Source organism: Spodoptera frugiperda, chromosome 12, assembly GCF_023101765.2.
Source record: "Spodoptera frugiperda isolate SF20-4 chromosome 12, AGI-APGP_CSIRO_Sfru_2.0, whole genome shotgun sequence".
NCBI lineage: Eukaryota > Metazoa > Arthropoda > Insecta > Lepidoptera > Noctuidae > Spodoptera > Spodoptera frugiperda.
The window spans coordinates 13,607,081-13,751,259 of NC_064223.1; the positions used below are offsets into that span (position 1 = coordinate 13,607,081).

Here is a 144,179-nt window from a genome sequence, read left to right on the forward strand (position 1 = left end):
TTTAAAATTTAATACCGCATAGTTGATGCCGTGTCTGGGCAGCCGGCTGCCGCGCAGCATTTAGCGCGTTCAATTCCCGCACGGAACAATTCTTTGTGTGATCCATAAATTGTTTCGGGTCTGGGTGTCATGTGTATTTAAATGTTTGTAAACGCACCCATAATACAGGTGATACAGTAAACCCCAGCGTGGGGTAACGTCTTTAAAAAAGTTTAATATCTATTAGAATTACTAAACTTCAGAGACTTAGGAGAGGAAGACAGAGGATAAATCAAAACAATTATAAGACCTACTTTTTGCCAGTTATCTAGAACTTCCACAATCTATTATCGCGCGTCTTTCACACACATTCCAAAAAACTTATGAGATCAATGAAAATAGTTTCTATATTCTATCGTCCGCCATGTTTTACCATTCACAATTCTTGGCTTATTCTCTACACAAGATTCGGTGAAATATATTATTATTCTCATGTGACGCTAGAGTAATTTCGTATAGACGTTTGTTACATATTGTATTTGTTTCTTTTTTCTAAACACAGTTGTTCCATGGATAAATACGTTTCTATGTCAAAGCTAAGTATGGAATTTCCGGTACATTTAAGTTCGGTCTAGTAAGCGTAATGTAGGTTACATTTAGTCTGAAATAGATGGTAGTAGTATTAGAACTGTTTATGTGGAGTTGGTCTATTATAAAGTGTTTTTTGAAAAGAGAGACTTATTTTGTGTGACAAGTCTCTCTTTTTTTTTTTTTTTTTAAGAAACGTAGTCCGACACTAATATTTTCTCCTGTGTCGTGATTGCATTTACAAACATACAATTTTACATACACATGACACACAGACCCGAAACAGCAATTTGTGGATCACTCAAAGACGTTGCATGGTAGCCAGTTGCACAGCCACCGCGCCAACCGTGCAGTCTTGACTGACGGAAAATCAAATCAATTTGTTCTTACTCCTACTTTGTCCTATTTCTTACCAGATCCCCGGTTACTTACAAGTCCATCCGTTGTCCACAGCTCGTCAAGGTTAATAAAACTAGTCCATAATATGTTTTATTCAGTTGCACCTACTAAAATACTTATCAGTAACAAATATAAAAAAAAACCTTAACTGAGAAAACTAACATAGCAAACTATTTAAGTCTAAAACATTAAATGAAAAACCGTTTTGTTCCACAAACAATAATTTTATTAAACACTTCTACATCTTTCGATGTTCAAGTAACTGCAGAAACAATGGCAGAATGTAATTATTTCGACACCAGCAATTTATACTGCGCTAACTCAAAAAGCGTACTTTACAGTAGAGGCGTTTAAAGGGAAAAACGTGATAACTTTTACATTAATTAAGATACTTTTTTGAAATTTGGTATTCTTAATATTTAATTTATTCATTGTAATATCTCATATTTATATTTCCTTAATTATTTCTATTTTTTGATTTAGTGCAAGTTAGACGTATATAAACGTAATTCATCAAAAAAAATTTACATCTTATACACGTCTAACTTATGTTAGCGTAGTGTAGTACGGGACGTCGTAGTGCATGATCAATCATCTGATGCATATTTCAATATTTTATAAAGAACATGTACTTACTTACAAAAAGAATAGTCAACGTACCATTAATAAACTAATTAATACGTTAACACATAAGTATTTACTATGTAAAAGTTGCTAAGTAGTTCATTTTACTAACGAACAAGTATACACACGAACGCACTAAACTACGCTAACTATGAGTTAGTGCAGTGTTGCACGGACTTTGACCAAAGTGATCCGCGCGCACACTCCGCTAATAATAGTTGGCGTAATATAAATCGAGTGATTTCAAAAAGTACCTTTACTTAGCGTTTTATAAGATTTGTAACTTTCTTATTTTTGCATATTTCTTCTCAATTTTTTTATGACGTATGTAAACACATATTTTAAGCAACTTGGCATAAAAAAAGTTTTTTCCAAATTTCGAGTTAGCGTAGTATAAATTGCTGGTGTCGATTTGCGCCATTCAGATTGTTTGTGAGAACAATAATGGAAACTAAACAACAGCTGGCTTCTCCTCGCATTGTACTACCTACGACTGTTTTCTTTGCATCATAGTAATACAACAATATGCTTCTGACGTCTGGCCTCAGAATAGAGAGGTTTTATACAATTTTCTTATTATATAATTTCTTGAGAGGAGGCTTTCAATAACTAACCTTAAAAGGCTGATAGTATACTTGTAACTTCTCTGGTGTTGTGTGTGTCCATTGGTGGGGCCGACTGTTTACCATCAAATGACCTGTCTGCTTGTTTGCTGCGCCATAGATTTAGGTACTTACGGTCAACATTTAGACGAAAATGTCCCGCTAGTGGAAGTTTTTCTACAATCGCAGTTTTAAGTGTGTAAAGGAAAGTCATGCTTCGACTTGACCGGAGTAATACCACGGCCTCACAGAAAGCTGAAGTGAAACAACGCTTCCGTTATGTTTCGTTGTCTGAGTGAGGTGTGATGAGGCCCAATTACCCCCATCCCAATCTTCCCAAACCCCAGATTAACCCTTAAATTCCTAACCCCGAAAAGGACAGCAACGTACTTGTATCGCCCCTGGTGTTTCGGTTGTCCATAAGCGGCGGCGATTGCTTACCATCAGGTGATCCGTTTGCTCGTTCACCAACTTATTACTATTACATAAAATAGGTCATTAAAACGTTGTAAGATGCTACTACCCATTTCTCCGGTCATACCACACAGAATATATAAAATTACTATTATGACCTTAAATACATTTTAAGGTCATAATAATAATTTTAAAATACTTTTAATAAAAGTCCATCTGTATCTCTCCTGGCATTTGTCCAATCTCGGTCATCGCTGAACCATAACCAGATTAGGCTGTATGACATTATTTTACATGGACTGACTTCCATTTGGCCTCCAGTACTTAGCCATTAAAAATGAATTAAATTTTTAGAAACATAATCTATACTTATCTATACTTATTACTTATATCTATACTAATATTATAAAGCTGAAGAGTTTGTTTGTTTGTTTGTTTGAACGCGCTAATCTCCGGAACTACTGGTCCGATTTGAATAATTATTTTTGTGTTGGATAGTCCATTTATCGAGAAAGGCTATAGGCTATAAAACATCACGCTATGACCAATAGGAGCTGAGCAGAGCGGGTGATATACTAGCTACTTCCGCGCGAAGTAGCTAGTATATCATATTTGAACAGCTACTATCAGAATTTTTATCCTCCATTTCATCATAAACGATAGATTAAACAAACAATAATAAACTCAATGTTACTGTACTGAAGTTAGAAAATGCGGTATTTCATCCGCTACGTGCTTTAAATAGCGCGTAAAGCCAAATTATGCCCGACTACTCTCTGGAATGTTTGTTGCTCGTTTCAAAACGCAAATTATGTAGTTCAGGAGTACAGATAGATGTGAATAGAACAGAATCTATGGTTATAAATAAAGCAAATATGGATATTTCCTATTAGAATTAGAAACCTAAGGCGTCAGAAATGTGTTAAAACGACGCATCTTTAAGTATAACTGCCTACCACTGACGTGTAACTTATGTATGTTGTATATCAAGTTTCATGTCATTAGCATAATATAATTTTCAGTAATTGATCACTGTGATTGATAGACGTCATTGTGTCTGAATCACCTCATTGACACTTTAGGTTTAATACCTTGCGCTCAGACCAGTGTACGGCGCATTGCATTCCGCTCGTTGCCTGAAAGAGCCATCAGACCATCATAGACGGGGCTCAGTAGGGCTAATGCCCGTTCCAGCGTAGCGAACTATCTAGCGGGTTACCGAGGCTCTGGCTCGAAGAGCAGGACTGGAAATGAGTTGGTTTTTAGTCAGTAACTTTTTGTTTTTTTTTTTTTTAATCTACTTCTCACCACACCCAAGGCGAGAGAAGTTATTGGATGATTGATTACCCCTTTAAAAAAGGCTTAAACCTTTTCACTATTAATTTTATAGAAACCAAAATATTTGATAATCATAATTAGATAACAAGAATTCCACTCATTCCATGTATTACACGGGACTTAGCGTCGTACGTGCTTCTCTACCAGCGGGGAATAAACAAGGTAAAGTTAAAGTAGGTAATTATGATACTTTTTAATCCTGTACGTCGCGCGTCAGTAGAAGTTGTAAGCGTAAGCTAACACGTGTGTGATATGAATGAATAAAAGGGGACCTAGCATTAGAACTTTCATTCCCTTAATAAGTAGGGTAAAAGTAACACTTACTTCTTCACCAGTTATGTTATGGGTCCATATAATTATAGTCATATATCTGTGACAATATAATTGCATACCGATGATTGAGATAGCAAAAAAAATAATTATAATATTGCTTGCTTGTTATAATAGGCAATGGGCAAATACGCACACAAATCGCCTGGTGGAAGACGATCAGCACTGCCTGTATACACCACGGGTGTACCCGATATACTTGAGTTCGCAGGCAGCCGCTGAAAGCAGGTCGATTCCGACCGGTCTACCCGAAAGTCAGGGAAGGTCTATGTTCAGCAATGGATGCCCTATGTCTGATATGCTGAAGATGATGAATACCTGAGTAGACGAAAGGGCGTATCCAGTATGAGTTTGCTTCGCGTTTGAAGTAATTAAAACAAGAGCGCGTTCGGCGCTCGGTAAAGCAATCTCGTACTAAGGGTACTGTTTCTTTCCTTGGACGTTTGAAGGTTCTAGAATCATCCATCCATGGAGTTCTTACTCGAGCAAAGAGTTAGCAACTGCTTGTTCAGCGAGACAATCTCGTATAAAGATACAAGATGGTTAACTGGTGATGCTCATGATATATGTAACATTAGCCAACAAGATGTCCACTCTTTGACAGACTTTTAGATCTTCTACTTCAACTTTAATAAAGTACGTACTTTAATGATATACTAAGATTAAAATTACAAAAGGACGATTGTACACGTCTATGTAAATGTGTGGCACGTACCTATAAATATCAGACGCCACTCATTAGCATACTTGTTCATAAATCCATGATATTGCGGATTCTCGCTTTCACGAAGCTTTGATATTTTACAAATAAATTATGCTTTATTCGTGGCTGTTATTTTTAGCTGTCCAATGTTTTATTATGTGTATTTTTATACTATGAGATTATCGGTTAAATCTTTGGTCTTTCTCTAAATATTGCAGTAAAGTCTATTGCGTAGTCTTGAGAGGTTTAAACTTCAAGATTGCGGTTAAATCAACGATAGACAAAGTATTCATTATACTTTGTGACAGTTTTTTTATGGAATGGGGGACAAACGAGTATACGAGTCACCTGATGGTAAGCGATCAGCGCCACCCATGGACACCCGCAATACCAGAGGAGTCATAAGAGCGTTACCGGCCTTTTAAAATAGAGTACATTCTTTTCTTCAAGGTTTGAAGGTCGTATCGGTTCGGAAATAACTCATTCCATAGTTTGGCTGTATGAGGCACAAAGTTTCGTTTTAAATTATACATAGTAACCAGAATAAAATAAATACCCACATATAGGTATATCGACTGAAGCAACCACACTAATCACCCAACCAGAATTAAAATCAAAACACACAAAACAAAGTATTAGAAACAATCCCCACTATTAACATAATCTGAACAAATTCTCGATATAGAACAAGCAATAATTCACTCAGGACGTTAGGACGTTCCAGTTGACTTGCCACCAGTACTGGCTTGTTGAGAATGAAATACTGGGAGAGAAGCCAGTATCGTTCGGCATCGTTGCTCTCGCTTAGTTTTCTGTTGATCTGTTTATAAATTTCCAATTGGAATTTGCATTTTGAACTGGCTTTTAGTTTTGAGTCCGGAGTTTGGAGTTAGGAGAAAAGTTTTCTAGTTCCACCAATGGTTTTGTAATTAGATGTTTGAGGCATAGGTTTTTCCTGGTGTGTAATGGTTTTATGCACGTGCCTGTGTTTTAAACTAGGTTGAATTATATGATAACTTTTCCTGGTTTTAGAATTTTATTTCAATTAGTTATATTTATTACTTTTCTATTTCTATAATTATTGATCATGTGATTGTCTTATTTTACAAATGTTTACGTTAATAGAATTTTCTTTCTGTGTCATAACGATAAAAAAATCTAGAAATTAACGAGATACAAGACCACAAAATATGTTAACTTCCGCAATTGTTTAGGTATACTTAGAAATGTAATATTTGCAGAATATCACCAGTAACATTACAAGTCCTACATAACAAAGACCGAGCCTATACCCATACAAACCCAATCATAAACAAACCAAAACCAAAACACCACAGCTCCAGCAATAAATTGTTTACAAAACAATATACGGAACTAGCAGAAACCTTCCTTATCACATAAAGCAGTGAAACAATGACAGTTAATTGAGTGCACGCACTATGGAAGGACTTACTCAATTAAAACGGCCATACATCGCTCCATTAAGTTTCCACACACCCAGTTACAGTCGAATTTCATTATTACCCAAGATATACGTATACACAATGCTGTTTGGAGGCACAATATGTTTAGGTGAAGTGCTACGGTTTCGTTTAATAACGTAAATAGCTTTGTGTGTGCCTGCCTTTAGAAAGATATTGATTCTGTTGATGATTGGTACCGATGAATTACGTTGTAATAGTCGTGATAGAGAAAGCTGTAAGAAAATATAAAGGGAAGTTTTTTATGGTATAAACCGGTTAACGAGCTGACGAATCACCTGAAGGTAAGCAATCGCCACCGCCAATGGATACCCGAAACACCAGAGATGTTACAAGTGTGTTGATGGCTTTTTGGGGGTTAGGGATTTAAGGGATTCAAAGGTTGTTGGGGAATCGGGGATTGAGAAGTTTGGGAACGGGAGTATGTAGGTCTCCGGTAACCTCACTCACACAACATAACGTAAACGCAAGCGTTGTTTCACGTCGGTTTTCTGTTGTGACTGTTTCTAGCCTATCCTAGGGTGGATAAATTTTCCGTTTTTCCTAAATCAAGGAGGGATGTTATTCGGCTTACCCCTTCGTGGGAAATGGGCAAGGAACAGAGCCCCGCCATCCGCTCTGTTCTGTAGAGCTCGTCCAGATACTGGTCACTCTCCCACCGTTTCCGATAGTTCACGGGATATTTAATGAATTCCCAATAAATAACATAACTTATTTTATTAAATTGTTCATCATGTTATTTATATTTTCTATCAAAAGCAAGTATTAAATAACATGACTTATTGTATTAACTTGTTCATCATGCTATTTATGTATATGATCAATCAAAAGCAAGTACAAAGGATAATATGGGAATTCATGAGGAAACGATATACTAAAGGGATGTATTTTAATTTATTTACATTTAATCATGAAATAAGAGGTCAGCAAAGAGAAGGGATTATACTACGTGGAAGAATACCGTTACAGATGCACTTGTGTACGCCGAAGTGGCCATTCAGATCTACACATCATTACACCTCCTTAACAGAACCCCGTTTCGACAGTGCATGTTTCGTCAACCGTAGAATTTTTTTAGTATAGATATGCCTCCTATGGCGGGTGTGGATGTTGACGAGACACACATGTGTTTTGAACCTAGTACTCCTTTCGAGCATAGCTAACCAATGTATGGAGAGACTCCGAGATACTTGGTGAAGCCTACCCCGCTCCCTGGAGATGCGCGTACAACAAGTACAGTGCAGGGCACTGTTCCGGGGATACAAATAGGAAGATGGGATAAGGCCCTAGCCTATAATAAATCCACATTCACATACCCGTTCGCTGCTTTCACACTGCTACTCACCAAACTTCCACACAACACACTGAATTTACTTAGTACAACTGGGTTCTAAGGAACCAATTCTAGTCTATCCTAGACAACCTTCCGTCTCCGCAGTCCAAGAGTAAGTCCCCTATCGTGTTCATCACATTTGTTACATCTCCTCGCCAGAGCCCCCTTTCCCAGGCCAATGCAACCCTTGTTTTATGACACTTTTTGTGCAATATCCTAATTGTTTCCAGGGACCTTTCGTAGGTTAGCATTATTGCAACCAGATGTGGCGTTTCGTATTGTGTTGTGCGCCCAATGGTCCCACTTTACCCTTAAGATCATTTAACAAGTTACAACTCAATTGCCCATCAGTTATCCCAAGTCTGGTTCTCATAAAATATAAGATAAATGGCCTAACATGTGGCTCATTAGAAAGTTGACACTTCAAAGTATTGGGATGCCTTTGTTTATATTTTAGGGGTACCTGACAGACCATCACATTCCCCCCTCTGAAAATCAGACGCGTGACGCAGTTCAGCGTATGAGCTTTCATAATAGGGCAATAGCAAATAACCATAGTGGTTTACAAAATCATGTCCTCCACCATATACATCCATCCACATAGGTATTTGTGTCCAATTAGAATCCATTAGGATTTAACCTAGGCACATTATACAAGCATCCTCTTTCCTGCTTCAGCGATTGAGTTAAATAATGTGAATATATATTCAGATTCATCGCACGCCGATTAATTTATCACGGAACTAGTCATATTCCAAAACATAAATCTTGAAATTTTTCAAACAATTGTTGTAGCGTAGCGTAGTAGCGTAACAGCGTTCTACCGCTTGATCATACAAGCATCTAGTTTGTAAGCTAGTGTATCCTTTGGTTAATGTTGAGGAACCCTAGCAGTATGTCCACTGCATAGGCAGCTTACGTGTTCCGGGATGCAGTAGCACAACTGGTAAACTAGCCTGGCCTTCAGTGAATAAGAAAGCGACTCGATACGTTAAAACTCTCGGTTGTAACCAAACACGACATTCACTAGTTTAGGTATAGGTGCTTGAAATTACGTATCTACGCATATGAGTTTTCATAATATAGGGCAACATCAAATATTCGTAGTGGTTCACAAGACCATATCCCTACAGTCCAATTGGTATTTGAGTCCAATAAGTATCGACTTAGGTATTGTGCCTAAGCATGTTTCCCCTGCTTCTGTTATTGAATTAAAGTGTGTGCATAATTTATTCATGTTTATTGCACGCAGACTACTTATCGTCATTAAGGAACCAGTCATGTTCCAATTTATAAGCTTCCGAATTACTAAGCTATGAACTTGTAGTTCAGAGTGCAAAACAGCACCTCTTATTGAATTAAAGTGTGTGCATATTTCATTCATGTTTATTGCACGCAGATTACTTATCGTCATTACGGAACCAGTCATGTTCCAATTTATAAGCTTCCGAATTACTAAGCTATGAACTTGTAGTTCAGAGTCAAACAGCACCTCCTGCTTCATTAGGAGCAGACAGCAACAAACATCTGATTTGTGGGCTAGTTATTTCTTGGAGAATATTGGATAAATTTGACAATTCATCCGCTGCGTGATTGCAATCTACCTGTCCCAGGGTATAATAACAAAACTGGCAAACTAGCCCAATCTCCTTGTGGACATGAAGGCGTCTCGCCATGTTAAAACACGCGGTTGAGACCAAGTATTTACTCGCTTAAACGTATAAGAATCCTTGCAGTTACGCGTCTATACCATAAAGTACAAGTTGCACTAATATAAATTTAAGTCTCGTGCATATGGTAATTTGGTTTTCAACTATAAATTAGTGAATGACTGCTGGAATAAGTCATAATTGGTAATTTCTCTTAAGTGTTGCCGCATAATAACGTAACGTCCCTAAAGTTGCACATAAGTATATTTGACTTGAACAGTCGAAACCTAATTGTGTCTTTTCCTGTCACACAACAATTTAGTTATCGCATATCGCTCGCTTGGGTCTCGCCGTAGAGCATGAAGGATTTAATTACTTTAATTTCGACTTTCGAAACTCTCAACAACCAGCACTGTATGCTAGGACTGCAACTTTCGCATATCGACAGGCTCCTCTCATAACATAACTGTCAAATGACTCCACTCTCGCCAAGGATATAAAGCGTATTACTAAGACAGGACTGGTAATGATCTGCATTTGACAAATAAGGCTAATTATTCGCTTCTAATAACTCCTTCCGCTGTTTCATCCGCGCCCTAACACTTTTTGTTGTGCATCAAGTAACCGTACGACCTAACACATGCTCATTTTTAGATGAGCACGGGCAAATCTAGCTCTAATAAGCAGATGCTGAGCAGTGATCTGAATTAATTCACGATCAGGTCACAACTGAATACTGTTTGAAGCACTGGAGTTTATTTATGTTTGTGCTTGATTCCACTTGATTCTGAGTTTGGTAATGCTCGTTAGAGTTGTTATTGCCTATGTGAATTATCTAAAGCTTGCCACCACTAGGGTTCCTTTTTATACAATGGGTGCGTTCTCAAATACACAACCTCACACACAGATTACAACAACTTGTAGGTCTCACTAATAATGCTTGCCTCTATCGGGAATTGAACCCGTTTACAATAATCTTCCCTCACACTTCTACCATGCATGTACGACATCTGCCATTCTACCTCCACTAACTGGCTATATCGGGAGTCGAACCCGTGTACAATACACATACGACATGTACAATTCTACCTCCACTTATTTGACATCCATCTGTTACACACGATTGCCGATGCCTTCGCCTAAATCTTTAAAGAAACCGGCCTGATGGCCTCTGAGTTATTTTTTTTTTTTTATTTTCTTCTCAGGGCATTCAGATAGAGAATGTCTCCCTCATTTAAGTCATATTACTGAACATCATTATGTGCCTAGAATTTACGGAAACATATATTGATTTCTTTCATTTGAAAAGTTTATGTTATAATTGTGGTTTCTTTCATAACACCCTTCATTTTCCGTTATCTCTATAATATCCCTACGAATTGGAAGACGTCCAACTATCTTGCCTAATAATTACTACCCGTACGAATTGTAACGCATCGGCCTATCATCATCATAACTATGACACTATGTTACAAGGTGACAGTGCCACGTCAGATTCGTTCTACTAACAGAAGCCAATAGCTTCTGCTAATATCCATGAACTTGTGAAAGAGTAAAATATAGTCCAAAGTCTAATAGATCTCCGATTGCGTATAGATACATTTCATAGTTGTAAAATCCTAATTAAATTGAACGCTTCTGCTTTGGCTGTCTCTGTCCATTGGTCGAGTACAGCAATCCTGTGCATGCTAATAAAATAATTTGTACATACCAGGACTTTTCTGTTAGGTGACGCTAGTCACGCTACCTGAGCTCTCTCTAATACGCCACCGTACTCGTTACCGCTGGACAGAAGCCTCTCCTACTGCGTTTACTGCCTCCGGCATCGAAGCACGATCGGCACGAAGAGTTAAAGCTGAAATAGTCCGCACACAAACATATAAGTATACATCCCAATACATGAGCCCCCCTCCGAGTATAAGAGGTTAGAGCAAATTCAAAATATTTCAGTTTAGGTTTGATTAACTTCAAGCCACCTTTCTAAACTGTGATTTATCAGGCATTACATTGAGTTTCATACCTTTACTAATTTTCGTCAGTACAAGTATATAATTAGACAATAGCCCCTGTTATTAAATATTTTGTCAGGGGTTAGTCTCAAATATGAATGCCCCCCTCAGACTCTGGTAGCATAGAATCAATCGTAAACATCACACAATGTCAAATGTATGAATAGAGACATGTGCTTGTCGTATAATAGTAATTGTTGGAACCAAGCTAGAAACGTGTTAAATATTCAAATTATTATCAATTTTAGAATCTGGCAACATCACATTAATATAATGGGCCAGTCTTTATAATCTTGATTAATAAAAGAACACTTAGCTTCGTTCAGGATACTATCGCCACGACTGCTGTCGCCTTCCTCAGCCGAATGTCAAGGAGTCACAAGATATTTTAGTTTAATATCCTGGAATTTTAAACAAGAACACACGAGTATCTGATGCAAGAGGATAACCATAGTGACAAATGAAATGCAACATGTTAATTTCACTTAATATTTATACTGTACAATCTATATATCCGTAAGACCAGTTTGTCCCAATCTGTTTATATCTCAAACATCTTCCACTCATACATAATCCACACACACAACCTTTCCAGTAGCCAGGCACACTTGTAAAATCACCATACACATTGTACTTCATTGATTACATATCATATAGATTCCTCCCTTACAACCGTAGTGTAAACTTCAGTATCTACTTAAAGTCCTCCATCCTCCGTCCTATTGGACATGGAGACATGACCAAATGAATCTATTTGATGCTGGCCAGTAAATAATAACTATTGAATAACTAAGCAGGAATTGAACCCGCAATTTGCTGAGATAACTCGTTCGTCATTATATGCAATTAACAAATAAATATAACCATGCGGGAATTTAACCCACTATTTGCAGAGATACTCCATTTGTGTCCGTATGACACGCAAGAAATAATGAATTATAATTATGCGGGAATTGAACCCAATACAATCTGCGGAGACAGATCTAAACACCTTTTGAATCCTAACGTACTGTTTTTCTTCTTAACACGCTGTACGTAGTAATTAGCAAAAGCTACTGGTTACAAAAGATACACACGTGGGGATTGAACCCACACCCTACACCTGTTCATAAATCGAAATAATATTCAACAATAGTCGCTTACAGTAATGGATTAATGCGGGAATCGAACCCTTGACTTACTCTCATTTTTAACTAAAAAGGATTGGGAATTGAACCCATAATCTGCGGAGACAAACTACAAAATAAACATTACTCATGATAAAATAATATGTAAGTGGGAATTGAACCCACGGGTTTTAATAAAGCCGTCTAATTACGTTGTGTTTTATCGTAGTAACCCATAAATAATTCTTCCTCGTTGCACTGAAGTGAATCAGTACATTTAATGACGAGGATCCTGGTCACGGCACCACATGTGACTGTTTCTAGCCTATCCTAGGGTGGATAAATTTTCCGTTTTTCCTAAATCAAGGAGGGATGTTATTCGGCTTACCCCTTCGTGGGAAATGGGCAAGGAACAGAGCCCCGCCATCCGCTCTGTTCTGTAGAGCTCGTCCAGATACTGGTCACTCTCCCACCGTTTCCGATAGTTCACGGGATATTTAATGAATTCCCAATAAATAACATAACTTATTTTATTAAATTGTTCATCATGTTATTTATATTTTCTATCAAAAGCAAGTATTAAATAACATGACTTATTGTATTAACTTGTTCATCATGCTATTTATGTATATGATCAATCAAAAGCAAGTACAAAGGATAATATGGGAATTCATGAGGAAACGATATACTAAAGGGATGTATTTTAATTTATTTACATTTAATCATGAAATAAGAGGTCAGCAAAGAGAAGGGATTATACTACGTGGAAGAATACCGTTACAGATGCACTTGTGTACGCCGAAGTGGCCATTCAGATCTACACATCATTACACCTCCTTAACAGAACCCCGTTTCGACAGTGCATGTTTCGTCAACCGTAGAATTTTTTTAGTATAGATATGCCTCCTATGGCGGGTGTGGATGTTGACGAGACACACATGTGTTTTGAACCTAGTACTCCTTTCGAGCATAGCTAACCAATGTATGGAGAGACTCCGAGATACTTGGTGAAGCCTACCCCCGCTCCCTGGAGATGCGCGTACAACAAGTACAGTGCAGGGCACTGTTCCGGGGATACAAATAGGAAGATGGGATAAGGCCCTAGCCTATAATAAATCCACATTCACATACCCGTTCGCTGCTTTCACACTGCTACTCACCAAACTTCCACACAACACACTGAATTTACTTAGTACAACTGGGTTCTAAGGAACCAATTCTAGTCTATCCTAGACAACCTTCCGTCTCCGCAGTCCAAGAGTAAGTGCCCTCTCGTGTTCATCACATTTGTTACATCTCCTCGCCAGAGCCCCTTTCCCAGGCCAATGCAACCCTTGTTTTATGACACTTTTTGTGCAATATCCTAATTGTTTCCAGGGACCTTTCGTAGGTCAGCATTATTGCAACCAGATGTGGCTTTTCGTATTGTGTTGTGCGCCCAATGGTCCCACTTTACCCTTAAGATCATTTAACAAGTTACAACTCAATTGCCCATCAGTTATCCCAAGTCTGGTTCTCATAAAATATAAGATAAATGGCCTAACATGTGGCTCATTAGAAAGTTGACACTTCAAAGTATTGGGATGCCTTTGTTTATATTTTAGGGGTACCTGACAGACCATCACACTGTGAAACCTTGATATCATTCCGGTCGAGCCGGCCCACACGTACCAAAGCATGGCTCGCCCACACTTAAAATGATGGTTTTAAAGAGAAAACAATCATTTTCAGATCTTTCTGAGAATGAACTGGAAAATGCGATCATTTATGGATTAGTTGGTTAAAATCGTCGACATTTTCTTCGAAACCTTCTACTTTATACGGATAGACGTAATCCTAAAATTAATACCGTGTTATTACCTAGATACCTGGACAGGCAAAGCGCTTCTAATCTAATGGATTGCAATCAGGAATATCAATACATAATTTGCTTATCAAAATAAGCCAAATGTAAACTGGCAAGCAGGTTGATTGTGAAGTGATCCGCTTCGCTAATCCTTTAGAGATGAGCAGAGTAAATGGGACAGCTAATTGTTATAGTTCTGATAATATACATTATATAAATAGGCATTATACATAAATTTAAGCTTGTTTAACCGACTTCAAAAAAAAGATGGTACTTAGTTTGACCTATATGTATGTATGTATGTTTGTGCGCAATTATATCGCGTTTGGGGGAACCGATTTTGATGCGGTTTTCAGCATAGTATTTTTCAGACTTAAGAGGTTGCGTTTACTCAAGGTTTTAGGTGTATTACCTGACCTAAAAATGCGAAGCGCCTTAAAATTTCTTTACAGCCTCCATCATTAAAAAAAGGTTTATACTATCATCAATAATTGAGGTAGGTAGGTTTTTTTTTTTTTTTTTTTTGAGGGGGAAAATCATCCAATGACTTTTCTCGCCTTGGGTGAGGCGAGAGGGAGTGTCAGACTCTTACTGACTAAAAACCACCCCGTTCCTTCTCCTGCTTTTCGAGCCGGAGCCCCTGTAAACCCGCTAGGTAGTCCGCAGCTCCGGGTCAGGCATCAGCCCTATTGGGCCCCATCTGTGGTGGTCTGATGGCTCTTTGAGGCGCGCGCGGAACGCGACGCGCCGCACGCACGGGTCTGGTTCTGTTCGGGCGGTGAGCTACCCTTGCTCGCCGTCCGCAGGCCCGCACTTACGGTGGCCGGAGATCGTCTCGGGATCCCCTACGCCCGGAGTGTCTTTCGCGACGGCTGGGGCGTGAGGAGGTTTGTTCTCTCACGCGCCCCGCCTCCTCCTTAGCTAGCATGACTGCTTCGCAGAAGGAGGAGACGGCATCCCAGTCCCTCTCGCTCCGCACCATGGCCTGAACCAGTGCCGGGTCGCCGTCGCCGACCACATCCCTGAGGACTTGGCGGTGCTCAGCCCACGCAGGGCACACCGCCACTGTATGTTCTACTGTGTCCTCCGGGCGGTCCTCGCAGTGATGACACCCGGGCGTTTCCTCCCGCCCAATAAGGAACAGGAACCTACCGAAACTGAGGTAGGTAGGTTAGTAGGTAAATTTTACATTTCACCAGGTCTATTACAGGTTCTACTCTTTAAGGAGATCTTTGATCGACAGTTAACCAATTTTAGCCAATGATTATTTATTATTGACAATTTATCCGTGTAACTTTGCATCGACAATTTAGCGTTTTTACGAAGCATAATATACATTTGGAGTTTATAAATATGTAGATACAATTTCTGAGACTAAAAATATCACTATGAAAGTTTAGTTTTCACCATTGTCTTTATAAAGAACACGATCCAAACACTATTCTAGCTCAGCACAGAACACCAAAAGGGCATCACACAAACAGTCCCTAATTCATTTAACCTCCATCTTGCTATTTCTTGGCCAAAAACGATTGCATTCTGAGCCGAGGCCGACACGTGCCTCCGATATAATCTTATTAGTCGACACAAGGAGCTCTACGCTTGACAATATACACTATGTGAACATAATAAGATTTATTACCAGTATGTCTCAAGCAGTAATGTTTTATGTTTATTTTATTGTAGTTTCTAGTCGTTTGGCGATGAGTCCTATGATATTGTTTGTAATTTTAGTGTTATTGGTGAATCTAGAGTTTAGCTGGAAACTGCTATGTGATATCATACTAATTTTATATGTGTTTGTTTGTTTGGATGTTTGTTCGTCAATCACGCTGAAACTACTGAACGAATGTTTATGAAATTTGGTATACAGACACTTGTCTCTGACCAAAATCACCCAAGTCAGCTCATACCCTTATGAGCTGACTTGGGTGATTTTATCCCACGGGAACGCAGGCGAAGTCGCTGGGGGTAGTAGGCTCACCCCCTATTACCCCTTACATGGGACATTACATACAACATTTCATTCACCATAAAATATCAACAAACCCGAATCAGCTAACATTCTCAATTTACCTTTTTCATCGAAAACCTACGCAAAATGTTTGAACTAAAATATCAGGTGACACGTGAATATAACACCTAAACCGTTTATGTGTTGACCCTTTAAAGAATTCAGGTATAAAGTTGTATAACTAATTCATTCACTAGTTGAAAACCTCCCGTCCCACGCATTTGTGTACCCGCAGGAATTATTCCGGTTTGACGCTTCGCCAATCTCCCAGTGTCTGTCCATGGAAATAATTTATGACAGGCCGCACGTTCGTAAGACATTCTCTGTGGGTTATTTGAAAGAAGCTGTGGATTAAGTTACAAGATATTTTTTTTGCAAATTTAAATATGTTACTCAAAAGATTTAACTCCAAATTTTTATAATAACTATCGTGAGACATACTAAGTTAACTGACTTGGTTTACTCGCGTAAATATATTGAGAAAAGCTCTACTAGTTTCGAGTCACAGAAAAGCCTACTCGCTGTTGTACCCAGTACTGTCACTTTAACTAGTAGGCTGCGTAACGTCGCCACATCTACGCATGCTACTCGAGATAAAGTTTCCCGCTGTGACTTGAAACTAGTGGAGCTTTTCTCAGTATATTTAAGTAAAAAAACCATTGCTTGCATCAAAAGAAATCAGAAGACATTGTTTAGTATCACTAATCAAGGTATGTTAAAGTTGGAAAAGCCTTGCCTGTTACTACAGTTTGTGGCACTGTTATGCTATGTCCCGTGTGATATCTTCAAGGCCACAGTTTCTAGCCAGGCATGTGCCATCTTAGACCGCACTGTCACTTACCATCAGGTGAGATCGTGATCAAATGCATATCTAGTATTAGATTTAAAAAAAGATTTTATCTTAAGTCCCTGTCTACAATATAAAATTGTACAATGCACAGACGTAAAACGTGTCTGTAAAGTTACTACTCATGCTTATTTCTCACTATCAAGCACGAACCTAATTAAATATTTTAATGCTTTAGTTTTTATAGCGAGTACCTCAGTAGACAGAGCAATGAATAATCTTGCCTTTCTTCAAGACGAATATTAAAACTTCTAAAGCAAAGGTACCTTTTCTTCTCCACCCGTGCTTAAAGATTTATATCAGAGCCTAGCTTTAGTTTTAAAATAGCCTAAATCTCAAAACTTAAACCACTCAAGTCATAAATATATCGTCGTATGTCTAGGCTCTAAGAAAATTTGTAACCGAAACAAAAAAGAAATAGCAATATACAAAGAAGTAAAGAAGAAAAGAGAAAACAAATATGAAAAGGTGAGTCGTTTTATGTGGTTTGCGTAAACGTTTAGGATGAAAACGAAGCAATGGGGACCGACATAAAATATTCCGAAGATGATAACACCTTATTGAAATTGTAATTAGGAAATAATTGAATTTCTGTTCGAGAATTGAATGCTGTATTATCGAATGAAATCGGTTAGCAGCCAGTAATATTCATTTGAAACGATTCCGTATCCCAGAGCAGCGGTGAAAATTAATCTAGAAATCTTATTATACGGCGATATTTTACGTTCATATAAAATAGAATAACTTTTAAGGTTTATGATAAGTAGTCAAATTTTTTATCATTGTCATAAAATTTAACAATGCCACCTTTGGTTATAGTCCTAATTAAGACACCATGTATGGTTAAAAACGCAAAAAAACAATGGTTAGTTCGAATTACCTAAAATAGAATTGATCTCCAGATACAAATCTTGACCCGAGCCTTCTATAACTTAGACCTCTTATTTAACGACTAAGTCAATAAAATAATATTAATACCCACGTACGCAGATCGAACCATAGGTTCTTTATAAGAGATTTAGATGAGAAAAACTTGGTATGTAAACACATACTGAATGGTTTGATCATCACATTAAACATGTCACCTATAATATTACATTGTCAATTACACACACATTCGTTCACAACTCATATATTTCTGGAAGCGTCTTATTATGCAGAAGCCTCGAATCCTTCACCATTCCTAAGATTTTCTCTTCCATTATTTCTAAATTCTGTCGGCCTCAGAATTTTGACTGGCGAATTTATGACGCCCTTGAGTCTGGCTTTTATTGCGAATGTAACCTAGATTTACCGTCGCCCAATATTTATGGTATACATTTGTGGTGTTTACATACTGGATTTAGTAAAATCCGTTTGATGCCGTGACAGTTTTATAGATGGAGCACCAGCAAATGTCCCCACATTCGGTGGCTAATCGTGCGAGAGGAATCAGATCGTTTTGTTCCACAATGTTCCTGTCTAGTTGTTTTGTTTGTGCCTTTGTCTTTGTTTGTGACGTGAAAGGTACCTAGTTATATAAATACATAGTTCTCAACAATGCTGCTATTATGGAGCTTATGTATTTTAGTATAAGACTTGCTTTAACTCATCACTCTGTCTGTATAATTGATGACCTTGGTATTTACTTTAAATAAACAGATTAGATAGGTATTTAATATTTCAGATTTAAATTCAAATAACTTTATAATAGATGGCGTATGATATTATCCCGACTACTTCTTATGCCATTTCAACGTCACTAAAAAAACTTATTGACTTAGACATATACCGTTTACCGGGGCTCCGGGTCGAAAAGCAGGAGAAGGAACGGGGTGGTTTTTAGTCAATAAGAGTCTGACACTCCCTCTCGCCTTGCCCAAGGCGGGAGAAGTCATTGGATGATTTTCCCCCCCTCAAAAAAAAAATAAGACATATACGGTACTAGAAATGATTATGATGATATTACACGTACTGTTAACAAATGACTTCCAAATAAAACCAAATAATCTAATTAAGATAAAATTAAATTAAGCCCGTTAATTATCCGTATATAATAAAGTGCCCAATAGAACACCAATTAAATTGCCCAATGATATCTAAATTAGAAGATAAATTGTGCTGATAAATAATTTTATTATTAATGCAGATGGTCCGGGATAATTATGTGAATGCAATTGAAATATGTGTGGTAATTAAAGTTCAATTCATATGAATTAAAAGCATATTAGTATTTTGAAACTGCAATAGTGTACCTGTCAGTTGATTGATGAAGTAACCTCAAATTTCAATACGGGCCGTAATCGTGTGGCAAAATGTTTTTGACTGTAATACCCAGACATTTTGTAGTGGTCGACTGATTTGTTGTTATTCCGATTTTCAGTACAGCAAATATATAAGCATACCTACCTGAAATCTCGGTCTAATTCTTATCAATATTCAACAATGGGATCTCGTATTTAGACGAAAAGTTATAAGCTAAATTATCTGATAAAACTACTAGGCTTGTTTCGGTATTTCGAAAATTTCTTAGTGGTAGCAGGGAGTCTAGATTTTGCCCAGTATATGGCAATAGGCTCACTACTATTACATGGGACTTATAACACAAATAGTAAAAAGTAGGTGTACGTCGTATAGCGGCATTACGTGCCGTAACGTGCACCTCTGCATACCCCTTCGGGTATAAAAGGCGTGACGTTGCAAAATATAAACATAACTACATTAAACCTAAACGCACACATACTAACAACACTTACGTCAAACAGACTTCAAAAGGGAATCTAAATTGGCAATTTTATCGCGACACTTACTAAGCCTACTAAGTCTTCATCAAACACATTAATACCGCGAACATTCTCGAATCTTTGGAAATTTAATGTATTTGTAGTTTAACCTTAATCCAGAGACACATGGTTCCAGGAAAAGAAGACCCGCTCTTTAACAGTGCGTGTCGTTTGGTGCGCAGAAGGGATTATAGACAGGTCTCCAGATTCCAATGAGGAATGCGCAGCAGCGTCCTCTAATAACAAATCGGGGTCACCAATGCTTGAGGCTGAATTTTGTAATTGCGCCTAACGTAACAATGGGAATGGGCAGACAGAAGACGCTTTAAATGTTACATTCTTATATACATAGTTGTTATATCCTTTAATATTAATGTAATGAACAAGTCTTTTATGATGCAGTTCTATTTTCATACCTAATTAGCTTATGTGTTAATTACTGGACGTCTAAAAATTTGAAAAGTCTATATTATTTAGTCCTTTTTTTCGTCCTCTAATAATATCTTCGGATTTATTTCGTTGCGGGATTCAAGACATAGTCACTCATGTGCCTGGGACGCGTCGTACTTTAGTCTTCCGATGTTTTCATAGTTATATCTACGTTCCTGGTTTAAAATTGAGGCAAGCTTGCCCCTTTAAAAAAAAAACTTAGTTCGACTCAAGACTCAAACCGAAAATCCGTTATTATGCTACTATTATAAACATTAGATATTCTAAAATTCAAATTTGCATCTTGTAAATATGACACCAGACAATATTCGACAGAAAAAAAAAATATAAATAATCTTAACACTAAAAACAATGATAAAGCAATTAAAATTCCAACGTACCAAAACCCAAGAATAAACGAGTCTTTGAGTAAAATTCTTCAGCGATTGCAAAAAAGAACTCCTTACAACGTAACTTCAAAAGTAACTCCCCTATCATAAACAGGGTTCCAGAAACATTCACTTTCAACCAATATTTCTGCACTTACCCAATAAAATATGAAACATTATAAGAAACGGTTTGTTCGCTCAAGTAAATCGTAAGTTTTCTTTGCTTCACCGAACTTTTTGAGTTACTCCGAAGGGCGCTTGAATAACGTAATAAACCTAAGGAATTGTGCAAAAAAATTATCCTTGCTGAGTATATATGAGAGTGATGGTGTATGTTACTTGAAATTCTTCTTCATGTTTTATAATTTTAAGGTGTTATGCGAATAATTTTGGATTTTAGGTAAGTTTTAAAACAAAATTCATAATATTGGGTGCTTCTTTAGGTTATTTGAAATTTCTTGTTGACTATAAGTCTTTTTATTTGCCATGCCTTTTTTCTAGTTATATCAGAATGAAGGTTAATAGGATAACTTTAGGTATCCTTAAATTGATGTTTTTTTTTACTGCCCCCTTTATTTCATTACATATTTCATCTACATTAGTTTTATGTATCTAGTAGGTTCTGCCTGTGTTCCCGGGGGTACTAATCCAGTTGTATTCTATTACCCAAGTCAGCTTACCATGTCTGCATACCAACTTTCATCAAAATTCAAACATCCAAACAAACCAACTTTCACATAGCATATTACTGTGAAGTGTAATAGCGTGAAGCCACTTACATTTCTAAACATTTCTTTAGTTATCCTCTTCTGAATATTAACTATGATTGATAATTTTATTCATAACTTAGTAATATAATATAACCAGCGTATGTTCTATCTAGCTAGCAAATTATAGCTCCTTATACAATTAAGCCCGATAGCTGTATTTGCACAAGTTTCTCTCGTATTTTGATAAAACATAAAATACGTTTCCCTCTATGTATTGGGAGTGTGGTTCTCAAATATTATCTTGTCACTAGTCACTAGTATAAAATAGTTAAGTGCGTGTAATGTGCTAATATAATAAATTCCTTATATATAAGTGTGGAAGACCCATGCTTCAGCACGAACGGGTCAGCTCAAACGGAGTGATACCACGGCCTCATAAAAAAACCGACGTGAAACTATGCTTGCGTTGTGTTTCGTCGTGTGAGTGAGGTTACCGGAGGCCCAATTGCAAATATCCGTTAAACTGCCTCCCTAAGCTGAAAAATACTAAACTGACAACCACATCAACATCGGTTTAGCCAAACGCGTCAAATTGGAAAACTATTTTTTACTTTTTTTGAAGTCGGTTAAAAACAGACTATCCATTTCCACATGACGATGTATATTTTTGATCTTAACTTGATCACGGTTTGATGATCTCGTTTAACTTTGTAAATCTCTCCAACGATCACGCGCGAAGACCATAAGAAATGTGCAAATGTTAGTATAAAACTTTATGATTAGCACGTGTTAAGTAACTCGCTGACTTTCTTGCGTAAGACTTGAGTTTGGACTTCATAAAGTACCACCAAGTCAAAAAATTGTGAATGAAATGATCAACTTTTTGACAAATTTTAGTGATACGGTAGTTACCTATACAGTCGACTCTCTTAATATGAGAGTGAAGCGACTCCTCACACATTTCGAATCACCGAATATTCAAAATTGTCAATTGTCAATGATCCGAATTTTGAATTTGCCTCAAAATAACGGTACAGACCTTTGCAACTTCTTAGATATATCTGTTCCTTTTTTTCTGCAATTTCTATTCTCTTCTTCTCAAGTTGGTAACGTAGAATTGTTTTTTTCCTTCAAATTACTTAGCGTACAAAAATGTATTCATTTATTTTGAAATGTAAAGAAATTTTATAGGGACTTTGTGCTAACTTTGAACTATAGAGATAAGTTTGAATTATCGAAAGTTTCAAATTAAGGTTTTCAGTTTTTCCCTTTTTAATGGAATAAAATACATCTATGGATTCCTGATACCAGAAGAGTTACCAGTATGTAACGAGCCTTTGGAGGTTTGTGGATAGATGACAAAACACAACCTTTTCGTTGTTTCACGTCGGTTTTCTGTAAGGCCGTGGTATCACTCCGGGGGCCGTGGTATCAGGTATAAAACGACTTATGCTATTAGAAAGGCATAGGGTGTCATACGAGTATGTTAAAATATTTAATTATTCCATTTACACCCCCACAACTTTGAGAGCCACAGTGTTGGATAAATAAAGGATATGAATGTACGATATCGGGTTTGCTGTAGTGTGTTTATTAATATTCGCAGATGGGTGGGTTTGTGATGTTAAGGGGTGGAAGAAAATTATAACAGTCACGTGTTGTTATTACGTACGTATGGTGTATGTCTAGGTATATTATGTTAAAGCTGAAGGTTCTAATTGCGATGTATTTTTTGTGGTTGGTTAATTTGAGCTTTATTTTCTTAGTATTAAATGCGAAAGTGTATAATTGTTTGTTTGTCTTCTTTTCTCTCACAACGAGACAATTTTGAAGTATGCTGTTTGGAAAATCATACGGATACTCATACTTACATTCCATGGTGCTTGACAACTGGAGTTCTCCCAGTTGTGTCTCTGGTCTCTGTTGAGCCTGTCTCTTGTGTTCCTTTAGGCTTATTACCGACATTTTGGGGATTCGGAATTTAGGGTTGCTGGGCAATCAGGGATTAAAAAGATTGGGAAGCGGGCTAATAGTTATCACATTACACTGCGTATGCTCTCTACTCTACTCTTACCAGCACAACTAATAGTGACATATGTGACGTCACAACAGATTATTATTGGAACATCATCACCATTATCAGCTACGCCACTGAACTCGATCTTCAGTCACCTTGCGGATATCATCGCTCCACCTAGCTAGAGGGCACCCTACACTACGCTTGTCTATTATATTATTATTCGAACAGTTTTATTAATCTTTGTAAATCGTCGATAAAGTCACCGACAGCGAACATTTTTATAGCTCCAAAGATAGCAGGCATACTTTGTACGATAATATCGCTATTTATTATGGGTATTTCTTTTGCAGATCGTGTCTTAGTTTTTGGGTATATTTACGAAGGTTCTTAGTCATGTGTTGTGTTTTAGAGAGGTAGAACGGTGAACTGTCTGGGTTAGTGATTGAGGAATGAATTGTGAGAACTTATTTTTTTATTCACGTGTGGAAATCCTTGTGGATACCTTTTGTTTTACAATGTGCGTCAGTGTGATATTATAGTTATTTGGGTGGTTTGTTTTAGATATTTTTCAGTAGCTCGAGTTCTTTATTTTTTATTACTATTGGTAGCTAAAAATCTTGTAGGTTGCTAGATGATAATAAGCAGGCACAGAAATGATTATAAGTTTCACTGTTCATGGACATTCGTTCTGCTCTATGCTCTGTGCATTAATAGAGATGTAATCATTATCAACTAATGTTAATCAACAACTTGTTTGATCTTCCAAGTTACAAACTGCAGATTTGATTAAGTTTTTACCTTTTAAACACACATCAGTCTCAGAATAGGACACGATTATGTAATCTACTTTAGTTTAGTATTTGGTTATAGGCCTTGCCCGCATTACACAAATATGAGACGTAAATATAACTCGCTATAAGTATATGCTTTTAATACAAGAACCTTAAATTTTTTCTTTCAAGATTTAAAAGCGTTTGGTAATCTATATCCTTACAGGTAATCAGGTAATCTTTATACGTCTTCAACCCAATAATTCTGTGATGCCCAATCCTTAAATGTCTAACCTTCAAAGTTCTGGCAACGCATTTGTAACTCACCATAGTTTACCTAGTTTGCGATTGTCCATGAGCGTTTCTAATTGCTTACCATCAAGGGACTCGTTAACTGTGTTATCCCATAAAAAAGTCACATAATTAAAAACCAGGTCACACTATACATCAAAAGACCTACTACACACATGAAGCCTATTTATATAACTACGAGTATACATAGCATAGAACAAAGTATAATTTCTCAAGCACAAACCACATTCCGTTCAACATAAGTACCAAACGTTGTATATCTTAGTGACGCAAGTCGAATATATGTTTATGTACGACCCTGGAGTCAGGCGAAGATGTTTATAACCCTGTTTATTGTCGACCCTACCCGGATAAAGGTTTAAGTAAAACTTCCAAGTATCCATGATTAGATGTTTCATTAGCCACTCATTGTATTGTTGTAGTAGTTGTTTGATCTTGTTTGTGTTTTGTTTGCTTACTATGCTGGTTTTGATATTTTTTGTAGAACCTTTAAAATAAATTAGGAGACAGGGTGCGCTGTTTTGAATTGACTGAACGATTGGCATTAAGATCATAAACTTATGCACGCGCTACGTACCAATTTATATATTTTTTGAGTGTGGAAATCATCCAATTGCTTCTTTTGTCTTGGGCGAAGCGAGAGGGAATGTCAGATTACAGACTCCTACTCTGGACAGTCCTGCAATAATTTAATTTTACACTTTTAGATAAATTTTACTGTGTAGATATGACCTATTTCCTCCCCATTCTTAAATTCCCTCCCATTAACTCCTAAACATTTCATTGGTTTATCTAAGTATTGTTATCTTATATGACAAAATAAAGAAAATACATGTCTAATAAATTTATCATTACCTAACTGAAAAACTAAATAGATTTTAAATTTTCATACCCCGTCATCATTCCTATTCCAGCCTACATAGGTTTCTACTAAAATTAGAACTGTCGTAATTGACTTTTTTCATAAACGATCATTAATTTAGTACTCAAAATAACATATTCTGCGAAAACGCCAATAAAGCAGACTATACAAGTTTGCTCAGTCTAATTTCAAGAGTATTATTACATTAATTAATATCTAAAAAGTAATTGAGTTTTGTCCAATTAATTTTAAATATTACTATAGTTACAGCTCGAAACTAGATTTCGTTGTTACTCGTACTATTCAACTAATTAATCATTGTCTAACAAAAACACCGTTTTTGTATTTTTTGTCTCAGTAATGAATCATGTTGTTTCTGAATTTTGATGAGGTTTTCGTTACATTTCATTATAGCATTCATATTCATAATAGTATGAAGTGTGATTTTTTTTCCTGTTCATTGGTCATCAGTTCTCTTATTTTTTATGAAACGTTGCCCCACATTAGAGATTTTATCGTAGATGTGTTTACAAAAATACAAGTTCACGTACACATGACATCTATACCCGAATCAACAATTTGTAGGTCACTCAAAGATTTGCTCGGTCAGGAAATCGAACCCACCACACGTTGCCCGGCAGCCGATTGCCCAGCCACTCATTGCGTCAACCATGCAGTCAGCTACGCGCTATGTGCTCCGCTCACTGCCAATTCAGCTTTCTAGTTCACACTGGCAAACTTAGATTAGGACTTCAAGCGTCAAGTTTGACAGATGACATACTTTAGCTCGGAGGGTAGCCAACTGGAATACATTTGGAGCGACCTATGTTCGACAGTGGACACTGGACGTCTTTTGAATGATGATGATGGAGTATGTAATCAAAATGGGTAGTAGAGCATCTGATGTATGTAAATTATAACTACAAAGTCTTTTTACCAGTTATGTTACGAGTTCGAATTATTGGAGCTCTGTACTATCAATTGACAGATCTAGATTTATATAATATAGTATAACCTGGGTGTCTTCAAAGCCCGAGTGAATAGGTTGCTTATGGGCAGACGTGCTCCATCGTATGCCGCATCATCACTTACCATCAGGTGAGATAGCGGCCAAACGTCGACCCATTAAATGTAAAAAAAAAGATTCAGTGTCAAAGTACATCCCCCTATTCAAATCATTTACCCTACTAAAAAGTATGCACTTGATGTAACTCCTCTGGTGTTGCGGGTGTACATGAACGGCACCGATTGCTTACCATCAGATGACCGAAAAGAACATTACTGAGAGTCCAATAAATTCTTTGCCCGATAAAACAAGGTGCAGTAGTATACCTAGTAAAAGTAAATATTCAATTACGGTCACTATCGGATTTTTGAAAGCAAAACTCTGTTAAGCTAAATAGAAAAATGCACCTTAGTGCTTCTAGCTCACGTTCACGAAAGCAAACAGTTGAATGAATAGCGAGCACTCACGTTCGGGTATATAAATACGCCGACTCAAAACATATTTTCTCTTATGTATGGTTAAGTTGAGATAGCTCACAATACTCGTCTGCATGAATTTCTGAGTGCTTTTGTACATTCTAACGAAATTCTTGAACACTTTTCTTACTGCTCTCCTAATTTTTTGTCTGTTGGAAGTGTCTGACAGATGTATTGTGTTTGGTGAGTAGGGAAAATAATAAAATGACACAAATAAGTATGATACAATTGATTTTATTCGATAATCATATTCCAATTTCGGAGAAAATCGATAACATTCCTAAAAAAAATCTCGACGTCCTCATAGTACAATAGTATTTACAACCATACAATTACACACACACTTTTAATTCTGTAATGCAGAGTCAGATGGGATTAACCGTCACACTCTCATTTCGTCAATGGCGGCTTGCGGGAGGTTCGAGTGAAGGGAGGCCTTCCCTCTTCGCAGGGTTGCGTGTGCCCCCCTCGCCTCCGCCTCCCTCCCCGGGGAGTTCTGAGCCGTCGATCCGTTCGGAGGCTGGAATTTCTGTTGCCGTAACTCTTGCAAAGGCGGTGAGTTATTAAACTGGCTCAAATTCTTTGGCATAGTCGCGTAACCCATCTGCGGGTAGCTCACGTTAGGTATTCTAAAACTGTTGCTTCTGCTCCCGAGTTTACTTGGAAGCATCATATTGTCCATGCTTAGCGTAGGACTCGGCGGAGACTTGGGAACATCCAACGGCCCTTTGAAGTTTAAATTCGCGATATGGTCGGAACTCATCATATGTTTCTTTCTATTTTGTCTCTCAACGTCCACGACTAAACTCGGAGCATGAGTTGGATCCATGTGATAATGCGAATGTTTACCAGAAATAGTCTCAAAATGCTTTTCATTAAACCGCTGCTGTTTTCCACGAGATCTAGACTTATCTCTCTGATAATAAACTCCGGCGAAAATTAGGACGTTCAAAATCAGTAGGGAGCACCCTATTGCTATTGTTACACTTAAAGCCGTCGAATACGCGGCGTAGCCGGCCGCTTCCAAATTAGCCAGAGTGTTTTCAGTAGCGTTCAATGTTTGCAGATCTCTTCCTGGCAGTATTGTGGCGCACGTCGCCAGTATCGTATCAACAGTCGTTAGGGCTGTGTCGGTGTACACTGAACCGTTAGTTCGTCTGATTGCGTCATTATCGTTGATGTTTCTCGCCAACGGATCCGGTCGGACGATGCCTTCGTAGAGATCCTGCTCGTTGTGGTTTTTGAATAGATTGTGGCGTGCGGCCACGTCTTCCATCCCTGCTCGGTGGAGTTCGGGAACTAAGCGAAGCCAAACGGAAAGTTGGTGAGCTCGGTAGTGGTTCTTGAGGCGAGGTTTCATACCTGCACAAACAATTTAACACTAAAGTTAAACTACAAAGAGCACATTATACAAGATGTTAACATTCCTCGAGTGTAGCAGTCATAGCAGTTAACCTTTGTGCGGAACTATCCTATTTATAAACTGTAATACCTAGTAAGTAACACACATGATTGGAGGACCCAAAACACATTATAGACGCAATGCAAAACAGTTAGAAATACGATTAACGTTTTATTTAAATAACATATTAATTTGGTTCTCTGAGCACCTAAATTAATGCGCTTAAACAGCCTAAATTAATATTCATTTCATAACACAAAATGTTATTTCGCCTGAATAGTTAGGATTTTAAACTTTCACCATTAACGTGTAGAATTCAGAAAACGTATATAGTTTTACTGCGAAACTTTTCTCGGTGTTGGCTTTGAACAAATTAACGTTTGTTTTTCTCGTTATTAAACGTAAGTGGCTCAACAGCTACAGATGTAGGAACTAATGGAGCGGTATCTTTGTGGTTATGTTATGAAACTGCAATTAAACTGTTTGTATTCAGAAGTTGTAAGCATTGCAACTTAGGAAATTATGTCTTTGATATCGTCTATTTGTTACACTGAAACAAAACAAACTAGTTACTTTAGTGATTATAACAAACTAGTAATGATAACGTTATTTACAAACTATAACTTCAGCATTCTCACAACATATATCATCCTTAACTGAAGTAAAAAACCTAATAGTAACACCTAATGGTGGTGTCACTCGCACGTAACGCTTAGTAACGAAATGCTTTAGAAGTGGTTGCTAAAAACGAACATAAGTAACTCAATGGTTTAATACTATATTCCAAAATATCCATTTACAATCAGAAATACCTACACATAAGTCATTCTACCTTATAGCTTCAACAATTTTATTCCTAAGGCTATCATAATAAAACTTACCTATTTCCAAGTATTTTTGGTGTGTGGAGTCGTATTCTTCCCAATTTATACCTCTGAATTTATTTCTCTCTCTCGAAGCTGGGAGCAGGGACTCTTGTCGCGCATTGTCGTTCGGGTTTCTGTAACAACCATAATCTTTAATCTTTGTCGAGAAATTGTAAAAGGTAAGCCTGTGTGTTTGGTTGAATTTATTCTATCATTCCATTTCGGTGTCGACCTTCAATTGATTAAGATGGGAATGTCAAGGTAACTGAATATGTTTTTGAGTGGATTTTCTTTGCAGTTAGCTAAAATTTTCGAAACTACAAGGCAAGTCAAGCTAATAATTCGTCGCCAACCCTACAAAGTCATAGAATTTCTTATTTGCGGTGTTGGCGACGAATTGTCTCTAATGATTTATCCAAATAAATGGACAGATGTGTGAAATATCCATTTGTTACTAGAAGTATCAATCGTTACCTATACATTTTGTAGTAGGCGTGGTGTGTTTAATATTTACTTAATTATAGTTTTTATCTAGACTTTCAGTAAACAATAGTTAATTCCCCATCCCAAAATCACTAAAATTGATAACCGTGCTGGAAACCTACCACATTTTGTACTACACGTATGTAAGAGACATAAACATTTCATTAACTATTATGCATTATTAAATAAGCCACAGCCACACAAATAACCGAAAAAATAAACGAACCTAAAGTTTATTTCCAAGTAAATTAAAACACATTATTTTTAGCACAACTAAACAAAAGAATTTTAAATGCTAGGTAAACTATAACGGGGCGTACATATTTTGTAAAAATCTCCTCTATATTTTGTTTGCACGCAAAGCTGTTTAAACCCTTGTACTGCTAAAAGCTTTATCCAGTATAAATGGAAATAATACAACGGAACTAGGAAAAACCGGTAAAATTATGATACCGAACAATTCCACCTTAAATCAAGAACTCCTAAAATTCAGTGCAGTTAGTGCCCCCTGTAATGATTATGACCCTTACTAAATAACAGTAATTATTAAACACTCCCAAAAATTAAAGGAATATAAAACACATAATTAAACGGAGAGATTATCGTAAAAAGACAAAGATCAAAGTAATTTAAACCTTAATATCTACAGCGTAAAGTTAAGACTTCTTTATAAGTTTCTTAACTTTGAAGAGCTATTAAATAGAAGTTCAGAACAAGACATTTAGGGCATCAAGTGGTCCTTATACCTTTATTAATAAGGCTCACGTTACTATAGCAATTAGTGATGCTTTGAGTGAACTTATGTTTCGTAGATGGTTGAATCTTATTAAAGGTGACGTGGATTTGTGCACCTTTGGCTTGGTGCGAAGATATTGCGAACTTGGAGTTAGCGAAGAAAACTTGTCTTGACCTATTTTCTAAATTGCATTTTAGAGTTATGACTATATTAAAATTCATGGTTTGCCACGAGGTTTAAGAAGAATGAGGATTATGTTGGGAATGACATTCCCTTTGTCTCGCAAACTAATTTCGTGAATATTAAACGTTGATATTGTGCAGCGTGTTTTGTTTTTGAATAGAAACGTCTCACTAACCAAAAACATCATCTTATATTATGTTTAACAAAATAATTTTGAGGGAGAGGTGAGATTGAAATTTGGATTGTAAAATAATTGTTATGATTTTTAATTTCAACTTAGGACTTTAAAATGGCTTTAACAAGTAATAATAATATCTTAGATAGTTATGAAAAGAGAGTGTTGATTCATCTACGCTTTTGCAAAAACTGATAGATAATTAAATATATCTTAAAGTAGACTTTTTGTACTTACCCAGTCTTCACAAAATTGGCCAGGAAGAGCATGATGGATTCCGACAAAGCAACTTCAGACTTGGTGTAGTTCTGAGGGAAGTGACCGAAGCCGTCCACCAGGGGAGCTCCAAGGACATACGGCAACTCCTCACCATGGACTGCTCCCATTCTCTGGAACAAAACATATAAATTAGTATTTGGATACAGGACACTTCTATTTTTCTTTTCTTTTTTATATTAACGCTGTCCCACGCTCAGATATTCTCCTGTTTCGTGTGTCACACATCACATCAACAGCCTATAAGTAGCCACTACTGACTAAAGACCTCTTCTTTTCACGTAGAGAAGATTTGAGCAATAATCACCACCGTTGCTCAATGCGGATTGGCGATTTCAAATTTATAATTGGAAATTATAAGGCCAGATTTTCTCACGATGTTTTCCTTCTCCGCTTGTCAGTGGCGTCTACATAATGTTAGAAAGTACGTATAACTCGGAAACAGTTACATTGGTACATTGCCGTTGGTAGGTTTCGAACTTGCGATCTCATACACAAGAAACGGACGTTTTAGACCTCTGGACCACCATGACTAGTGGGTGCGTATACAAACATATAATTTATCAACATATAATTTGTCATACATTGGGCATAATTCAGACTTCGTGCTATTGAAAAATGTCCGAAAGTCCCAATTTATTTATTTATTTATTTAACAATTAGCACACCAACAACATAGTCACCCACATATTCAATTAACATAACCAACAAAATAATGATAATTGATAGAGCTAATAAAATTTTATCTAAGAATAATGTCCAACACCTGGATATATTGTGGTCGTTAAACAAACGAAACTTATCGCGAGAATTTATTTCATGGCACTTCTTTTTGGATAGATTCCAAGTCTGCTAGCTTGTTTTCCTGGCAGAAGCCAACTGCTGGAAGTTCAGTGAAGGTCAAGTTTGTAGTATTGTAATGATTTGACTCGATACGTAAAAACAATATCGTAATTTTTTGTCTCAGAAGGTGAAGACAGAGGTGCATAATATAGTATGCATCGTGTAGTGTAATAATCACCCACATTCATTATGTTAAAAGTATATAAATTCCAAACTCCACCCTTAAAAATCACATCACAATAATATTTCATAAAGTCAAAATTATTTATTTCAATTAGACCAGGAAGGCACTTTTGAACGTCAAAGCAAATATAATAATATTAATAACGTCAGTCTGTCGGTCAGTCCTCTAGTGAAGCTATTTGCTCGTTCCAAAGTGTAGATTCCTATGGAGAAGAACGAGCAAGAAACTCCATAGGTTACTCTTTTCCAATCAGATTCACAATACAATTCATGGTTACATTGTTTCGATTGCTTCAACTATGTGAGAACAATGTAAAACTAATATTTAGTCAAAGTGATAGAAAAAGAAAATAACCCTGAGGACAACAATCTTAATGCAGTCTGGAGCTGACCAGTCCCAGTTGACAGCGCCCGTTCACGAACATGACACGTACACCAGCACCGCCCAACTCAACCATGTTGCAGGGAATCGAGCGATCCAATGCCCGTGCCACCGCCAATGAGACCTTTGAGTGAGCATGACAACTCCAAGCTGACACAAGTGCATTCTACTAGTCTAATACAGTTTTAGCTAATTACAGGGCTCTCACATTTACAATGATTGTATCTAATTTAACAGAACAAATTGAAATAACATGGTTTTATTATTACATTATTGGAATTACTTTATTTTTTCGTTACCCTGTGGAGCTGGACCAGCCTGCCTCCAAGCATTTTTATCCTCTATATAATCATTCAATTTGTAGTATGCTAATCTACACATCGTTTTTTTAATACATAATTTAAATTGTCTTTCATTTAGGTGTTTTATTTCCTCTGGAATTTTGTTATAACATTTAACACCGAATCCCATGAACGACTTACTTATTTTTGACAATCTAAAGAATGGCTGGCTCAATCTATCCTTATGTCTAGTTTCATAATTGTGTCTGTCAGACACTTTGTCAAACAAGTTTAGATTTTTCCTAACATACATAATGTTTTCATAGATAAATTGACATGGAACGGTCATAATATTGATCTCCTTAAACTTTTCCCTGAGAGATTCGCGACGACCAAGATTGTAGATAGCTCTGACGGCGCGCTTTTGTAAAATAAAAATAGACTCAATGTCAGCAGCCTGTCCCCACAGTAAAATGCCGTACGACATGATGCTATGGAAGTAACTGAAATACACTAGTCTTGCCGTGTCTATGTCGGTTAACTGTCGGATTTTCCAGACAGCATAAGCTGCAGAGCTTAATCGTCCCGCTAGAGATGTAATGTGAGGACCCCATTGCAATTTGTCGTCTACGGTGATTCCCAGGAAAGTAGTCTCTTTTACAAATTCTAATTTTTCACGATTCATATTATTATATGTAAATGTTTGTTTAGATGTTTGTCTGCCAATCACGCTGCAACTATTACATGGATTTTAATGAAATTTGGTATACAGATAGAGTAAGTGCTGACTTGAGTGATAGGATACTTTTATCTTTCGGGAACGTGGAGTATTCCCGAATTCGCAATTCCGAATCGCAGCAATCATTCAATCAATCTTAATCAATAATACTCTTATCGGCCCAGAAATACACTAACGAGCCAGTCTACATGCTGAAAACAGAGACTCTCAGTACCTACAGACAATGTTCAATAATAATCATGTCAATGTCTTACCACAAAAAACCTTTTCGAATCTCCCAACCGCGCACCCCTAAAAATATCTTTCGAATATCTCAATTTGTAAGGAGAAACGCAAACAAATTCCCGCAACAAAGTTTCGGCCTAAGGAAGATAATACGTAAAACATTTGATATTATCAGACATATTACAAGCGAGAATTACGTAAGGATTGTTCCAAACCACGTAACATAGTAGTGACAAGATAATCTATCGACTGTGAACACCGTTTTCCTCAACCACGACCTTAAAACTTTTCGTGGGAGGATAATCACAGAGTACAATCACCATGTAAGCTCACGATATATATTTTTTGGGATATTTATTGGCATTTGTGTTTAAGAGGAAACATGTTACATAACATCGAGGTAAAAGATTCGATTTTATTTGCTGAACGAAATTTCGTTTCAGATTTAGATCAAGGATAAAACACTACTTGAAAATTATGAGATACTTACAGCCAGATATTGTAACCATGTGTTCTTACAGCACAGATATTGAATGGTTTGTGAAGCTCAGGATAGACCAAAAGTATTTTTTTAATGTCCAAGATTCCCAATAATACCACTACTTATACGTAACGCCTTTCATCCCGAAAGTGGTAGGCGGAGGTGCACATTACGGCACGTAATGCCTCAATACATTGTACATCCACTTTTCACCATTTGTGTTATACGTAGTATATGCCATATTGCCTATTTACGTATACTAGGCACAATTTTCTCCTCAAACCGAAAAACATCTAGTAGTACTTTGACCGACTCGGAAATCAAACTCGAGACCCCTGCCTCGGCAACCGCACTTGCGACTACTCGACCAACGAGGCAGTCAAAACTAAAACCTTCTAGTATATTCAATTACATACCTACTATAAACACCTTCCCGCCTACAGTTTCGAGGAACAAAACCGAAACCCTAAGTAAATATAATTAAGTCCTAAAATAAACAGGGCCAATAAATTTCTCTATTACAGTCACATATCAAAGAAGTAATCCAGATTTAATGGCTTAATTTTAGGCCGGGAGTATAAAACGTAACCTTAATTACCCACGCAGTCATTTATTTATCTTCCTACTTATTTAATTTCGGGTATTATATTGGTCGGTTTATTATTCCGGATCATAAGTAAGATTTATTTTACCGTTTGGTGTAATTATTGTTGTTAAAGAATTCGAATGTGAGCAAAAGGTCAGTTGTCTCAGTATTCTTAGTTGGTATTAGATAAGTATGAAGTTTACTGTCGCACTCAGAGACTACTCAAACTAATTCTTAGTACCCATTTTGTATCGAAACAATTGCTAAAGATTGAGTTTAGTAACCATTAAATGACTCTGAGTACGGCGGTTAGAAACTCTTACAAAGAGTTTTTTTTCGACTACAACAATAAGATCCTGAAAGGATAAACAAAGATTTTCCAATTAGATACCTAGTGGTACTAATAACAGTAGTAGTGGCAGTAACTTCAAGGACAAAAGCAAGCCTTTTTTATCAAAATATTCCTACAAGATCGGGATCTACTAGAGAGAAATGCTAGAATAAGGTAAAGTTCTACAAAAAAAAAAAGAAAACGAATTCCAGAAAGTAATACCTCAAGCGAGAAGCTAATATATTGCAAAAGTTAGTGCACAGGTGCATTAGTTGTCAACTGTCAAATAAGCAGATCGCAACGATACTCTTTTAGAAACTATGGGCCTGCACCAGCTTAACAGCAATGCTGTTTTATTCACGTTTCTCAGAGTACTTTTGTTAATGATAAATGATATTTATTTCTGTAAGTATAGGTTATAAAATAACACTTTTACACGTTAATATTTCAAATAGCTAGATAAGGCCGGCTTTCCTATCCGACTACTTTGAGAAAGAAATGCCGAAACAAACTCAGAGGTCATAGTTCAGACAATGAAATAGAAGATAATGTGAGAGTACCGTGCAAGTTGATTCTGTAGTGGTCTTTAGAAGAAAGAACCGTGTTAATTTCTTTTACCATAAAAATCTAGTCCCATCGACAAAAATTACGAAAAGAAAGAAACAATCTATTCATTGTAGAGATATTGAGATATCGTTAAATGACTTACCTAAATACAAATAACTAATATAATATTTTCTATTTGACTTATAAGTTTTCATTAAGCTAAATTAATTCTCAGAATGATATCAGATTCGACAAATTCTGTATTGTACCTGGAGATTGCCACAATGAAACAGTTATGACGATCGATTACAAAAGGATCATTAATTATAACAAAATATTCTGAGAATCATGAAACAATCAATCAAAGGGTTGTTGAAACTCCTGTTTTTATAGTGACTGTACACAATTGGAACTTTCATTACGAATAATTCACAGAATAGAAGCCAAAAATATCACTTGCGTTTATTTCAGTCTCTATAATTAACAAGTAATATAATTGATCCCAACCCAAGTGAAAATTTGAAGACACAAACGTACCTACGTTGCAATAGCAATTGTTTCATTTTCCTTAATACAAGGGCTATGTTTAATTTTTCTGCAGTAGGTAAGCTGGTAAAAATAACGTTTGACCTTGAGCCAAAAATTTCACGCAACAAAAATATTTTTCTTATTTTACTTCCTTACCTGAGGATAAAAGCCGTCTTTGGTTTGGTAGTCAAACACGTAGAAGAATGTTTTCGTCGGTCTCCGTGGCCCATCTTCATCATTCGGAGCTGGTTTCGGCCCTCCACTAAGAAGATCTCCACTTTGAACCAATGGAGCAACGTACTGAGCATCTGATAAAGCTGCTACTGTCGCGTCTCTTGTATTGATTGGATTCTGAGAACAAACATCTGCATCAGACATAACAATATTTTCCAAATCAATCTAGTCAACTACATCAGAAATATCAGTCTCCAAATAAGATTCACTGTCTCACGCACGTCAGTGAAATATGATAAATCTATGGTAATGGACTTGTGACCTTCAAATGTAGTACAAACAATAACCGTCCATATTACATACAGTGTACGATTCAGAATCACAATATTGTTCTCCAGAAATTGTTACCTCATTTAATTTTGGGAGCCCCGTCGAATAATTGAAGAAGTAATCCGAAATCAAATCTTAGAGATTGGGGTTCAACCGTTTGAGATTTAGCTTTTATATTCCTTTGGAATTGTTATTGAAGTCTAAAAAGTATAATTTATACTTCTGATAACTAATATCGTTAAGTGAGATATGATTGGACGCTGGCGTGAATTTTGTGAGAACATTTTGGCTTTTTTGTTTTAAAACGAGACAGTTGTTGAAGTTTCACTGCTGGCATACTGATGCCCACAACTTGGCAGCCAAATTAAATTTCTTGAATGGCAGTTACTTTTCATTTCGGCAGCACATAAACATTTCATTTAAACTGTTATGACAGTTTTCTTTAACAATTAAGATTTCAAGTTGATCTCGAAAACAAACATTAATAAAAATCACAAAAACCTTTCAAAATGAGTTGAAATAATGAAAGAATTAGAAAAGCGATTCATCACTTCGAATGAAATTAATTAGGAACGTGACAAATCAGAGGAAATAACAAAGTTCAAAGACTTTTCGTAGAAGTTAAAGAAGAAACAATTAATTGTGAATTGTCAACAGGATTAAGACCGATTCTGAATTTCAAAGCTAGGGACGCTAAATGCTCGGAATTTCTCGAATAACGTATTGAGAGTACGAAAAGGCATTCTTGAAAGGGCAACATGAATCTCAAGGAGCCGACAACAATATCTCTACGCTTATAGATAAACAAACCTCTACCGTTCTTTCCCAATCCGTGTATTCGTTGACGATTGTGTAGAATATCTCGCTCAAGTGGTAGGTGTAGGAGTTTCGCACGTATGTTCTGGAAAATAAACACTGTTTTAGTACTTGAGACAATACATGTTAAAATTATTGTGTCCATATTTGTTCAGATATTTTTAAAGAACTTTGCTATTGTTAGTAACAATTTATCGTTTTACTTTCGTACGACGTAAGCAGCAAACTGTTTATGTAATACCCTACTTAATGTGTTCGCACAAACATCAAATAATGTACCCACATGTTCTATATTTTGAGATTACACGCCAAGGCAGCTGTTTGAAATCTGTTTATAAATAAGATTATTAACGGACCGATGAGCTGACGGTTCTGTGACGCACCCCTTGAATTTAAAGGTGAGAACCCGACGACGGAGACGGAGTAGTTGCGCAATGTGGTACAATTTTGCCGCGCGACTGATTTTGAACGTTGCGTCGCCCAAGCATAGATGGAGCATGGTCAGCCGATTTTGGTCGGTTTGGCTAAACCGTGTCAGTGTTTGACATGTGTGTATCCGTGACGGAAGGAACCATATGTTTCCCGATCATAGTTTTAGAGTGAATTCCAATTCAGATATTTTTCATGAATCATATTTAAACTTTTTTTTATAAGTACTTAATAAATGAACTGTTTATAAGTACTAGAGATAGTCATGAATTGACACAACAATCAGATTGAATGTTCAGAAAATACGAAAATTGCAAACGCTCCTAAATAATTCGGTAAGAAAAACATTATTATTTCCTTGATTTCGTTTCCTGATATAACACAATCCCCTGCTGCTACAAAACTAATAATACCAATACAAAACTCATAAAAGTACCTACCTTAACATCCGATCCCTTTTATCTGGCTCAATCCCATTTTGCACATCATGAGCCGAGAATTTCCACAGCGCTTCACTGGTAACAACTCCGAACAACAAATCGTATTTATTTTGAAACAATCTTCTGCCGCTATCACTTCTTTTCTTATGAACATTTAGGTTAATATTCATGTTGTTTAGGGGTCCGAAACTTGGAAAGTCTCCCGTAGAGTACATTGTTAGGAAGTCTTTTGCAAAATCCGTTTTAATGACCACTCCATCCACTGAAGGTCCGAAGGCAGTTAAAAAGTTGGGAGGGGATATGTCTGCTGACAACAACTCTTCTATTGTTGCTTCCCTCAGGCAGTCTACTATTACTTCGTGGTCTTTAGAGAGGTCGTCCGGTATGCTACAGTTCATATGCTTCGCTAGTTTCAGTGAATAGTACACTGGGTCATCTACAATAGCCCACGAACTAAGTGCCGACCCGGATAAAAGGATCGCTCTATGGAATAAACCTGAAATTGAAATTTCGTATATAACACACATACAAAAGGTATTATTTCTAAAGATATATTTGATAATACTATATTTTTCCTTTCAAGATTTGCGCCTAAAATGTATTGTTCATTTTTTTCGACTCGTCAGAATTTTGGCGGATTTGTAACTCTTGGATCCCTTTCTGTGTGCTTATGAGAATGGATCAAGGCGTCTATAGAAACTATTGTTACTTGATCGGATTTATTTCTCGAAATTTCAAAGCAAGTGTTCTTATAATATTGTTTGAAGTGATCTATATCGGGATTGAGACCCGTTCAATTATTTGCAAAACAACGTTTCACTTTAAAAGTTATTAAGAATTTTTTTTTGTTGCAAATTTCTTCAGCATATACATTAGGGAAATCAATTATCGACGCAATCATTTGAGTAAGAAACTCATTATTTATGTTTACCAAAACCAAAAAGAATAACAGAATAGAAATTAATAACGTAATTGAAAAGTTTTTGTTCGAGATCGATGCGAGTGTTCATAAATCTTTTCATATTAAAACGAACCACCACAATATCACGTTTCCTCTAGAAATATTACGCTTAGTTTCAATATATTTTTACAGACTTAACTACCGCTGAAGTTTCTAGACTGATAGGAAATTCTGAATATTCATAGCTTCATTACAGCTTTCAGATTCATAGTAGCCTCTTGAAAATATGATCTTATAAAATATTCCATTTATGACTACACTTACTGATTTATTTCTCCCCGATGCATACTTTAATAATATTGATTAAATTCTGTCAGATTATGAAAAAGAAAATTGTTTTCTTACCAGGCATTACAGTGGGTGATATCATGAGGAAGTTGATGCAGGCAGCCCCTGAACCGTGTCCCATTAGTGTTATGTTGGTTGGATCGCCTCCAAACAGGGCTATGTTCTGCTGCACCCAATGTAAGGCCGCTATCTGATCCATCAGGCCGTAGTTTGCAACCCTTGCTTTTAGATGCGGCGCTGGATTTGCGTTGAGAAAGCCTGCAAAAATTGGTACATTTAACCGACTTGTTTTTGGGCGTTGTGTGCAGGAAGTAGAGAGTCTAATGGAAATGTAATTACAGACTGCTTAAAGTTTTGCGCCGGCCGCATCTGCTAGTGTTATTTCGAAGTAAAATGTAGGTGAAACGACTGCACTACGCTCAGTATAACAGTTGTTGTTTCAGTTGGCGTATTTAAATAATTCGGTTTGTTTTTCTTATGCTAGGATTTCGGTGGCCTAGAAAACTTGGTATTATTTCACCTCAGAGCAAATATTTTGGTAAAATTTTTCACCGAAACTAAAACAGTCGCGAGTATCACATGACATACTGAATTCATCAAAAGTAACATAAAGCAATCATATCGTCATAACCCTTTTACAAAACGTTTGCGATCCAAATACCTAGAAATTTTATTCCCAATATATTTTCGCGTTCAAACTATCCTCAAGGGGCGGGATTAATTCAAACAGCGAGTAACGTTGAAATGAATTGAAATGGAACGAAACACGCCTGTATCTACACAGCTCACGGAAAAAGCAACAAAATAAAATCACATTCATTACGCACGAATGTACTTTGAAAACTTTGTTTCGGAATATTTTGTGAAACATGTACTATGGTGGACTTGTTTTATTTTTGTTTTAGTCACATTATTCTGGGATAAAAATAGAATATGGAATCCTATTGAGATGTACATGGTATATATGTCGAAGTCAAAACAAAATACTGTGTTTTACTGTCACATCCTTAAAAACAAAAGAAGTCCTGTGTTATGCTGTCATTGTCTTCGATTCTCGTTATAGTAACGTTATATAGTTATAGGAATAGTTTTAGGTTTTTAGTTTTAGTTTATAAGTTCCATTTACGTTGTAATAACTAGAGCATTTAGCCAAAGTAGAGGGAGTGATAAATACATATATGAGATTGGGGAGTTGATGAGTGTTAAAAGGTTTTCATTTCTCAACATTTTAGTAATTAAAAGCCCAGTTGAAGCAAATTAACACTCCCTATTATACATAACTCATTCCATGGTTCATTAATCGTCTAGTTTTTTACTTAAACAGGGAGAAATAAGATATGTACACTTTCCACGTTTGTTTTGATTATTCAATTGATTCAAGAGAGCAGAAAACGCGCGCTATATCAGCTGCATGCTGCACAATTTGTTAGTCAACTGAGATGGATTAAGGAAAGTGCCTGGAGGCAACAGTCTGCCATTTGTTTTCTATTTATACAGAACTGTGATTCTACAGCTGCAGAATGCGAAATTGCTTTGTTTTGAATGTAAAACATGCTCTATACAGATAGAAGAATTTTAACAGCATTCTTGTTTTTTTTTTGCATTCTATTCTTGTATTCAACCTAACCGAGTGATAAATGTATGTGAATATTTAATTGAATAATAAGACAAGCACTTAAAAATAACACTGTGTCCAAAGCTGAAAGACAAAATATTGAAATATATTTTCTTTTATATTTTTGAAAAACCGTTGCCCCAGTCTAGGACGTTCTCCTGTATCGTGTATGCGTTTACAAACATACAATTTAATATGTAATACATACACATGACACCCAGACCCGAAAGATCAATTTTTGTGGATCACACAAAGAGTTGCTCCGTGCGGGAATCAAACCCGCTACACGTTGCGCAGCAGCCGGTTGCCCAGCTACCATACCAACCGTGCAGTCAATATATGTGAATAGTTAATTAAATAATAAGAAAAGCACTTAAAAATTCACGCTGTGTCTAAAACTGAAAGACAAAGTCTCGATATCTGACCTAGACAATACGAAATACTAAACTTCTGATCCCCCAATCCAGGTATAAAACCACAAAGCGAACATACAAAGTCGACAGCATAAACTAGTATCCATATTTGTTTCTATATTCCTACACAATCACAACTTGATTGCCAATTGCTACATAGTAAACATATCACGGTAACTATAAATCGAAGCATTTATGACTACAAATTGAATTTGCCGACGATATCTGATATACTTTTTGAGTTCATCAGTGTATAAATGAAAATCAAACTGCATGATTTAATTATTTGCAATACGAATGAAATAATTGAACCAAATGACGTCCAAGAGACGTGGATTTTATTGGTTATCTTATCAATTACCATTAATTTTACGTATAATGTAATTGAAAAAAAAACAACGTCACGCTTTTTATTACCGAAGGGGTAGGCAGAGGTGCACATTATGGCACGTAATTCCGCTATACAATGTATGCCCACTTTTCACCATTTGTGTAATAAGTCTCATATAATAGGGGATGAGCCTATTGCCATATACTGGGCACAATTCCAAACTCCGTTCTACTACTGAGAAATTTTCGAAAAGCCGAAAAAAGCCCAGTAATACTTTGTTCGACCCGAGAATCGAAACCGAGACCCGTTGTCCGGCAGTCGCATTTGCGGTCACTCAACCAACGAGGTAGTCATTATTATTATATTAATTCTAATATTATTATCTACTTAATGGATTAGTTTTTATAATTGGGACCTAAATACCAGTTGTAATACAATTTAAGTACCGAAGCTCTAACTCTAACCATCTCTAACAAAATTAGGGCTATCTTGAGAAAATAGTTTTCCTCCCACTTAAACTAATCTCTTTAGATTAGTTTTAATAAAGTTATAAATATGACCCAGATAAGTTAACGTCACGATGTTGAATAATTTACTTTTATTACTCTTTACTAATTTACTGGGACCAAAGCAAAAAGACCGCAATGCGGCAGTATGTTAAAAAGGTATAAACTGTAAGTGATATTTTACGACTTTTGTTAAGCTATTGACATTATAACAGATAGATTTGTTGATATTGTTTGTTAATTATTTTTGTAATGTTTTGATTCTAATGAGAAAGTCGCGAGAGTCTTACACGTGATCGTGCTTGTACGCGAAATTTATTATTATAGAAAAATATTACCTTCTTAGGTCTTAAAACTAATATAGGAATTCCCAAGGAATCATTTTGGGGACATATTTTAGCGCATCATTAATATAAATATGATCAAAATTAAGCAAATTGGAAGTCTTCATTTTGTATAAATATAAATATATATTTGGTTTAAAAGGTCAAAATGTATAATTTTGTAGATTATTAGCAATCATTACCTCCGGGATCAAAAGCAGCTAATAGACTAAACTCACTTTATTCTAAGATGAGTAAGTATGGAAATAAAACTTGATTATATTTGAAGAATTCTTCCAACTTCGGTCGAGCGTTGAACTTTCAAGTATTTTACGAAATAAGACGTCGACTTTATGACGTTCACTTAATTCACTTATTCAAATGAAGATGAATCTAAACTTTGTGTTGGACTCTTAAATTGTGTAGACTTGATTTGTTTAAGTGGTTTAAAATTTGATTGTTTTGTTAAGATATTGTTGACGGAGGAACAAAAATGTCGCTCGGGCTTTTACGTTCGTTTTACTTTTCATGGCTTTTGGCCACGGAGAATGAGATATTGAAGCGATTTGAAGTATTTTTTTATGTTTTATTGGCCATGTTGGTTAACTTTATGTCGCCTATTTGTATCTTGGTTTTAAAATTACGGGTTATGGTATCTATGAAATTATTTTATTGTGTCACGGTTTATTGTCAAAAGATAAGTTATATTTTAATATAACAGGGGTAATTTTAAGATCAAAAAGAGATACTTTATTATTTTAATACACGCAGATTATTTTATTTATTAGGCTAGAATAGTTAAGATAACATTACAGCAACACCATGTTTCTCTTTAATGCTTTTCACAAGAATTCTCGTACATGGTTTAATTCTCAGAATTCCTTACATTCTTCCAGTAAGTAGCTTCCAAGACCCTAATTTTGTAGTCACAATACTCTAAGTAGAAGCTATATAGTGTGATACAAACAACATTTAGAGGCAATTGTGAACAAAATTTCAGCAAATATACATTTTATTCATGGGCTTCAGGACCGTTTTGGTAATTTAAAATACCATTTAATTTGACTACGTATACGGAACTAATTGCTAATCTAATTATTCTTATTACTCAAGAAATGCTGCTGTTATATATAATGCTGAAGCAAAAAAATACTTCACTGTATAAATAACAACATACATGTCTCATTCGCTTTAAATGTCCTATATAAAGTCATGACGGTATATATCCTGCGTTTATATAAAACTAAACATTATTGATGGGGCAATAAAACCCTTAATCCAATGAAGATTTACGACCAATACTTACCAAGGACTCCAAGCCGAAAGTTCAAGGTCACGACGATGAGATCCGTGTAGCTGGCGAGGACAGCTCCATCGTATGGGTGACTGGAACTTGAGGAGTAGCTCTCACCATGGATGTATACCAGCACAGGCAACGCTAGTTTCGTTTCATCCACTAAAACAAAAATTCAAGATAAATTTAGAAGTTGGATAAGTCGCAAATAAGCGTTTTCAATTTGATAGGCATTTCTAGGTTCTAAAATCCAGTCAGATTTTTAAAACTTACTATAAAGACCTTTGTTAGAAATGGGCTAATGATTTCAATCATATTTTTATCATCAGCACTTGATCATAATGATTGTTTTTTCTGTGATGTGATTAAAATATACAGCTTTAACTAGCCATGACAAACGTAACAACACAAAAACCAAAATACATTCTGAATAAAAATACTATAACCGTTTTCGAATAAAAGTACACAATAAATTAACAATGTTAACCCAAAACTCATATATCCAAACTCGCATAGACCGCGAAAACTTTCCAAAAACACAACCGAACAAAACATGGAATAGCAAAGGTCTTATAATTGATAGCCTAAAATAAATTGTTGCTTTGAACAATGAGTTCGGCTCTATTCATTAAATAATTCATTTCGCTATAGAAACGGTAGTGGCTACAGATGTTTCTGAAGCCTATAATGAAGTCTAAAGTGACGTTGCTACCCTTTGTATGGCAGCTATGAAAGGGATAGCGTTAAACTTTTATGATGATAATAGAAAATTGTTTGCCCCAGTTAAAATATTTGCTATTCACATCATGGAGTTAGTGATAGTTTATTAATATTAATGATTATGATGTCACGATAAACAACTTTATTTTGCTATTGAAGAGTCAAGTTTTATGTTTGATGATCTATTTTAATAGATGAGAAGGCGAAATTCTGTTTGAGATAAACAAGTAATAAGAACGAAGTTTAATATGACATGCTTCGCTGTATATTCCTCGAAACATTTTTGACTTTGGCAAATATTCCAAGGGTTTCTAAAAATATACTGAGTGAAGCCTTGAATATATTATACATACATATGTTATATACAGCAGTGGACGAGAACAGGCTCATGATACATATGGTTAAATACAATGTAGAAATTGAGTACTTTTGTAGAATCGACACAAAAAAGACACAAAATATTTTAATATCAGACATGCTTTCCGAAGATAAATACAGAAACAGTATACCTGACGATTTTAAATGAAAAACCCTTTAAAACAATTTCACTTTTCACTCGACAAATAAAGTATTAGTCTACATACTTACAACACATTGACATTACCTATTCATACTCTACATTATAATACTTACTTTGCAATGGCGCAAATATGTTTAAATATAGACAATCTTCACTTTGATTCTTAAGATAGGGAATCAGTCTTTTCAAATATTCTAGTCTGCCTTTAGGCATTTTCTCTAATATGGTCCTTTCGTCATCCATGTCTGGTAGTTTCTGCGGGCAGGCAGGACCGGGTCTGTCTGATACACGTACTCCGTCCCATGGGGATGGCGTTCGCGTTGGGCTGAACCTTTAACAATAAGACAAATAGGTGTGATTCTAAAAGTATCTTTTTTGAGCAGGGAAAATCATCATCAATAGCTTCCCCTTCTGGGGTGAAGCGAAAGGGAGTATCGGGCTCTTACTGACTAAAAACCCCGTTCCTACTCCTGCTTTTCGAGCCGGAGCTCCGGTAACCTGCTAGGTAGTCCACAGCTCCGGGAGTCTAAAAGTTTAAGACTAAGGTTTTGGTTATTATATGAACGAGGAATAGGTATTGATATTAAATATTGTTTAGGGTGAATTGGCCATATCGATGAAAAATAGATAAACTATATTCGAGAAGAAAGTTAATACTAATGTACATAATATTTTCTTTATAATAACAACTTTATGAATAATGTCCATAGTGCCTGATATAAACTATTTTATGCTAATTTCGCACTCATAATTCTGAACTAAATACAGAACTTGAGCTATAAAATTTTCATATTATTATTTTATATTCGTGTATAATAAAAGTCATAAAACTGTTATAATGGTAATAATAAAAATTAGGGACGTCAAAAAGTTAAAACGTAAAGCATAATAAAACTCTTACTTCTTGACAGCTTAGTCTGAAATTATATTTTAATACTCTACTGAGAGTTAATACTAAGAACATAGGTACTTAAAATTCAAAATTTAAACTTTACTGTAAAAGGACCTTTTTTTCATTGTCAAATATTTTGAATCTCTGTAGCTTTTGCAAGCTAACCAATTTTATTATCAAAAGAATCATAAACCACACACTTAACAAGCACCTAGCCAGCAATTAACTTGTCATTTAAATTTGAACTTTAAATCGTATGTCGTATGATATATTTCATAACATTAATGTGACTCTAAGCCGCCCGCCAAGTGCAAGCAAAACAACATCACATAGTATTAATCAAAAAAGACAAAATGCGTCCACCTCGCGGCCAACGCGCCGTAAGCATGCTGGCAGCTAGCGGTAACCACAACGCGAAACAACGTCGTGCCGAGTCGGAACCGTGCTTGCTAAGTGTGTTATGTATGACCTTAAAAATTACAGCGAACATCTTAACAAAATTATGTGTATTTTTTTAAACAAAGATATACATTATTGCGTTACTTGTTCTGTCACTATTGTCGCTCTCAATACCAAATGGGACTAATAAAATAACAGACAAAAAGTGGGTGTATTATAAAGTACCTCTCAACTTGCTCCTTCGGGGAATTCTGTTACATTCGCTTTAAGTCAGCTACGTGAAGATAAAAGTTAAAATATCTCATGTCTTCATTATCATACCGTAATTTAATACATTCCTACTTCAAGAGTATAGATGAAAATACAGTATTCACACTACAGTACTGGAGTAAATTAAAACGAAATTGAGCTCGTAGATATAAGAACATGGTTCCCATTTAAAATCCAGAGGTAATTGCTCCGCCATTAAAGTAACTATCTCCATTAACTTCAGACGGTGCTAAAAACACAACAACAATATTTACTTTAGTCCTTTTTATAAAATGGACTTTTTTTAAATGTGTTTTGCTACTTAACGTCCTAATAATTTCAGTGTTTAGCTCCATCCGCGTTACCGTAGGATAAAAAGTAGCCTATGTATAAGTAAGTGTCCAGCGAGTACACACAGACAAACTTTTGAATTTATAACATTAGTAAGATAAGACTCGTGTTCCCTGAAAAACGATGAGATTTGTATAATACAACCACTTTTCGAAAAAATCAAAATTTAATTATATGTATTTTTTTTTCTTTAAAAACTTATTGATACAACCCTAAATAACGGAACTAGGTACAAAAGTGGCAATTACCAATTTCATAACTATATTTTAGTAAAATTGTTTAGCTTAATAAAGCATCGTTCAAAAACTGTGCATTAAATTGAATATTTAAAAAGGTAAAAGACCTAAAAATATCTCACCTGTTGGATCCAACTGGCGGTGTAGCGTACGGTACGCCCAAAAAAACCTCAAGCGGACTCAAATATCTGTGCTCGTCCATGGCCAAAACTATCCCCTGTAATTTTCCATACTTAGTCTGAACTATCCTACTGCTTATTTTAAACTTAAAGTTAGACTTGGGGACTGGATTCGAAGGATTCAGATAGAACTTTTTATAGTCTTCATAATTACTATACGCATTATTTTCACTATTGTAAAATTTAGTATTCAAATGTAGAAAATTTTCACTATTGTAATAGGGGTTAGTATCGAAATTGACGTCTGCGTGTGAGGGGTCTCGATCTTCGTAGTTATCATCGGGAGCATCGTTTTGTTTCGTATTGAAGTACTTTACACCTTTTTCATTGAAATGTTTGTTCATATTTGTAGTGTTAGAATTAACTGTATCAGCAGAGAGGCATGTCACGACTAGTATGAAGTAGATATTGAAGAACACTAGTTGTTGGGTGGGTTTAATGTGTGCAGATAACGGGACATGGCTGAACATGCTCGAATCGCAGTGTCTAGTCCTCGCGTTACTGCGTTTGTTTATCATATTTCGTCATGTTATCATTTTGATGCGGTTGAAGTCACGATCAACTGGTTTTCGCTCTCCAACTGTTGAAGTGACATCTGTAACAAAAGAAAGAACTATTTGAGTTGGTTATATTTTACTTCTTACTAATAGTATTAATGTGAAAGTTTGTGTGTATGTACGTATGTTATTTAATCACGCCAAAACGGCTGAAAAGATCGGGATGAAATTTCAAACAGTGATAGCTTAGTCTGGACTAACACATACTACGCTTATTTTTTGACCCGGAACATGGGTGAAGCTACTGTCAGAAGCTGGTAGTAAATATCGGTTAAAAGAAAAAAACTATACATCAAAATCACATCAAAAAAACACTTTCCTTCTTTTGGCCGAAAGACATCGACATAATAGTTTTGAATGATTCTTATTTAATATTAAAATAATAAACTTTATAAACATTCACGGGTTTCAAATTCATCTTCAAAATATCTCAGGACCTTACAAATAACTTCAAAATAATTTATCTTCTATTAAATGAATAGGAATTCCGTCAAATAAATACCTATTTGTTTCAGGTTACTGATTACTTTTGAACTCAAGACTTTATGACAAGGATTCCTGATTAGTTTTGAACTCGGAAAGTTAAAACTAGTTAGCTTGTAAATATTTAATTATACCGGAGCTTAAATTGTAAACATTAATTAATTGAATTGTTGTCGCTTTGTTACGTTAGTTGAAGTCAAAACATGTTTTGAGCACATTATTTCTGCTTTAGACATAAATTATTATTTTAGTCTTCGTTGTGTGAGTGAGGTTACTGGAGGCCCAATTACCCTCTTCCCAATCTCCGATTCCCCAACAACCCTTGAATTTCTAACCCCCAAAAGGCCGTCAACGCACTTGTAACACCTCTGGTGTTTCGGGTGTTTATGGGTGACGGTGATTGCTTACCATCAGGTGATCTATCTGCTCGTTTACAGGCTTATACCATAAAAAAATAGATAGAAAAAATAGCAGTCATTATTTTATACACCAACTCTAACGCTCTATAACACTAACTAAACATTCCACAAACAACTGCTGTGTTTTACAAATATAATAAAGTTTTATTTTATTGCCGTGTACCTAGTTTTGGTCAAAATTTATTTGATGTGGAGTTCTATTACTGCCCACGGGCGACCTCTGTACTCAAATAAAATAGCCAACAAACAATTTTCTGGACGTTTTGCGGCAAAATGATCCAAATGTTCTTGAAATGCAATTTGTAGGGTTAAATGACCGATACTGTGGAGAATGTTTTAAGGTGAGTTAAAGTAAATATGTAATATAATTTAGCTATAATTGTTTTGGGTATAATTAATTTATTTAAAGAACTATTTTATTCAAAGAAGACATATTAAAACTTTTTAAATGGTTGCTAAAGTTCCCATAACATATAAAATCCATCTTATATATTTAAATATAGAACAGTGATAAAATAATCACTCATTAAAAAAGGATATGAGCCTTATTAAAATATTTTATTAATGACAAAACAAACACTGATGTAAAAAGTACGCATTAAAAACAAGTTTAACTAATTCTGTGTATAAGAAACCCTAATTAGCATCATCCCTAAAGCCACTACAAATTACCAAAAACAAACTAATTTGACCTTTATCACAACAACTATAACAAACAATTCTCCTCCCACAAAATATTTTACGACGCTCAACTCGAACCGTTGAGGCTGGACGTGGTCTCGTCCAATTTAACTCAAATTCAATATCGAAATCAATTTATTTTAGATCCGAACTCGGTACAGGTACTTTCATCCGATACTCTGATGATAGGCCTGCGGTTAGAACGATCACGGTCCATTGTAGGCCCACAATGTACATGGTCGAATTGCCTACCGATTCATTAAATTGGGCTTTGCCTTTTGACAAGGAAATGTTGTTATGTTTGTATTCTTTGTTCGATACTGCTATTGTTTAGCTGAGGATTTTTTTTAGGTTTGTTTTTTGTGTATAATGTTTTGAATGAAGTATGGAAAAAAATATACATAGTCGTGGTGGTCCAGAGATTCAAGACGCTTACTTCTCATGCATAAGGGGTGCAGCTTCAAAAACTACCAAAAGCAAGTATCAATGTGACTTTTTTCTTACGAGTTATATTTACTTGCTAAGATTATTTAGACACTGACAAACGGTGAAAACATTGTGAGGAAAAGTTTGAAATCGCCAACCCGCATTGATCAAGCGTGGTGGTTAATTTCCAAACCTTCTCCGTGCAAGAAGAGCTTAGTTAGCAGTGGATAGATTCAAGACGAACAAGATCCAAGAATATAACCCAAATCTAGTTAAACTATTTGTTAGGTACATACTATTTTCCTAATTGTATAGTCTTAGCAAACTTACTTCTCATACAACAAAAGTTAATACAACGATTGACACATTAAGCAAATGGGTCGAATAAATAGGTGTCTCTGACACGCGTCGATGAACTCTAAGCATAATTGTGTTTTCATAAGAATATCTTGTTTACTCAAGTTATTAATAGCCTATGATGGCTATTCATTGCAATCAAAATGTGAATTAAAATATGGAAGATTAGATAGAAGGTATAATTTAAAAAAAACGTAAGACGACATCTGTGACTTAATATTATTTTAAAAAGTAATGTTCACAAATAATATAGTTATTAATTTTAGAATGCTTATTATAATATCCCCGCTAATGTCTTGTTCCTTATTTAATTCACAATTATTTGTTTTATTTATACTTATTAGTATTAACATTAGCTGTTTAACAACCAAAAATTATACAGAAAACCGATGAAACACTTCAATATTGCAGCTTCTATCACCACAAACTGAGGCCGTAGCCTCAGATACAAGATAGACTCCCTATTACTCCAACAAGCCCAGTATAAATGGACCTTTCAAAACCCAGTATTTGCATCTACCAGGAGGTCAGATAAGACTAGGCATATATTCCATAGTCCCACGTGTCGTTCGCCGTACATTCTTAATGTAAAGGTCAAGCTTTTAGTTCGGCGGTTTTGTAGAAGTCAGGGTTTATTTTGTTCGGTGGGGTTTCACCTTGAATATAATTTGAACTGAGAGAAAGTTTCAACTCAGGCATTTTCCAGTTCAGTGAATTTTGTCTGCATACGTTGAAGATAGTTTATTAGTTATTGGTATGGTATAATTTTCTCATCTTGTGGTCTTAGTTTTTTCTCTTTGTGTGTGGATTAGATCAAAGAATTAATAGTAATATTTCTGTCACTTTATAAGAATAATAAAAAATGGAGGAGAATTGTAGCTAAGACCCTCTAAGCCCATAAGGGTCTAATAATAAACTGAGAAGAAAATGTGTACCACAAGAACACCTCACCCTTTGGGAAATAAAAGGCATTATGTTTGATGTTTATGAGACGCCATCTTATTAAGCAGCGGGATATGAATAGGTCCGTTTTTTTAAATAAACTCCCTTCCAAATGTTTATTCGTCGTTATTTTAAGACAATCTCGAATGAAAGGAAATTAGCCCTTTGTAGTCCCTTGCCTACAATCTTTTCATCTTACAACCACAACATTTTTAGGCCAGATAACATTAACAAACGCCGGCGCTAATCGCGTCTTCAATTATAAAAGTTCTTTGCAAAAGCAACAAACAGTATCCTCACTCTCTATTAAAAATAATAAAACAACCTACAAACAACCCCTTTTAATGCTACCAGCGAAAAAAATTCAAAGCATGTTTATTACGTCAGACAACCGGTCATTTCCCATTTTATCCCGCGAAAATGTAAATAAAATAGGGCGTAATAATTCAAAGTAATATATACGCTAAAGCGAAAAAAAAAACGAATCGACGAAAATCCTTCCCTACCATTTACCCCTACCAATGAACGGTACAAAACAATACAACGAAACCATTCCAAAAAACAGGCTATTACAATGCTGTTTTTGTTTACAGAAGACGTATCAAGGGAAAGAGAAAACGTTCAATGGACGTCGTTTATTCGGATTGTGTCCCCTTACGTTGGCAAATGTGACTATTGCACGGGTCCGATAGTAGAACCTTTAAGTAAAGCCATGATTTCGTCGGAAGTGATGCGTTTCACTAAGAAAATACGAGCAGACTTTCAAAAAGGTTTTGAATTGATTACCTCGGGTTTATTTGGTAAAATCTCCATATAAAATGCTGTTGAGGATTGAATAGCCATACAAGAGATTGCGAGGGATGTTTAATTTAATCATTATCTTTGATTAAGTGGCAATTACGTAGTAATTAACTATTTCAATTGCTCAGCAATTCAATTACCGTGCGGAAAAAATACATTTAGTGGTAAGCAGGAAGGGCACACAATGTCGAAACCTCTTTTGCAATATCTTTTTTGCACAAATATATTAAATATCCTAAGTTTTCATAAATAATTTATATTAAACTTGGCGCTCTGCCCACAAGTATACAAAATGCAATCTTCTCTGTATAATATTTAAGCTTATATTTTATAGAATATAAGTAAGAAAATGTATGTTTCCGTTACATAAAAGAACACTACAAATTATTAATACATCAAAAATAAGAACAATTTTGTTATAAGCGAACTGAACAAAAACATGTACCAAACCGCAACAAACAATAAAATTTACATTACATATCGTGATGCCTTTAATCCCCGAAGGGGTAGGCAGAGGTGCACATTACGGCACGTAATGCCACTGTACAATGTAAACCAACTTTTCACAATTTATGTTGTAAGTCCCATGTAATATGTAGTGAGTCTATTGCCATACACCGAGTCCAGCACTACTTCGAATAGAAAAAAGCCCAGCAATACTTCGCCCGATCCGGGAATCAAACCCGAAACCCCTTGTCCGGCAGGCGCACTAGCAACAATCGAGGCAGTCAAACAATTAATTTAATCACTAGGTTAAGCCTCACTGTCGAATTGGGAAAATCCTGTCATGAAAGTGTAGGAAGATTTTATAAATAAATAAATAAATAAATTTAAGACAAACAAAAACAAAACAAAGGATGAAACTAACAACTGCTTTTCTGGCATCTAAGCAAGAAAACATAATCTACAATATTGACCGCCATAATTGCTGAGAGGCAGAAATACATATTTTCCCCTTCTCACCAATTACTGGTTGGGTAAAAGAATTACTCTTGTAATGAGTAAGGATTGTAATCTGGATTATTCTGGGTTAGTTTTGAGGTAAGTGTTAGTACAAGACCATTTCTTTTTTTGTTCTGAAAGCTGACTTCGAAAAACATTTTATTCTCAGTTTGATCTGTATCTATGTTTGTGCGCCATTATCTCACGTTTGGCTGAACCAATTTTGATGCAGTTTGCAGTATAGTATTTTTTTAGATTTAGGAAAAGGTTTTATGTTTATTATTCGACTTAAAAATTGAGTCGCAGTTATTAAAATACAGTTTTCTGAAACATTATGTCGAAATAAAAGTCGTCGTGATTTTTTTTTTTAAGTATGCTTAGCTATTTTACTTTTATTAATACGGTTAACAAACTTAACTTTGCAAAAAATAATCATAATCATAAAAAATATGTGAACGTTGAACAAGTTTTCTGATAAGTATCAGCTATTCAATTATATAAAAATCTCTACATCTTGACATTTTAATAACCGTAATAACCGAATACTTACTCTCGGTCCTCTCATAACTCTTAAGGAATTACATAATACTGAGGGTCCGCCAAAGGACAATATTTTCCTGCAAATCGACTCAACAAATGTTTAACCTAGATCTAATCTTAGACAGCAAACAGCGTTAGGATGTACCGTCGAATAACATATGTGGTTTACGTGTAATCCTGGACGGAATTAGCCGAGATTGGGTTGGAATTACACTATTTGCCCAATAAACTCATTTGTTCACGACTCAAAGGACCAAAATTTGTATCTTCGGTAAAATAATTAGGACCGTTTTCCGGGCCATCAGATATTTTGCGAATATTAGGACCTGCTTGTAAATATATAGTTGGTTTAAATAGGGTTTTATCTGGGAAAGGGATATTTTGAGAACGAGCAAAGGTTAATGTATGTAAAGTAGCATCAGCCTTTTTCAGACGTGAGTTAGGTCACGATTTATCCTAGAGCGAAAAACTTTTATCTTAATCTTTCGTATGAAATTCTAATGTGTACCTGTATTCGTAAGGCTTCTATGCTAATTTTTGTTACGTTTGACCAAGTCTAGTGTCCCTTTTTTGCTTTGTAGACTCATTTGCATTGTATTTGTTTCTGTTTTCATTCTAATAAAAGGAAATTTATAAGCAAAGCGATTGACATTGACATACCAAGGTCACGAGGAAAAAATAACGAATAACTGGCAGAATTCCAGCATAAAAATGTATTAAAAGAAGTCTTTAAAGCGATTACAAAACCCTTTCTCTTTTGTTGTTCCAACTTATTAAGTTGCTTTCAGATTGCCACAATTTATGGAACGGCACAAAACTTTATCATCTTCATAAAAACATTCCATTAGTGTCAACTGGGTAGGAGGGCGTAATGTCAAATTAGTGTCGGACCTCCGTCGGCGTCTATTTTAGACGAATTTTCCAGACATAAAGTTCCAGCAAAATATCATGTTCTGGGTCCTTTATTACGCTCTTTATGCATACGATATGATCTAGGTAAATTATTTTGAAGATTGTTTTGTTTATTTTATTTTTTCTCGTAAAGTATATGAGAGGTAGTATGGTTTTCTTTTATGTACATTTTATTATTTAAGCTTTTCCACTCTATTATTTTTGCTAATGAAAACTTAACATTATTATTGTTGTGGTCATATTCAACTGCTTAATCCATGCAGAAATTATTTTTGTTTATGGAATATTTTCTTGAGGGACACAATTATTATGATCTTACAAAATATGTTAGGAAAAAGTTCAAATAATGCTTAACAAACAAACAGTGCAATAGTATATAAAAATGTATTTCACACATCCCAATCAGATACGATCAAAATGTTAAAGAAAGCATTCTTGTCACGCGGGTCGACCTATTGCGACGCGCAGCGAATTCCATTTCAAAAATTCCGATTCAAGTCCAACCTTAACAAGCACTAATAGGGTCTAAAATAGAATACTTTGACGGGGTCCAGAAAAGGGAAATGTTAAAACGGTGTCAAAGGTGGCAAGGACATTAGAGATGAGTATGTTAGAATGGTCCCCTAGAGGGTTTTTCATCAGACTTTACATAATTATCAAACTTGATTTAGTTGAGTGAGTACTTAAGTTGGAATTAGGGTCACGTACCGAGAAAGGAAAATTGTCCAGATTACAAGTGCTTCGTATAATTACGGGAAAAAAGTACTACAAGGACCAACTCAATCTTTTCTGTTTGATCCCAAAATTATCGTGGAAATCAAACCGTTACTTTGTATGTCCCTCCGCCCAAATTGTTTTGGTGTCAGATTTTTCTTTTACAAAATTCTTTCTTTATCCGTGACGTGATTTTTGCACGTATCTAATGAGGTGTTTTATTTCGAGTTTCGGAGGCAAGTTTCGGAGTTCAGGGGGAACCATTGCTTTTCTTCGAAAAAAGAAAAAGTGTATTTATAATTTTCGCATTTTGTCAATGCGTATGCTAATGGTAATTGACGTAACGAAACATAACGCAAGCGTTGTTTCACGACGGTTTTCTGTGAGGCCGTGGTATTAACGACTTAGAGTATACAACAAGAATTTTCTCCCATAAACCGTATTTTATTCACCCGATTAAGTACAGAATACTTTCTCACAAATCTCTATAATACAGTAGAACATTCTGGTCGCGTATAGCAATCCCGCTGCTGAATAACTAATGCTGGATTTGGCGTTTAGGGACCTAACCTAACCTGTTGGTAGTTTGAAACTTTTACTCCCAGTTTATAGTTAAATACAGGTGTACGTTTGTAGTGGTTACTGAAATGTGCTCTTATTTCAATCCTTTCGTTTATAGTGATTTATATTATAGCGATTAATAGCGAAAGTGAGGTTTTATAGAAATTATAATATTTGTCTGTCTGACGTTCTGTTTATTCTGGCTAATCTCCTAAATGACTGGACCAATATCGACGGGACTATTCTTAGCAGGTAGCTGATAATAGGTACTAAGTAGTAAATTGGGCTACTTTTATTAGTCACTAAGTCTGTAATCCACGCGACGGAATTAACCACTGGCATCGGCTAGTAAATAAAATAAAGTTAAGGTAAGGTAACTATGTTCAGTTTTATTTATTAATCCATCCATGATATATATTTAGGAACAATTATTTCCAAAACGCAACTGACACCACTTTATGTAAACTCCTTTGAAAATATGGATGCTCATTAATTTAAATTTCACTTCTACAATTTGTAACTCAATCGGAACTTTCCAGTTATTTGTAATTAAGCTCAAAATGCGATAGGGAATTTATTAATTGTGGTCGAAGTTTGGTCGATTGCCAACATTTTATATTGGAGCCGGGCCAGTGTTCGGGGCAACAATCATTGCTTCCTTCATTATTGTACCTACGGTGTAGAATTCTGAGATCTGGGGGAGAAAACAATAGAGAAATTGAGAGTCACTTCCGACACACGTAGTCAACCTTTAGCAGTGACGAGAAGTAGAGAATATTATGTTAAATACTTCATTATTATTTTCCAATTGATTTTGAACATTATTTTTAGCTATCGACGTCTCAATCTGCCAATGTCTGTTTGCTTACGTGACGTAAATGAATCGACACGAGCAATTTATACTACGCTAACTCGAAATTTGGTAAAAATGTTTTTTTATGCCAAGTTGCTTAAAATGTGTTTTTACATACTTCATAAAAAAATTGAGAAGAAATATGCAAAAATAAGAAAGTTACAAATCTTATAAAACGCTAAGTAAAGGTACTTTTTGAAATCACTCGATTTATATTACGCCAACTATTATTAGCGGAGTGTGCGCGGGGATCACTTTGGTCTAAATTCGTGCAACACTGCGCTAACTCATAGTTAGCGTAGTTTAGTGCGTTCGTGTGTATACTTGTTCGTTTGTAAAATGAACACCTTAGCGACTTTTACATATTAATACTTATGTGTTAACGTATTAATTAGTTTATTAATGGTACGTTAACTATGTTTTTGTAAATAAGTACATGTTCTTTATAAAAATATTGAAAATGCATCAGATCATTGATCATGCACTACGACCTCCCGTAATACACTACGCTAACATAAGTAAGACTTGTATAAGATGTAACATTTTTTTGATGAATTACGTTTATATACGGCTAACTTGCGCTAAATCAAAAAATAGAAATAATTAAGGAAATATAACCTATGTTTACAAAAAAAATATGAGATATTACAACGAATAAATTAAATATTAAGCATACCAAAATTCAAAAAAGTATCTTAATTAATGTAAAAGTTATCACGTTTTTCCCTTTAAACGCCTCTACTGTAAAGTACGTTTTTTCGAGTTAGCGTAATATAAATTGCTGGTGTCGAAATATACTTAGCGATTATTCCAGACGGTACATCATTCAGAGCCAACACGATCTTTTACCGAAAATGTCAATAACAGCGTGAAGTTCAAAATTATGTTTCATTTACGTTCACCTCTGCCTAACCTGCCTTTTTTAGGGGGTGAGGGATTATCCAATGACGAGAGGGAGTGTCAGACTTTTACTGACTAAAAACCACCTCGTTTCTATTTTTGATTTTTGAGCCCTCGTGTAACCCGCTAGGCAATCTGCAGCTCCGGGTTGCCTAACCTGCCTAAAATGTTGGAAATCTATTAAAACAAATCGAAATAGTCTCTTTAGCTGTCGTCAGTACACACGTCATCAGTCAAAGGCCTGAGATTGAACGTCAGCCCTAAATGGACTTTCCCAAATAAACAGCATCCATGTTCCCGAATTGAATTCACTTCACACAAGTACTTGACGTACCGCCAAACCACGTCTTTACAACCGAAATGCATTTCAAAAATTCTTTTCAAACCTACAGCTACGACGCTATAAATAAATCTTTGAGTTCTTTAAATTTCTTTTTCCCTCTTATGCCGTCTCAATGAGTCTCGGAATACTTGGGGAAGCATAAATCAATATTTTGCTGTAAGTGTTCAAGTCGGAATGAATACAAAAGCTTTTAACCCCGGGTAGGCAAAGGCGCATAACCACAATATAACATGGGCATTCAACGAACGAAAAACATTCAACGATTGGGTCGGCTCGACTGGAGTGATACTACGGTCTTGCAGAAAACCGACGTGAAACAAAGCTTGCGTTGTGTTTAGTTGTGTGAGTGACTTTTAAAAATAAATTATTTGATTTGACTCATTCACTACTCTCACATGCGATCACTCAAGCAGTGAAGTAGTCTTGGAACACTCGAGATAAATCAATATTTTGTTGTAAGTATACAAGTTGGTATAAATAAGTGTAATTTTATATATAGGTGTAGGTTGGTTGCTGGTTCTAAACTGGTGCAAGCAAACGTTTTTGATTTAGTTACGCCGGCGTCGGTCGGAGTCGGCCGGCGTCTCTGGTTTACTAGTTCAATGAATTTAGTTTTCAATTTGTTTTAGTTCTCCTTTTAGTACCTACGTTTGTATAAGGCTGCTTTACATAAAGAGTTCTTGTAGATTTGTAAATCAGTAAAAACCTGAACTTTATGTACAATGCATATTTGTCTATAATCTCTTAACTAATACTAAAACATTTCTTACTTATCTTGACGTGAGTATTTTTATGAACAGTGAAACCAAATAATTGTGTGTATCATCACGCCTTTTATCCCGAAGGGGTCGGCAGAAGTGCACATTACTGCTTGTAATGCCACTGTAAAATGTATACCTACTATTTACCATTTGTGTTATAAGTCCCAAGTCTTAGAGTGTGAGCCTATTGGCATATACTGGGCACTATTCCAGACTCCTTGCTAATACTAAGAAATTTTCGAAAAGCCGAAAAAACCTAGTAATTCTTTGCCCAGCCTAAGAATCGAACCCGAGACCCTGTGTTTTGCAGTTGCCCTTGCGACCACTCGACCAACTAGGCATAAAATATAGCTTGTATAAGGTTACCACACTGCATCACAGTAACTAACGAAGACAAGTCTCCTGTAATATTTTAATTAAAACGACTGCATAACATATTGTGTTCACAAGTACGAGTATCACTTGTTAAGTCAACACAAACACGAGAAATATTGTGCAGTAATCACCTATGTGTAAAATTAACAAATTATGAAATAACATTACTGTGAGTAAAACAAAGAGTAGGAATTTCAAAGCCACAACATTACTGCACCACATGGCTCCAAATAGTGCTAACGCACTTACGTTAATTAATGTTGAAAATTTTCGAGAAAATTCTAAGAATTCCGCGCGAGAGAAACGGGCGCGGAGTGGCTTATGTAATACTTTGATTAATGTGAAACTAGCTACATGCTCGTACCGTACATACTGTTTGTAAATTTCTCAGTTCAAATAGTTTCATTCGTATAATGAAGTTGTGTCGTATATTATATTTTAAAGTGTATTATTAACATTCCGTTTTGAGAGAACTTTGGTTTGGTTTTTGGGCTGACGTAATTTGTGTTTTGAAAACTTGTCCAGTATTTGGTTGACAGACTAGGTAATCTTTGTACAAATAGTTCATTCAATATCTGTTTGACAGATTTAAAACACATATTTGAATCAATATCATATGGACCGTAAACTAAAGACTTAATCAGACTTAGGATCATCGCACACATAAAAGGCAAGAAGGGAATTTTATTTTAGAGGTGTATGAAATTATCCAATGACTTCCACCACCTTGGGCAAGAAGAGATGGGGAGGGTGAGAGACTCTTACAGACTAAAAACCACCCTGTTCCTACTCCTGCTTTTCGAGCCGGAGCCCCGGTAACCCACTATACAGTCCGCAGCAATTCCATACACTGAGTACACTATCCTCTCGGTCGACTATCGCTTAAATGCCTTTTAGCTCTTAGCACTGGTCAGTCCAGTTACTGCGTCATAACAATCAAACCGCTACCCATTTCAAGGAAACTTTAACTAAAGTTAAACCTCTCTAGTTAAAGCCGTGTACTATAAACCAGGTATCTATACAGTCGTGCTGCAAAGCCGATAATCTCGTTAGAGTTGAACGTACTTTTGTAAATATTAGCTGGGTTTTCGAGATAAAAATGTGAATTGGTTGTTTAAAAATATTCTACTTTTTTTCTCTCCTGTTTGCATTAGGGCTTGGTATCTATATTTTTGGCGTAATTGTGAAGGTATAGCACATATTTCTGTTTTGGAATTGGAATCTCTTGATTTTTTTGTGTCAAACCTTTGTGTATACTCAAAAGTAGACATTGCTACACACCTACAAGGCTTACCTTATTTTGTTTACAAAACTTTAAGTTACATTCCAAAGCAACATTTTTTTCCGATATTAATTTATATACATATTCGGAATCACCAAATCTTTCTCCATCGAATGATGTATACAGCGTGACTTATAATTCGACGTATTCCTCTCGGGAGGTGGACTCAATATCGAAAAAAAAATGTCTCTTAGATTAATAATAGCCTCTCAACTGTGGATTTATTGAATTTTTCAAGAGCATTTGTGAGCATGACACTCTTTTAACATTAGACGTATCTTGAATAGTACCTATTACTTAAGTTACATTCTTTAAAGGAAAAATAGCATAATTCTTCTCCAGGAAACAGCAAGCTGCTGTGGCATTCCAAACGTAAAGTCAATCCCAAAGACAATGCTAGTATAGCCGTATTCAAGCCAATATGTTCGTAACCTCACCGATCACCGTAACTGTGTGTAAACAGACTTGAATTGCTAGTCTCCAATCGGGCGAATACCTCGCTGTACGAATGGATAGCCGGTCAATTGTTTAGTACAAGCATACGTAGTCAACACGACCAAATGGTCCAATCGTTTGTGGAAACTAGTCTGTATCTTCAGCGTGTTTAGGTTTAATCTTGTAAAAAATATTCTTAACGCTATGAAAATATTTTTCCAACTCATTGCTTTCATGATGAAACTTGTTTACGTAAATATCAAGATCAACAACTTATTTTTTATTTTTATCAGAACTAAAATATCAAAGCCCCGATACTTTCTCGGTAGCGAAAAATCCTTTGATTGTTTGTATTACAGAAAAATGTATCTTTCCAAGTAAAACTCTATTTATCCACGCAAACACAATAGCCATTTCCATCATACGTATTATATATAATCCCGCCGAGATTCATACATTCAGTGGAATGTCATATATTGGCGTTTGTGTGTCCAAATCCTTTGTATTTGTTTACAAAACCATCGTTTACAGTCGTGTACCGCTTTAATCTTTGGTTCGCTCGCGAATCCGCTTTATGTGACGTCGGTGGTATGGGCTGGTATGATATCGTGGGCTTTCGAAATGGGGTTTTGTTTGTGATCGACGCTTCTGTGTCGTGTGACGTCTATATAGGGTGTTGACAGAAACCCAGTTCTTGTGTAAAGTTGCAGTGTAAGGGTTGCGTATCGTATTGTGTGCCTAGTTTCCGAATACAATGAGCTTGATTGACGTTTTTGAGAATTGATTGATATTTCAAATTGTTGGCTTCAATAGTGCTGTCGAGATTGACGTGTTCCGATTGCCATTTGAATAGTTTGCGATTGATAGTTAGTGTTTCTACTTCAGTTTGAATTGCCTTTGTCTGTGTTGGTGATAGTTGGCTGTATTTTGGATGTGATAGAACCGAATAAACTAGACCAAAGCTGAGTAAGTAAGTTAAGTTCATGAGATATTAAAGATTTTAAGGCCCTTGTGTGCCAAAATGTGGATCCACTCGAGACACAATGTATTTTCTATTGTGTCTTATATATATTATAAGAGGTGTAGCGATAATTTGTTTAATCAATGAATGATTACGAGTCTTACATAATATACTACCAAAAAGTAAAACAGTTTCAGCACCAACGATTTCCAAATAACAAAAACATCTACCGGACAATACTATTTCCTCGTGTAACAAAAATATAAAGAAGATACAACACGATTTGGAGATGACATATTAATAAAGACGGATGGCGCCAGACAAATGGTTGCCATGTAGAAGCACATTCAGTAAATACCAAACTTATATCCGTGTGATCGATGATAGAGATTGTGTCGATAGAATGTGATTAATCGAACGATGTCTAATCGATAACGTTACGCTGTTCTCACGAGTGTCTATTCTTACAGTAACATTATCCATGACACTAAGAAGCTAAATTAATATTGGCTTGAGTGTTTCGTGTAATAGATTTTTCTTTTCATATTATTAGAAATCTATTAAGTCCGTCAGTTAGGTAATGAAAAAATATTACACACGTATTTTGTTATTTTGTCGTATAAAAATCCAATGGAACCAATACGTTATTTATACGAAGTGACGTCACGCAATATTTCAAATCAATATATTTTAGAAAGTATCTGTTACTGTTAGAAAATTAAAATAAGTGTCGAATATTTTAAAATAATCTACAAAACGGACATTTAGATAAAAAGTAGCCATCTACCTTATTATAAAGGTAAGTTTTAGTACCTAAAATGTCTAAAGAGGTGTTTAAATTGCCGACTAAAATAAAATTAAAAAGTCCTTTGAGTGTTTTAAACCAATTTCTCACTAATTACTGCAAACAAGTTTCAGAATAATGTCATTAAAAGAAAATATTTCACAAACGATAAAAAGGTAGACTGGAAGAAAATTTTCTTAGTCGTAAATATTTAATACATTCAACTTAAAGTATTACCTCTTAAAACCGAAATTTTCGGCCATTAGCACACCTACAAACTTTCTAATTTTCATCCCATCAAATTTAACGAAAGCAATAATGTAACAAAGGCTCATCTCATTCTGGGGCTTAATTACCAAACTTGTTTCAACCCAACAATTTTTTCCATCGCTTTACTTAATTTCAAATTAAAATTTCTTTACAAAGGGCAAAGAACAAAACCGGCGAAACCGCTAAACAAGAAAAAAAAGGGAATACAAGGAAAAGTGAAGAAAATGGAAAATTTATTCATCGTCAGCACTTAGATTGGTGTCGCAAAGAAAATGGCGGTACAAGCCATTGAGCAAAACGTGGAATTAAAACTTAATGGGATGTGTTAGGATGGAGATGGAAAAATAGGAAAGTTTCATTAAACGGAATTAGGATATTTGTTTTGTTAACAAAACAATTTTCTGTGAGGTCCATGGAAGTTTGTTTCGATTGAACTACTTACAATCTTTCTCCGTTGGTCTCATTTGAATCGACTGTTTTGCTTGATAGTATTTAGAACAAAAAAAGCTTTAGTTTATTCATCTTATCTTACTAAAATGTGAACGTTTGTGAGTTTATGTGTTAGTGTGTATGTTGCTAAATTGCGTCAAAGCGGCTGGAAATCGGGATGAATTAGAACAGGGTTATTTAATAATTCTTTTAATAATGTGAAGTGAAGCAAAGAGAAAACGTAATCACAACCTCGACAATAACAAACACAATTCACCATCGATACAATATAATACAAATAAAAAAAGATTAGACTTTGCATATCAAGAGCAAAAGTAACAAACTGCCTATCAAAAACATTTAATACTACAAAACACACAAGATAATCATAACACATACAACAGTAGCAAACACCAAACGCCAAACCATCGAATGAAACATAAAAACTAAAGTAAATACACACGAATAGTTTACTCCTGACTTGACGAAAGTTAGGAAAAGATATCTCGGCAAACTTTCTCCCATGTAACTAGTGCTCCGAACTGGGATACAATGTTACGTTGCAGAACGTTCTTATCTTTCGACGTCTGTGTTGAAATAACTGTCCAAGTGGGAGTTGGGATAGCCATGGAAGGTCCATTTGGATTTATGGGATTTTCTTACTGTATCATTCTTTAATTTGCTATGTGAATACATTATCATACTCGTACATAGATCACCAGCCTGTAAGTGGTTACTGCTGACTAAAGGCCTCTTCTCATATTTATTTTTAAGAAATAAGTTGACAAACGAGCATTCGTATCACCTGATGGTAAGCAATCGCCACCGCCCGCCCATGGACACTTGAAACACCAGAGGCGTTACAAGTGCGTTGCCGGCCCTTTGGGGGTTAGGGATTTAAGGGTAATCAGGGATTGGGAATATTGGGAAAGGGGTGACTGGATCTCATATAGAGAAGGTTTGAGCAATTATTGCCACGCTTGCTTAATACGGGTTGGTGATTTCAAACTGATATTTAAAAAACATAACAAATGATACAAAAACTATAGAAGAAAGTTTAATATAAAATAGACACTTCAGCGACAGTAAGTGTTATAAAATTGAATTATGAAATTTTATCCAAAATTACATTATCCGTTCCAGAATTTAATCAAAGAGAAACTGATTACGATCTAGTAAAATCAACATTAATTTATTTTGTAGTAATAACCGAACAAACAATAGTTTGATGAGAACTTTCTAAGCAACTAATCGAAGTTTTGATGTAATCAAATCTATGAATAATAAGATATCGAGCCTTTTGTTCTCAAAGTGGAAGGCAGGAAAGATATGGAAGATGATAAAGATCTTACAAATATTATAAATGTAGAAGTTTGTGAGATTATGTATGTTTGTTACTAAATCTCGTGAATACTAACTGAAGGGATCGAAATGAAATTTTGAACAGTGATATATAATGGTTTGGGGCGGACGAGAGAGTGATGCTTCACTCCGCATGCTGAAAATACATCTACAAGCAGAATAAAACCTAAAAAAATTTGTATTGTTAATTTAGTATGGATTCCCGCAAATTATACTAAATATTTTGATTCAATTCTACAAAAACTATGTATACTTCTCGGATTTGGTTGAAATTTGGTACTCCTAAGGTAATCCTTTATTTATTTTATTGTATTTTTGTTAGAAGTCATTCTCAGATTTCTTACTTATAATATAATTATTATCTTTTTTATGTTAGACTTATTCGACCAAAGATATTAACTTAATTTTAATTTCAGTTTTAACTATTACAAGACTCCGTCTAATTTAATTTATATTTTTCATAAAAGTTAAAACTAAATTATCCATTCAGTTAGGAGTAGGAGGGGACACGAACCACGCTGAATCCATCGAGCCGTTGCATTAGATGGGACAAATGGCATAATGAATATTTATCAGTACAAGTAACATTTTTTATTCCAAAGCTTTGGTTCCGATTGCGAACTTGGAATGCAAAAATAATAGAAGTTATCAGCAATTTAGATTACTGCTAAGTTTTTTTTTTCGGAACTGAAGGACGCATAATAATTAAGTTGTCTTTTTTGTGAAACAAATGAGAAATAAATTCTTTTCTATTCGGAAATTTGTTTTCCGCAAGCTCCACAGAAAAATAGCAGTATATGTAGTAGGTCAATCTAGTAAATTTAAATTAAAAAAACAATATTTGAGGTTGATATTGGCATTCGATAACTTACATATTATATCATAGCTTATATTAAACCTGTTCATTGTCTTTTCTATTCAAATACAAGAAATACCAAAATTCGTCCTACTATGTAGAACTAGCTTCTGATAGCGACTTCACCCACGTTCCCGTGGGATAAAAAGTATCCTATCAGTCAAGTCCCCTCTTACCCCGTCTGTATACCAAATTTCATCAAAATTCGTTCAGTAGTTCCAACGTGATTGACGGACAAACGTCCAGAAGAACAAACTTTCCCATTTCTAATATTCATGTGAAGTGTGATTTAAAATCTAGCATCATTATCATCATTAGTCGGAAGACGTTCACTGTTATACAAAGGCCTCTCCCAAGTCTTTCACTACTAAGAAATCTAGCATCAAACACATTTAAATTTCTTTTACAAAACACAACAAAATTTCTTTCACTAACTTCTTCTAAGAAGTCGATAAAGTTAATAGGAAAAATTCCAAAGATTACTTTACATTATCATCCGACCAGCGAATTAACGTTAAACTCACTTATGATTCCATGTAACCTAAATCTATTCAGAAGTCAGATACAATTACAAACTTTTCGAAGTATAAAATTTGCGTAGGTCTAACAGCGACATTCCTTTTGCGTTCAACAAAGCGAATAAAAATTACTTCAGTACCTCGTTATACACTGCCAAAGAAAACTGTTCTGTGAAGTCGCGAAGCAATCTAAGTACATAATTATGATAACTTCTTTATGTTATTTCAAGATATAATATTTTTTTGTTGCCTTAAAAGTTGAAAAGTATTCCTTTGAGTCGTTGGTTTAGGTCAGATGCGAGGAAATGTATGTATTTAAAACTGGCTATTGCCGCGCGGTTTCACCAGCTATGTTTGGCTTCTGTTGCTTATAACTTTTCTCAACTAAATGGACCATCCAACACCTAGAAAATTATTCAATCCAGGTCAGTTGCGGTCTTCCTAGCGAGATTACCGGGGCTCCAGCTCGAAAATCAGGTAAAGTAGGAACGAGGTAGAAAAGTCATTAGATGATTTTTCCCCTCTTAAAAAGGCTAGTAGTTTCAGAGATTAGCGCAAGCCAACAAACGAACTCTTCAGTTAACATTATTAAAAAAATAGACGCCTGTAAAGGTCATCAAAACCGGCCTTAGAGACGCGAGCAAGAAAAAATACAAAACAAAAATAGTATTTACAATATAAAGTAGGTAGACATATATAAATTTGAAAGGCTACGAACATCTATCTTATCTAGACGACATGACCTTTGCTCGGCGCTCTCCTATTCACACATATTCACTTGTATCCAAACCTAGCTCTTCAAATCGAAATTCGAACCGATTCTCGAGGGTAAGATATACATTTGTATGCTAAAAAGGTAATACAGACAAAACAGTGACCGTTTCATAGTGTATGCTAAAAAATACAATAGTTTTGTGTTACTTTTTACGCTTTTCAAAGGTTACGCCGTGTGGAATTTTGTTTTTATATTCAAGGGGATTTTTGTATGGGAAAGAAATAAAATGGATTTTATTGTAAATGTTTGTAGGAGTCGGTTATTTTTATTTTTCGTATTTATATGCTGATTAGAAAGCAAAGAGAATATGCCATATTGTTGGTTTGAATTCGTCGTAAAAATAAATTGAAAGATAGTAACTTCAGTTGGTGTCGCTATAGATTGAATTTTCATGTCGACTTGGGTTAAAGTAAAAAAAGCAAACGTTTTTTTTTTTAAAGTCATGTAATATCCTTAAAACCTTCTCCTAAGTCTGAATAATTATAGGCTTAAAATCACATCAAAATCGGTTTACCCAAACGCAAGATAATCGCGCACAAATGTACATAAATATATATCGGTCAAACTGAGAACCTACTTTTTTTGACGTCCGTTATAAATATAAAAATTCTTATATTTAATAAAAATATTTTGGAAAATCATTTTTAACTTTATATTTTACTTGAACATAAAAAAAAACGTTTCCATGTGTAATATAAAACGAAGTCAGAATTTTTTAATTAATTCTCTCTGTTTTATTTTCAAGCTTACCTATTTGTAGGATAGCCATCGTAGTTCATAGGTAGAAAATAAAATATATTGGAATATTATAAACTCTATATTGTACATCATTCACATTTACACTACTCTATATTTATATTTTGGCAGAGAAAAAAAAAAAACAACACAGTACATTTCAAACATAGTTTATGACAAACAGTTTGACACTTCATTCATCAAAACCTATTCAGGGACAAATCCCATGTGGAATAAAGTTGTTATAAGCGAATAGATTGAAATATTATTTACTGTTCATTCCCTTGTGTACTTATGTTTGAGTTCGATACATTACGAGTACATAAGATCAAGGCTCTTGAGGAAGTACTCTTGCAAATAAGGCGAAGCTTTTAGATGTTCCGTTTTTCTGTTTAGTTTGTTTTGCCATTTCATCCCACCTTAAATAAAGTAAATACACATTTTTTGCTGAAAAACTTTATAAAGTATGTATGTAGTATGTTTGTATAGTACATCTATTTTTGGTCCAGTTATAATGCTATTTATGTTTTTGAAATTAAACTAAGTGGGGAAACTGCCATGCCTAACCTAATTAGGTACTTGGTTCATTACTGAAAATTTACATTTTATAAGTACTTCAATCACCGAAAATCATACATTTTATAAGTGCTTTAAGTACCGCGTTTCATCGATAAAACGCCAGCATCACGAATAACATACTATACTGTTGCTGCAACAAAAATATAAAGCCCTGAGTATCGAAAAAGAAACGACTATTTAAAATAAGTACGGGTCAAAGGAGCCCCACTCAAAATTACCATTTATTTCACTTACCGCTGATTGCCAATGAACACCAAATAAAAATAGACCATAATAAGGCAAACGACAGGCACTTATTATCTGCTATGATGGGCATCCTAACGACAAGGAAGATAGCACAAATAACAGTAATTGGCATTTTAGCGGAGGTCATCAGAACAGCAATACAAAAACTCCACATAGGAATTAATGTAGCGAGACCGAGAAAAAAAATGGCGGTCCATAATAAGAAGTGAAAGGACAAAAAAAAACGGTAATTAGGGTTCAGTTGGCAATCAAAAGTGAATCCCTTCAGGACGGAAGGCGAGATCGACGGCAATTTGCAACGTGGTCCTTGGAGACGCATTAGACGGAATGTGTTGTTGACCCATTTCGCTACATCTGGGATCCTTAATCTGTGTCGTGTTTTCTTTCCTTGACGTGGACGAAGCTGGTGATGTAATGGCGTGGTCGATCTATTATTATGATGTCGAACGAGAACTTGTTTCGACAATGTGATGTTAGGAAAAAGGATCGGTCGTTGGTCCTTTTGATCAGAATTTTTTATCGTTTTGTCAGACAGACGTGGTTTCATAAAATTACTTATAAAAATAATGTATTTGTTTTTGTATCCTGGAAGGATAAATATTGTGACTAGTGTTGTCAATAAATCAAACATTTGATTAAAATATTTGTCAAATGTATGTATGAAACAGGTATTGTATATCCAGACGAGAAACAAAAATAAACTTAACAAGCATTCCGAAGTTTTCTTTAATTTTAAAGAAATTTGGTCCTAAAAAATTTAGAGTAAGTATTGTTACTTCAGAATTTTACTACAAAACCTCAATTTAGATAAAACCCAACTAAACGTTATGTCACTCTCAATTCCATCTTAGCCTAAAGACAAAAACGCTATACCTGCGATATAGAAGAGAAAAAGAGAAATTATTTCGCAAATAATATCCAATATTATTGGTAAATTATTATTCTTGTCAGGCAGTATCCATTAGCTGTTACATAGATATATATTTTTGTTCATCCCGAAGCTTCTATATGTCAGTCTAGATCCCCATTCGTAACTGTAGCTCGCTTTGTATTTGTTCCCCTCGATTTATCTCGTCAGGTTTGAGATATTTTATCTGAATGTTGGCTGGGAGCCTGTCTGAGAGGACGGTGCCAGGTTGGCCTTATTTATGGGTTTGTTCGTAAGGGTGTAAATTAAAATTGTTTTAGGTTTTGTTTTGTTAGTTTTAAGGTAGAAGGTTGATAAAGAAGTTAGCAGTTGTATTAGTTTTGTGATATTTTGTGAATTGATTCTAAGGTAACTTAATTTTATTCTATTTTTATCTTTGTTTTTAAAAAAAATCTATATATTTTTTGTTTTCAGAGTATCTTTATACATAAAACTTATGATTCAATCGGTTTCTAAACACGAAATGTTTTCCATTTTCTCTTCAAACGCTATTTTAATCTCAAGTTTATCAGGCCGTCACATTTTATCATGGCAACAAAATCTCAACAGCGCTTCACGCGGAGCTTATAAATATTTATTTTGAAAAACAGTTATTTCTGTTTCTTTGTTCACTGCCAAGAAATCTACTTTGTCATCGCTTCCTTTTGTTTCGAGAAGAAATCTTTTTAAACGATCATTTTACTAGACACTGACCTTCAGAGCTCAACGAGGCGCTTAATTCATCTCTATTTCGACCAAATTGGAATTTTGTAATTTTGCCGAATCCAAAAATATAATTTTGTATCGTTTGAACGTTGTTTAAGACAAAGGACTGAGATGAAAACGATGTTTCGATTAAAAGTCAATTGAAAATGGCAGACGAAAAGAGTTGTACTCGTTTAAGATTAATGAAAAACAATTTTCCTTAGTATTAGATACTTTCGCAAAAAGAGGAGAAACAAATTAATATCGCATCTGCTTAAACGATAACCAATTTCCAATATTCTAGATCTGTGTGCTCCATTTATTTCTGGTATTTACAAAATATATATACTGATATATAAAACTGAAGAGTTTGTTTGTTTGAATGCTGGACTCTGAACGATTGGAAATACTGGTTCGATTTGAATATTTTTTTGTGTTGGATAGTCTATTTATGGAGCTGAGTAGAGCGAGTGAAACCGCGCGGGAATAGCTAGTATATTATATTCTTGAAAATAAACTTAAACCTATGTAACTAAAGTCTCTGCTATCACTTTTCTTACTAACTGAACAACGAATTATAATAAAACAGACATGAAGTAATTTAGTCTGGCATTTAGGTCTAAAATATGTCTAAAAAAATGTTCGCCAAAGGAATTTTCCAACCACTCATAATACAATTTAATATTTATGACGACTAGCGGTTGAAGCTTCAGAAGTTAGAAGACTAGATGTTATATTATAATATATTATGTTTATTAACATACCTTTGTCTAGGGAATAAAATACAACATGTTTTAGACATCTGACAGGAGTCCTAAATCCTAAAATCAACTACATATTAATGAAAAGTAGATCTACAAAGAGAAAACCTAAAGTCCAATATCAAACATACATCTAATCTAATGTTTTAAACATCTTAAGAAGCTGAAAGAAAAATAAGACGAAATTTTTCTCTTGAAACAAAACAAACTGAGTTGAGCAAAGAAGCCAATGGCTGTAGTAACAAAACATAAAACCTAAGGGCAACAAAAACTGTTTGCTTGTCACAAAATCTGATATCTATCGGTAACAAACGATGGCAATATTATAACAAATATATAACGAGTCTGTATTCGTGCTCATACGGTGTACAATACGTTTAGCTATTCAAAATCTATATTCTAGATATAGTTCTGGAAAGCAAATGCTTCTCCTTCTCTAGTGCATAGCTGGAAAATATAGGTGCAACATAATAGGCGGATTCGATTCGCTAGTGAAAGCACATACATTTTGTTACATATTTTAATTAATTAATAATTTAATTAATTTTTAGAAATTTATATTTACCACTAAACCTAAAGTTATTATTTTAATAAATATTAGTCAATACTTACGGTAGTCATTACCCTGAGTAAATAAAACTAACTTGGCACACCACCTGCCAGCACATCAACAGAATTTATTACATTCACAAAATCACTGCACTTTAAGAAAATGTCTGAAATAGCTGAAGTCCGTTCGACACAGAAATCTTTGGAGGAGAAGTTCGCGCCCTTGCAGGACCTGGTCACGAAGCAGATGGAGGCACTCCAGGCTCAGATCCAGGCAGCCGGCCCCAGCAAGGACACCATCGCCAAGGTGGCAGAAGAGTTCCGAACATTTAGGGAACTTATCTTCGGTGTGCTGAAGCTCCTGCGAGGTCAGATGTCTGAATGCTCCAGACAAATAGATGAGCTTGCGACAAGGAGCCGTCGCAAGACGTTGATTGTCCAAGGTATGCCTGAAAGGGAGGATGAAAACACAAGTGAATCAGTGCTCGGGCTCATCAATGATAAACTTGGCTGTAATCTCACCACAACATCCATAAGGGCCTCACACAGACTGGGCCAGGCTACTGCTGACCACCACCGGCCTATTCTTGTCCGATTTGCCAGTGTGGACATCAAATCTTCAGTGTGGCGGGCCAAAACTCGTCTAAAAGGGACCAAGATTGCCATCCGAGAGTTCCTGACTAGGGAAAGGCAGGCTATCTTCGTGCAGGCGCGTCAGCATTTTGGTATGCGGTCAGTCTGGACTCAGGATGGCGTCATCGTCATCAAGGCCTCTGACGGGAGCAGGTGCAGGATAACAACAATGGGTGAGCTGAGTCCTCTGCTGGCAAAGTACCCAAAGACCCAAGGCACATCCTCATCCGGGGCCAGGCGGGACGCGAAGGAGTCTGGCGAAAACCTGAAAACGACGCGCAGATAAGTACCAACACGCAGCTTTATCAAACTCAAAGCAAAGACACTTGTGTACTTACTATAGTGCTTATTCCGTCGATTGTTGTGACTCCTTTTTAATCCCTTTGTTACCCATGGCCTCAAATATTGATCAGTTACAGGTAGATAAACTTTCATATTATTATTCACATAAATATTTACACTATACCGCCACTTTTTGTTAATGATATCCATAATCTCTTTGTTCACTCGATTAATAATTTTGTTACATTTTTTTTTTTTGTTCTTGTTTTACCCTCACTATGAAATATTATACTAATCATGTTTAAATTTCAATTTTATAATCGTTAATGTAAGATAACATATCATGTTTGTTTTATGAGCCCAGTGACAGGTCAGCGGGTGACATTAATTTGATGGATGACATTTGACGGATGACGTTTTTGTAGTTTTAATGCCTTGCCTAGTTACTTGCGTTTTGTTATGTATATTATGATTTTTGTTGTTTTTTCAATACTCTATTTTTTTTTATTGTATAAAATGTGTGATTTGTTGCGGCTTTGCTTACAAATTGTTTCTCTTTTAGAAACTATTTGTTGATTAGTGGATGTTTCTTTTCGTTTTGTTTTTATTGTTTCTGTTTTCTTTTGTTTTACTCTGTTGTTGTTGGCTGGCGGGTGGTGCAGGGTTACCAGTTGCTACGGATAGTTTGAGTAGAATTAAAATTATTTTTAATATTATTCTATTTATATTTAATATTAAAAGTATTGTATAATTTATATATATTAGCATATTCTTATATATACACATATTTTTTTATTTATGTCAGACACTGATTCTTTTGTTTCCGCTAGTGATGATGCCTCTAGCAGTGATAGTTTTTGCTCGCTGGGTGATACCCTTGCAACCTTTATAGATCGCTCATTTTCTAATAGGAACTGTGGATTTTTCAATGTTTGCCACATAAACGCACAGAGTGTTCCCAGTCATTACTCTGAACTCTTTGACGCTTTTAATAACGGTAATGTTCATGCCATTCTGATTTCCGAAACCTGGCTCAAACCTCAACTTCTGTCCACCACTTACCCCCTTACTGGTTACGTTCTTCTTCGCAATGACCGGATTGTAAGACGGGGTGGTGGTGTAGCTATATACCTTCGCAGTAATTTTCCTCATAAAATACTCTTGACTTCCTCTCCAAATTCTTCTGCTGAATATTTATTTCTAGAGGTTTGTGTCCGGGGGGTTAAAATGGTCCTAGGAGTTATTTATTGCCCTCCAACTAATGATTACTTCACTGAATTCGAATCAGTTCTAGAATCCGTGGGTTCTGAGTACGAACATTACGTGATCATGGGGGATTTTAATACAGATCTCCTTCTTCCCAACTCCTCACGATCCAAAAAGCTCCTTCATGTGATCGAGTCAGCGAGTCTTCACATCTTACCATTGAATGCCACTCATCACAACTCTGTTGCTGATGACTCCTGGCTCGATCTCATTCTTACCTCAAATCCTTCCTTGGTTCCCTTCCATGGTCAGCATGACGCTCCCGGTTTTTCCCATCACGACCTCATCTACCTATCATATGCCCTCAAACCACCCAAGGAGAAACCTAAGGTTTTGCATAGGCGCTGTTTTGCGGGGATGGATGGGGATAAGCTCAGGGATGATGCGGCGATGCTTGATTGGGGGCCGCTTATGGAGGCAGATACGGTGGATGATAAGGTAGCGATCTTTAATGCATCCATCATTGGTCTGTATGACCGCCATGCACCCATCAGAAGGATCAAAGTTCGGCGTCCGCCGGCGCCTTGGATGACCAGGGGGGTGCAGATGGCGATGCGTCGAAGGGACCGTGCATTTCGCAGGCATAAGCGGAACCGCACTGAGGAGAATTGGGATGCTTTTAAAACTGCGAGAAACAGATGCAATCAAATGGTGCGCAACGCTAAGCGCCGTCATATTCTCAATAATATTTCTTGTTCTTCTTCTGCCAATATCTGGAAATTCTTCCGGTCTCTAGGTATTGGTAAACAGCAAAATTCAGACCTTCCTATCTCAATTGGTTTAGATGACCTTAACCAACATTTCTCCACTGTTACAACCCTAGATCATCTTACCAAACAAAACACCTTGTCGTTTATCAATGGTCTGACGCGTCCTAATATAAATAATTTCTGTTTCATTCCAGTTGATGAGACGGAGATTCGTAAGATCATCCTTTCCATTAAATCAAGGGCTGTGGGTTGCGACTCTATATCCCGAGATATGATCCTAAATATCCTTGACCACATCCTATCACCGATTACCCACATAATGAACTTCTCCTTGTTCTCCGGTGTATTTCCAGCAGTGTGGCGCAGGGCCTTTGTCCGACCGCTACCTAAGGTTAGTAATCCCACCCTACCAACCCATTTCCGTCCTATCTCAATCCTTCCCTTCCTGTCCAAGGTGCTGGAGGCCTGTGTCCATAAACAATTATCCCATTTTGTTTACAAGCACAGTCTAATAAGCCCGTTGCAATCTGGTTTTCGACCGGGCCACAGCACTGTAACCTCCCTCCTTAAAGTGACTGGCGATGTTAGGGCTGGCATGGAGGATACCAAAGTGACAGTCTTGGTATTGGTAGATTTTTCCAACGCTTTTAATATGGTCAGTCACGATATCCTTTCGGCAATCCTGTCCCATCTTGCGATCTCCGGCGATTCATTGGAATGGTTCTCTTCATATCTTCGGGGGCGTCAGCAGTCAGTCCAGCATGATGATAATTTCTCTGGCTGGTGTGATCTGACGGCAGGCGTTCCTCAGGGCGGCATTCTTTCTCCACTTCTTTTCTCCATTTTTATTAACCTCATTACTCCTGAACTTCAGTGTGCGTACCATTTGTATGCGGACGACTTGCAGTTGTACCGTCAATCTGGGGTGGACGAGCTACCTGATGCTATCAGCAGACTTAATGGTGACTTGGCAGCTGTTCGAAGTTGGTCAAACAGGTTCGGCATAGCTGTCAATCCAAACAAGTGCCAAGCCATAATTATAGGAAGCTCTTGGAGCCTCAGATCGATTGACGGTGCGACACTGCCTCCCATCTCCTATAATGGTGTGACTATCCCATACAGTCAGGACGTCAAGGACTTGGGCTTAATTATTGATAGCACATTGAGCTGGCGTGCACAGGTTACTAGTGTTTGCCAGAAAGTTACTGGGTCATTGAGGGCGCTGTACCGTTTGAGGAATTTCCTTCCATCCTCCGTAAAGGCACAGCTGGTGCAGAGCTTGATTTTCCCCATTATTGATTACGCTGATGTCTGTTACTACGACCTGAATGCAGATCTGCTCAACAAACTGGACCGACTTCTAAATAACTGCATTCGATTCGTTTTCAACTTACGTAAATATGATCATGTTTCTGCACATAGACTGCAACTAAAGTGGCTGCCCATACGCTTGCGCAGGCAGCAGAGGGCATTGACCACTTTATTCTCTTACCTTGACTCTCCTTCTTCGCCTAATTACCTTGCTTCTTACTTCCAATATTCTTGCGCTAACCACACTAAATTTCTTCGTTCGTCTCAAAATCGACACCTCCAGTGTGTCTCTCATCGCACTGACTTCCTTCACTCTTCTTTTTTCATTCAAGCTGTTCTTCTGTGGAATGCGCTCCCCAAGGAAATCAGAGTGGCAAAAAATCGCAGTTCCTTTAAATTTAAAATCCGCGAGCATATATTTAAGGATTGGCAGTCGCAAAACAATTGAGGAAACTTATTTCTTCATTATGTGTATTTTTATTTATGCAGTATATGTAGTCGTTTAGCATTAGATATATATTGTATTATGTGTATGTATATGTATATAATATGTATTATATATGTATATGTATTGTATATATTGTATATTGTATTCTTATATTTATTCTTTTGTACCATGTTTTGGCTTCGCATCAATCCGCTTCATTTCTCTGCACTACCCTATGGTTGACTGTTAGAGAATGCCTTAAGGCATTAAGTCCGCCATTCACTGTTTTTTTGTGATGAAGTATAAATAAATAAATAAATAAATAAAATATTGCTATGAAATTCCTTCGACGTATTATTTTTACGTGTGACTGCTCACAGACGTGAGGCGCACACAAATGACGGTTGATACAAAAAAAAATGTTTTTATTAAAGATGGTTGAAAACATCCATGGGTAATTTATTATGTAGATTATCAATGTACTTGAGTACTTACTTACCTTTTGTTGGGATCTTGTTTTGTTTTGAGTGAGGTATGTTCCAGTGAGGCTTTTATAAAGTTATATATTGACACGACACGTGTTAAAAGGGATACTCTCTATTTCGCTTGTAGATTAAAATGCTATACTATAAAATGATTTCTCTACGTCTATATTATTTAAACCATCCTTATCAATTTGAACTAGTACATTCTTGTTACTACTTCATTTAATTTTGTCACCGCGGTGTTTAAAAGCTTATATAAGTATGTACCAACATTTTTAGGAGTTCTGTGCATAATATTGCTCTATTCTACATTTCATATATACGTTATACATTAAATTAACAATATAACTATTGTGTTTAATAAATTTTGGTACCAAAAGCTATAAGTATTTTTAATTCTGATATAATTATAGCCTCATATATTATTTAAATTACACATAAAACAATACGTAACATTACATTTTACATACAAAGTTCGTGTTAATGACATGTTCTCGTGCATTCGGGCGTGTCTGCATAGGCGTGTAATTGCGAATGTAGTAGAAAAACATGCGATAATATTAATTAGTAACATAGGTATACTAAATCTGGTTATAATCACTTCTTTTTGCATTTAATTTTTGTCCTTGACAGTGACCTACAGTACGCTACAGCAAGTTTCCGGAGTTGCGGACTACCTATCGGGTTTACCGGGGATCCGGCTCGAAGGGCAGAAGTAGGAACAGGGTGGTTTTTTGTCAGTAAGAGTATGACACTCCCTTTCGCCTCGCTCAAGGCGTGAGAAGTCATTGGATGATTTGCCCCCCTCAAAAAAAATAAATTAGAAAAGTTCTGGTATACCTATAATAGTCATATTAATGCAAAATTTATGTGTGAAACTAGTATAGCTTTTTTCAATACATTTATGTGACTTAAATCTTATTTTAAGTTAATTTAGTATGTACTATGTCTGACAATAGTTATGATAAAAATAATTGATACTTTGACGTAATATTCAGTTATGTTTATCACGTGTAAATGTGATGAACCGTAAAAATATTTAAGGTTTAGTAAAATTTCTTGTAGATCCCCTGTATGGAGGCTATAGCGGTGTATTTTATTATAGTAATAAATACAGTCGTTAAAATTTATGACTGGAACTATGCCAGTAAAGTGTCTTAGTAACAGCAATAAAGCAAAATTCCCTTTTACACGTAAAGAAAATTGTATTTTTTATCAAAACCTATGTTTATCAAACCCTTATATAGTTTCTTTGAACACCTTTATGTTGTTTCGGTCTTCTGATGCGAAAGTGAGGTTCTTCAAGAAAGGTGTAATTAAGTTTTTAAAGGGTCGGCAAGGCGCATGTAGTGTTCAAAGGCCATGGTAGCCACTTACCATCATTTGGACCGCTCGCCAGTTTGTCAGCGTCGTGATATAAATAAATCTAGTAAATCAATAAAATATAGACTTCCTTACATTTAGTTATAGGTAAGTTCAGTATCTATGTTGATTAACCCCTTGTCTGTCGGTATATAAGACACAATAGAAAACACATTGTGTCTCGCGTAGATCTGCGTTCCGACAGACAACGGGTTAAGGTTCATCATATCAGCTACGAGGTGTCCGTAACAGCGAATTGGTCCTTGCTCAATAAGTTCGAGATCGGTCGGTTGGAAGTGATCTGCATACTGTCGATCTCTGATTTTAATGATCAAAGTGTGTCAACAGACGTTGCGGTAGGCTCAGAAGGAGATGGCGGGACGAATTTGACATCTATGATAAGGATTGGCCGCAGAAAGCTCACGGAGAGGAGTGGAAGGATGGCAGGCAGGTCATTGCCTTTAAAAATAAAGTGTGTCTAAATGAAAAAAAAAACATGACTGATTATTTTTCACGTAGGTAATTCTTAGTGATAGATTACGTGCTATACTAGGATAGTGCAGTCAATATCAAAATACAAGATTTAAGACCAGATTTTTCCGTAAAATCCTAAAAAGATATCAACGGAATAACAATATCGTGTGTAAATTCAATGAAAACTCGTCTGTCGCGCCGTGCTCGTCGCAAACTTTATTTTCTTAGCTGACGCGACTTCAACTTTGTTATTCTAAAAGTAGTCTGTTTTGATGTGTTTTCTTTATGTTGAAATTTGTCTGAAAATAGGATACAACGTACGGTACAATTTTACTGTTACTTTTTTATTTGTTTGTAACCTAATGTCACCTATTTTAGTCTTCGATGGGGATTTTATCTTCAATGTCACGCCTGTTTTCCCCGTAGACGTAGGCAGAGGTGCACATTACGGCACGTAATATGGCTATACAATGTATGTACTTTCACTTTTTACCGTTTGTGTTACAAGTCCCTTGTAATAGGGGGTGAGCCTATTGCCATATACTGACCACAATTCCAGACTCCGTGCTGCTACTGAGAAATTTTTGAAAAGCTGAAAAAAAGCCAATAATACTACTCATTAATCGAGGTCATATTTAGATAATTACAATGTTTTTTGAACTTAAAAATTATTTCACAATTAAAATTGTCATGTAAAACATATAAAATTAATGAATAAAAACGGTACGCGGTCAATTAGGTTGCAAGCACAACCACAGAACATGCGGTCGTGTGTCGATCCGTAGGTATTGCACATTTTTTGAGAGAAATTTCTGAAAATACAACATTTATTATGGTTCAATAAAATTGGTTTTATTGTCCCATAGTTTTGACGTCGTATTCTTGTTACATTGTTCCTACATATATACGTATATATATATATATATATAACAGGTAAAAGATCAAATAATGTATCAGAGATTTGTAAAAAAAAACATTTTTTTTAAAAGAGTAACGATGGAGTTTCTTTCTCGTTCTTCTCCATTCGAAGCAACACTTTGGAACGAACACCTAGCTTCACTGACAGACTGACGGACAAATCAATATGGCGTTTCAAAAGTGCCTTATTTAGAATTCATTCAAAGAAATGAATTTTGACTTTGACTTCGACTTTGTAGTCTCAAAACTGCATTTAAAAAATCAACTTTCATAAAGCATTCAAACAGCATAAAACTCTAAAGATTCTCATGTGTTTTTGACTATTGAAGATGAAAAAGAAACCAATACAATTCTAATATACTTAGGAACACACAGAACGAACGAACAACAGGTCATGTAAGAAGCTCAATACGGTCAGGCGACGTCGTCGTATGATCTTGTGGATTACCGGCTATGTAGGAACCACCGGTAACGTCGGTGGTTGCGGTTTTACGCCAGTTGAGCGTGACAAGCTTTACCGTATTTGAAGACACGGTAAAACTGTTTGAGAGAAGAAATGGGTAAGAAAAACGGTGGTAAGTTTGCTTATTGCTTAGTACATGCGTTTGTTAGTTTTTAAAGATAAAGGCACCTAGAGTGTCTTACCTAACATTACATATACCTAAACATAAAGAAATCAAGAATATACCAATCCATTCTTAATGAATTTATTTGATCGACGTTCTTAATTAAAAATACCCGACGCGTTTCCGAATATTCGTCGCGTTGGCTACGTGATAAAATTTTAGACAGACCCGTCCATCCGAAAAAACTAAAATACGAATCCGCCATGATATTTTTGTACGTTTCGGCAACTGCCTACAATGCCTCGTCACTTCGCCTGACAGGTTATGTACACTGTTCACAGTACGAACAGCCAGACACTGCGATATTGATTTAAAGAATATTTTTGCTGGATTATGGCATGCCACATTTTGTTTGCAGATTATTATTTGACGTATTTGTGTATCTGCGATGGGGGATCAATTTTTTATGTCGAATGAATTGATATTTCTCGGAAACAATGTTTGTGTTCGGATTCTAAAATAAATTATTGTCAATTGAGTTTGTTTTTGTATTTGCATTTGTGTGTTTTGATATACTGTTGTGGATTAACGAAGCGGACGTTTAGGTGTGTTTTTCAATTGTGTATCGTGTCATGATATATTTTTATTGTTTAAAGAGGTGTATGTGCGGAATTTTCATGATGTAAACGGTTTGTTATTCAATGGAATTTACGTACTGTTACATTATTGCATATTGTGTTTCCAAGGTCAACTACACAAAATTTCAGATGTACCCATCTTACAGCTGCAGTCAGATATATTTAATGACTAGCTTCCGCCCGCGACTCCGTCCGCGTGGATGTCGGTCTTCGCGTGGATGTTTTATATCTCCATTTTGAGTAACTCTAACAATGACATCTTTTAAATATCTATTGGACCCAAATACGGCTAGGCCCATAATAATTAAGGATAACCCTCTACTGTTGTTGAGCTTGCGTTCTGTAGTATAAAAATGAAAAATTAAGACATTTTTTCTACGTATTTTTCCAGGATAAAAAGTATCCTTTTTTATGCCTAGGAAAATAAGGTATAATTACACCAAGTTTCATCGAAATCGAACCGTTAGTTTTCACGTGATGCCTGAACATACAGACGGACAGACAAAAAAAAATTAATCACGTACAGAATTGACCATTCTACAGATTTATTATATGTATAGATAGATAAAACTTCATACCTATAATTAATAAAAGTACCTACGCCTTTACCTACTTAATATAAACTAAGCGTAATTCATGTATATCTTTAGTATTTCTGTACCGATTTCTATGATTCTTTTTTTATTAAATAGGTAATAATGTTAACTTTTTTTAATTAGGGATGAATGAGTGTTATAAATGTAAGAATAGGTAGACAAATATAATCAGAAAGCTCTGAACTGCTAAGCTATCGGGAGTTATACGTGTTATTGTGAGTCAACCATAAAAGATAGACATTTGCTATCGTTGAATATTTTTTAAACAATTTTAAGGAGAACATTTCCGTCATACATGATTTCTGTGTAGCTTTAACCATTAAGGCTGCACACGCGACGGAAGCTTCAAAAATGGAGTAAGTTCTCCCATTTTCCCAACATTTCCCTTCACTGCTCTGCTCCTATTGATCGTAGCGTGATGAAAAGTATACTATAACCTGACCAGGAGTATGAAGAACAATTGTACCAAGTTTCGTTGAAATCGGTCGAGTGGTTTTTATTTCTATAAAGAACATACAGACAGACAGACAGACAGACAGACAAAAAAAATTCTGATTGCATTTTTGGCGTCAGTATCGATCACTAATCACCCGCTGATAGTTATTTTGGAAATATATTTCATGTACAGAATTGACCTCTCTACAGATTTATTATAAGTATAGATTACTGAAACTGTTCCTTAGTAACGATTTTGTATCCAAAACTATTGCTAAGGACTAGTTTAAGTAAACATTAATGACTCTCAGTGCGGCGGTTAGTCTTTGAATTCTGTTTAAATTAAAACATGATGACACCTAAAACTAATATCACTAACATACTCGTACTACTTCAAATATCCCTTACACAAACAAAACCAACAAATTATTCTCTAAAGCACCAATAGAATTGCCAATACTTAATACCTTCGAGTGTATTATCATCTGGGACCACATCTATTGAAAGGAGGCCCTCGATATCTCTCGCCACGCCTCGTCCCATGCAAATCTAGTTCGGCTTGCTTGCTGAAGGGATAAAGTCATTCCACTTTGAAGTCTGTAGTATGGGAAGTTAAATATAAAGTATTATGTGAATAGTTGGGAGGTTTCTTTGAAATTGGAAGCAAACGAAAGGGTATTAGCTGGTTCGTTGTCGGCCCGTATTGGCAATTGAGGAAAACGAGTCAAAGTGATTGATTCTATTGAAGAGATTGAATTTCAACATTCGACATGGCTTGTAAACATCTATTTTGGTGAATGTAGTTGTGTTGGTATGGTGATTTTTGTATAATGAGCTAAGTAATATTATAAATACTCAATACTCAATTCTTTTTTGATTAAATGCGATAGTTTGTGTGAATGTTTGTTATTTAATTACTTAAAAACTGTTGAAGGGATCAGGATAAAATTCAGAACGCTGACAGAGGCTAGCTAACAATAATTTTTATGTAAGCTAGCTGGCACCATAGTTATTAGTACATACTATACGAAGTACAAATTCCGTCACACGAAGCTGAAACATTTTCTATAGTCGCGCTTATGACCACACGCCCAAGGAGACAGTCTCAAAAACAACACAACGACACAACCTTCATTACACCTTTATATCCCCGAAGGGGCAGGTAGAGGTGCACATTACGGCACGTAATGCCACTATCCTGGACTGCGTCGTGTTCGATTGGAGGGATAGGGAGGGGCAACGTATTACTGGGTTTTTTTCGAAACTTTCTCAATAGTATCACGGAGTCTGGAATTTTTGCCCAATATAATATTATGGCAATAGGCGCACCCCTATTACATGGGACTTATAACACAAATAGCGAAACGTAGGTACACATTGCCACAAAAACAATTAACCTAAAACGAAAATAAACACTCAAATATTCAATTATTACTTACTTAAATAGCACAACACTTAGATATTCCATTACAAAATGTTCGAGGCGTAATAAGCTAACAGCTAATAACCGGCTCCGTAATGACGTGCCCTCTGATCCTTATTATTTACACTTCCCCTTGTGTTTGGTGAATGCTTCATTCTTGTCATCATTATACACCTGACGTTTTAATTGACTTTGTTATAAATAGCTTTGAGTTTAGTATTAATACGTTCTACGTTCTAACGTAACGTTCCACTAATTATAGTGTGTTGAGCTTGAGATGTTGAATTCAGGATGGGGTTGGGTTGGGTTGGTTAGTGGGACGAGGTGGGGATTTTGTTCAATGTTTGAGTCGTGAAATTATTGTCATTGTACCTTTGGGAATATTATCAACTAGCTTCTACCAGCGGTTTTACCAAAAAGTATATCTGATATATTTATATAGAAGTCTATAAAAAATATCCTATCACCTAAGTCAGCTCATATATGACTGACATGTCTGTATACCAAATTTCATCAAAATCCGTTCAGTAGTTTTAAACAAACAAACTTTCACATTTATAATAAAGAATAAACCAGTGTGATTGGCAGATATTCAAACAAACAAACTTTCACATTTATCATATTATTGTGATGTGTAAACGAAAATAATATGATTCATTCATTTTGTATTGTAACAATAGAATTAGCACTGGTATAATGATATGTAATATGATTGTCCTATAACGAATTCTTAAAATTAATATCCCGTCAAAAATATCATTATCTAACCAACTGAGGCATGGCTCGAGGGATTTTCCGGGTCCTGACTACCCGCTATCTTCTGATTCAATAATGCAGAAATGATTTGTGGGCCCATGAAACGAGCACCAAGAATTTTGCCAATGCGAATATTTTGTACAACGCAAACGTGTCATATAAGTCATGGGTTTGACACCAAATATGTATTTAATATTAAATGTTATGGAAGATTTTATCATTCACATTAAATTGATTTCCTGGAAAGTCCCTTGTTGGGCGCCAATATTCACTCGGTGTAATATTGAATATTGTATATCCATTAGTTGGTAATTACAGTTTTCACTTACTATAAATGTGAGTAACGGCTTTTAATAATTAATATTTCCTAGAAAGAAACCGTATGAGAGTGAAATCATAATTATTGTTCGAACGATGATATTCGTTACTCGATACGCGATATGGTATTAATTTATTACATTGTCTTGATATTTACTTGAAACTATATCATTTATTTTTTTACCGAAGAATTGTGTTCTTTCTTTGTCAGATAAGTTGTTTAAAAATAATGTTATTCATTTTAAACATTGCCTTAGTCCCACGGTGGGCGCCAATAAAACTGAGTGGTACTGTTAATTGGCATTTCTCCCAGAATTTTATTTTCTTTAATTAAAATGTAAAACGTAACACCCTACTAAGCTTTGTAAGCCTTAGTTAAGTTTGTGATTAAAATGAATCACCAACTCCCTTATATTAAATTTGAAACCGAATCACATTTCTCAATTTAATAAAACTTGTCACGGCAAGACTTTTCAATAAAAACCGTTTAATTATTCTTGTTCACGTCAGTTTACATTAATAATGAATCGCTTTGTCTATAGAAATTCCGTACGAAGTATACCTGAGCGGGCAATAACCTAAGCATTTTATTTGGTCTTCGGCGAAAAATTCCCAACATTCACCACGTGACAATCTACCCGCAAATCCATCATCCTTAAACCACTCTCAGTAAAATTAAAAAGAAAGTCACGAAAAGGGAGGTGACAGGCGAAAAGTACCGTCAAACGCACCTGTGAAGAAAAAAAAATATTAAATGGGGGGTAATCCTTCGGTAAGCCTCTTAAACTGTCACGGTAACGAGTCGGCCGGCGATTATGAGATATGGCACAGATGCGACGCCTGTGTATATTTGAAGCGCTGTTTGCCTGTTTGGGTAATACGAAATGTTGTGTGTATCAATCCTTTTACGTTAGGATCGGCCTGTAATGTGCTTACACGTGTGATGTGATGTTCATATTTTGTTCTGCGTCAGCTTGTTTTTTCATACATGCATACAAATTAGGCTATTTAATATGTGAAGCCATTTTCGCATGATAATTATACTCCCACATACTATTACGTACTGTTTAATTTTTCCTTTTTTGTGGGTATCAACCATTTTGTTTAGTCATTTAATTCTGTGGAATACGGAATTAAATAAAATGTTTTGGGAAGTTAGAAGCAAGTTTGCGACAAGCTCACTAGTAATATCATTAGAACTTAAAACGGGATATTTAACATGTTTATTAGTTTTTATGAGTCTCCGATATTTTGGCACTGTTGCAAGCGCCATGATCACAGATGAACAATGGTCCATCAGCAACAGCACTCATAAAAACTAATAAACCTGGTAAATATCCTGTTTTAAGTTCTAAAGGTATAATAATATTCTGTAAAAAAAAAACTACAAATATATTAGTGACCTTGAAATATTCAAAAGAAACTTCAGCATACAAATAATATACTCAAAAAAACCTAACATCCACACTTTTCAAGCGTCCGTCCATACCTCACAAATTCACAACTGTTAATCATTCTTCAAGCCAGAATATCTGGAGCTACAAGACTTATTCAGATATCCCACCTCTCAGACGGCTTTTAAGTCATCCCTAGGTGGGGTTAAACATACCCCAATTAATTTTAAGGGCAAGGTAGGCGCGAGGCGGTATGAGGTACGTTTGGCATTAATTATTCGAAGTAAGCCCCAAGATGTCTGGGCGCAACTATTATGGGCCCATTTCAAAGCTGTCAGATAGCATCAAGGTGATTTATGGTAGAGTATCTCTAAGATAAGTTTGTGTTTGAATAAGTAATTGCTGGGCGATGATGTTTTTGGCCGCATTCTGACGTTGGCTATCTTTAATGGTGACTTACTTTACAATAGCGTATTTGGTAAAGGTAAAATATGATTTGTCCATTATCACTTGTGGTATAACACAAGTATCATTGTATGTCATAAACCTAACTAGACTAAGAAATAAAATTGTAATAACCGCTTGAACCGTAGTGAACTACACGCATATAAATATAAAGACAATAGATACACCAAAATAATGTGTCTGTCTGTTTATTCTGGCGAATCTCTGAAATGACTGAACCGATTTTAACAGGATTTTACTGACTTGTAGTTCATGTCCTAAGGAGTAGCTTACACTACTTTCAGTGAGTCCGTAATCCACACGAGTGCAGCCTCGGGCATTAGCTAGTTACGGACTACAAATAATTTCATCCCATTTCACATTAAAGCCAGCACAATTTTCGTGAATCACTGTAATCGTATAAATTTTCATAATGATAACGTATTTAATATTGAATGCCAAATAGTCCTACATTAATCTCAACTTCAAAAGCCTAAATCCTGTAATTAAAGACGTATCTTTCAACAATTTTACAACAATACATCGAAAATTAACACCTGAATTCTATCTTAAGCCAAGGTCTGACGAAATCGACCCAGGCACACAATTGCTCGGCGCTCCCATTCAAACGAAGGTTCTAGAAGGAACCTCTTGACAATGGAGTCTAAATTTTCTATTGAAAATTATACGCCGCCGTCGGACCGCCTTCGAATAAGTTAATTAAAATTGTAATAAGAAATGATGTTGAAGAATTTCGCTACTATTATTGTTGCTATATTACATTTCTTTTGTCATTTAATTCTCTAGAGTATTGTCAAGACAACAGATAAGTACTTTACTTATTCTTTTTAATTGGTATTGATAGGAAATTTTCTTATTGTATTACGAGGCTCAAGTTTTATTTACCGTTTTTCAAGTTAAGCTAAGAATTCAAGGTAAGGATTTGTTTTGATCCGCTTATTTTCATTTTTTACAGAATTCCTGTAGCAGTTACACCTGCTACTCTTTACTTTATCCTTGATTCATTCTTGTGAAAATTCAAATAACACTGTACTTTAATCTGTAATTATTTTTTTTAGTTGGCCCATCATAGGATTTTCTCCTGTGTCGTGGTTGCGTTTACAAACATATAAGTTCACATGCACATGACATCCAGACACGAAACAATAGTTTGTGGATCATTACAAAGAATTGTTCATACGTTACACGGCAGCCAGCACCAAACCATCCGTGCAGTGCATGTTGGAACATTAAGATAAATTCTAAATTAACAAACATTAATATTAAAAATAAATAAGACTGGTATAATCTATTTCATCCAGATACTAAGTCTCACAAAGAATCTATTACTCGTTCGCTACCCCCCTCAGTTGATTCTTAACAATTGCTCCAGTAAAGAAGAAAATGCACTGTTTTCTATTTCTAGTTAAGTAAATAGCATTTTCTAACTCAAGCAAGAATGGTACTTAAGTACCGTTTTAATAACTGCGTTTAAAAGATTGCTTTGTATAATAAATTACAATAATTAATGTTTTGCTCACATTAAAATGTGCGCTTCTTGGCATAGTTCACATACATACTTTTGTATGTTTTATATTATATAATACACTAGCTAATGTCCACTTATGTGGACTAACAATAAAAGTAGTTTAAGTTACTCATTAGTACATCAGCTATAAAAGTCTCAACAAATTCGGTCTAGCCATTTTAGTGATTTGCCAGAAGAAACAGACAGACAGACGGATTTAAATAAATGTATCTTATGCGTATTTAACTATTCGATGAAAAACTTAGTGTTTCTATTTTTTTTTTTTTTTGAGCGGGGAAAGTCATTCAATGACTTCTCCCGCCTTGGGCGAGGCGAGAGAGAGTGTCAGACTCTTACTGACTTAAAACCACCCCGTTCCTTCTCCTGCTTTTCGGGCTCCGGAAAACTTAGTGCTAACATGAAGATTAAATATGGTTTTAACTAGTCACTTTAGCCTACTTCAACAAAAAGGTATCCTTATAAACAATAAAGAAACAAAATTCATTCATTAGACCTCCTATTAACATTTAACACCAACCATTACAGCGTTGATGTACATTTGGCTTAAGAAAAGTGATATCACCTCGCGGATATGTGCCAAGAGCGACTTCACACCTCATTATCAAGTTGGCGACGTCTTTAATCGTTCCTCAGTCAATCACACTTATTTTTAATGCAACTTTCATTGTCATAGGGTGGTGATGTTGATGAAAAACTAACAAATTATAGCCTTAGGGTCGGTTCCTATCTGACGTAAAATACGTCGTGCGTATCATCGGTTGAGTGTGAACAGTCAAATGTTTTTCTATACATTTAATTGTTCTGGCATTACGGCAATACGCGACGCATGTTCCGTCAAATATGAACACCCTTAAAAGTCGAAAGCAAAAGGTTGATTATTAGACCTAGTACAGAGTACACTATATCGTTGTTTATTTCACATCATGACATCAGCTTTTAAGTGGCCACTACTGACCTGAAAATGCCTTTTAATTAATGTTGCGTGCTTGGTTACACCACGCTTGCTCAACGCGGGTTGGCAATTTGAAACTTATAATTAAAAATTATAAGTCCAGGTTTCTTGACGATTACAGGGCTCCGGCTCAAAGCAAGAGAAGAAACGGTGTGCTTTTTAGTAAGAGTTTGACACTTCCTCTCGCCTCACCCAAAGCGAAAGAAGTTATTGGACGATTTTCCACCCTCAAAACAAGAAGGTTCCTTTATAATATTTCCCTTGCATTATATGACAGCGGTGTCTAAATAATTCTTAAATTAGTAGTCGCTAGGTATCCGACCCGCATACTTATGCGCACAAGGGGAATATTTTTACTTTGTTTGAAAACACGAAACTTCCAAAACTAGAAATTATCAATGAACAAAAGGTAAAAATATCGCTAACATGATTACTTTGTTTCTAGACAACTAATCTTGTCTCCGGTAAATTGGAAAGTCTAGAAAAGTTACGAGACACGAGCTTCGGGCTCGAGTACGACTTACGATTGGTTGCCCGATTGCTTTGCAGACTGGAAGTAATGGTCCAACGTTGATATATAATTGTTAGACAATATAAACGACGACTGTACAGTTGCACAAGAATTTTCGAAATGTGAGAGCAGAGAGCTGCTGAAAAATGGAATTTCCTTGATCGTAATTGTATCAAGTTTGAATTGTTTCGCTGACTGAGTGGTTGCAATTTGTTAAACTTTGGCCTTTCGACAGACTATTAAAGGCATTACCTCTGCTAATGTAGTTAATATACGATCTCCTACAATATTTTATCACAGTATTCAATCAACAAAATAAATAATGCTTTTCCGATCAAAACTAATACACATCTATACATATAATAAAATCGTAGAAAAGTGCTGTCTGTACATTGAAAATAAAAATAAAAAAAATAGCAGGGGTTATTGTTATGGCGATGTCGAACCCAAAAATTTAATTAACTTTTTTTTTGTCTGTTTGTCTGTTTGTCTATTTGTCTGTTTGTCTGTGCGTCTATGCGCGCTAATCTCAGAAACGGCTGATCCGAATTGGATGCGGTTTTCACAATATATTGTGGTAGGCTTCAATTAACATTTAGTGTTTGTTTCATGTCAATCGGTTCATAAATAAAAAAGTTATGTCAAATTAAAGAATCACGTCGAACACTATTCTATGCTTATACCATTAATCTCCGCAACTATTTGACGGATTTGGTTGAAATTTGGTACAGATATAGTTTAGAACCTTAGAAAGGACATAGGATAGTTTTTATTTCCAAAATCTTTAGTTTAAGTCCGTTTTTAAACTATTTTTTCAATGCCCTAAGTAAGTATACATCTATTAAATTCAAACGCAGAGCTCATTATGTTGATTTTTGAAGAGTTCCCTGGAATATCTTCTACATCTCATTTTTGAAGAGATTCCGCGAGATCGGGAACTATGTGGTTAAAACCAAAAGGAGATTGACCAATTTGTATGGGACTTTGGCTATTTTTGAACAAGCAGTTCAGCTAATAATATATGTTTGATTTAATAGTTCATATCAGTAAGAATGAAGATACAAACTTAGTTTTGTATCCAGATTTATATTTAGTTGTTTTTTTACATTTTATTGAAGCTGTTTATGCATAAAATAAAACATTTTTTTATTAAAATTCTTTATTAATCTGATTCAAATGTAATTAAAATATGGTCTAGCAACTTGGGCAGGTGGATTAATATTTTCCTGGTACCTTGCCAAGCTCAAAAACCAAATAATAGTCATTATATGTGCACAGCAATCTACTGTTCTACGGCCCACCATGCAGTTGCAGCAATATTGTTTTATAGCTGCCCTCTCTTCAGTGCTATTCTCATATAATATATATACAAAATATGTTTTTCTACTAATGTGTCTACTATGTATTTTCCCACGCAATAAACTGCAGTTGACTGAAGGGAGCGGGAAACCTTCCAGTAGGCTGCTGGCAGTATTTCTGCATAATTCAATCGTATAGGAACCATCGCCTCTTATGTGTTAGCCATAGTAGGTAGTAGTAGTGAAGAATCAGAATCCATTGAAGACTTAGAAAAACAACACTCACTATGCAAAAGAACAAAGCGAATAATATCTGTCATTTTGACGCAAAACACAACAGATTGACAGCACTGAAGTCAAATTCAAAGTCAACTGACTTGGTTATCATAACAAATACTAAAATAAATGTGATTTTTTATACTGCTAATTGATACAAAGTTATTAGGATCAGACATTTACTAAAATATAAATAAAATTATTGGTAAATTACATTTTTGTTGAGCAGCCTGTTCAAAAATAGCCAGTTTTGGACAATCTCCTTTGCCGGAAGTCACTATTCCACGCGAACGAAGTCGCGGGCAAAAGCTAGTACATTAACTATTAATTAAAATTAAATATCGTCATACTTATTTCCCATTGATGAAGACAGAGACAATAGATCGCCAAACGACAACGACTTCTTTCGCTTCAACTACATAGATCAATCTGTCCATACATGCTCGTCTATTGACGATGCTTCTTACATTATTTCTTTTTCAATAAGTGCTGCCTAATGCCTATCTGGTCGAAATATAATCTAGACCGCCCTCTACCGATATCCCCAAAAATGCTTGCTAGATATACTTCTTTCATAACTCTCCTTACATCCATCCTTTCAATTCTTTTATAAAAGACACATAGTGTATATCATATACGTTTATATGTTTCTAACCTTAGGAATGTAAGAAGTTTCCTTTAGTAAAATGTTGTCTTAAGGTTTGTTTTCCTTAGCACAGTAAAAATCGTATTATAATGGCATTTTATGATCCCATTAAAGTAAGAATTTGTTAACTGACAAAGGAATTTACATGAAAATAAACTTTAGTACATGGCGATCTAAATTCGTTCTAAATGAAACTGTAACAAAAGCAAAACAATAATAAAACCGCTGTACTTTTCAAAGTTTTCGCCGATACGCCAGTGAACCAATCAGTTTTCAACACAAACGTGTTTCAGAATTGTTTCAAGTATGTTTCTCTGGCAAACAATAGCAGCTTTTCCTATATCCAATCGCGAATTTGTTGCCTTTTTTTCAGAAACCTTCACCGCTCTGTTCAAATATTTTGGATTTTTTTCTTTTTTATTTCGAGTGTTCGGAACGTGAGCTCCTTTGGTAGTATTTAGGAAAGCTGGTCAGTTGTAAGGTGTTACTGATTAGAAGGTGAAGAAGAAGATTTATAGTTTCAAAAACACTTTTTAAATGTAGGCATTTCGACTTTACATAATATACCTATAATATACGTTTGTCTATATTTAACTCCTACATCAAACATGAATTCATTTTGAACGGCAAAATAGAGTATGGCGTAATTTTTATTGACATCAGAAATAGGGTACCCCTGGACGGATGAGGGACCCTTGTCTTTCAACAAAACATATTTAGGTCATCGATTGATTTAAATATATCGCAACAAAGTTGCAAAAAACGGTTGCTGCCGAGCCGTAGTACATGCTACGCCGTAGCCTTATGTGCTACGCCGTAGCACAACGTGTCATGCAAAAAAGATGAGCATTATCACTTTTTGACGATCTATCAACCCGACTTCATCTCAAATTTTCTTCCTAGGAGAATTGTAATGCATCAAGCGACCTCGGACTTATTGCAATATTTTCGTAGACTATTAGACTTCATTTCAAACTTAAATCTGACGCCACTTTAACGTTGGCGCTTTAGTAAATGATGAACGGACATGCCTCGGTCTGCTACAATTTATTGCGAAGCAGCTCAAGTACTTAAATGCCTCGTTTCGCGGCAGCCTTCGGGAAAGTGTTCTCGCCTTGAAACTCTTAGTATCTAGTTTCTGCGGTGCTGTTATTCATACCACTTTGTTTTTGCACCAGGAAATTCTTGGCTAAAATGTTACTCTATAAATAATGGTCTTTGTAGACATACTAAGTCTATCTAAAAAATATGGTATCTCCTTAAAACAATAGTAAACTATAAATTCAAATTTCAAAGATTATTGAAGTGTACTCCGGTATTGCGATTATGTGCTTTATAAACATGACGCTAAACATTAATTTCCCATTCTATATTCATACTTAACGAGTCTATAATACACCACAAATATCCGCAATAATCTGATAGATACCGCTTTCGTGGTAAAACCACTATCGTACGCTCCTAACGTTAACCTATTTTAGTTTAGTCGTGTATTATAAAGCACGCTCTATTAATAGACCCGTTGACATACAAAAGACGATTTCAAATATAGAAGTAGATATATAGGCAGCCAATATTATACTTCAGAAAGATCATTGAGTAAGTCCAAGACAGTAGGTAGCCTAAAGATCACGAACTAAGTATAAAGAGGACTGACATACGGCGTTTTGTCGCTGGATTTATTAAAACGTTGAATATATTTTCGTTGGCCCTTCTCAGAAACCTTTCACGTTCCAGATGTGACCCGCGCCTTTAAGCCGGTATATTTCACTGGGGGTGAGATCCACCCTTATATTTTTAGTGAAACCAACCCCCATTAGATCGGCCTTTGCTATAACGCGGAATGGTTTTTGACATTTTTGTAAGTATTATTTCTTTTTGGGGACCGAAGTTTTTTTTGGAGATAGTGATGCGTGATTCGGGGATGGTTGAAACGGACGCTTTTAAGGCTTTTAGGGTGTTCAATGAATGGGATCAATATGGGTCATGTTGAATGAATGTTGCTATTGATTGTATTTGTGAGCTCTGTTTTCGGAGGACTTTTGGCTTTATAGATGTTTTCCTAGTTTTTTGTGGTGTTTCGTTGAACATGGTGTAAGCTGACAGGTGTCAGCTTGTTTTTGAGTTATGAGTTTCAATTATGAGTTCTTAGAACTTGACAAGAGCCAGTGTTGTTATTGGTTTCTTGACGTCCCAATCTACTATTCTGCTTTTTTAATATACCTTTGATATTTAATTAATTTTTATGTCATCAACGACCACAAATCCACGTCATTAGAAATTTTTGATGACTGAATAGCGTCACCAGCAAAATTTTTCAAACCTTAGTTCTCACCGCAAGGGCAACCCGCCTCAAAAGCTACATTTCTATCGCAAATTCAACCTTAACGAAATACATCTTCGAATACACCACAGAAATAAGAAAAACCAGTACATTTTGCTGCTACTAAAGTACTCTCATTATATACAAACCTCATAATATAGGTATACGTTACTTAGTACTTTGTAACATTAAAATCCATTAGCAGTTTCTTACAGTACCCTCGGGAAGTGTTGTGGTTGTGTATTCATTAAGAGAATGTACTGAGACTTAGTTTTCTTATTAATATTATAGACGTTGCGGAGAATAATCTTGTATGGATATTATATGGTGCTGGTGTAAATACTGGTTCTCGAGGTGGAAATTGGCTATTGTCTTTTATAGTGAAACTGTGTTTTTTTTTCAGATAGGTGTTAAGACTTAGGGGACAATTGTAGCGGTATGCTTTTAATATTTATATGTGGTGAAAATCACAACCACGAGGTCAACTCTCAAATACTTGCCAGATTAAACAAATAAAGGAAAATTTAAAATCATTAGTGACACACTAAATTAGAACTAAAAGAAACTTCTTCTGAAATAAAATACCCAGAAATATACTAACATGATTTCAATATAAAACTAAGGACAAAATAGTTACCCTTTTGTTATCGTCCAAAGTTATTCGACGTTGTTTGTTCAGAAGCTTATTACTTAAACTTGTAATCCAATCATACGCGTTTTGCATAAAGACCAGAATATAATAGTTAAAATATATGCAACGTCATGCTTTTTATCCCCGAAGGAGTAGGCAGAAGTGCATTTCCTCATTTCGGCACTTAATGTCACTCACACCACTTTTATGTTATAAGTCCCATGTAAAGGGGGTGTGCCTTTAGTTCATTCAGATTATAATTAAGTTTGTTTAATACTGTTCTCATTGTATCTTACTCTATCAGCTATATTTCTATTTATATAACCAAAGTAATATTTTCATTACATAAGTGCAAAACTATAAGTAAAATCTAAGCTAAATAAATCGCCCAGTTATAGAAATTCTTATTCCTCCTTCTATTCTAATCGTCTACGACTTTCTATAGAAGGAGACTCATATAGGAAGCCGAAATAAAGGAACGTTTAGTACCCCGAACAAAGAACATTTTTTCACTTCATCCACATTCACCAATCCTTCTATATTGATCTAATACACCTATTTGTGCTATTTTTGATCGATATAGTAAAAAAAGGCCTTCAACAAACAAGCCAATATTAATCGACCAATACTGTCACTTGCCGTCGCATATCCTACTACTTATTCTGTGTATGGAAACTAGATGAGTAACATCATCATCGAAGAGTTACATAAATAAGCTGTACGTCTTATTTATTTAATATGTCTCACAATAATCATTGTATAGGTAGCACAATATCAACCTGGTTCATTCATTGTCTGTACTGATATTTTTTTTTTTAAATAAATTTTGCCCCCACTCTAGAATTTTCTCCTGTGTCGTGAGTGCGTTTACAAATATACATATTATGATACAATCTGTGGATTACACAAAGAATTATTGTTCCGTGTGGGAATCCAACCCGCGTCACGTTGCACGCCAGCCACCGCACCTACTATGGAGTCACAACAGTTTCATTATAGGAGAAACATTTACAATAAACCGGTTCTGCACGATAAATCAATTCTATGGGATTTATTTATGACCATTAGATAAAAAAAGTAAGAAGAAACTGCCATACTTTTTCTGCGATATGTAAATAAGTGTGTGATAAAATTGGGAACAAAGGAATATGGGATCAGATGTGCAAAACTTGGTAAAACCTTTGTGAAATAAATTCATAACATCACGCCTTTTGTTCCCCGGAGGAATGTAACCAGGTATATCCATAGTATCATTGGCCTATTGCGGTATAAGTTAGGTAAAGTATTATTAGGATTTCCGACTTTCAAACTTACAAAAACAGGGGCTAGAGAATATTCTAACTAAAAACAAAAACTAAAAATAGTTAGTCTGTAAAAATAACAGTTGTTAATTGTAATTTACTTAGTAGGTATTAGGACTACCCGTGCGAGAGAGAGCCATCAGCCATCAAACAGAGAGAACCTGATTCAGAGCTGCGGACTACCTAGTGGGTTGACCAGGGCTCCGACTAGAAAAGCAGGAGTAGGAATGGGGTGGTTTCTAGTCAGTAAGAGTCTGACACTCCTTCAGCTCGCCTCGTATTAGGCGAGAGAAGTCATTGCATGATTTTCTCCCATAAAAAAAGTAATAGGACTCATTTTGTTAGAAAACACGACATAATAATACTTCACGAGACAAGCACTCTTGGGAATACTCCAGACCGACACAAGCATAGTTAAAGTGTTTAACATATAAACGTGACATATTTAGCTATTGAAAAGTGGATGTAATCAATATATTCTCTCATAAGCAAATGAAATACTGGTTATACTCGTAGAAATGTTTTGAAACCTATTATTAGAACTTGTGAGGGGATATTTACCATGTTTATTCACTTTTGATCTTGATTAATCAGTTAATCCGTGATCATGGCGCTTGCAACAGTGCCGAAATATCGGAAACTCACCAAAGTGAATAAACATGGTAAATATCCCGTCATAAGTTCTAATAATAGTTTTAAAACCGAACCTACGTATATCTCATTCTAGAAGTTAAAGACGGTCATACAATATTCACTCGTCATGTATAACTGAAGGAAATAGGTCGTTGCGTTCCCGTTGGAGGGAGGTTAATAACCTGTCTAGGGATTGTAATATGAAATGTTAGGATTATCCTACAACGTGTTTTTTTTAAAGCTGGTGTAGAAAATATCGGATGGAAAATATGGAGAGAATTTGATTGGATTTGTTGTTACGTGTGACCCGTTTAATTAATTAATAAATGTTTTGTGAATAATTCAATATGCAGTCGATATAGATACATTGCAGTACTGATTCGCTGTGTGAGTAAGGTTATCGGAGGCCCAATTATCCCCCTTCCTAATCCCCGATTTCCCAACAACCCTTAAATCCTAAAATAAGCGCAAAATCACTTTTAACGTCTCTGGTGTTTTGCATGTATACGGAATCATCTACTAGTTTACCGGTTTATACCATATTTTGGAAAATCGTGTACAATATTACGTCACAGTTGAATTAAAGTACAAAATTAATTAAAAATCAATACGAAACCTATCATAATATCGCTAAACAATCAACCGGTCGTCAACGAATCGGATAAATTGTTTCCATCCAATCGACGTCGTCACCGGACCGTCACAATCGGCCAATTGTTTCCCCATAATTGGGTCTCAGCGGAATTGGAAATTAGAGTTTTACAATTATCACTTTCTCTATAAATCGTGATTGCTTTTGTAAGTTTCCACTAATTGAATCTCTGATTTAGGTGGAAACTTTCTCATTACCTTAATTGGAATTGTGTTACTTCTAAGTACTGAATTGTTTTTTGATTTATTTATTCCATTGGAGGTATAAAAAGGATTGGCGGCCTTTGCTAATTTGGAATTTGCTTGCAGTAGTAGCATGGAGCCTGGAATTGTGTCCGGTATATGGCAAAAAGCTCACCCTCTTTGGAACTTATATAATGCAAATGGTGAAAAGTGGGTGCATATTGTACAGTGGCATTACGTGCCGTAATGTACAATTGTACAGCTCTGTCTGATTTAAAGGGGTGAAGATACAATACGAGTAAATCAAACTATGATTGCTTACCTGCATACTAAATAACTTGGCTTACCAATTTAAATTCATAATTACTACTAGGTGTTTACAGGTTCAAAACCTGTTAATTCTTGGTTACATCTAGATATAATTTTAACTTTAACCACTAGAACATCAAAGTAGCCAGCCGTTAATTAGCTAGCCACTAATTATAATTTTCCTTTGCAGAATCAATTAAGAGGACCAATCAAAAATTAATTTATTTTCCATTATCTTCATTGATAGTTAGAACGGCTGAAGTTATAATGTTAATCGATTTTAACCTGAAACTTAAACTGAAAGTGAATTTCAGCTTAGCCACGTAAAACTTTGATCAAACTATCGGTATTTAATCATCTGAAAATATTTAGGTTTGGTCGTTGTCCAAGATAAGGGTTAAAGAATAACTTTTATTAAAATTATCTCAACTTATTAAATTTCGGTTAATTTTAATTAAAAACTTGGTTATCTTAGTATTCCCTAAAAGACTTGTAAACGTTTTTATTCTAATAGGGTAGATGACTAATTTATGACTAATTTTTATTTTAATCCGATAAAATAGAAAAAAATACTTACGTGTCTAATATTTTTTCATTACCTAACTGACTAACTAAATAGATTTTTAAGTATTGATAGTAGGGAAGCCATCCATAGCACACATCCATAGCATGCATCCATAGCACGCATCCATAGCACGCATTCATAGCACGCATCCATAGCACACATCTATCATCAATATGGAAATATAAAAAAAACATAGTTGAAGTGAGTCCGTATTCACCAGTGCTAAGCTATGTGTACCAATGCCTATGATTGGTGGAAGCTACACACATCCACAGCAATGTAGCATAGCACATTTATGGTAGAAAAGCACCCTTAACCTCGTACATAAGGCGACAACTTCAAACAACTTATTAACGATGCGACTTGACGGACCGTTTATCAGACTTGTCAAATGTAGCTCCAAATGTCTTTTGTTTCTCGATTGAAGACCCGTTTACAAGTTCAGGCTAATCTCTCCCTTTGTAATAGTTCGTTGAACTTTGAAGATTTGATTGTTCCATTTTAATAGTGTGTGCTGAGATACGCGTGTTGATTTCCTTTGTGACACGAGCCTTAGAGGAAATGTAATTACAGTTTTCTGTGTTAGGTAATGTGACCTTGATTTATCATTATGTGGTACTACTGAAATTGAATATTTTTTAATTCTATTTTTATTAGTTCTCTACAGACTCTTGGTCCGTGCCCTTGTCATATTTTTTTTTTACAATAAGTCTAATTAATATTTATAATACTTATGTTAGACGCTACACATGAAAAGGACGTTTGATATATTTGTATTATTTTCTTCGCTTAGACATTATCATGCTTCATATAAGTATGTAACGTTCATATGTGCAAAGAAAAATAACGAAGAACGTCCTAGGCTTTATTTCCTTGAATTTTAACCCAAGCTCACATAGGCCCATTTCGCACATACCATGATCATAAATATTTATAAAACGAAACCAATATCGGACACTACCGTGTAACATAAACAAAGCCTTTATTACATTAAAATCATTTATGAACGGCCATACCCATTACCATTATCCGAAGCTAAAATCATTTTATAAAGGCAATTAAATGTTGAAATATGTAAACGAGCCATACACTTATATTCTCCCTCTGTATCACGTTTCGGTTCGAACCAAGGGTCAAATAATACATACATACATATCGTCACGCCTTTAATCCCCGAAGGGGTAGACAGAGGTGCACATTATGACACGTAATGCCACTGTGTGCACCCACTTTTCACAAGTTATATTGTAAGTCCCATGTAATAGTTGGTGAGCCTATTGCCATATACCGGGCATATTTTCAGACTCTGTGCTATCACTTAGAAATTTTCGAAAAATCGAAAAATAGTCCAGTAGTACTTCGTCCGACCCGGGAATCGAACCCGAGACCCCTTGACCCCGGGAACGAGGCAGTCAAATGAAAGTTACACAAATCCAGTACAAAATTCATTATGGCGGAATGGAAAGAGATTAGATTCCCAATAAAAAGGATTATCTTTAATTGTGTATGGATTTTCATTTCGGAATTTAATTTGGTAAACGTTTCGGGGCTGCATTCGAGAGGTTATGTTTGTTTTGTTAATTCGTTTGGTCTGTGAACTGTGTAAGGCTATGTTTATTTGCAAAAAGGTTTTGCTCATGGGATAAGCCGGTAAACGAGTAGAGGGAGCACCTGATGGTAAGCAATCGGCGTAGTCTATGGACACCAGAGGCTACGAATTCGAGGATTGTTGGGGATTAGGGGTTTCGGGAGATTGGGGAGGGGGTAATTGAATCTCCAGTAACCTTACTCATACGACGAAAACCACAATGCTTGCGTTGTTTCAGGTCAGTTTTCTGTAAGGCCGAAGAATCACTCTGGTTGAACTGGCCCATCCGTATCGAAGCATTGCTCTTACATACTTACAATTTGTTTTATTTGTTAGAAATAAATGTTACGTTAGCTATTTTTATTTAGTTGTTTGGTATCGTCAGAGTTAAATACATTACCACTGATCTTAATCTTCCCCTGTACACACATTATAAGAGCCGATTACGATCGAAACAGAAGCGATCAGACTGTAGCGTCTTCTCATAAACCAAAATTAGATAGATAAAACGTATAGAGGTGACAAAGAAACTCAGTTTAGCATTTATAATATCGCAGATAGACTTTCCAAAGAAACAAAATTACAAATCCCCAACTTACACAAAACGTTGGTAAATGTAAAATTAGCAAATTTCAAGCTGACACCTTCTTACGTATATTTGAAGGTATTGGAAGGTGACCGCGGGGGTGTGAGCACGTGTTTCGTACGTGACGGTCGCAGTGGGTATGTGAGGTCGTCTGTTAGAACTTATATGTGAAACGGTGACTCCCATGTTGAATTGAAAAGTGGATAGTAAGAGGTGAATGGATAGATATTTTATTTTCAGTTTGAATAGAAGAATATAGTGGAATAGAATATTGTTGTCATTGTTTTATACTCATTACAAAATAAAGAAAAAGAAACACAAAGATGGTTTTTCAATAAAAATAAAAGCTACGTGATAATGGCAGAGTAGAATATATTAGTCTTGATTCTCTTTTTTATTTGACAAAAACCAAGCAATGCCTTTTAAGCTTCGTAGTTATTGCAAATCCTCCTAAATTTAAAAAGGCCACAAATATAGTCTAGTAAAGAACTGTTACATGCTATTAATAACGACAATATTTCAAATATACCCATAAAAACCTTTTTTAAAACTTAGTTAACAATATTTTTTTCTTACTAAGCTCTAAAGTGTAAAATTAGATTTTATTTCGAAAATTCAAATCAGCATATTAATTCAAGACAGATTTACTCAATTTTCCGATTGAAAGATTCAAGTAATAAATAGACCGCGCAGATTTGTGTCTATTCCTACAAGCAATAAATTCGCTGCCAATTCCAGATAAAAACGTCTTATCTTATTACCTTCAAACTAATATCGTAACTAAGGAAACTTATATAGAAGTAGAGTGACCTAAATAAAACAAATAATGAGATAAAGTTTCTTTCTGTAGCTGTAGTTAGACATTTTTGTTATTCTCAAAAGATATAAAAGTAAGTATATACCTGAAATAAGTGCAAGCTTTACTTTCTTTTATGTTATAAGTCGGCAAATGAGGCGACGGATCACCTGATGGTAAGCAATCACCGCGGCCCATGGAAGTCCGAAATATTAGACGCCTTACAAGTGCGTTGCCGCCCTTTTGGGGTTTTAATATTTCACGCAGCGACATGTATTTTGATTCCCGAAAAATTAGGCAGAGGTACAATTTATAGAAATTGTAATGCAGTTAAATTAATTTACAATAAACTTATTTAAATTTTGCCAGAACTAAAAATGTCAATGTCGGAAAATTTTATTATATCATTGAATCCTCATTTTTTTAGTGTTTCTGCCAGAACGGCGAAGCGAAAATGTTGCCGAAGATGGAGCACACAGACTTAGATCATAGTCGTAATGTTACACTTATAATCATTAAAAGGACACAACAGTCAGTGAATCGGAATAAATAAAACTCAAACATCACATATTTTATTTAGAGAACTCAGAGTCAAAGTCTTTTACTTAATTTTCAGACGAGAATCATAGTGACCTTGCCAATTATAAGTTAACCTTTAGCTACTGACGTGGTTTTTTTGTCACACTAGTACCGACATAGGGCCTGAGAGGCCGCATAAATAACACTGAGTTTTGTAAAAAATATGTATAAAAATACATCAAATTATAGGTCAAACTGTTAATTTGGGATTTTTAAATGAAAGAAATGACATTTTTAATAATCATTTTAAAAGACTTTGAAATTATAACATTTTCAATCTTTGGTCCCATTTTTTACTAAAAAATTACTGGCCTACAAAAAAATATCTAAAATAACAATATATTACTTCTTAGGAACCGTAAATTATATTTTTCCTAAATTTATGGGTTATTAGATACATAAAAAAAACAAAAAGTATTTGGTATTCCAGAAATAAAAAAAATGTCCAATATCAAAGTTACTCACAATCAGGACACGCTTGTTTGTCCTGTAAACAAACATGTTTCTTGCATGAGTAACATTGATATGTGGATTTTTTATTTCGTTAAGGTGGACGAAAAAAAATAAGAAAAGTATGTGCATCTTGCACATACTTTTCTTATTTTTTCTTCGATCGCCTCATATTGAACTAAATCTGGCATATCTGAACCGAGTATTCTATTTATATGAATTTATATGAAAACGAGGTCTTTTGGAATAGTGTTGTATGTATGTAGGTAAACTAGGTTTACCCCTCGATGTCCCAGGTACATCCATTATTCTTATTAGCTGTTTGATTTCTGAAATTAAGCACTTTATTTCAATCATAGCTCAAACAAAAAACTAACGTTAGTACCGACGTTGGGCCTGAGAGGCCGCGTCGTTATTTTAAATCGACATAACTTACAAAAACAGTATTCGCCGGTACTTCTACCACACTCTACGACGTCGGTGCAACTAAACTCGCAGCTACTGATGAGCACGGGTCTCTTCTGCGCTGGGAAGGGGTAAAACTAACAACTTGTCCATCCGCCACGGCCTCACAGGCCCCACGTCGGTACTTAAAGGTTAAAAGAGAAGTGGAAAGTTCCGAGCTTATATTATTGTAAACAGATCAACAGGAAAATGTTTGTTTATTAGTTCAGAGCGAAAGAAGGATAGTTCTTGATGTGGAAGTCGTTTGATAGCATTATGTAAGTAGAAAATATATTAAAATACATTCGAATGTTTTAATATAATGAACATCCTCATTGGTTCAGTTATCACAAGTGCGAGTACCAAGCGACAGTCTCGTGGAGTTGGATATTGGTCAGAAAAGGTTTTTTCGGTAGTTCAAATACTGGGTAGCACAAACTCATCATTTATTATAATGGAATCATAAAACATCTACATGATTCGTAGTACGATACTGTCGCTAGTATGTATTTTATCTTATTTTTACTATCGGAAACATTATTGCTTTCTTTTACGCTAACATTTCTTTAGCAGCAGTATAACCGTAGTAAAGAAGACTAAATAAAGTTGTTCCCCAAGTAAATCAATTTGCTGAGATCCAATAGTAGAAATGTGTGCTCCCGCAGAATTAGGGACATAGATATCTGAGTTACAAGACTCGGCACTCCGGTGGCCATTGCGTACAACTTGTAAAGGACTATCTCTAGTCCAGCCTGTATAGTGTATAGTAACAGCATTGCTTGACCATTTGTCGTGTGAGAGAATGCAATCTTAGTAAATCTAGTCTGTTGTAGAAGGAACGATGATTTTGAAAAGATATCTTACCAATATTGAAGGAAGGATTAGCCACAAAAAAAGCTTTAAACAGAGAGGAGTGGAAGGATGGTAGGGAGGCCTTTGCCCTACAGTGGGACCATCATGGCTGTATTCAAATCAAATCAATCAATCATTTTATTGACATCTGGATAAAATTAAGTTTGTTTTAATCGTCGACTTGTTTGTGTAGAGATCATTAAAAACTTGTATAGGATGGTCTTCATTATGATTCCTAAGTCTAAGTAACTTGGTTTGAATTCCTACATCAAAGAACTTATAGTATGATTGAGTTGACTCTGTATATCAAAAATGTCTTTTATTTATGTCTCAGTTAGGTCAACAACTTATCACATTTCTTACCAAATACCGTGCGACGAGATTTGAAACTTGCATGATAATAAAAAAAACTACGTTATATAATTCACCCTGACATAAAACATTAATAAAAGTTCAATAACTATCAAGACAGCTTTAACACGCTTCTCAGCAGCTAATCAGAGCCAGCGTAGGAAACACACATCAATGCTTCGTACCCACTGAACTGAAAACAATGATAGACTCCTGCTACGAGCTAGAATACAAATGCAGAAACAAGCGATTTTCTTCCATATCCATTTTGATTTATGATTTAAATTCGTTTGTGTAAAATGTGGTTTATGTTGTTAAGGATTAAATTTGCGTGAAATTAATCCGTACTAGCTAGAAGCTGTTATTATTGAATTCAATGGAATATGGCTTTAATTTTTGTTATTTGTTTTGATTGATAGTGTATTAGTTTAGCGGTTTTATACCAAGAAACCGTTATATAGTTTGCAGATTAGATACGGTATTAGTATTCTATGAAATCCTTTATGAGCGATATTGTGAAAATTTCCTCGAATAGTTATTATTAATTTTCATTTAGAGTTATCTCATAATCCCTATTGATTATTAAAAGCCCGGGACAAGCCTAATGACTTCGAACTTGTATCAATTACCAAAATTTTGTTTATGGAATAGAGGGTAAATGACACCCGCAACACCAGAGGAGTCACAAGCTCGTTGCCAGACTTACACAGGGCTTCTGCCCCACATGTGATATTTTTCCTATAACAACGATGCTTTTATAATAAAAAAAAAAAATCAAACACGTATCACACATAAATATTGTAATAGTCTGACTTAATTTACCCCTCAAATATAATATACTACAAGTTTTGCACTAGCCGGACTCCAATGCACAGCACGAACTACACAGTAAACACTGTTTAGTTTATCACACTCACACACACATATGCTCTCAAACACATTCAGATACGAGTATAAATGACAGAGCATTTTTAAGAGAATATTATGTTCTGCGAGTATGTGTGGTACAGGGAAACCCACTCGGTGCAGTCCATTGCTCACGACTTATAATATGTAAGAAATGAGTTTGTAGTGGTAAGACTTGAGTGTTGTGGTAGGTGTGGAATATAATTTTTGAATATAGTTTTTCTTTTGAAAATTATGTCTTTTGTATGTATCTATAAAAAAAGATGTTAGATTTGTGTTCTCAATTTTAAATACTAAGTATTAGGGTTCGAGTACGCTACTGAAATTCGTGATTTAAAATTCAAAATTAGCATCATGCTTCATTAAATTTGGTACGTAAGTATCGTTTTAGTATAGGTCCATAAGAGTTTTTTTCCACCAGAGATGTGCTATGTAACTATGCTACGAAGATGTAATAGCTAAGCTGTGAAACTATGTGACCGTCTACTGATACTAAACTATGTAGTTGCGCGAGGAAAATGCGCAGCTGGAGTACGCTATGTTTCGATAGTAGGGAAACCATCCATAGCACGCATCCTTCCATATAAAAATAAACCGACTTCACTAAAAAAGTTAAAAATAACTTTAATTTCGGAAGTCGGTGTTTCTCGGTTTTATTTGTTTGTTACACCGACTTCCGAAATTAAAGTTATTTTTAACTTTTTTAGTGAAGTCGGTTTATTTTTTTGTAAAAAGTATTTTATTTCACACTTTTTAGTTGCGATACTGAGTATCGCAACTAAAAAAGTCGGTTAAAATTCTCTATCTCAATAACTACTTTATTTATTTGTATTGTCACAGTCACGCCCGAATTAACTTTATTGTGATTTCTTGTGAGTATAAAGTTCCATTGGCTATTTCTGGTCTTCTTCATCAGTTCCACCTCTTCAAAGGTTACTTTTTGACTGTAAATGCTTCAATTCTAGATGAATATACCAAAATCACTATATAGTTCCCTATAATATTTGAGGAGTTCCCTCGATTTCCCTAAGATCCCATCATCAGATCCTAACTTGGTGACAATGGGACCACCTCAGAACTATCTACTTTCGAACAAAAAAAGAATTTTGAAAATCCGTCGACAATTGACGGAGTATTCGATGAACAAACATACAAAAAAAAAAAAAAACATACAAACAGCCGAACATAGTACCTCCTCCTTTTTGTGAAGTCGGTAAAAAACATAGCTTAGATGAGTCCACCAGTGCTAAGCTCTTTGTACCAATGAATATGTTAGCTGAAAGCCAAACGCATTCACAGCAACGTAGCATACCACATCTCTGGTGCAAAAACACCCTAAGTCAACCACACCTTCCATTTTACCGTGAAAAAAAAAAAACACAACCAAATATAAACAATAGCTAAACGTTCTCTTTTCAAAACGTGGTCAGAATTGAAACTGTAACTAATATTTTTCACGCCACACACAATGAACCAAGCATTTTAATATTTAACCGTCAGAATTTAGTTTTTTGCGAAAGCCTGTGGAAATACGAATGTTATTTTTATATGTCTATTTTGTTTAGCAGCTTTCGGCGTTGGCTTTGCCCGCATGTGAACTCAGTCTTGTTTATGTTTGTATATTTGCTGACTTTTCTAGTATCGAAATTTATTCTCTGTTTTGTGTTCATGTCACCTCTTGCTTGCGTATGTTGTTGCGGGCTTTTGTTTTGTTAAAGAACAATGTAGTAGTATGCATTTCAATAGAATTATATGTAACTTTAATATGTATTAGTCATATAACTTGTCGGGTGTGCGAACATTGAACTAGCGGTAACTCACCGGCCGATTAGAAGCAGACCCATGCCTACAATGCGTCGCAGCCCGCGCGTGCCACAAAGAGTCATCGGACCGTCATAGATGGGGTCCAGTAGGGCTTATATCCATTTTACTTGAGCTCCACCTCGAAGAGCAAGAGCAGAAACAGGGTGGTTGTTAGTCAGTAAGAGTCTGACACTTCCTCTCGCCTCACCCTAAGTGGGAGAAATCATTGGATGATTTTCCCCTCAAAAAAGTCATATACCAACCTTTAAATTTGTATCATAACAACCCATGATTGTATAAGTTGAATTGATCGCAGATTAGAAAACAAAATAAAAAAAAAATGTTAAGTGCAGTTATATTGCTATACTAAAGTAAGGCTAATAACAAACTATATTTATGAAACCAAAAATAGGGACTATAAAACACTTCGACAAACAATAACATCAAAACAAAAGATTCCTCAAAACATAAAACTACCAACTTATCACGATCACAAGCTGCACATTGAACACATTAATAAAAAATCGACTATAAACTACACGCTTTATGGTGCAAATTTAAATAAACCGAGAACTAATAAAAGAACTATACTAAAACATTCGTTTGAATACATTATGGGGTGGTTTTATTAAAAACTAACACGTTTTACGATTCCTCAGTGAAGATTTGTTAGCGACAATAAAAAGTAAGAGTTTATGTCGTATGTTTATCTGTCTTGATTTTTCGGGTCAAATAAATTGTTACGAACGTGTGTGGAATACGGAATATATGAGATAGTTTTGTTTCTCATGATGGAAACGTTTCTTAAATGAAAGTTCTTTTTTTGTGAAGGGATTTGAGAGTGAAGCGTGGGTCGATCGTTTCGCGAGTTAAGTGATCGTCTGTCGATGTGAGGTCTCCTCGTCTGAAGATCCAAGGTCAAATTTATTCTCAGAATAAAAGATTTTGAAATAAAAATACGTAGATCGCAATGTAATTCTAACAACAATTAAAAAAAAATATCTGTTAAAATTCAAGTGTGTATATCGTCACGCCTAATCCCAGAAAGGTTAGGCAGAGGCGCATATTACTGCACGTAATGCCATTGTACAATGTACGCCTACTTGACCTTTTCACCATTTGTGTTATAAGTCATGTAATAGAGGGTAAGTTTATTGCCATATACTGAGTACAAGTTCAAACTCCTTGCTACTACTGAGAAATTTTCTAAAAGACAAAAAAACCAGTATTATTTTACCCAAACCGAGACCCCTTGCCTGGAAGTCCGACCACTCGACCAACAAGGCAGTCATATTAAAATTCCAATAAGTGCATAAAAACTTAATCAATTAATGGAAAAGCGGTAATAAAATGGAGTAAAAATAAAAAAGCTTCAATTACTTGTGACCAATAATACGAAGAAATGAACCTTAATTCGTCGACGATCATCTTGATCTTTGATTTAATCCGTATTCGTTTAATCAGAGAGCCCAATTTGAGTTACCTTTGCAAAGATTTTACTCTCATATGGAATTACGCCTTTTATTTCCAAAGTGATTGGCAGAGATGCATAAAATGGCACAAAATATATAATGTAAGACTGCACAGTTGATGCGGTGGCTTGGCAATATGCTGTAGGTGAACTTGTATGTTTGTAAATGCGCACATGACACAGGAAAGTCTCTTTTTACCAGTCATATTAGAGCCCCATGTAAATTAAGGTGTGTCTGTTGCTCTTAATCGACCATATTATACCCTAGACTATGGTATTGCGCCCGGTCTGTTACAAAATCTTTATAAACCAAATAAATCTTAATACTCCTTTACTATACCCGGGATTCAGACCTAAGGTCTTTACTAGGTAGTGGCACTTGTGACAATGCGAAAACGAGTCTTATTGATTATTAAAGCATTGTTAATTTTTATAAAAGTAAATTTCAAACTCCAATCAGATTCTCTGATTATTTTTTAAAGTTTCAAAGTGTCGAACAACAAAGAAATTCAAAATCGTTTCGTATTGAATTTTTTATTTGCTATTTGTTTTCTCGTTCCACATTGTTCGTTGCTGAGCGCGATTTGGAAACAAGCGGATTTTTCAAATTTAACACATGCAATTTTAATTTTTTATCAACGTTTTTAATAAAATTCGTCGTGTGCTCTCGTTCAGTTTTTTCAAATTTAAAATATATAGCACTATATTCGAAGCAATCATCCGCATGCTTTTAAATTATACGATCAGAATTATTTATTAAATTTTTAGCACGTTTGTTTTGTCATTGATATATTTTTAATAAAATTTATATATTTGTAAAAGCTATTAGTTACCACGTTTGATAAAATATTACTTTTCATTTTTAAGAATCATTATCTAAAGAAAACCAAACTGTATTTATTTATTATAACGTCAACGTGACGCCTATTATTCCTGAAGGGGTAGGCAGAGGTACACATTACGGCAGGTAATGTCGCTATAATTATAATCTACAGCCACTTTTCATAATTTGTGTTATAAGTCCCATGTAATAGGGGTTGAGCCTATTGCAATATACTGGGCACAATTCCACTGAGAAAATTTTAGTTAGTTACTTTGCCGGATCTGGGAATCGAACCCGAGACCTCTTGCCCGGCAGTCGCACTTGCGACCACTCGGCCAACAAAGCAGTTTACTACTGTATGATTATATATTTTACATATAACAGACAATGACTTAAATGTATAAAAAAATCTACATAAACCAATGAATATATTATCCAAATACAAACATTACCATCATTACGAGAACAGCCGCAAGAAAAAGATCTTCATATAATTTATCCCATAGTCCCTTCATCCACTTTCGAAACAAAACACTGTGCATAAAGGATGTCATCTAAATCCTTAAAAATATGAAGGATTTGGGCCGTCTCTCGCAAACGAGGAGACTACAGAGTGGGTTCGCCGGCGGAATATTAATAAAGAGGCCAGATCTTATTAATATTGATGATGTTGCCAGAACATGACAGATTATGTGTTCTTTTTGAGTTCTCAATCAGTGGACATGGGTATTTCTTCTTTTGGAAAGGTTTTATAATGAATGTGACTGTAATTTGACGTGTGAGGACGGCATAGTAGAATATATTTTTTTCCATCCGCTTTTTCACCAGAGATGTGCTATGTAGCTATGTTGCGAGGATGTAATAGCTAAGCTGTGAAACTATGTAACTGTTTCCACTGATACTAAGCTATGCTGTAGGGTGTTGTAAGAGCCAGTTAAGGCAGTACTATGAAAGCAAGCAGCAATGCTCTAATGAACTTGAACTGTTACAATTGGGATCACTGTTTCGATGGCCAAGCGTGGAGATTACGAGAAACTCTGTTATGCGAGTAATGAAGACACTGTTAATGAATAATGATTGTTAAACCAATATTTCTTCTTTAATCTCTATTTCCTCAAAATCAATGTCCAATTTAAAATAGATTTTGATTTAATTTTACTGTCCTTTCTCTTTAACACCAACTAATTTTTATTATCCATTCTCGCTTTTGGCTTGTTCCCAACTAGGCTGCGGTGGGTAAAGTCTTAACCAGATTTTGGTTTAAAGCAGCTTAAACATTTTATCAAGTGCTTGCACTAACTGAAAAAAGATAAAATTTTAAACTTATCAAGACATTTCACTTTTTTCCACTGAATAAGAATCATACCAACATTCTCAGCCAAAGAAATAGAAGATGAACTTTTCTGTGGCCCTGTTAATTTTGTATCATACTATGTTTGTATATTTAAGCCAATATTTACTCTCTACTTTAAAGAAAACAAAAATAAGCGATCCCATCTAAAATAAATTCATTATCAATAGAGGCCGAGACCAACTTGAATACGAGCAATCAATGAATACAAGTTACATTAATGTCAGTGCTCAGTACATTCACATTTAGCGTAGAATCGGTGCCAAATACTTTTTTCGTGACCCGACGCTCTAATTGCTAGACCGAGAAGATTTATGCACTCAATCGACAATTGTGTTCAGAATTTTGTACAGAATTTCGCAATGTTTTTGTTGTTTAATTCAGAGTGTTTCGGTCCTTCGAAGCGAATTTTGGTCCTCCGTTCTCTTTATTTGCGTTGTTAACAATACTCACCAATGATGCTTCGAATTTCCTTCGTCGAGGTATTCGAACAATTTCTTTTGTTTTACTGGGTTTTCACTGAGATTTGTGTTTGCTAAGTTATAATATTATTGTTTGTTTTGTTGTCTTTATGATTTTAATGTGAACGTTTTTTGAACGATCTTAATGAAAAATGCTTGCACAATACATAACTGAGTATTGGTATATATTGTGTAGGTACTGTCGTTTCCTTATCTAATAAAGAGCAAAATCAAATTATTAAATGATGATGGCACCAGTAACCATCTCAGAAAAACCGCACGACTTATGAAAATTAAGTTTTAAAGTAGTACAAAATTTAAAACAAAAGCAACATGTACGTAATATACTGATGATCGAACAAAGTTAACCGCCTCCCAATAATAGAGTATACAAGCGAAACGACGAAGCTACTAATTTTGTAGGAAATGAGGAGCACGCGTGCAGACTCAATGCGATTAAGTCTACCGAACCGTCTTAGGAAAATTTTGTTCCCAACTGTGTACACGCTCATATCGAAGTGTACAAAGCCAGTATATACTGACCCTGGAATATGTGAAACGATCATACAGAACGAGGTCTTGATAAACTGGTTTTGTATAACTCGATGTGACGTACTTGTATTGAATAGCGTGGTAACAGCAAATTTATTGGTTGTAGTTTTAAGTTGGAACTAAGTGTTTGTATGCCTTGTCTTATATGTAAAGTGGTTGTACAAGATTTGGAGTTTAATTGGAATTGGATAGTGTGAAAGTGTGAATTGGAAGCAGGCTTTTGTGGGATTCTTTACTTAAGAGAAAGTTGTTTAGGCTTTCAAGTTTGTAGAGTGCCTCGTCTACACTACAAGTCTGATGCATCAAATTGGGTCAAAGTCAAAGATTTAGATTTAGTTTTTTATTGCATGCCCAAACCACTGTATGCACTGCTCTTCCAATCAGATATACAATAAGTAATTTGAGAGATAAGAAAACCTAGGTAATCAAGGGTTAGGTAAAAAAGACATACAAAGACACTTTCGTACTTATAAGTTTAGTTAAAACTACACTATATTTTGTACTAACTATGTAACTCCACGGTTTCATGATCACAAGCTCAAGTCTCGAGCTAAAATTCCAAGTTAAATGGTCCAATCGAAACGAAGTGGTAAAAGATCTTGAAATCTACAATTTTATTAAAAAACGTAGTCTAGAAGCTGCACGAGTACATAAGCTTGTTCCTTATCAAGGAAGCAATAATATAACTGACGAAAGTATCTACAGGACAAAGTAAAGTAATTCCAGTAATGTTCTGTTCCTGTATTTGTCTTTGTATCGCAAACCTTGTTTCTTCCTAGATTGTACACAACTAATACCGACCAATAAAATACAATGAAACAAATCTTTTGTTACCTTATTCCGTATGCGCGTATCGCACACACTTTTATACTTTTTCCCTTGCGGAATAAATAAATTACGTGCGAAGAAAAACTTTGCTCCTAGCGCCCTACAAATGTGTTTGAACCTTCTAATGTAGATACAGATGTTGAAGGAAACGCAATATTCACTTTGACGTGTGAATTTAAATTTTCGTCACAATAAGTAATAACATTTGTGAGGAAAAATAAACATGTTGTCATTTGTGTTTTCGTTTTTCGGTTTTCCCTGAGGGGTGAGGCTTCGTTCGTGTGTAACGTGACGTCTTTTATACTTTCAAGAGGTAGGTAAAGACGTTTGAGATTTGGTTTTGATAATAATATACATCACATGTAAGGTTGATTATAAGTTATGCGTCACGGTAAGGTTGGTTGTTCAAATTTTCTCACTTCTCACTCACTTATAGGATGTGATATGGCAGTAGGAACACTAAGAGCCATTGGGGCAAGTTAGGTAAGCGTCTCTGTTTAAGTATATGTTAAACAGAGACTCTCTTGAAGTACAGTGGTTGGCAATTTCCTGTACTATACATTTTTAATTACAACTTCTATTAATTATCAACTAATCTTAAAATAATGACAAAGTATCACATTGTTTTCAATATTACAAGAAGTTGACAGACGAAACATCTTCAAAAAAAGTGAACACACATTTAATTAAAAAATCTAAAAGCAACCCATTATCAAAGGACTCCTACAAAAACTGTGGAAAGGGATCTCGAACATGACATAATTTAAAAACCTTTTTATATGGTCCTAAGGTCAATCGGACGCTGATGAGGATCACTTTAGTTTTGCGTTTTGTTAGCGAAAATTAGATTTGGGATTTGGGTATACGAATGGAATCGAGAATTACGTTTGGATAGGCAATCATATCGAAGTTCTAGCGGTCCAATTATAACAGTGAATTGTGAACGGTTAATTGGGATAACTTTCCGAAAAACGTTATAAAAATGATATTGTTTGGCAGTAATTGAGAAGGCGAAACCTTATTTGACCCGTGTACCAAAACGTGGATCCACGGGAGGCACGATGTATTTTCTATTGTGTCTTATATGCAAAAGGTTAAAAGGTTTTTTAAATATATTCAATAATGTCACCATATTATGATTATGTCAGTCAATCGTAATCATAATCATCATTATCAACAACAGCTTGTGACAATAGGTCTTCACTCCGCTTAAGTGTGACGATTCTAAAATGATATACCAATAGATTTTAGTTTTAGTTCAATTTCAAAAAAAAAATTGACGTCAATAGAAGATTGACTTAAATATTTACTGTTTTAATAACAAAACTAAAAAAAAAACATCTAAAGTTTACCAAAAACATAAAAGGTCTTTCTGAAGTACGTATCCCAAGATTGATGAGAAATTGTTACTGCCAAGAGGTGCTATTCAAATTTTCATTATATTTTTATGAAGGTGAAGCGAGAACTTGGTTTCATAATAACGCTTGTTTTCCCTAAAGGAATTATCTAAGGAGTATATCAAAGCATACATAGCATATTGCTGAACTAAGTCAAAAATAGTACAGAAGAATTTAAATTTTAGACGACCCAAATTTTTCGGTCAAAAACAAAATAATTATTTTCAAGCCTAAAGTAAACCTGGCAGCCTGGAGGTAACCCACAAATCTGCAATAGTAACGAGATATTTTCCACTAGCAGAGATCTCAAAAAACCTTTTCGAAAAATCCATTGTTAGAAAAATGGTCCTTTATTCGGAAAAATGCCGAAAGCAATTTTCGTTTCAACTAGTGCTAGTCTCGAATGGGTTTAAATTACTTTGAAATCGTTTCGGATGTCGCTTCCTATACGCATTTCTGACCACCAACCATTTTCTATATCTAAAGGCTGTTCTCAGAACTAATGTAGTTACGTTAACAACCAGTTTATCATGGCATCGCTTTGTATGATCATTAAGTACATTCGTCAGTCAGTTTATATTGGTTTTGCTTAGCTTAATGTTGTGTAGTCATATTTACAGTTGCCAACCGTCGATAACAGTGTTTAAACAGTAATGACGAACCGCATGTATGAACATACGAGGCTTACTTCGAGGAATTGATCACGTTACACCCTGTACACGTTTGTACTGTAAGTACATAACCATTTCAGATGAAATTGGTGGTAGTACTTAGTATCTTAATGTGTGTCTAATGCTGTTTACATATTCTGTAAAGATGGTTTCATTATAAATTTAATGATTTAATAATATTAAGAGATATACAACGTGTAACAAAATACCCATATACATCAAGAAGCGCTGATGAATACAGGTTGAATAGACCTACCGAAGTTTCAGTAATACGTTTAAAAAAATTTTTGTCCCAAATACAGAAGTGTAAATAAATAAAATACATAGAACATTAATGTAATAAAAAATATAACAAAGATAATTGAGTGATATTAGCATAGCATGATATTACGAATAGTGTCTACTTTTTTAATACTAGATTGTGACGTTTAAGATCTCTGCTCATATCCTTTAAGGTTATAGAGTTGTAAATTTAACAATTATTTTGTTGTAATGATTTATTTGTAATAATAATACAAGCTGCTCGAAAATAATAATTAAAAGACAGTGACAGTGCAGATTTATCTCTTATCTACCTCTATCGGTTATCTCTCATAAATGAACTATTTGCCGGTTTTGTAAAATCCAATAGTAATTGACGTGATAGAAGCTCAAACATATCAAACTTCGATCTCGTGTTACTAACGTAACAATTAAATCTTAGGAAATATTGTATTATAAACCTCATCAAAAGTAAACTAAGGATATCTAAAATAAAGAAAGTAATATAAATGACTAATTAAAAAACCGAATTCCAATTTCATCAGAAAAAAGCGCCTCAAAAGACCACTTGAAAATCTCCTAAATTTCGTTTCAGTGCAGGATACCCGATACTCTGTTGACCCAAATAAGATATTGTTGAGAGAAAAGTCGCGCATAAATTCTGTATTCTCCCACATTTTATTCACCGAATAATGGTAATTTATTCGTATTTTTATTTAAAGGTCCGTATTTATAAGATTATGCGTAAAGAAATTCTCCGCTCAGTTTTTCCGCAATTCCCAAACGTTGAATTCTGGCTAATGAAGTTGTAACATGAACAAAATTATGAATATCAGAATTCAAGAGCCGTGAAATTTAATTGTGAGGAAGAATTCGTTCATTATTCTCTGTACCTTCAAAGGAACTTTCTAATGAATACTGAGACACATATTTGTATCTACAATATATCATCTCTGAAGGAAAATATTTTCTTCAAAAAGTATTCATGCAATACCGTAACCCCTACCATTTCCACGTGCGAATAAAATGTGCTCCACAAAAAACCTTCGTAAATATTCTCCTGAAATAACACCGCACTTTTATGAAAAGACTTTTGATATGCAGCTGAACGTTTCAAACAATACGTACCTTTCTAAAACCATGTCGGAGTCTCACACATCCATTCAGTTGCGATCATCTCACACGAGACATCGTCACTACTATGAAAAGGCAAAAACACTTTCTAAACCTAACTTCACTTAACTAACACGATCTAAGAATTACTTATTTTAGTTCACAGAACAAAATTTACAACAGCAAGGAACTTCGTCTTTACAATATTGTTTTAAAACAAACACGGTTTCGGGTGCAGGATTAATTCTCGCGTCGCAAGACGTCCGCGCGTGAGCCCGGTCGCGAGGCGACTGACAATATTACCAAATATGAACCTAATTTTCCCTAGATCTGTGCGTGTAGGTGGGGAGCAGTTTGCGTGCAACCTTTTGTGTAAGTTCGCCTTGTTGAAAAGAGATGGCGCTGACATTAGTCTGAGAGAATATTTTATAAGGGTGTCGGTTTAATATTTTAACATTATTTGCGATTATTATGGTTATCTTTTGATGCGCGATTTAACAAGTAAATAAATAAATTGTTGAGTATTACGTGGCTTGTTGTAATTTGTTTCAATTAATATTGTAACAGATTTTAGTGGGATAGGAGCTGTGTACGCGATTTTCCAAAGTCAAGTACCTGTTATTTGGCTAACAGATCTAATTTCTTTATACTCTGAAACACAAGGCCACATAATATATAGAAATAAAACTAAATGCTACAGTAAACAATCGTACAGAACAAAGATAAGAGGTTTTATTTGATTTGCAAAATATGATTTAAATGAGACCCAAGGTGGGTCTGTAATAATAAAATGAACGATATAAACTAACATTACTGGATATTTTCTCAAAATATATCCTTCTTAGAGCCGCTGATATTATTGCCATTTTATGGCTGGTGCAAAACATAAGCTGATCTGCGGATGAAAGGACCATTTCAGTGTTTAGTAATGGTGTGAGGATCAATTCATAGACTTTTTGTTGATATTATTTTCGCGAATGTTATAATACTTTTTTATTATTCGTTTTATGATTGGAGGAGGCTTTGTGAGGCTCTTTTCATATGTTTTTATGAGATTGAGGGGCAGATGAGCATACTGTTCACTTTGATGGTATAAGTGACCAGTGCCGGCCGCAATAGCAGAAAACATAAAATTGAATTTTAGGTCTTTAAACGGAGGGTTGGATTTTGGGTTACACTAAACCTAACCGTGATGGCAACGGCATGTTTCCTCATTTTATAATAAAAACACTCATACAACAAAACAAGGTGCTGAAACTCAGATCATGATACGTACAAAACTTTCTGCAACAATTTCAACAAGACTCTTTAAAACTAAGCGAAAATTCATAATGGTGACATAATGTAAGAAACTAAGCAGCTTCACTTCATCAAAACTAAAACAATCCTTCAGTAAATACCATCTTACGACGCACAAGGGAAATTATGAAATGATTTATTCTCAGAGCTGGAGACCGCACAGAGTTACGGCGTCGAGTGCTATTGTAGCACAGTTCACGTAGCACACTCCATGTCGTAGCAATGATAGTTACGAGACTACTACGCCGTAGCAACCGCGTAGCGGGTCTACGAGTGCTGAGAAAGATCTACGCGGTTTGTTATGCGACTGTTATATTTTTTTATTTGAAACTAGTTTTTTGTTGTTTAGAGGTTTGTGGTTTTTATAATATTGAAGTGCATTTTTTATTTGTTCTTATTTTATTGTGATTACATACAAAACCTCTCCCATTGGGGTACGCAGAAATTGTGTGATTATTTTTTAACTTTCCTTTTGTTTCTTATTATTATACGAAAATAACCTACTAAAAATTTAACACAATTATTTGGACCACAGCTAAATAGATTAAGTATCTAAATATTTCTTTTTAAAAATAATAAAATAAATAACATTAAAATAAAAAATACATTTTAAAGCCACATAAATCTGATAATTCAAGCCCAACCCACACTCAAACGCTAAAATCTTATAAACCAAAACAGCTAACATTAGAATTTCGTAAGAGTGGGATATTTTTTGCGCTATGGACACGATTTAGTATCGTTTTTATTTGTTTACAAGAAATATATACGGGTTCTGCGGCATTAAATATCTACGTTCCTTTTTATTTCTTACTTTTCCATGTTTTTTTTTAAGGTTTTTCGTTTACCTTAATATTTTAAGGTTGTCGGCTTGTAGCGAGAAAGGAATTGTATCATGTTTTTATTATATAGTTGCCTTGTAATGGCACATGTGGTACTGATTATTTTTCAATATTTCTTCGTGGATAATGGTACTGTAATGTGTGTTATTTAGAAAATTGTAGTTTTCTTGGTATTTCGAATTATAGTTACAATTTATGTGTGCACTGGATTGTTGTATATTATTTTCTTTGTTGTGTGTCCATTTTATATTTTCTTCATTGTACTACGACTAACGGCTTACAGACCTAATTAGTTTTTGATTTTACGGTATGGAATATTTACTTTGCATTTAAATCCTATATTCTTTATATTATGTAATTTTCGTAATTGTTTTAATGGCAATAATTAGGATTCATTACCATTTTTCATTAGCGACATGAAGGCAATATTGGATTTGAAGGCTTTAAACTATTGGTACCACACGTGCATTGATCTATACTAAAATATTTCCTTAGAAATTCACAAATATATCCAGAAAATCATACAAAACATCGAAAAACTATTTAAGAGACTCGTAGTAGTGTCAATGTTACATCAGTTTCAAAATATATTTTTCAAAAACATTGATCGGAACTGATACATAGAAATCCCACGTGTGCAATTGGGAAGTTTTCAACAATTTTATCTGTTTTATAAATTCAAGATGGCGGTTCGTGTTAAGGAAACCAATTTATCTCAACAAGTTATCGAGAACGTGCATTTTGTTGGTTTTTTTTTTCACTTCAATTTGTTTCTTGTATCGAGAAGTGAATGAATTGGATTTGTTTGTGAGGTTCATGAACTTTTGATAGGGATTAATTTACATGTTTGCTGTAAATGATTTATTACTTTTCAAGACCATTTTTAAGTAAAGTATTGACTTCATGTAGTCGAATTTGGTTTAAAACTTCAGTCATCTACATATAAAATTTATCTTGAAAGCCGTGGCAGATACTATTAGGACACCTTATATTTGACGAAAAGTACAATAATATAATTTAATATATGACTGCACGGTTGGCGCGGTGACTGAACAACCTGCCGCCACACAAGGTGTAGCGGGTTTGATTCCCACACGGAGGAACTCTTTATGTTATCCACAAATTGTTGTTTCAAGAGAAAATCCTAGTGTGGCAACGTTTTTTATTAAAAATTAAACAGTAAAAGTATCTAGTTAAAAACATACTGATTAAAGATTTAAAAAAAGAAACGATAGTACTAACAACAATTTCTCCTTTTAACCATGATATTTTTAATTTATGGGTTTAAATTGCATTTCTATAGATACCAAGAATTTGATAATAGTTCAATACAAAATCACCAAACTAACACATCTCTAAATTCATCTTCTAAAACCAATCCTCACTATTACTATCAACTGACTTAAGTATAAACAGGATACATTCACTGCACTTTGTAAGGTCTTCCAATAATCTGGAGCTCTCCAAGTTTTCAGCGACATAAATCAAAGTTCAACAATAAGATAGAAAGTCTTCCTTTGGGACAAAGCCTCCTAGACCGGGATCCTGAACAAAACCTTAGATTGTGACGTAAAGTATGGGATGAAGCGAGTTATGTAGATTTTGAAGTTGAAGTTATTTAATTATGTACACTTTCTATTATTAATGTCTATAAAATCTATGTTAGCAACGAGGCTAAATATAGTATTATTAATTATCTTTCCTTAAAACGAAACTTAGCGCATTTAACTCAATATAGGGTTTCGTCAATTATTTATCACAGTCTCTTTTTCCTATCATATATCTATTTATTTTAATTCTCTATAGTCTTCGTTACAATGTTTGTAGTAGCTTGAAGTAATGTATGTATGTATGTAAATATTTTTTATTAAAATAACAAAACACCTCAACACGAAAATAGTCCTAAACTTGCACCAACACAAACTATTCTAAGGTTTTGCACTTACCACATTTACGAACACTCCCTACCGGCATACAAATAAGGTTTCACTTAACTGCGCGAACAAAGTTTGCGCCTCAAATATTCTGTTCGTACTGACAGAGGTGTAAGTGGGAACAGATGGAATGACTTTAAGACGGAAATATCTTTGTTGAAATAAAAGCGACAGGCTAACATATTTCCATGTTGGAATTTTCAAAGGATTTAAAATATTTTAGCGAAGCCTACATCTCCCATCTTCGAGGCTTAGTGTTAGTTGGAACGGCAAATGTTCGGCCTCGAATTTTGTGGGAAATGTTGGAAATTTTGGTTCTGGTTTTATTTATTTAAAAAGGTCTATGCAAATGATTTAACATAAGGTGGACTTAATGCCATGGGCATTATCTACCAGTCTGACCTTGAGGTGATGCAAAGAATGGTTTGTACGATGGGTGCGAAGAAGAGTGCATTCTAGGAATTATATATTATATTAAATAACACCATTCTGACACCCAGGTACGACACAACAACTTGTGGATCGCACAAAGAGTTGCTCCGTGTGGGAATCGAACCCGCTACACATTGCACAACAACCAATTGCCCAACCCCCGCGCCAAGCGTGCAATCAATTATTCTCCAATCATACTTAAAGTATAACATAAACATTTGTTTAATGTATAATTTAAATATATTATATTAGTGTTTCTAGCATTTTTATAAAAACATAAAAATATCAATGAAGTCAACATAATCAAAAGTTGATAAAAACCTCATGCTTACATTTACACAACATACATTGTACCTAAATTCTTGTTTGAGGTACAAAAGTACATATTTGCCGTTTCTTTCCCTATATTTTTCATTCATTCCACAAATTCACATACCTATAGCTAGCTACATAACTTTCCACGTCGGTCCCTAATCTAAATTTCATTGGGAAACGATAAAATATTCCTAATTATTACAAATACTGTGAATTCGTTACCCAAAATAAATTGGAAACGAATTGTTTTTATCGTAAAACGTGGAAGCTAGAGATATACGATCCAATGTCTGCAGTCAATGGGTAATTACAGGCGGAACTCATTCGATTTTTATGGGCGACCACTTTTTTGGCACCCAAGTTTATTGTTGGAGTTATTGCCGAGTTTTTAATACGTGATATCGTGTCTGATTGATGAACTCGCTTTATTGCAATTCGGTGCAATGTAAAGTAGTGGCTTGGAATACTGTTTTTTTATTTATTGAATTTGTGATATTAATTGCGTGTTATTGCATCGATTGTTGTTGCAAAGTTATTAGATCGGATTGTTAAAACTTCACTTTTGATAATTTTTACTACATTGTAGACATTATTCCCCTTCCTTATCTTCCCAATCCCCGATTCCCTATTAACCCTTAAATTCTTAACCCCCAAAAGACCGGCAACGTACTTGTAACGCCTTTGGTGTTCCGAGTGTCCATAGACGGCGCCTATTACTTACCATTAGGTGATCCGTCTGCTCGTTTACCAGCTTATACAATAAAAAAAAATCACGATTTAAAAAAAATCTGTCTTCTCTTTCGGGGGATAAAAAATATTAAGTAAAAACTTTGTCGTATTAAATAAAACTGTTACCCTAATAAAGTGCTTTTCAATAATAAATCCTTTTAAAAAGTCACCTTCACTATATAAACCACTTTAGCCAAAATCTAGGTCCCTGAATACAAATGCTCAAAACAAAATCCATCCATTTTCATATAATACTAGGTAAATTGATTTATTCCACTCCCTCATGAGGCTTTCAAGAAACCCACTTTTCGTTATATAAAAAAAAAACAAAGTGACTGAATGAATATAAAAAAGATAGACTGAAAAGTACTTTCAAACGAAATTGATCCATTACTGCTGAAGTGCAAAGCGGGAGCGCGTATGGATAAATACAAAATGGAAGGTTAATGGTCTACGGATCACATCTTAATGCAAAAGCACCAATTAACTGTATAAAAATATTGCAGTCTAAAACCTACCTTATTTACTCTACCATAGAATCTTAAACGAAAATAGTTGTGGAAACATCAGCCCAAAGCTGCGTGCAGTTTATCAACGAATTTGAAGTTTAAACTCTATATAGTGTAGAATTAAGTTCGTTTTCCACTGATAGTATTTATGTAGTAGGTATACATTAGGAAAGTGAGGATAAGAGGCTGCAAGACGAAATGTTGAGCTCACGTTGGTTTGAATTACAGAAGGAGCGCACCCACTTCTGTTTGTTCCATATTTCCCTTACCGTTTGTTTATACGAGTTATTTGATTTGTGACGTCATAAAGCGACTACGCCTTTGACAGTGATGTACTTTTAAAAGCCGAACGTGACGTCACAGGCGACGTTCAGGTTTTATATGTGTCTCTATTTCTTTGTTTTATTAGAGTTCAATTTTGCATGACACCTTTCATTGGCGGTTTTAGTGCTGTTTTATCTTGAACGTGTTTTAGAGAGTATTTCTAGTCTGTTTAGATGTTGGTGGTTATGTTAAGCTTACATGCAAGATATCATTGTCGAAAAAAGAAATCAGTTTTCGGATATAGGTATTTAAAAACTTTCTTCTAAATAAATTAAAGTTTAATGATACTTACTACGAGCCGGCCTGGCTCGACCGGAGTGATACTACGGTCTTACAGAAAACAGACGCGAAACAACGCTTGCGTTGTGTGTACCCGAGGTCCGATTACCCACTTCACAAAAGCCGATTCCCCCAACAACCCTTAAATTCCTAAACTCCAAAAGGCCGGCAACGCATTTGTAACCCCTCTGATGTTTCGGGTACTGATCGAATGGCTAAAGACTAAAAAAAACTAATAAAATCTTTCACAGTCAAAACCATTATCAACAATACTTCACTCAAAATATCGTCTTCAACCACATTTTCAAAGCTATTAGAAATTCCTTGAAAAGCCATAAATATAAACGGTTCTAAACATTTGGCAGCTCGCAATACGATCGGTATCGGGCTGTCAACGGAGCCTTACTGGCACTTTAAGTGCCGACGTGACTAACATCCGATGCACTAGACATACGTTGGAACCTAGTGTCCAAGACATCCATGTAAGAGAACTACGTTTATTTTGTATATATATATGTATGTAATGAAAACTATATTTTTCATTAATTAGAGTTTTTAAGTGTTTTTAGTTTTTACCTACGTTTAAGTTTACTCTTTGGTGGAGAGGAGTTTAAGTTTATTATGGACGTCATGAAAAAAGTAACTGTCATTATGTATAAAATGAATATCGATTTAATTAAGAAACGACACAATAATAAACATTAAATGTTGTTTCTTAACAACAAAGAAACTCAATTGTGTTTTGTGTCGCCCTAAAACCTGGGAAAATACCTTATATGTATATCTTAGATCTGTATTTTTTTATTTATATTTATTTGTTTTTCGGGTTTTATCCAAACGGAAACGCCAGTCCCATCGTGCCCGGAGCTGTGGACTATCTAGCGGGTTCCCGACTCGAAAAAGGAGTAGGATCCTAGAGCGTGGTAAAGTTTCTTTTTTAAATAAAATTACCCCGTTCATATAAATAAAGCTTCACGTCACTTTAGTAACAGCTCAACCTGCTAGCTAGACATTTTATGCCACACTATATTCAATATATTAATAGCTTTCATCTAACAAAAGAAAAAAGTCTTCGTAAACTGATATTTGAAATTCATTGTATAACATTTTCCCCAGAACTTCAATTACTCGTAAACTGCATAATTAAAATAGTTGAGATGCCTCAAAGATTTCTTATGGTAAAAATCATAAATATAAAACAGAGTCCGACCACGGCCCAAAGCGAATTAAACTTGTAATTACACTGATTGCTTTGCGGCACATTCGATGCTTTAAAAGAAAGAAATCAGTAGATGTGGCAATTGTGAACGAAAAAAAATCTTAGAAAGTTTTGCTTCATAACGAAGACAAAAGTATTATTTTCACAAGAGCACTCTTTTGCAGCTCTAAAAAACATCTAATGACTTGTCCTGCCTTGGTGAGGCGAGAAAAAGTGTCAGACTCTTACTGGCTAGAAAACCACCTCTTTCCTACTCCTGCTTTAAACCGAAGCTCCAGTAAACTCCCTAGGTTGTCCACAGCTTCGAATCGTGCATCAGCTCAACTAGACCCCATCTGTTATAGTCTGATGGCTCTTTGAAGAGGGTTTGGTTCTGGTCTGGCAGTGAGCTACCCGTGCTAGGGCGTCCCTAGGACCATGCTTAGAATGACTGGAGATCATTTCACAATAGAACCTAGCGTGAGACCCAGCTACAAATATAAGACCGTTTAATAAGAATTCCATACTTCCAGTTCTTCCTGGGAAATAAAATTTTAAAGAAACTTGAGCAAAAAATCTGAACTTTCAAACCAACTTTTCTTTTTCCGCACATAATATTAATTACTTTGTTAACGTTAATTAAAACTTGCACTGCAATAACTTTCCATAGTTTGTTCTATTGCAGGTTTTATAAGTGCAAGTTAAATGAGGAGTTTGATGGAAAAATTAAAAGGGAGAAAAAATAACCATTTTATTCCATCAATTATACATTTCAATATAATTATATTATACTAGTAACTGCCAGTGGCTTCGCCCACTTTCTCGTGGAATAAAAAGTATCCTATCACCCAAGCCAGCTCGTATCCTGTCTATATTCCAAATTTCATCAAAATCTGTTCAGTAGTTTCAGCGTGATTAACGGACAAACAAACAAACTTTCACATTTATTGTATTACGTGCGATTTAAACAATTATTAGCTAAATTTTTACTTCTTTCTTTCTATCAGATCTCTACAGCCTTTTTAACTACATTCAAAACAAACAATTCAATCCACTGTCACTCGACCTTTTCTTATATCTCAGTACCAAATATCATCCAGAACCATTCAACTTTCACATTTACAAGAATAACATAAAACCTCTAGCTTTAACAATTGCAAATCCAACAACAACTGCACTATCTACTCCGTAACTGCCAAACAAGCAACTATCAAATTCTGACGTGGATAGAATTATACGATTTGAATTCGAAAATCTGTTGCGTCAGCGTAATTTGCTTACCGTACCTAATTAGAAGGATTTAGCTTCGTTGGGTACACGTTTCCCAAATTTGGATCCCGGATATTTCCTATGTTCGCTGGCTTCATTTGTGGTGGGATATGTACTGGGGTAAGTACATACTTGAACATGCAGCTATCGGTGTGTGCTTGCTTCAGAAATGTTGCTCATTTCGAAACGATTTTGGATTTCTGTTGTTTTAGCTTGTTTAGTAGTTAGTTAATGTAACACGTAAGATATTTTAAAAATAAATGAAATTTAGTGTATTAGATATTTTGTCTTATACAATGATGGCAAAACTTTCCAATATTTGTTGTACATATACGTTGCAAATCTGATCAGTTACTCAACAGCTATTCTTTCCAATCATATTTAAAGGCATAATCCTGAACCATCCACCTCTTAGTATTTTAAATATCAACTAAATATTGCGTGTATTAAAACAACGACATAATTATTATAAATACCTCCTCCACACTTTAAACCATCATTGTTCCTTAAAGTAGCCTGAGGCGGTGTTCCCCGAAGAAGTATAAAACGGGCGTGTCAAAGATAAATTGGGTTTCGAGATTTACAGAGCTTGACCGTGACGTAATTTAGATTAGCTTGCTGAGTTAAATAGCAACTTGAAATATCGACTCGAAGCAACTCCGCATTGGACAAACAACTTGGCTTTGCAGTTTCCCTCAGCGAAACTTGGTGCATTCGAGGTTTTAAAGGGAATTTGTTTTATGTAAGAGCTGAATGGATTGTTGCTTGTTTATCTTGAAAAGAGTTTGCTGAGTAAATACAATTTTATATGTCACTAAAGTACTATTTAAACTTCTTAATAATTTAAAGTTAGTAGTGGACAGTCCAAGATAAATATTGTAATGCTTTTATCTTACTTTAACATGAATTAGAAATGTCATGTACAAACCACTAGAAAAAACCTTTCGATGCGAGCTAGCAAAGCATTGTTGCTGCACTTCGTCATGGGATCTGTAAAGCAATATTGAATACATGCAGTATTGTAACCATGTTGCTTCATGATTGTAACAGAGTACATGATACTTCTTGTAAATCCTATGTACGGGTGAGTACATGCCTGCCTTTGTATACAATTAGAAGTAGAGAGCAATTACCATTTAATTAGTAAAGATAGTAAGATCAGGTCTACTATCAACCTCATATAAACGACACTAAACTTCATTATCTAGAAGAAAAAAAAAACCCACAACACAGAAATAACCTATTCATGAAGCCATTTACATTCAGAACAATACACAAGCATTTCATATAACAGCAATTATAACGGATCTATCCGAAAGTATCGTTTCTAAGAGCTCTTTGGAAGGAATTACTGCACACTCATGCTCTCAAAAAGGTCGAGGGTTCTGGACATTTGGGGGCCTTGGTCTTTGTTACATGTTGTATGGTTGTTGTAATTGCGTTTCGATTTATTTTGTAATGAAGGGCGATAAGACTAGATTTATTTGTTATTTTTTAAAGGTTAGTTCTAGTGATTTATTGCTTCATTGGTCTTGTAGTGGATAGTGTGAATGCCAACAAGAGGTCTTGGTTTCGATTTTGGAGTTAAGCAAATTGTAAATAGGGTCATTCAGATTTTGTAAAATATCTCAGTAAGCAATACGACAATTACATACGATTAGGTACCCTGTCGGTGCCTATAACAAATTTAATCAAAATCCGTTTGGTAATTTCAGTGACAAACATCAAAACTAACAAACTTTTACATTTATAATATTTTTTGTGTGATTCTTGCAATAAAATGATATTTTTTTTTTATGATATATAAATTTTAAAATAGATTGCCGATTTTATCACATCTGTCTGTTGAAAAAGTTATAAAGCGTTCTTCTGTAAAATATGTTAGTTGGAATTTCGTATGTTTATAATAAAGTTGTGTGTATAATAACAATATTACGTCGTTATGTTGTATATAATTTACACCAACAAAGTTAATAAGCGTAAAAGCAGTAATTTGGTGTTTATTACAACACCATTGCCCCAGTTCACTCAACAGTAACCAAGTACTAATTGCGCAACGTAACTAACCATACACATAAACCTTATACTTATGACATGCGCCCTAAAAGGTTCTATGTCCGAAAGCCAACTTCCATAACTGTCCCACAGGATCCCATAAACGGTAACTGCCCAAATGGTAAGTCGTCAAAATATATTCACGACATTATTTTCTTAGGAGCATTACACAGTATATTATCGCCATATGTTGCGAACCTTTACCCGCGTCCAAGCTCGCTCTAACCCTGCACTTATACGTAATATTCAGTCACAAACATTTCCATAAACAAACTCTGAAAATGAGCTGTATCTAATACATTTAAGGTTCGATTTCAAACGTCTATCGGCATCGCTCTAAATCGACAAGCCAGAGGACATTGATCTACAACGCAATATAAACTTTCACTTAACGACGGCAAGGACTAATTTAATTTGTCGCTGTCGTGTCAACATTTTGTAGCTGAAGTTTTATTTTAAATGTTGAAATTTGAGTTTTGTGTCGATGTTTTAAGGTTGGTTTTTCTTTGTTGGATAACGTGGCTTAAAGAAAATCTAAATTTAGATGTAGGTCATTGCATAGAGGCTTGCCTAATTGTTGGACGTGCGTTAAGGAGCACTCGGGAGGCTTTTAGTAAAGACGTCGAGTTGTAAATATTGTAGTTAGTTGTGTATTTAATGTAAAGTTTGGAAGAGAAAAGTTTTGGGGTATGTAGCTGCAACAGTATCCTTGTTTGAGTAATGTCTTTGTGACGTCACCAGGGGTAGTGAAACATATTTGTTTAGTAGTAAAAGTTGAGAGTTGAGTTTACGAGAAAACTAGTAAATTATTAATGTTATGGTTGGGTTCATTATGCAAATTATGTTAATGTGCTATGAGGGATCCAATATTTTGTTGTGACTTTATTTTATGATACAAGCCCGCCAAATTATTTCTTCTGTTTTGTATATATAATTAGAGGAGAAGAAAAGATAACGATAGTTTTCACTTCCCATTGTGAAATTTTACGTAGGAGACAGAATGACTGAAGCCTAAAAGTACAAAAAGAGATTGCACAACTAGGAGAAGCCCAGGTGTGACTATAATTTTATCGAATTAAAAAAAATACAGATACATAGTTCAGCGATTATCCCTAAAACTAACAAAACAGCAACTTTTTCCCGCTGATTTCCAGAAAGAATTCTCGGGTAACAAAAGCAAATCTCCAAATTACACAAAGAGCCAAAAAAAGCAAAGAACATCTATCTATGCAAATAAAACGCAACTTCGTCTCAGCGCAAAAAAAAAGTAAAAAAAGTTCCAACCAAAATTGAATTAACTGGGAACGACAATTGAAAATGTCGGACAGTAAAATTAAACGGACGTGCGAATTTAAACTTAAGTTTTAATCGTTCGTGTTTTAATTTTTTTTTTAATCCAAAGGGATTATTGGTTTAAAAAGTTTGGCATGTTCGTTACGTGAGGTGAATGCGGATTGGTGATTTCGGCCATCTGTAATTTGCGTGACGTCATGCTTTTTAATTATGGCTTGCATTGAAGTGAGGCGTTTTAATTGGTGATGTATGTAGTGTACGTAATGAACCTATTAAAACTGTCGACCCGTCAATCACTGGGTCACAGGCATTTATTTTTAGATTTTTTAATTGGTAAAAGTTAGACGTTTTTACGAAATTCGTAAAGTTGTATCGTCAGGCCTTTTATACCCGAAAGGGTAGGCAGAGGTGCACATTACGGCACGTAATGCCTGCATGTTGTCATGAATTTGTGTAAGTCTCATGTAATAACGGGTGAACCTATATACCGAGCACACTATCGGTCCACTACCACGTAATACTTTTCCCGACCCGGCAATTGAAAGCGGAACTCCTTGCCCGGCAGTCGCACTTACGACCACTCGACCAACTAGGCAGTCGCAAAGTTTTATTTCAAAAACTAACAAGTTTGTCTAATATCAAGAAAACAAAAGAAAAGTGTCATAGGAATTTTAGTAACCCTTAGGCAGTTGTCCCACCGGCAACGATGAACGAGTAACGAGTAGAGCTAGAACTAGAAACGAGTGAAAACAAAAACAAACAAGTGAAGCGAGCACTCGCTGGCAGTGTGAACAGTCAGCGATCAACTATTTGTATATGCATCTCTTTTGTTTACACGGAAAGTATATCTATTGTACGTTTCTTGAGCGAGAAAATAGCCGATAGTTAGTCGTTCACTCGCCGTTGGTGGGACAACTGCCTTATCCTCAAATTTTTACTAAACATAATTATATTTTATAATTTTTAACTCCGTAAGTAATATACTATATAATCTACTCATAATTCAATCTCAATGTATGCAAAAATAACATCGTGATATATTTCAAAACAAATTTTCTCGTTCATTTTGTCAAAACATCAGTAAGTTAAGTTAAGTTTGTTTTCTTGTTGCAATTCTGTAATGTAATTGGCAATTCACTTAGCGTTCGCTGACAAATTATTTATCGAATCTGAACAAACGTTGAATTTATAGCCTTCGAACAAAAATCGACATGTAAATTACATAGGATTTGTAAGATATATGGGGTTGGGATAATTTACGACTGCTAGAGAGTTCTTTACTGAAAAGATATACAATAGTATGTTTCTATTACCCACTAAGTATGTGGTAGTGGTAAATAGTAAAGTACTGCACAGTTGACACGGTAGCTGGGCAACGTGGCTACCGCGTGACGTGTAGCGAGTATCAATACCCACACGAAGCTACTCTTTTTGTGATCCACTAATTGTTGTTTAGGGTATGGGTGTCATGTGCATGAATTTGTATGTTTGTAAACGCACAGGAGAAAACCTTCTAGGAAACGTTATCATTAAATAAATAAAGTGTTAATGTTAATCAGATATAGTGAGGATTTAGTAGTTTTTTTTTTTTCTTTAAGTCATATACAGATAAGTAATTAAAGATTATCAAGATAATGACAAAATCTAAAATATTTGCGTACACTGATATTAATTAATTTCAGAAATACTATGCTGAAAATTTAAACTAATGATATTATATTCAGACTAATATTGGTGCTCGACTGTGACACCACAAAATTATTTCTTCTAAAATAATAATGCTAAACCACATTGAATAAGATTGATCTAAATCACTAGTATTTTTATTTAACCTAAACGTGTAAAGCTAATAAATCATGTATTTCAGCGAAAACCATCATACATCACAAACTGCCTTGTCCATAAAATAATTAATTACACAATTTATTTTCCTGAAGTCTTACATTTTGACATGTTCGTAATTAATGAGGGGAGTGATGCTGTGATTTCTAAGAAAACTTTTTAACATTTTTCCAATATTACGTCCCACTTCAAAACTTGGAAATAGGTAAGGTATGTATATTACGAAACATGATCAAAATTATATTTTATCCGCGTTGCTATTTAAGAAGTTGACAAGTACGGGAAAATTTCGTTTATTTAAGAGTATGCAAAAAAGTTTTAATTCGGTATTTTTTTTAAATATTCGTGTACAGATTTTATTTTTATGGAATAGGAAGCAAACAAGCAGACGTGGCAGGAGTCACAGGTGTGTTAATATGTCAATAGGTAAATGATCATATACTGTATCAGAGATATTTAAAAATTTTTTTTAAAAAAGAAAACACGCCTGGTTTCTGGGTAGCTAATAAACCAAGGAAGTTTTTCTAATAGTTTGTACGTGTTTGATAACCCCCGAAAAAAATATGTAATGTACAATTTTGCTTTCTTTACATGATTTCAATTTTTTTTTTTATGAAAACACGCCTGTATATGAACAAACGTATCACCTTGTGGTAAGCAATCACCGCCACCCATGGACACTTGAAACAGCAGAGGTGTTACAAGTGCATTACTGGCATTTTCAAAAAAAAAAGCGGGGTTAGGAATTTAAAAGTTGTTAGGAAATCGGGGATTGGGAGTATTGGGACGGGAGTATTGGGCCTCCGGTGACCTCACTCACACAACGGAACATCGCAAGCGTTATATCACGTCGGTTTTCGGAGCTGGCCCATTCATTCCGAAACTTTTATGACTCTCCCACACTTAAATACTTATGTATGTGTAGATGTGATTTTTTAATTCGATCCACATTTTCAACGGGTTTAAAAGACCGCAAGGTCACGGTCACTGCAGATCAAAAGGGTCAAATTCATTGAGCGGCGACGGGCCAGTTAAATAATTCATTGTTTTAAAATTTATTGTCCCTTACATTTAGTAGATTACATTAATAAAATATTTTAGTCATGTACTCCTTTTTTATAATGTTTCTGAGGCTTAATGGTTTACCAAGAATTTATATTTTATGCAAAAGATTATTATAAATGCAAATATTAGCACTGGGCAGTACGGTATATATATACAATTTTTTTATTTAAATCTTTTCTACTATAAACTATACCTACAACATATTATTTGATTTTTTCTTTTTGCTTAATTTGAAAAGCAGTAGTAGTACCATTAGTAATTCACATGCGTCCATGTAATTACCTCATTTTTGGGACTACAAAGGTGGAATAAAGGTTTTATCTATCTATCTATTTTTTGTGAATGACTTAATATTATACATATAGGGTAGTTAAAGTAATCCCTGTCAATACCAATACGATCACCTCCATTACACGAAAGTCCCAACACAACTGTAAAAAAAATCCCAACAATATGCACCTTTGTTTACTTTTTCATTCAATAAAAACCAAAGAGTTATGTTATATACAAAAATTTACATTCAAACGAGAACGCGAACATGACTTTTGGAACAAAAACCGAGTTGAAATACCCATAAATATCCCATACTCTAAGGATATAAATGTCGGAAACCATTCTTTGTCCACCATTGTTTAATGTTGCGGATTTGTTACAAAATAATGCCATTTTTTATTACAAAAGAAAACAGAAAATTCCTGTATATGTATAAGGAGCTTTAAAAGTATGTGGCTCGGCTTTAATGGGAGGTAGTGTTGATGTTGATGAAATTATAATAGTAGGAGTAAATATTAAATTATTGATTATGATTTATATGACCAATATTTTTTTCTTAAAAAAATCTATGCTTGAATTTGTTATGGGAAAAGCTATTGTAAACCACTTTATGCAGAGTGTGAATCCTTTTTTTTTTTTTATTCAATTCTAGAATTAAGTTTCTATAAATTAATAATCGCCAAACTGCTTCGGCAGTTTGCAGGCGAAATATTAAACACCTTTATGATCTCAAATTGAATTAACTGGACCAGGGTATAAAATTTATTCACTATTGTAATCTTTAAACACAACATTACCTCCCATTAAAGCCGTGGCAGATAAGTTTAGAATACTTTTATAAACGAAGGTTTGTTACAGGGAAAATTCTGGAAGTTACATTTTGTAACGACTATCGAAAGGAAATGAAGAAAGTTCGGGTTCGCATCGGACATTTTTTGTTTTGTTTCAATGTTTATTTAAATACGTGAATGTTTTTGTAATCGGTATTTGAACTGTTCATATATGTTTTGTTTTGAATTGAATACAAATACCACTTTTGCTTTTTGCTTAATTTACTTTTGTGAACTACTACTGGGTAAGAATTTAGGTTCAATTTCTGGACAAGATAAAGTATATTGTAGTTTTTGCTATGACTTACCCGTAAATTAGAATTATTATTCCGTATTAGTAAACATGCCTTGTTGGTCGAGTGGTCGCGAGTGCTGGCCAAGGGGCTTCGGGTTCGTTTCTCGAGTCAGGCAAAGTATAGCGTTTTTAAGAAATCCAGTAAAACCCTGAAAAATTAAAGACCTTTTTATGGTTTAACTGAAATATTTAGTTAAACCTTCTAAAATTGCCTTCCACAGCCCTTTAAATCCATTTATCCCAATTTTACTTAAAGCTTCGACCACAAACTACATCATAATTAACTCTTAATCAGCAACACTAAAAACAAAGGTCGGCAACCATTGAAACGTTAATGAAGTATAAATTATTTAGTTGGTCCAGTGTCCGGTACTAATCTGCGGCAAGCTTCGGGGATTAAGCCTTGTTGTACCATCCCACAGTTAGATTAAACTGGTAATGTTCGAGTTCTTGTATTCAGTATTTGAGATAATAATTTGTACTAGGATTTTCTGGTCAATACCTAATTAATGACAATGAATAATAGATCCTGAAATAAATATTTTTAGGGACTTAAGTCGTAGTATCGAGATAGATGGTCTTATTCATTTGATGGCTTTCGTCCAAAACAGGGTAAGTCACATTTTTTTGTAATATTGAGTTATACACATCATTCATTGAAAGAAAAATTAAGTGATTCTGAATATGAAAACGAACTCAAAAACGCATACCCTAAAATAATCGCTTTGTTGACCGGAACGTATGGAGTTGAACTATGACAGACAACTAGCGTCATCTTGTGTTTGATTCCAAAGTCAATTATAGCTAAAATTATTAGTAGCATCAGCCTGCTAACGTTTACTGCTGGACAAATTATGTAGATAGGCCTCTTCAATAATACGCTCATAAATCCTTCTACGGAAACCAGGTGTAAAACAACGACTATAAAATTAATAAAGTTAACAAAAATAATCTACAGACTACAATCCACGTGTCCCAACCCTTTTCAAGAAAAAGAAAACACTGTGTTCTGACACATCATCACTTTAGTTCTCCTCAATTATGTCTCCGGCTTCCAAGAGTGAAATCTTAACAAAGCAATATCCTATACTTGGGGATATTTATTACGCTGCAACACTGCACATCATAAATAAACTGGATGGCTCAAAGGAAGGGGTGATCCGTATATCTCAGTATGATTTATCATCCTAGTACAGGGGATCGCGAACCTTTTCGTATACAAACATGTAATTTTTGTAAGGTCATTTTTTATCATCTCCTTCTGTTGAGCTATAAGTATCCTTTACAAACGAGGGATTTGCCATAATCCCTATGTCTGATAAAGAAGTTGTAAATCGCACTTTAAAAAAAATCTTTAATTATAAAATTATCTAGATTCTTTTTAAGGGTCAAAATCATCCAATAATTTCTCCCACCTTGAGCGAGGTGAGAGGGAGTGTCAGTCTCTTACTGACTAAAAACCACTCCGTTCCTACTTCTGCTTTTCGAGCCGGAGCCCCGGTAAACCCGCTAGTCTACGGCTCCTGAAAAATTGTATAGATGAGGCTTTACCAATAGAAGATTTTATGATAGTTTAATTTTGTGTCAGAAGCCTATGGTTGGCCATCCCTGCTCTAGTGTAAGTTTCCTGCTCGGAAGAAGAAATTGATAGCAATTTTCTTTATTCGCGAGTCAAGTGGTGATATTTTTGGCTGTTTGATTGAGTTGAGGTTTTGTGTTTGTTTATTTTGAAAATTGTTGATGAATAGTTGTTTTGGAAATGATATTGGAAGTGGGAATTCGTGTTTATAGGTATGGAGGGCTGTTTATTTGTTTGTGATACTAATGTATCTAAATAAGATTAGAGAGTGTGATTTAACTAAGATTTAGTTAAAACTTTTCTATCCAAATAAATAACATACAAATATTGCAAAAATTTACAAATATTCATAAAAATATAATATATTCAAGTTTGTATAAAAAAATCGACGAATATGCATTTTAAAGATGAATCGTGTTATTTGGCGTTGCATTGTCTGCGCGACCACTCAATGAGTAACAAGTGTGACAATGTATCTATGTTTATTTACAAAAGACTGGCGTATTATGTAATGTAATAGGATATTGTATATAGGTAATGTTATTAAGTACTTTGTGTAGAAATATTAGTGGTTAGTGTAGTATGAAATAATTGACTATAAAACTATAACTAATTGTATGACAAGGGCACGGACTCGAGTCCGAGGAAAACTAAATAATTTAATATCTCCAAAAAAGTTTAGCATATGTCAAGAAAAAGATTATGTAAATATATTGATTTTAAAATCACCTCGTAAACAGATCTTGTAAGACACTCCACTCCTTATTAACACATTGCCAATTGAACACAAATTACCAGACTACCACACAAAGAAACCTCACACATCAGAATTAGATCGCCGACGAAGTTGCCAAAGACATTAAGTACAGCTTTAACTAGTGTGTGCCCCCCGACTCCGTGCGGTCACGTCTGACGCTTCGTCTTAGTTGTATAATCTGCTGACAGGACATTAAACGGAGAGTAGAGCTTCAATAACTTAACATACCATTGGCAGGGAGTCAATGTAGTGTGACTATTGAAGCTTTGTCTATTCGTGTGTTAGGTGATGTGGTTATTTGTTGTGTGGTGTTATTTTGAAATGTATATAATTACTTTTTAAATAATAAGTGTACCTTAAGAGATTATATTATAATGTAACATGTTTTGCGTCTGTAATTATTATGTATGGTAGCAGGCGCGACTTTTATAACTTGATAATTATAACATAGTTATATTCTATTGGAAAGTCGGTATTACATTGTATAAGTGCATTTCTGTGTATTACTTTTATGTTATAAATATGTGTGGTTGGTGCGGTGGCTAGCCAACTGGCTGCCATGCAACGTATAGCGAGTTCGATTCCCGCACGAGCAACTCTTAGTGTGGGCCACAAATTGTTGTTTCGGGCCTGGGTGTGATATGTATATGAACTAGTATGTTTATAAACGCACCCACGACACAAGAAAATATCCATGAGTGGGGCTAAGTTAAAAAAGAAAATATTGTAGGAAAACCAATAAAATGTTAATATCCATTTAACACCCAACTAATAAAAACAACATTGATCATTAATATTCAACACTTAATCGAAGTACATGGTCCATTCAGGCACACGGCTCTTTCAAATCTCATCGCAGTGAAAATTCAGCGCCTCAAAGCTAACCCTTTCTGTTCAGTTTTCAAAGATTTAAGCGAGAGGTGTTACATCGGAAATCCCATTAAATTCGGATCTAGTTTTTGCGAGGCACGTACAGAGGGACGTGCCTCGTTGAATGAAAGTAAAATTTTCACCTACCATTTACAGGTTAAGTTGAAGTTGTAAGATAGTCAAAGAGTAAATGGAAAGTGAATATTTATAATATATTATATGAGGTTTAGGTCTAATCACACTAATATTGTGAATGTGAAAGTTTGTTTATTTGGATGTTTGTCCATCAATCACGTTGAAATTACTGACTGGTACACAAGCATGGTATGAGCGGACTCGGGTGATTAGATACTTGTATTTTTATCCCACGGGAATACAGGTGAAGTATTCCCGTGGGCAGTTGGCAGAAGCTAGTAATACATACAATATTATGGTAATATTATTTTTCGACTGCGTTGGTCGCGCAGTTTCCGAGAATCTTAGTTTGACGTTTTCGGCTAATCGATTAGTTTGTTCCAGGTATATAATTTTCTATAACACGAAAATCATAACATAACTGATGAATAACAAGTTTCACTCAAGTAAATCTCAACATTACTGTATAACCCCAAGTTTTAAGTCGTTCTATAAAGATTTTGAATGAAAAATAAATATATTCTCACTCTACCTGCATATTTTTAGGGAACCCAGTAATACGACAAGACGTCCATGTGTGTTGCTACACTGATAATGCTGATCTGCAAACATCATTCGTGACGTCATCTAAAGTCAACATTGATTGACAATGATTGATGGTATAACGTCAGGGTGTATGCCACTAAGCCTTTTTTTACTAGATGTATTTTACTACCTACTAGGCACATGTATTTGAAGTATTCATGAATGTAAGAAATGAAACAAGAAATTCTTAAGTTTTCAATTCAGAATTTCCAATTTCTGTTTTGTCACACATGCCTAAATAAAACAAAATAATGTCTACTTTACCTTAACTATCTTTCACAAACTTTAGTGTACAATAGAAACCTAACAGCTGTACTCAGAGTCACTGGTTTATGGTTACTTAACATAGTCTTTAGCAATCGTTTTCCTGTCTAATCTGGAACTGCAGTCTACCTAGTGACTTTACCGGGGCTCCGGCTCGAAAGCCAGGAGTAGGAACGGTGTGGTTTTTTGTCAGTAAAAGTCTGACTCTCCCTCGCACCTTGCCCAATGTGGGAAAAGTTATTGGATGATTTTCCCCCCTAGAAAAATACAGTCGTATACTGAAAAAATCTTTACTAAAGAACAGTTTAAGCAATTATTAGATTGCTCTAAGAAAAGCAGTAAATCACGTAAATCTAACAACATACGAGTCCTACAATTTAAAAAGTAGGAACAAAATACAAATTCTGCTACAAATCTTATCTTTGCACAAACTGACCGACTGATTGAGTCAAATTGTATTGAAATAAAAATTCAATTTAATATTCTCCAGTACATTGCTAGTAGCTAGTTGAATAAATGAGTTTATCTTGGCGCGCTGCAGCTTTTCGAGAAAAACCGAACGATAAGAGCTGCTGTAAAAAATACTCTAAAGATATCAATTTAGCTCAGGTTTTCATTTAAAGTGAATGGAGGTGAAATAGGGCCAAGAAAATCTATGAAATGGGGAAGTTAACAATTATTAATTTTGTTACTTAATTTGCCTTATATAATAATAAGTAGTAATATTTATGATCAATTAATTTTATGACCATGAAACCTTATAAACTATTTGTTCTTGACTTAGTTGACGAATAATTGTGACAGTAAATAATTTCAAAAATTTTAACAATATAAAAAGTATTTATTTATTTGATCATTATTATCTCTGATTCTGTTTCCCAACGACAGGATCGTGATCATCATAACGTCAGATATATGATAATCAGTCATCATAATCAGACCTTACCTGTTGAACATTAAAGCTAAAATCATTAGCTCAATTTGTCTACAATTAAGAAAAAAAACTATAATCCCCCAACAATAACGACTCTTAAAACAATTTAAATTTTACTAAAGATTCAAATTCTTTATCAGAAAATTTCTTCATCTAGGCTGAATAATAAACACCGTTCATTCTTAATCAAGTTGTGAAGCCAGCAATATCTGACGTAAATTTGCATACAATAAGGTTCATATTCCCTTAATCTTGCTCCAGTCCTGGAAAGTTCTAACTATTGTTCTTAACGCCCTAAGTTTAAGGCGACTTACCGTATAATACGCGCTAAAAGTGAACCAAAAATTGGGTCAAACAACAAGAAAAACTGCAGTCGCGTTTTGAATTTTTAACACATGATGTTTTTGTATTATTTATGCAGTTTCTTGCAACTTTGCTTGGTAGAAATATTGTTGTTTTTATTAAGTAGGTATATTATGAAACTATGTGGCAATACCTATTAAACTTCTCACCATTCAAATGTGTTGGTATGAGTATTTTCAGACTCAATTTTAGTCATGACGGCCAATGACTTTTACAATATTGTAGACCAAGGTTTTTATTTCCAAAGATACACCCATCTGAAAGTTCCATAGACTTTTTTATTATTCGAATCAAACTATTGTAATTCTGTCTTCAACATCCACAAAGCCTATAAGCGCCATCTCTTAGATGAGTCGGGAATCGTTGAATCAATGACATCTAGCAGCGTTCAATGGAACTAAAAACGAAAGGTGGTTGTAAAACGGAGTTGGTACATTTTCCTGATTTCCTTTGAGTTTCCACACCTCTTGTGATGGTGGCGCTGTTTTAAAGTAAATGATCTAATAATACCTATCACATCACACAATAACAGCCTATAAGTGACTACATCTGACCGACGGCCTCTTCTTGCAATGAGGAGATGTAAGCATTAATCACCACGCATGCTCAGTAATGTCTATAATGTTAGATATTTATTTCGTTGGGTGGTTAATTTAGTATATTCAATTGAACAGTAATAAATTATAGAGTTGGAATTATTTGGTTTTAGCAATAGTTATTCAACAAATACACAATACCTACAATTTTACACTATGAGTGAGAGTTAACATTACTTGAAGAAAAGCGGATTTTATAAAAGTTACTCTATGACAGTTTTCATAAATAATTAATAACATACATAATTACATATTATGTTTGTTACTCCAATAACTACCTAAACCAAAGGACAGTAGACAGTATTTTGATCTGACAAATAACTTCATGATAATAACTCAAACTGCATTGTACCATGGGCACTATATAGCATGGAATCTAGAGCGGTTTATGAAAATAAACGAGGAAAAGCAACGGTCATGTCATATATCCATTTTGGTTGCTATTCACAATAACAATGAGTTGAATTTCAATTGGTCGATCCGAATACGTGATTGAGCTGTGTGATATTTTTGTCCAGAAATTGTGGATTTGAATGTGTTGATTCTAGAATGGTATCATACATATTATTTACTTACTCACTACGTAATACTTTATGCTTATAATCCCCGAAATTGAGGTGGTATCAATCGGTGGCTGGGCAACTGGCTGCCGTGAAACGTGTTGAGAGTTCGATGCCCAGACGGAGCAACTCTTTGTGTGATCCACAAATTGTTTTTTCGGGTCTGGGTGTCTTGAGCATGTGAAATTGTATTGAAACGCTCCTACGATACAGGAGAAAATCCGAGCGTAAGGAAAAGGTTTTTTTTAATAAACTATTACTAAATTAGACAGATTGTGCAAGATCTTGTGCCTCAAAATGGAATCTTTCTGACATTATTCATCTATGTTTTTAACTAAATATAGAACAAAATCCTTTCCTATTAATAGACAGAAAACCAAAAGAGGAGAACATTAAAACTATTTCTAAATCCATCCTTCCTCACATCCACGTGTCCACAAAACTTTCAAAATGATTAATTATTACCAAAACCCAAGAGATCATTAATATACAATTTAAAATGTTCAATTCTCTGGCTAGTTAGCGTTCAAAAACTGAAGCTACAAAACCCTTTGAAACTCGCCTAAAGCGGATTCTACTAATCTGTGTCAATTTGCCGAAGTCAATGAATATAAGATTAATTGGGGAACGTATCTCGACGATCAGGGGCCTCTTTTGAATAATTAATAGGCATGTCTTACTGTCCCTTTTTCGCTTATAAGTCTGTCTCTGTCACAGACTTTAATTGGATAAAGAACAGGTAGTCCGATCTTAATATGCCTAATGTAAGGAACTGAGAATTCTTGAATGGATATTGGATATATAAGGTGTTCTAAACGTATCTGCCACGGCTTTAATGGGAGGTAGTGTTGTGTTTGAAGATTACAATAGTGAAAAAATTGCGTACCCCAGATCAGTTAATTCAGTTTGAGAACATAAAGGAAATAATTAAACATTGACTCTACTCTGCATAAAGTGGTTCACAAATATGCACGATGCGTTGCTTCGTCAATGAAAACAATAATAATTGCTATCAATAGAGACGGTGAAAGAGATAGCTCTTTCCTAACAAACGCATACGTAGATTTTTTGTATGAAAATAAAAATACTCATAATCAATAATTTATATTTACTATTGTAATCTTCAAACACAATACTACCTCCCATTAAATCCGTGGCAGATACATTTAGAACACCTTATATTTGAAGTCACCAGACTGTCTTGAGCAAGCGTGGTGATTAATACTCAACCCTTCTTCGTGGGAGAAGGGGCTTTTATTTATCGGTAGTTGATGATGCTGATGGTTCATTTTGTCTGGATATTTTTTGTTGCTCACGCCATTTTGGTCTTTAATGGGCGCGGAAATTCTAATTAATATTAATTGGAATCGAGCCTCGCGGTTTCGGTTTCATACTGAGTGTGCTGTATTATTTACTAATTGTTCTGTTTCGTTGTTAAGTCTAGTGAGTCATTTTGTGAATGTTGAGATGGAAGGTTTGAGTTGAATTCCTATGTTTGGGTCTTCTTTTTGATACACATGAATGCAATAAATGATTTAAGTTTGAGTTTGAGGCTTTTATACCTGCAAAATAAGAGTAATATCATAACTTTCGTGAAGCATCCTAACTACACAAAGCACAAGAAAATAAAAGGTAGATAAGAAAAGGTTACATTAAATTATTATTTTATCGGCTTACTCATGTAAGTGTTCGACGAAGAACTCGACTAGTTTCAAGCTTGGCTTACTAGCATGACTTGTACAATAACATAATAATTTAATGTAATATCTATGTAATACTGTTACCTTTTCTTACCTACCTTTTATTTTCTTCTGCTTTGTGTTGTTAACTCATAACCCTAAAGTCATCATATCCTCTAATAATACTTTACTCAACCAAACACAACTTTGCTTTACCAGACATCCCTTTTATTTACAACCTTTTTGTTTTATAACCACAGATCATATTGCAACAGAGACAGAAAAAGTTTTCTATGATGAACATGAGCACCTATAACACGATGATACAACTTTTCTAAGTCCAATAAAGTAAGATGAAGTATTGTTCCACAACAATACTAAAAAGAAAGGCAAGGTCCATAACCTCTCATAAAACTCATAGTGGTCTAGTACGACTTGGTTTTTACATTTACTGAAGCCAAAACGTCACCGCGTTTAGCCCTCTGATTGGTTGGTTCATTGGCGCAGGCGAATCATAGCGCAGAACGTCGTGAACGTGTCCATCACGTTAAACGTAAAACAAACTTGAATTAAGCCCTTTGGACCCGTCTTGTGGTTGGAATAGACATATTTATCTTAGCATGTCTCCGTTTAGGTCCTTTGATCCAGAAGTCAAAGGAACGTTTTGGAATACACTTTTGTTCAGTAACTGGGATATAAGAAGCAAGGAAGATGTGTTATTTGTAAAGGAATGTGGAATTATACAAAAAAAAAAAAAAAATACATATACTTGAAATTTCGAACACGCTTGGCAGTAGACGTGCGTGAATAATTATTGGTAATGATAATATTATCATTACATTATTTTACAATATTTTTTTCAATTCCGCTTGTATATGAATTTTCTGAGCTCTTGCAGCAGAGGTGCAACACAAAAACACATACACGACACGTAACAAACCACTCAACATATGTTTCGCTCTTTCACGGAGTATCTTCAGGAGTTATCGACTCGGCGGAAAATTTATTGTAATATTTAATTAATTACTAATTTATTTGTTGCATGGATTTCCGCAAAGTAACGCCTGGTTATATTCTAAAATAATTTTCTACTGACTCAGCGACCCAAAGTTCCAAGGATTTTGGCCTTCGATACGAGACTTCTCCATTTCATATGGTTCTTACCAGTTCCTTGCCAATTAATTGCTCAAACAAGAATATTATTAATTTACCAAATCAAATTGTGAATGAATTTAATTTGTTAATGTTGCGAAATTTAATTATGAAATCCAGCAGTTTATACATGTCCATTTAATTTCTTTGATCACTGTCACTCATGTTTTTATATGTTAGTGAGTAACCATCACAAAAACATGTTCTGCAGTATGAAGGAGCAAAACAGTTGTCTCGTCAGCTGAACTAAATTAAGAGAGATCTCCTTAGGGACACCAGTACAAGTAAAGCTAATATCTTTTGTATTAAAATTTTAAAGGAAAAGAGTCAGCGAGTTTGGCTTGAGTAAGTTTTATAAGGACTCGTCTTAAATACAAAATATGTTTTGTTCGGGTAATTCGTTTCGACGTGTTGCTGAAATTTTTAACTAATTGCAATATTTAAGAGTCCGAAACAGACTAGAATTCTAAAGTTAGTTTTTACACTAAATCTTCTTCCACATGTTATGAGTCTTGCATTCGGAAGTCAAAAAGTCAATATTTCACTTTTGAACGTTAAAGCAAACATTAGTTATATGTATAAAAAAAAATCAATCGGTCAGTCAGTCTTCTTATGAAGCTGTTTGCTCGTCCCGAAGTGTAGAAGTGAAAAATTTTGGTCATGTGTTTCTACGTTTATAAATACGAGAAAGAAATCTCACACATCACATTTTCTTTACTGATTTTACTTACGACTTTTGGATAACTCAATTAAAAAAACAGGATCCTACAACTCGCCAAGTCTTCCAAATGACGCCAGCCCCTGCAATATAAGGTAAAGTCTCTTTGACTTGACTGCGGGTCACTCCCGAGGGCAAACCTTAATGTTTTATCATAATCGCCATGTTTAATTTATGTAGGCCTGTTATAATTGACGTAAACTAATTACAAGGTACATGTGATGGAATTTACTGTATTTTATGTCCTTAAGGGACAGGAGACAGGTGAAATTTAAATTATCCACCATCAAGGAAGGAGATAGTTGCCAATTTAGTTAAACTGGGTGATGGTCGAGACTGTTTTGGTGGTAAAGTAAGTTATAATTGGTACTTTTATAAATAAGTAACTAAAAATAAATGTTGTTTTTTATAGTGTGAGCTGGTTAACGAGCAGATGAATCAACTGATAGTTATTTAGGCTGTTGGGGGAATCAGTGATTGGGAAGATTGGAAAGTGGGGTAATTATACCTCCGATAAATTCAGTCACACAACAAAATACACAAGCGTTGTTTCATGTCGCTTTTCTGTTAATATCCCGTGATATTACTCCGGTCGAGCCGGCCTATTCGTGCCAAAGCATGGCTCTCCCACAATTAAATCCCATTCTTGATATAATCGAGTCCTTAAATGTCCATGAGTTGTTGAAAGTATACATCTTTATCATAGTGAAATTTTCAATAGACGCTAGAAGTATTATCATTTGATAAATAAATAGTTCAAATACAAGAAAAAAAAACAAACTCAACCACACTTTCAACCAACCAAAACAACAATTGCAACGCCATCAAAATTCATTTCTACTGCAAAAGTTTTCCACTAAGTAGTTTGAAAATAAAAATAATAAAAACAATAATGTTGCAATCAAGTGCTGGTGTTCCTCTATGGAGGCAAAGAGTGCTCATAACGGGAACTTACATAAATTGTCCGATCACAAACAAGAGTTGGTGTTAAAACTCGCCAAAGTGTGATTGTGGATCTGCGGCTAAGTACTTGAGACATACGGTTGGAGAAGATAGCGAACTTGCTTGGACATGAATTGCTATAAGTAGTAATTCGTATTTTAATGTATTTATTTTTTATTTCCCTAAACCTTTTTTTCATAAAACACTGTGATTTCGACTAAATGTTTGGCTGGCCAACTTGCTGCCGTGCAACGAGTAGCAGTTTCAATCCTCGCACGGAGCAACTCTTTGTGTGATCCACAAATTGTTGTTTCGGGTCTGGATGTGATGTGTATGTGAACTTGTATATTTGTAAACGATTTTTTTATCCATAACAATTTGTCTTCCTTACTGACTACTAATCCCAATCCTTCAAGGATTTCTCCTGGTCTTTGAATACGAGGACATTCAGTTATGGTCAACCCAACAAAAATGTTCACCGCACACGCTCGCATTCACCAACAACAGTGTACACCAAGACGGTAACCATCCGTCCCGTTTTGAAAGTTCGCAACTTAACTTTAATCCTGACTAACGTAATTGCTAAAGTTTGAATACAAAACCTTGTTCACGGTAACGCGATTTAGTGTCAGACATTTTGTAATTGATGTAGTGGTTCCCCCTTTTTGCGTTCAGGCCTTGAGAATGCAGTAAGGAGGGGATGACGAGAATCCATCTCATCTTGTCTCGTGACTCCGAACGCGACTGTTTGGATGTTCGAAGTAACAAAGTACTAAACGAGTTTTGTTCAAAGTTTAGTGACTTTTGTTTTAACCTTTGCTTTGTGAAATGCATTCGTGATTCGTAGAATGAAGGTTTTGTGAAATAAGACGGAGATTGGATAAAAATTTTGGTAGAGGAATTAAAGAATGACTACTAAACATAGTCATAACGATTGTTAGTTTCAGTAACAGTCGTTACTGAAAGTTTAAGCTCAATTTTTATAAACAGATATTGGTATGTACCTACATAGGTATTGGAATTGATAAGCCCATCTTGAGCCCTATAGGCAATAATAAAAATGGTGTTAAATTATGATTAAGAAAAACATCTTGGTATGATCTCTAAAACAAACACATTAATCCATTTTGAATACTCCTTCAAGTAATGATCTATCATGCTCCGTGCACCCGTTTGTTATGTTATCTGCACCACCCAAAGGTCAGACAGGCAGACAATGCCAACGGCATTATGTCCACTCACGTAGTTGTCCATAAAGCTTTTCAAATAAATAAATAAAATT

The 144,179-nt window shown here is 35.1% G+C and overlaps 1 protein-coding gene across 2 annotated transcripts; it reads right to left on the reverse strand.

The window, feature by feature from the left end:
* Positions 1-27,212: 27,212 nt before the first annotated feature.
* On the reverse strand, positions 27,213-115,272 carry LOC118262926 (neuroligin-4, Y-linked). Of its 2 annotated transcripts, none has more exons than XM_035574612.2 (11): positions 114,996-115,272; positions 47,654-48,305; positions 45,518-45,735; positions 44,177-44,326; positions 39,740-39,940; positions 38,434-38,929; positions 37,565-37,649; positions 36,401-36,595; positions 31,081-31,232; positions 29,282-29,400; positions 27,213-28,360 (listed from the first exon to the last, which is right to left on the reverse strand). In XM_035574612.2, the coding sequence occupies exons 2-11, from the start codon at positions 48,226-48,228 to the stop codon at positions 27,381-27,383; spliced, it is 3,171 nt and encodes a 1,056-aa protein (XP_035430505.2). In that variant the 5' UTR covers positions 48,229-48,305; positions 114,996-115,272; the 3' UTR covers positions 27,213-27,380. The 2 variants fall into 2 exon arrangements, with proteins under 2 accessions (XP_035430505.2, XP_035430504.2); XM_035574611.2 differs by having other exon boundaries at positions 37,559-37,649.
* Positions 115,273-144,179: the final 28,907 nt, after the last annotated feature.

Coding starts and splice junctions, on each gene's coding strand:
- LOC118262926 (XM_035574611.2), bottom strand. CDS start 48,228: ATGATAAACAAACGCAGTAACGCGAGGACTAGACACTGCGATTCGAGC. Junction 38,930..39,739: donor ATCACCCACTGTAATGCCTG/GTAAGAAAACAA, acceptor TTTCAATTTCAG/GTTTATTCCATAGAGCGATC. Junction 36,596..37,558: donor ATTGGGAAAGAACGGTAGAG/GTTTGTTTATCT, acceptor GTTTGTTCTCAG/AATCCAATCAATACAAGAGA.